Below are 105,926 nucleotides of genomic sequence, written 5' to 3'. Positions count from 1 at the left end.
AAGGCTAAAAAGTGAAGAGTGTTATATAATTAAACAAAACCACATTTCAGCACAACACATTTACACAGCCTCAAGTGAACCATGTCACTCTCCCAAATAAAATGACAGGGATCAGGAACAATAACTGTCATTAAGATGAAGACAAAATTACTTTTTCAGTTTTGGGATATTTTCAACAACCGAATACTATGAAGATACCATGATGAACAACATTGTGGTAGAGATAATTTTTGCACACTCTTTATGAATGCGTATAATCAAATTTAAAATACATTATCAAGTTAAACACAGTAGTATCAATTTTAAAAAGAGGAAAACCACGAAAACCTCCGTTCAACTTTATTGTTTTGTATTTTAAATGATATTATATGGAGCACTATACTGGATATGTGTCACAGCAGTCTTTTCTTGATCAATATAGCCTTGAATTTCAACATAAACTGATAATTTCAAAAGGAATAATGACATTGATTAACCTAAAGCTTTCTGTATGGAGCACGCATTGCATAGATTAATATCAACATTTAATAGAGGCAAGCAAGCATTTCCCAGAGGACGACTGTCCTGGGAGCTTAGGGACATTTATCGTCTCCCATATAGGCACGGATCCAGTGGAGCTCATCTCCGTCCAAAATCCATGACTTTATTAGGCTACATTGTGGACCTGCGGTCTAATGCAGCCTAATTAACTTACACACATACAGTACATCACTCACATTGCAGCGTGTCATACCTTTGAACGGAACAGTTGCGATCCGGTAAGGCAAATAGTCTCCCATCCTGTTTGGCAGCAATAAAAAAAATAAAAAATAAAATAAATACAACGTCACGCATAAAAAGGTTGAGTGGATTAAATTAATGTAAGCGCATCCCGAAAGACTGCATCCATCCTTACTAAAACTATAGCCATTGCCCCACTTTCATGCGTCTGACTACTGCAACCCTGGACCTGCAATAGTTAACATTTAAAAAAAAAAAGACATTTACAAGGTTACATGTTCATTTGCAAGTATAAAAAGCTGTGGAATAAGGAACCTGTCGCTTAACGCAAGTTTGCGCGCTACCAGCGTCAGATGCCGCTCGTGTGCAGCCACAGTCAGTGCGCTCGCCTCGCTCGCTGGGTGGAAGAGGGGGGGGGCGAGCGCCGATCTTTTCCGATTGTAGCCGAGAAACTCCGGAAGCGAGACCGGCGAAAGGTTCAGCAGGCAGCTGTGGCCGGCTGTGTTTCTCACACGAGAGAGCGAACAGAAGTTTTACCATCAGTTAATTTTGTTTCACTTGCCACTATGTCCTTTCTTTGTTATAATAAGGGATGTGGAGAGCGATTTGATCCTGAAAATAACCCGGACGGTGAGTACTACCATGATTTACTGTCGCTGGTAACACTATTACCAAGCTAGCAACTTGTAGCTGGTAGCACTGTCACCAAGCTAGCCTCTTGTAGCTAGTAACGCTGTCACCAAGGTAGCTTCTTGTAGCTAGTAACGCTGTCACCAAGGTAGCCTCTTGTAGCTGGTACTGTCACCAAGGTAGCCTCTTGTAGCTGGTACTGTCACCAAGCTAGCTTCTTGTAGCTGGTAGCACTGTCACCAAGCTAGCTTCTTGTAGCTGGTAGCACTGCCACCAAGATAGCAACTTGTAGCTGGTAGCACTGTCACCAAGCTAGCCTCTTGTAGCTAGTAACGCTGTCACCAAGGTAGCCTCTTGTAGCTGGTACTGTCACCAAGCTAGCCTCTTGTAGCCGGCAACACTGTCACCAAGCTAGCCTCTTGTAGCCGGCAACACTGTCACCAAGCTAGCCTCTTGACGTGTCTACACTACAGTCACCAGGCCCGGCGGGCACCACTGTAGCTAACCATACATTAGCGCGCTGTAGCCAATACCGTCCATGCATAAACACTACTGTTACATATTAGTTTTATTCTGGAAGCTAACGACAAATCGGTCTGCTTTGACATAATCACGGCGTTGTTGGCACGTTAAGCCCGCGATTAGCCGGTTCCAGGATATTGTTAGAATCCCCAGAGCCAATGTGCCGGTCAGGGCATAGAGCAATTTAAGATAAGTAGTTAAAAGTTAGCATCCAGTTATTGAAACGATTCGGTGATTATTTTAGCTACTCATACCGCATTTCAGTGCTAACCATGACTAGTTTAGCATGTGGGCAATGCAGGAAGAGCAACGTGCAAGTTTGTTCTAGAAACTTCTAAGACTACAAAGGTAGCTAGCCCGAGAAAGGTTAGCCTCGGGATGAGAACGATGTCTCATTGTGTATTAGCTTAGTTCATTTAATAAAGTTGTTATAGTTAAAGTCACATCGGTAAACAGATGTTATAGTGCTTTATAAGCCAACGGTTGGCGTCCAGCAAAAAACAAAACTGGAAATTAGTCGACATTATCTTTATTCTGAGTCTAAAGGTAAATCCGCACATTCTGGAATTGTACTTCTACAACTCTCCTCGTTATGTAAAAGAGTTGGGCCTTGTGCCACAGTGAGAAAATTAATATGTACTGAAAGCTTAAAGCTTTTCTTCAAAGAAACTAGAACTCCTTAAAAGTAAGTCAGAAAAGCTACAGGTTTATTTAAGTCACCTTATTACCGTTTCCTCTACAGCTTCATAACTTTCGTCGAACTTCTTGTTTTACTTTTGCAGACGTCTGTACCTATCATCCTGGAGTCCCAGTTTTCCACGATGCATTAAAGGTAAAAATGTCTGAAATGGAACTGTAGCTTGTGTCCTATTATCTGGACAGAGTTACTGTATGTGAGTTTCTCCAGGGATGGTCCTGCTGCAAGAGGAGAACTACGGACTTCTCAGACTTTCTCGACATTGCTGTGAGTGTTTGATTCTGTTTTAATCCATACTTTCAATCCTCCATGGTCGCATCTCTGTTGTCTTTTGCTTTGCACATCCACAGTGAAGGTGGCTTATCTGTATACTGGCCAGATTGGTCATTATTTGTCAGCCTAACACGGTGGCTTTCTCATCACAGGGCTGTACCAAAGGTCCCCATAACAAGGAGAAGCCCCCAGAGCCAGTGAAGCCACATGTGACAACAACAGGAGAAAAGAAGGACACGCAGGATCCAAAGTTTAACGAGTACATCATCTCTGCTCCAAAGCCTCGGGAGGCAATACAAAGACCAAGGTCGGATATTTTTTGTAGATATATTGAAATAAATATATTGTTTTATTAAATCTTAAGAGGGGCATTGTTTTTAAAGGAAACAAACATGCCAAGAAGAACCTACTTCTCTCTGTCTCTGTCACTGCCAGCTCCTCGTATTACATTCTGATTTTTACTGATAAACACACAGCATGTTTGGTGCAATATTTGGGATGTTGATCGAAAGGATGTTGCGGAGTTTTTCTCGATGCTTCGAGACTGGTTTTGTATCCAAGCCCGATCTTGGACTGATTTTGTGTGCAGTGCATTCCATATTTCAAGTGGACAACAAAGCCCATCCCAATAGTTTTCAGAAACGCCCATCGTCCACGTTTTGGCTCGCATCTTACTTCTACAGTTTTCTTTGTTGTTGTTACAGTGCTGATGAGCCGATGGTGAGATTGCAGCATAAAGTCTCCGGGTCTTTGAAACAGGCTCTTGAGAAACTTAAGCTTTCTGAAAACGCGACAGAAACGAAAGGTGAGAAAGGGACTTCATCTTCCCCCATTTTGCGCTCTTTATTCTTGACTGCTGCCGTCCATTTCATGGCGTCCTCGACATCAAGGTCACGTTGACAGTGAAAGTTAATGCCTAGCCGTTGGCAATAGGGATCTCATCTTAACGGGAAGCTGTTTTCGGTGCTCTTCAAAGAGTTGGTGTCTGTCTTTTTCTTTTCTCTTCAGAGGAGGACAGTGACGAGATCAAGATTGGAACGTCCTGTAAAAACGGAGGGTGCACTAAAGTAAGTGAATCTGTCACTGTGCGCTGAGGAAACCTGGAATAAATTGTCGTGCTGCTAAAATCTGTCTCTTTCATGCGTTTGACGCGATTTGGAAACGGATGCTGAAACTTTTTAATTTGTACTTTTGATTGAAAGTTTCCATTTCTTTTTTTGAGTTCTGTGCTAAATCTAGTCAATGGTTTTTTTTTTTTAAACACTCGAGAAACAGATATCATTAAGCCAGAACAACAGTAAATAATGATTACACAAACTGATCCTGACATACATTTGAATGCTGCAAGAGAGTTTGCCTCTGAGTGTGTGTGTGTGTGTGTGTTGGGGGGGGGTGCAGCTTACGTTCCTCCTCCGCATTTGCTCTGAGACCAATGCAAAGCAGTGATTTTTGCTCAAGTTAATTCTACCTGTCAGTAGGAAGTATATTGGGAGGAACGTTTACATTGAGTTTTCTAGAGATTTTGAGTGGGACTTTAATGACTTCCAAAATTGCACTGTAACTGCTTTGATGGAACGCCATGAGATATTCTCTCAAGGGCTATCTGCTTGTAGCTGATTAATTCGTTCAGGTCTCAGTTGCATACGAGCAGGAACGTATTTATTACGGCAGAAATGATACAGAGATTACAATATTGTAGATACAATTTGATTTATGAATTTGTTGTAGCTTCCATGAACCGTGAAATAAATTTTAAAAAAAAAGCTCTCCTACAGCGACCTAGCTGTCTTCTTTTGGAAGTACAAGTTGTGATTTATTAGGTTAAGAGAACTTTTTTTTTCCCCAAATGAGAGCTGCTTTTTTTTAACCATGTTTGTTCTCTAGAGTTTTGATGGAGCCGCCAGTGACGCAGGCGTGTGCTCATACCACTCTGGAGTTCCTATCTTCCATGAAGGGTTGGTATTATTTTAATGACATTCCATCCTTGCATGTCACTTTAAGAGAGGATATTCTCCTAGACACTGTTTGATCATTGTGCAGAGCAGCACTATTATTTCCCAATACTTCCATTAGTCTTGTTTTCTGGTCCTCACGATTGAAGAATTAAGCAGGTCTGTGTCTTCCCTGCATACCAGAATGAAATACTGGAGCTGCTGTAAAAGGAAAACCTCTGACTTTAATACTTTCCTCTCACAAGAGGGCTGCACCAAGGGAGCACATCTTTGGAGGAAAAATGATGCGGTAGGTTCGACCATTTCACATCCAGTGGCCGTTACTGTGTTCTACTGCAGATATGATGGGACTCCATCTAGTGGTGTGTGTGTGTTCCGCACCTGCAGCAGAAACAGATTTCTTCCAGAAGCGTTCCTGTACTTGATTACAGAACAACTAAACTACGCAGGATTGACTGGATGGTTTATTTAGGCTGTTTTGGGGTTGATAATGACCCAAACCCTCCATAATAGTCGTGTAGAAACACGGGGAAAGTGAGTTTTTCATAATATGGGACCTTTAAATCTCCCGACAGTGTAAGAAAGTGGTTCCGTGTCGGTTTGACTGGCACCAGACCGGAGCTCAGGTCATCATCTCTGTCTACGCCAAGAACGGCACCCCAAGTCTGAGCTACGTGGATGCAAACAGCACCGCGGTGAGGGACGCTGCTGTGTCGTCATATCTGTGAATGTCCAAGCTGCTTGGTTTTTGTTTGTTGTTCTCAACATTGTTTTGGTTTCTCTTGTCCTGCAGCTCAACATCCATATTCTATTTGATGGAGAAAAGGAATTTGATCAGAATATAAGGCTGTGGGGGGTGAGTGTATATAATATTATTTTGCTGCTTTTGCTTTATATTATTTATTTAATTGAAATGATAGCGGGCCTTTTTGCCTAAAACATTCAGTCTTTTGATAGATTTTATTCTGTTTTCTAAGAAAGCCTCTTGTAACAAGTCCCTCTTTTCTTCGCAGGTGATAGATGTCAGTAAAAGTGTGGTCAACATGATGGCTGCCAAAATCGAGATAGCCATGAAGAAATCCGAGGCGATGTCTTGGGCTCGTCTGGACCTTCCTGTCCCCGTTTCCGCTCCCAAGGATGACGAAAAGAAAGGAGAAGACGATGGCGATGGCGAAGATTAAAACAAATGACGGACTTAAATTAAAGTAGCGTACCGTGTATTCTAACTTTTTCCAAGCCACACAATCCACTCCCTGACCTTTTTTTTTAACCAGTTGTGCCGATGATGACTTTTGGCTTCATACTGATTTTGGGTCATTTTATTGATCAAAACTTGAAAGAGTAAAAATCAGTTTTTACCATTTTTCACTGAAGTACTGAACAGGAATTGGGGAACGCTGACTCTGAAGTTGTTATTTTTAATTGCACTGCAAAATGTGACCAGTGCTTAATCTAACAGCTATGAAACGTTACACATATTTTTTAACTGTTATTTCTCAATGCTGTATTTATTTCAGTGCTTGTCATAATAACGGCACAGTTTTAATTATAAATGATGAACTATATGAGAATTCAAAGTATTTTGATGAGCAGAGTATTGCATCATAAAATGTTATGCTAAACAGCATTTCTCAAGGCTTAGAATGTATGAGGTACCATCGGTCTCGTAATGAGGCTCAAATTGTTCGGGAACTAATTCATGTTACCAAGAATAAATGAGTAATGAGTTTAACCTGAGTGTGTGTGTGAGGGGGGGGGGGGTATTAATTCATTAGACTCCATTGACAAGAAAAACTGAATGGGGATGCTAACGAGTATTTGTGTATTTGAATTTTATTTTTTTTATTTTTTACATAAATGTTTCACTTCAGTTTCTCTGTATTACTCTAACTGTTGAGTGGGAAATTAGTTGGGAATGTATCGCATTCGCAGGGCCACACATCCCGCAAGTCCTCTATGAATGGACGCATGGATTCCGCCAGCCTCTGGTCTGAGAAGAAGACACAAGGTCGGTTTATTTGAGGGGATTAATAATTCATTCACATTGCTTTGGTGGAACGCCATGAGATATTCTCTCAAGGGCTATCTGCTTGTAGCTGATTAATTCGTTCAGGTCTCAGTTGCATACGAGCAGGAACGTATTTATTACGGCAGAAATGATACAGAGATTACAATATTGTAGATACAATTTGATTTATGAATTTGTTGTAGCTTCCATGAACCGTGAAATAAATTAAAAAAAAAAAAAAGCTCTCCTACAGCGACCTAGCTGTCTTCTTTTGGAAGTACAAGTTGTGATTTATTAGGTTAAGAGAACTTTTTTTTTCTCAAATGAGAGCTGCTTTGGAAGACACAAGGTCGGTTTATTTGAGGGGATTAATAATTCATTCACATTGCTTTGGTATTAAAATGCATCATCACACAACGATAGCTGTGTCTTCACATCGCTGTTTGGTAGTTGCTTTTCTCTGGGTCACTGTCCCAGATAAGCGGCTGCGTCTCTGAGAGAGTGAAGAATTTTTTCCACTTTCCCGTACGAAGCCGAGGAAACTGTCGACCTCGGCGTTTCGCGGCGAGGACAGCAGCAGCGACGGCCCCTGTGAGAATGGCCCCGGAGAGTCCTGCAAGCACCAACCAGGGCCACGCATCCCGCAAGTCCTCTATGAATGGACGCATGGATTCCGCCAGCCTCTGGTCTGAGAAGAAGACACAAGGTCGGTTTATTTGAGGGGATTAATAACAGAGGAAAAAAGACAGAAAGAGAAAGGGAACTCACTCGCATCCAGAAGATATGTATATTCATAACCAAGGTCTTTGCTGGAAATGAAGAATTCTCTGTTCCTGTGGAGGGGCAGGAAGGGCGCCATGTGATAGTCACCGTTGTGCCCTATGGGGGCATTCGACTCTGGATACTGCGATGGAGGTGGGGCATGCCTCCTGAGCCACTCCTCATAAATACTGCCAGCAAGAATGAAAATAAATACAGTAGATGTGTGATGTTGTAAAATGTGTGTGTATTTGTGTACGTCTCACCTGTCAACAAACGCATGGTGGAGAAGGAATATGGGGTCGTTTGCTGAGCCTTGCACTGAGGACATGGATCCGTTCATGAACACATGGAGAGCAGCGTGCATTCCCATGCGAGAGCTGCTTCCTAATCCCGTCTGTGGGTCGCCGAACCCTGCCGGATTAGATGCATTCAGTCAGGACTCAGGTGGCAGGAGTAGCATGCGGCAGTTTGGTCAACGTCTTTCTGACGTAAAATGAGATTTTGTCACACAAAATCAAATGTTGTGTGTGACTCATCTCCACAAAGCTCTCCTATAGCGACCTATAGCTATCTTCCTTTGGGGGTATGAGATGTGAATATGTTCAGATTTGCTGCAGCCTCAGGTACATTCCACAAGCCTGTGAAGCACCTTTGGCACTGAGTCTTGTTGGTTTCAGCCTTCTGTTAATAGAAAATAGATGTTGACCAACCTGTGAGTAAGTTTCCCTGCATGCATGCAATATAGTGCCAATTGTGCAGAATTGGTGATTTTGACACCGCAGATGAGATTAATGCACACACAGATTACAGATGAGACCTGCAACTCAGCAGACATTTAAGTGACATTGTGTTCTTCATTACCATTAGTTCTGCCAGTTAAGCTTTTACTGTGCATATTATTATTATTATTATTAGAGGTTTTTTAACCAGGAGAATAAAAACTGTGACTGAAATTTTAAGTCTTTTGCTCGAGCCTCCTGACCAAGACAGGCAGTGCCATGAATAAGAAGGGTTACAACTAACAATTTGCACTGCTTCACAAAATGTACAAGTGTTTAAAATAATATGTTATCACAATGACAGTGCACAGCATCAAGGTGGGTGCCCAGCAAGCAACTTGCCATCCAGCTCCTCTGACCTTCCAGAGTGTTCCTGAAGCTCATGTTGGCGGTGCGGTCCATGGGACCGGTGTCGTAGCTGGTCAGACCGAGAGTGAACTCCACCTCTGCTGAAGTCGGTAATCGTTCAACAACATTAGGATTGTGGTTTCCAGGGTTTCGACGCAACGGGCCTTCATCATTGGCATCACATAGCACACCTCTTTCATTGTAGTCTCCCGCACGGGAACACAGTACCTGTCGATGGAGAAGCAGAGTATGGGAGCACCTATAGCAACGAGGGGAACGGCAGACGTTTGTCCGTTTGGAAATGGCCCTGCTGTGAAATGTACGGAAATTAATTAATTGGTGCATAAATAAATTTCACCCAAGTAGGACAAAGTCACTGCAAAAAGCCTGTATCGTTCTTATGATAAAAAATATTACATTTTGTTCTGGAAAGGTGCAAATTGGTTAATACAGCATAGGAGTAAGCGTTTTAATTTTTAAATGATGTAATACCTTTAAGGAACAATACAAAACTGCATCTGACTGGGGGAAAAAACAAATGAAAGAAGGACAAAAAGAAGAAAAACTAAAATAATTAAATATTTTAAGGACAACTGTAACAACAATTCAAAACTGCCTCCTTTCTTTCTTGGAAGAATAGAAAGTAGAAATGTAAACTATTAATCTCGTGGATGTGGATTTACCTTCCAAGAAGAGAAGACAGAGCCTGGGCTGAGTAAATCAGGCTCGAGTGGGCTCCGGCCCCCCATCAGTTCATCCGTGCACACGTCGCATCCCTCGGCGTCCCTCCAGTCCCAGTACGGGATGGTGAAGCTCGCGTCCCCGGTCACCTTCCTGATTTCGTGCTCCCAGTGCAGCAGGTACACGCGGTGCCACGGCAGAAACGCGGGCGCCCAGTGCGCAAAGTCCACGGCGGTCCACACATTCCCTGGTCCTCCCAACAGCGCGTTCCGAGACGCGTAATAATGCATCCACACAAACACGTCGTAGACGGACACGTCGGAGAACATCGGCTTGGAGCCGTTCTCCATCTCCCGGTAGGTTCCGGTGGCCACCACGTAGTCTCCGCTCACGGTCTGCTTGGCCACGTTCAGGTAAGACACGAGTCTGATCCTCTCGGCCCTCGTCAGGTGAAAAACGTTCCTCCTCAGAGACTCTCTCCTCTCATTGCAGTTCACTCCGAAGTGGCCAAACGTGCAATCCGCGCAGTTGAAACCCATGAAGTCTCCGGCGCACTGGCAAGTCCGGTTGTAGAACACCAAAGGCCACTTCTCCCTGTCGTCCAGCCCGGAGAACGGGTACTGCGGCCCGTCGGGCTGCTCGGACACCTCGACGTCCCGGCAGAAGCCGCGACCCGAGCGGGCCCCGCAGGGCGAGCCGTCACCTTCCCAAATCGGGCAGCACTCTCTGGCGCGCAGGGCGTCCCGGGTGGCGCACAGCCGGGGGAACTGTTGATGGCCGGGCGTCAAACACACCATGAACATCAGTATGAGGGACCACATATCCAACAGGTGTTCAAAGCGCGACGAGGCAACCAGAGCAAACCGCGGACTGAAAAGCCATCACGATCGCAGATTCTTCAGGGGGGGTTTCTTTTCTTTTTTTTTGCTGCTGCTCCCCTTCCTCTTCGTTAATCCAGTCACATGCTGCCTAACCTCAGGGCAAGATCTACCCCATGAGTGCATGCATACAAGTGTGTATGCCTTCTAGGCACACACACACACACACACACACTCGAAAACAAAACAAAGACAGTTATCATAACTTAATGAAGTATTTCTATCATGTGGTTTGCGGTGGGTTCTTGGTGCTTTTGAAGGGGGAGAGGGGGGGGGCCTTCTTTAAGAGCTTCTTTTACAGACAGATGAGCGCAATCCAAAATAAATAATCTTAAATCTGAGTCCTCCCCTAAGGGAGGGGGGTGGAAACTATACATATATTGATATTTTGAGAGTCTCAAGACTCTCACATGCTCCTAACATTTAAAACACAACCCCTACAGTGTAGGGGATAATCCTTAGATGAGAGAGGTCAAGGTGTGGGGCCTGCACCTTGACCTCTCTCATCTAAGGATCATGGCGCAGTTTGCATGCGGTGTGTACGTGACAATAGCACAACTTTGTGACGCACGACCCAGTAATGAACAAAACGGTTAAAAAGATGAGTGAATGAATGCATTTAAAAAAAACAAAGTAACGTAGTACTGATTGTCCACCAGAGGGCGCCATGCAGTTATATCCAGCACATTTTGTCCCGTTCAGCTCCTCTGTGCTGTGCGTCCCCAGGCAGCCTCCTGACCACAGTCCGACAGGAAGATATTTACTCGTTTAGTTCCCAGTAACGAATCCCAACAGCAACATCCTCAATTAGGCATTTGGCCTGCATTGGAGCAGACTTCCCTAACCCTTGAATCTGGATGATGTGCATGTGCAATATTCCATTTAAGAGGAATCATCCCAAAGATGTCATGGTTGGGCAGTTTAAACTGGATTTGTCCCAAGAAATTATTTCCAATTAGATGTTTACTAACACATTTGTCCTTTCCAATTCCAACAGCAAACGAGAATTGAGATATGAGGAATTCTGTGAGCAGGAACAAAGCAGCATCATCATCCGGTTGTCAGCCAGTATCATGCAGACGACTACTTGTCACCGATCTTTGTCAGTTTGTTGTCTCTTACAAACTATTTCTTTTCACAGTTTTGACTACCAATTTAATCACAGACGATGCTCCGTGCCTTCGTCTGTTTTTGGAGTCGTAGGAGGTGGAGAGGGAGGGTGGAGCTTGGACTGTAGGGGCGTGTGCTTCAGTGAGTCAAACATGTTCCAGTAACGTCTTATATTATATGCTGCTATTTGCAGTTTCCTGTAGTCAGGCGCCAGACTGAGCAGGAGCAGAAACTGGCAGCACTCTTTCAATTGCCTCTCTGTGAAGGAACCGCTCTCTATAGGAATGGCATCGGCAAGACTGCTGGCAGAAAACAGGTAGGCTGACGCTTTCTGTTACTTTTGGTGAGCTGTGTGCAAAACAGTGAATGGAATCGTGTACATTTTCCGCTGCTCCGGCTGTGCTCATGGCAGTTTTACACACGGACAGCATCACTTCAGCACCATGGAGAGCAACCAAATGTTGTGTTCAGGGACAAAAGTAAAAAAAAAATCTGTTTTTCTTTTTTCATGTAGGTCGTGATTCAAATGATTTTTAGTCAAACTGAAACAGAGAAAAATCCTATTCAGATTTATTGTGTGTGTGTGTGTGTTGTATCCTTCCTAACCCTGTCCTTTAATTTATTCACGAATGTCACACTTTGCCCCGGCAGCAAAAGCTTCAAGCCACAAGTGTCACACTCACCTCAGGTCTAAGCGGAGCGTAGATGGCAGGTGGTGTGTGGATGAACGCGGCGATGGGGAACAGATGTGTGTTTTCTGTGAGGCTGTTGGCACTGAGTGTGTTACTGGGTGTCGATGTGGGCTTGCTTGGCCCGAACGATCAGTCTGGAGTGAACGCTCAGAACACCGAGAGAAGAGTATTAGCACACATCCCTGGTGACATCATCATAGGAGCTCTGTTCTCTGTTCACCACCAACCACCTGCTGACAAGGTACATGCTCCGGGTGTTGCTGTGCCCATGCTCCTGCTCTGTGCTTCTAAGTAATCAAACTGCATTGCAGGTCCACGAGCGAAAATGTGGTGCCGTGCGTGAGCAATATGGGATCCAGAGGGTAGAGGCCATGATGCACACCCTGGATCGGATCAATGCAGATCCCACCATCCTCCCCAACATCACCCTGGGCTGTGAGATCAGGTCAGGAACCAATCGCAATGCTTCTTATTTTGTTCTGTGTGTATCAATGAAATATCTAAAGGTGATTGGAGACACTGAAATATGAAATATAGGGCAGACAATCAGAGAGGAAACAGCTGATGGGGAGACAGAAGAGGCAACTCTGTACTAAAGAAGACTTGAGATGGTAGAAGTTTAAAAATTGACATTAGCTTTGGCTGAACATTTGCAGATTTCTCAGTGGTCCAGACATTGCGTTGGTGAAGTATAAAAAGGTACTTAAAAGGGATCCAATTGGCTCCTCCACATCATCATCCGAGTTCCATTTCTGCTTGCCTAAACAAGTGTGAACCTAATGTTTTCATGCCAGGGACTCGTGCTGGCATTCTGCAGTGGCACTGGAGCAGAGTATTGAGTTCATCCGAGACACGTTGGTGTCCAACGAAGAGGAGGACAGCCAGGGCAGGTGCATTGCGGAGGCAGGGAGCTTACTGATGCAGGGGAAGAAGCCGATTGTGGGATTGATCGGACCCGGATCCAGTTCTGTGGCTATCCAGGTGCAGAATCTGCTGCAGCTCTTCAACATCCCGCAGATTGCCTACTCCGCCACAAGCATGGACCTCAGTGACAAGGTAAACCACACACAAAAAAGCAATAGTGTCAATGTTTGGGGAAATTGTCAGCTTTAAACCCAACATAGCAAGAAAAAGATATTGGTCTGTGTTTGATTACCTGTCAAAAAAGGTAATTTTCATATAACATTGAAGTGATTCGGACCCTGGACATTGGTCAGTAGAATGTCCAGATCTCCTAAAAGATGAGGCTTTAACCGTGTTTGTGATGAGGAGTGTCACCAGCGGCTGAGGAAATGGCACCGTCACATAGCAATATACTACATTGACATGTAACTTCCTTCCTACAGAGTCTCTATAAATATTTCATGAGGGTGGTGCCTTCAGACATGCAACAGGCCAGAGCCATGGTGGACATTGTGAAGAGATACAGCTGGAGTTACGTGTCTGCCATACACACAGAGGGTGAGACTGTGACCCATTATATCCATGGCATGGATGTGAATCAAGGCTATGATTCTTCTTTCATTTCATTCTAAGCCACGCGCTTATTAAATACATTCCATTTATTCCTTGCTAACACTACACAGCTCTAGATGAGCGTATGCGATATGCTCTTTCTCACGCTAAAACCTCACGTCATACGTAGGCCTGATCAACAGCAAAAGCCCCGTGAGATGACACAGCATTGACATCTTTGTCCAAGCCTGTTCACCAGTTAAAAGGGACAACCAAATAAGACAAACAGTACCCCAGCCTTACACAAGCTGAGCTCACAGGATATGTCATATCTGGGCGCTGGGGGCGCAGGTGGTTGAGAGGGTCGTCCTATGAGCGAGAGGTTGGCGGTTAGATTCCCGGTTAGATTCCCGGCCTGAGGACACACTGTCGTTGTGTCCTTAGGCAAGACACTTCACCCACATTGCCCGGGCGCATGCGCACGCGGCGACCAGCAGCAGACTACAGTTGTAGAAAGTGTAACTGCTGTAAACCAAATTGCCCTCCGAGGGACAAATCAATAAAAAGTATTTAGTATTAGTATTTGGTATATCTGTGGATTGTGAGAAATATACTCCACAGCCTCAGCAATCCAACACAATTGTCACTCATTTGTCGTGGCGTGACACTCTGCAGGACATTTCCAGCTGAACATGGAAGCCTAAGTCCAGACGGACAAAATCAGACTATTATGTAATGACTCTGCACCAGTGTTAGAATTAGGTAGCGGTCTAATTTGTGTGGTGGGTTAGCTGCGCTTGGATGCTGTGTATGTGGTATTGCGTTTGCATATTAACGCCTTCTCCCATTCTTGATTTTTCCTTTCACAGGTAATTACGGTGAGAGTGGTATGGAGGCGTTTAAGGACATGGCAGCAAAGGAGGGGATCTGTGTTGCACACTCTGATAAGATCTACAGCAACGCGGGCGAACTGAATTTTGATAAGCTGCTGAAGAAGTTGCGGGCCCATCTACCCAAGGCCAGGGTGGTGGCCTGCTTCTGCGAGGGCATGACGGTCCGAGGCATTCTGATGGCCATGAGGCGACAGCGTTTGGTTGGAGAGTTTCTGCTGCTCGGGAGGCGAGTCTTGGATTTGTTGCTTGTTTTATTTGTTGCTTTGTTTTACTTTATGAGAGGATGACGTTGAAATGTTTGTGTGCTTTTACCCCAGGTTGTTAAATCTTGTCATCGTCATCATCATCATCATCATTCTTATCTTCATCAAATCCACCAACCGCAGTGTGGGCCAGGAAACTCCAGGTATTTTTAATTAAAAATAAAATAACATTTGTATTGGCAGTGACAGTCTGCCACAAAGTTTTACGAAACATTCTCATTTTTATTACTCTTCAAATTTCATACAATAATATGTATTTTGTGGCATGAACTTTGTCCGAACCCAACCTCTTGACAAAGTTCAAGGAATTCTGTTGGAAATGTTCACGAATGTTTGAAAGATAGCCACATGCAATCTTTACCAAAAACTAAAAGGTTCTGTCCTGGCCTGTGTTCCATCCTTCCTTCAGGTTTCATGAAAATCCATCCAGTAGTTTTTGTGTAATCCTGTAAATAACCCAACCAACAAATAAACAAACTAACTAAACTAAAAGGACACTGTCAAAAACATTACGTCCTCGGCAGTGGTGAAGATAATTGTAATTTGGAAACTAATAACTTGGAATATGGTGAGAGAGAAAAAGTCTGCAATTAATTAATATCCAAAACAACATGTAAAAAAAAAATATATATATATATATATATATATAATCTATAAATATGCAGAAGGTTCGACTCTCTCTAAGAATAACATGCTATATTTTAAGGTTTAGCTCTCTGGCTCATTCTCATCCCTGGCGTCCTATAAATGCCTTTCCTCATTAGGAGCTACAGTCTTTATGTAGGGTGTCGCTCAATCCTGTGATCATACATGAGCATGAACTACTTTATGTATGTGCATCTGTCTGTCCTGTCAATGCTTTTGACCTCACTTTCTTGGCGTCATCCCTATTTTTATCATTCAATTTAAGGACCTGCAAAAAAAAAAATATGTCCATGTCAGCTTAGAGGATTTATCACCAGGTTTTGTGTATGTGTGCAGCACATGCTTAGGCACCTTAACCCGCATTTTTAAAATGAATTAATGGAAAAGTTTAAATATTTTGCTGTTGTTGGAATATCTCACAAATATCAGATAGATTGTTAAATTGAGCATGCATTCATTCAAGATTAGAATAGTTTTATTTTAAAATAATATAATTCTTTAACATTCTCTGTGTATCTATCAGTTTTAGACAAGAGGTGTGGAGTGGCAGACTACCGGTACATCTCCTTGTGACCATACTGACGCATACATGCTAACAAGCTGAAGACATTTCTCCAAACATTCATTATGATAGCACCGGTAAAACAACTCAATAGACCCAGGGGATGAAGCAGAGTGAAAAGATGATGGAGTCGACACAGTCAGGGAGGAGGCGGGCCTTGAAGGGTGGCGAGTTTGGAAGGAAGGCAGCAGTGGTAACCTAGTGCTGGTGATCCAGACGCAGAAAAAGCACAAAGACAAAATAACGGGAGTAAAACTCACACACGCATGCACACACACACACTTGTGCGTCCTCAGGCTTGTAGGTGGTGAAGCAAGATGCAGCAAACTGCCCTCCTGGGTCGACGTGTGGGTTTCAGAGCTCGTTCAAGAGTGATTCAAACTATCCAGCGTTGAAGCCCTCTGTGCTTTTCATATCCATCCCTGTTTTGTTTTGTTTTTTTGGCCAGTATATGATTTCTGTGCTTGCTTCTCTAAGAATGTGTTATGAAATGATCTCCTACCTCAGCCAGAGAGCCAAGCATAAAAAAAAGAAAAGGAACAAAAAAATAACACCCACACAACTGTTGTGTAACTCCAGCTTGGTTAGCAAAGTAAAAATATATATATAGATATTCCTTGTTATTTGGTCAGTAAGAAAGAGGAGAGTGAATTTTCTGTTGTCATGGAGGAATCCATGTTAACATGCATGCATGTGTGAGGAGGTGTAATCAACATTCTGCTTGTGTTGACTGAAGACGTGTCCAGAAGCAACGATAAAGATAGATGGACCTGGAACCTTTTTGTCTTTTTGTGCGGCTTCCTTATTGAGCTTGAGCCCACGAGGATTTTGAATGTGCGCCGCAAATGTGACTCTCGATTCTGCAGTAGCATTTGTACTATTTCATAACTGACATACAAGAAGAAAGAAAGAAAGGACAAAATCTTTATGCCAGCGAGAGTCAAGTCCTCCTGACATCATCGAGCCTCGACTCCATTGGTTTATTTCCGGTTATCTTTCATATGACGATGATTTAAAGACATTTCCAGTTTGGATTTGTGAGCAAATGTTTGATTTTGATCTCCCAGTGAGTTTTCCGTGGAACATCTGAGTCATCATGATGAATAGGTTATTCTGAAGTAACTGCTGGGCAGTCATTAGGTTAATTTTGCAAGGCATCACATTCTATCTGCCTGCCTCAGTCTGTAATTTGAACATTATAATCAGCAATAACATGCTTTTAATCTTTTAAATTGTTTAAATCTTTTAAATCTTTCCTCTTGTTGTGTTAGCTTTGTTTGCTTTTCAAAGAAGACTGCCTGCCCTAAACAGACAAATCCTGCTGTCCGTTGCAAATATTGTCCCCATCCATAAGACCAAGGGGGAGAAAAGGGCTTGTCCAATATAGCAGTGTCGGGCTTGCCGCCTGTCGCTTTGGGATCAAGGGACGGTGTTCATATATAGCCATCATAAACTCTTTTCAGATGCAGCCGTCAAAGGGAAAGTTAGAGAAAATGGTAATACACTTTGCAAACAGAGGCAACAAAGCATGAAATGACAGTGACCAGAAATGTCCTGCTGTGGGGAAAGAAAGTCACATCTTCACAAATCACTAATTAACGAATTAAAACTTAAAACAAAAGATCAAGCAGAAGTTTTATTTCCTGTTTCTTTCTATGTTCCTCTCCTGTCCAGCGATGGCTGGGCTGACAGGTACGACGTGACCGACGGCTACCAGAGGGAGGCGGCCGGCGGGATCACCATAAAGCTAAAGTCGCCGTACGTGACTTGGTTTGATGATTATTACCTGAACCTGAAACCTGATGCCAACCCGAGAAATCCCTGGTTTCCCGAGTTCTGGCAGTATCGCTTCCAGTGCAGGCTCAGGGGACATCCACAGGAGAGCAGCACATACAACCGGACCTGCACCTGTTAGTACCATGCAAACACACACACACACACACACAAGCAGTGTGTAAGCAGACCTCTGGTCCCCACAGGGAGAGAGTCTTTGCGCCATCAGTATGCCCAAGACACCAAGATGGGCTTTGTCATAAACGCCATCTACTCCATGGCTTATGGCCTGCACGCCATGCAAGAAGCCCTCTGTCCAGGATATAAGGTACAACAATGAACAGTATGCCCATCTGGATGCATTCACATTGAGTCACATGGTGTCGACAGCGCCTGATTATTACTGCCAGGGTTTGTGTGAGACCATGCGGCCGATTGACGGACGCAAGCTCCTGGAATTCCTGATGAAAACCAACTTCACCGGCGTATCGGGTGAGACCATCCTCTTTGACCAGAATGGAGACTCTCCTGGCAGGTAACGGTGAAGAAAGGAAGAAATGAGAGAAATAATGTTGAAAGAAGTATTGCATAAACATGTGCGTTTGCCGTTTCCACCCCCCTCAGGTACGAAATCATGAACTTCAAGCGCATAGGTGAAGATGAGTACGCTTACATCCATGTGGGGAGTTGGGATCAGGCTGGCTTGAAGATGAACGATGAGGAAATCTGGAGTAACAAGAGTGACGTCATCCAGTCAGTCTGCTCCGAGCCCTGCCAGAAGGCGCAGATTAAAGTATGCATCAAGGATTTTCCATCGCAGACATCAACCTATGATTTAAAGTCATGGTCTACACATCATCGCCATGCTGTGATGTCAATACAGGAAGTTATCAACAGAAAAGTGAGTGTGTGTGTGTGTGTGCTTGTGTGTGTGTGTGTGTCCAGGTGATCCGTAAAGGGGAGGTTAGCTGCTGCTGGACCTGCACTCCCTGCAAAGACAATGAATTCGTGTTTGATGAATACACTTGTCGCGCTTGTGGCCTTGGCTCCTGGCCTACAGATGACCTCACTGGTAAACACAGTTTTTCTATATATTGTAACTTTACAAGTACATGATCTACAAGAAAAAGCATCCCACAATACAGCGAAATGACCTTTGTCAAAACACCGGAAATATATTATCCACGTTGGACATTGTGCAGGAAATAATTTTCAAAAGATTAAAACAACATGTCAGAGGAAACCTTGAATGTGGGTCACAAACTCATGGTGCAATTAAAACATCAAACACTCTGAATTGAGATTCATTGATTATGGCACAGAAATCAGCCCGAGTAGTACTATGCTGGAATGTAGGATTTGGCTGATCCAGATTTCTATACCTCAGTGTGTGAAATCTGTTTGTCATACAAATCGTTTATCAGTCTCTCAGAAAATCCAAATGTTGCTGTGTTTTGTTGTATCCCCTCAGGATGTGAGCCCATCCCGGTGCAGTATTTGCTGTGGGGAGATCCAGAGCCCATCGCTGCCGTGGTCTTCGCCTGCCTGGGGCTCATGGCTACGCTTTTTGTTACCTCTGTCTTTATCAAGTAATTTGAATTTACACCTTTACTAGTACTGGAACCTGATTTTGGTTGATATCACAATAACCAAAGCAATAATGGGTCTCCTTTTAGTAGGACCAAAGGTTTAATCCATCCAAACTCGTGCGATTAGTTTAATGCGATTAATGGATACATTCTTGACAGTTTGAAGGATAAACATTATCTTAAGTTGTTAGGTCAACAACAAAACAAAGCGGATATAATATGTGTTAGTTAGTTAGACACTACATATGGTTTTGTATCTCTGTAGATTTTGGGACACCCCTGTGGTCAAATCTTCCAGTCGGGAGCTCTGTTATATCATCCTGGCTGGAATATGTGTCAGCTACTTGTGCACCTTCAGCCTTATTGCCAAACCCCACATAATCCACTGCTACCTCCAGAGGCTGGGAATCGGCCTGTCTCCTGCCATGAGCTACTCGGCGCTGGTCACCAAGGTACCATCCCTCCTGATTTTACCTCCTGATAAAATGTCTTAGTAAAGTTCATTTGGTTCATTTGACTGAGCAATTTGCCCGCTACTTTATTCCAGTGAGATTTTAAGATGAAAAGAAAAACACCACAAAGATAACAGAGGTAAAAATCTTGCCGTCAGTGATTAGATGATGGCTAATTATGATGTTGAGTGTTTGTGTGTGGGCTGAGGTTAACGATCTGGAAAATAAAAGAGGATTATTGTCACGAATCTGTACAAGGAGCATTAACCACTGTCGATGTAAGTGAATCCTGTGTAACCACTTGATCTATTTTTAAACCAGACCAACCGAATAGCTCGGATCCTGGCAGGCAGCAAGAAGAAGATCTGCACTAAGAAGCCCCGCTTTATGTCCGCCTGCGCACAATTGGTCATCGCCTTCCTCCTCATACTGCTGCAGCTGGGGATTATCGTAGCCCTTCTTATTATAGAGCCACCACAGGTGTGTGAATGTGTTACAGGAAAAGGGGGATGTTCAATGACTTGCATTTCTACAGCCCTCTCTCCTTCCCTGATAGGTGATCTATGACTACCCCAGTATCCGCGAGGTGCACTTGATCTGCAATCTAACCACTCTGGGGGTGGTGGCGCCTTTGGGCTACAATGGCCTCCTCATCCTTAGCTGCACCTTTTACGCCTTCAAGGTACTTTTCTATTTTTCTTTCCTTGGACTCAGAACTCTTCAAAAAAATTATTCATGTCTTATTCTGTTCTTTCTACTTCAACATATGCATCTTTAAAAATCATCTTTCTTCCTTTCTCCTCCAGACTCGAAATGTTCCCGCTAATTTTAACGAAGCCAAGTATATTGCCTTTACCATGTACACCACCTGCATCATCTGGCTGGCCTTTGTTCCTATTTATTTTGGCTCCAACTACAAGATAATAACCATGTGCTTCAGTGTCAGCCTCAGCGCCACAGTGGCTCTCTGCTGCATGTTTGTCCCAAAAGTAAGAATTCAAAATAATGTCAGGTTTTAATCCCCATACCTTCTCCACATGTTTATGTTCATGTATTAATTTTTCCGTTCAGGTGTACATTATGCTTGCCAAACCGGAGAAAAATGTCCGGAGTGCATTCACGACATCCACGGTGGTGCGCATGCATGTCGGCGATGCCAAGAAAGCTACGAAGTCTGGCAAATCTTCTCGCAGCCTGGCTAACCTATTCCGACGACGTGGCTCTGCACGTGATAACATCAGGTATATGAGGGCAACTCAGAAGGTATTAACAATTCAAAATGTAACTGTAGCGAGAGACTTGAATATAGAGGACTTAGGTAGGGATTAAACCCAGTGAGAAGGAACTATAAGCGGGACGCTGCAGGCGGACACGGCACGGGCTAATAATAGATAATTGTTCCGCGTGGCTCATTATCAGGTACTTTGTAGCCACATATTTAACTTGTTCCTGTCTATGACACTGGGCATAGAAATGACCTTTGTAACCAGATTACCAGGCACACAGCTATCGCTCTTCCTTCTTAAAGTGTCTCTAAATCCGAGCATAGATCCACCACAACAGGCCGAATATATCTAGAAAAAGTACTCCCTGAGCAGAGAAACTGCTTCTCATTTGGGTTAACGACTCCCACCGGAGACCCACTGCCTATAAGGATTTCTCTTTCTAGGCATGATAAAAGAAAATGAAGGGAGATGTGAAATTACATAGAAGGCAAGAGAACAGGGAGTGGTAGAAGCTCTAATAAGAACAATGTGATTCAAGGCTTAAACAGGGGAGGTTCTTTTCTCTATGGTATCTAGGTATGATATTAATGTACTGTGCAGTAAATACACACATCTTAGAGCATGCAGGAATATGTATCTGCCACACGTAGTGCTTTCCAATCAATGCAAACACATTGTATGTATGTTTCATATGTTCTGAAGCTCCAATGGGAAATCGGTTGCATGGGTGAAGAATGAACACGGCTACAGGCCGAGCCTGTGGAAGCGGATGTCATTCCATGTCAAGAAGAAGGCAGCAGTGGAGGTGAACCAGACCGCCATCATCAAACCCTTTTCTAAAGAAGGAAAAACATCTGCAGACTCGAGTGTCAAAGTGATCTATGAAGAGCCCCAGGTGTGTCAGCCCTTCACCTGCTCCACCTCTGAATCACCGCTGCCCACCATCAGCCATGCAGCAAAGGCACAAGCGTTTCAGGGGCAAGAGGAAGGAGACCATGTGCAAACTTTAACCACCTACATCCCTGAGCGTGCCGCCGGGGTGAGGAGAAGAGGAGGGGACTGCAGCCAGGCTGTGGGGATTATGGATGCCGGGGACATCAGTGCCATAGGTGTGGGCGATATCGGCATAGGAATGATTGGCGGGCATCACCAGGGCGTCACCATCATGGACCAAATCAGCTGTGTGGTCAACCGCTTCACTGCCAACATCAGTGAGCTGAACACCATGATGCTGCCAGGAGTCACCGTCAGCCCCACCTCCACCTCCACCACCGCTGCAAACGCTGCCGTCTGCCCGCCTCAGAATCCCCAGTCGAGGAGCAGACAGGCCCCCTCCACAGTCACCACATACGCCGAGGTGGCAGCTGTTTCCAATTTCTGCGAAAATCGTCCCGCAGGTAAGTTTTATGAGCACCTGGCTGGGACTTGCAGCAGCAGGCGAGTGGGGGATGTGGATGAGCTGATGGCTCTGACGCCCCCCTCTTCATTCAGAGACTCATCTCTGAGCTCTGACGGCAGCTCACCCCCCTCCGTATCCCCGGTCTCCGAGACAGAATGTGAGCAAACCCTGCTGAGAAACTTCAGCCAGAGCTCCTCCTCTCTCTGAACTTCTCTTTATACACTCCCCCCCCCCCCATATTATTACTCTTTAAGGTGTATTTTCAAACTGAAAAACTCAAGGCTGACTCTCAGAGGCCTTTCTGTAAGTGGATATTCAGATTGTTTAAGCAGTTTTTGGGATCGTTTTTTATTTACATGTAAGATTGAAAGAACAACAACACATGCCTCAGCTGACTAAGTAAGAAATAACGGTGGCAAGAGAGCAAATGCTACATGAATACGGATAATCAGTGGAGCAGTGGGGATAAATATGAGGATTTTGTAGATTTTAAAAAGCACAATTCAAAAGAAATGCTTTAGAACTGCTACTGTACTTCTGGCTTGGGCCACCACAGCAAATCAATGTTCTCCACTTCACCCTGTCCTTTGCATCGCCCTCCCCAAGACCAGCCACTCTCATGTTGTCCCTCACTATACATCCATGTACTGTATCGTTGCTAACCCATAATAAATGGCTTCCACTCATTTGCGGGACAAATTTTGATAAATATTACGGTAGCGCACACTGTTTCTTAGGATTATGCCAAAAGAATAAATAAATTGTCGACCTCAAATACATTTACATAAAAAAAAGTAAAGCATTAGAATGTTAAATATAGCTGCATTTCATTTAAACTCCAGTTTAAGTCTACATAATTTATTATCATAAGCAGTTTAGTTTTTATTGCTAATCTTTACACTTTGTGTGCTCTACTGTGAATAGTAATGGATTTGTTCCTAACAAAATACCAAGATGTAATATTTTGATACCCAGAAAGATAGTGGACATCAAAATCAGAAAAGAAGAAAATAAGCAAAATAAGGTGTCTTTTTTTGTCTTGAAAACTTAAGCAAGCATTTTTAATTCTAAAGGGAAATGTGTATAACAGAATGTGTTTAAAGACTGAATGTGTATGCATAATGTAATTATGCAAAGCAGGTTTGTCGCTGATCTTTTATCATGAAAATTGTTCATGCACTGACAATGAAAGCATCATGAGAGAAGATGAGCTATGTCAGACATGATCTCACCATCATCAGGTGTCTAACCCACAAAGAGCTTACAGACTTCTACAATCATCTGAAGTGGACCAAAATGTTCTTCCATCTCAGGATGTGTCTGAACCAAACTCCTTTCTGACTCAGCACCTTCATTTTTGTTTCTACTTTGCAAGATGTCAAGATTTATTTGAACTGTGGGTTGTATTTACAATGAAATACTTTTTTTTTAATGTACCGGTAATAAATGTTAAACCAGAAGATTCATAGATGCAGTAGCAATGTAAAGGTACGGTTAGTGATACTGATTTGTTTTTAGCCTTTTAAGAGGAGAGAAACAAACTGAAACAACTTAAGGATAAGGTGTGTTTTTTATATATGTATTTAATCATATTTAATATATTGACCATTTTGATTGTCATGTTTAAATATTTATTATTTCAATAATATATATTTTCTTTTTCTGCATCTGCAATTTGACCTCTCTCAACATGCAAATAATGAATTCAGGGGCCTGCAGAAAAACACAAGAATGTGTCTGTTTTTATTGATGTGTCCTTTTTTGGATGTTTGTTTATTTGCTTTCCCACTCTTTTGGAGTATTACATCAACTACTAATTTTCAGATACATATTTCTTTTTATGCTAGTAATTCCCTGCTTCATCATAACTCACTACAGAGACTTTTGCAGGATGAGTTTGCTTTGAAGTTTTTATTTTTTTAATTCACTGTAATTGCTCCTCATTTACATTGTAGTTACAAGAATGTAACTTTATCTCAATGTTGAAATTCTGAAGAAACTTTACATAATCACACTGGTATACCAAATACAATGACTTTGCTTCAGCAACAATTTTACATGCACTGGTGAATGATCAAATGTTGTTACCTTGTCTACATTAACCCATGTGCAAATTCAATTGGTGCACAGGTATACATGTAAATGTACTGTACAGAAATAAATGTATATATTGCTCAGTTTTATTCTGTTCTAACTATAACCGTTTAAAGCCAAATTATCATAAATTTGACATTGTTTTATAAAAAAAAACCTGAATGTATTCAATCTGATACATGCATCTGCCTTTTCAATGTGAAAGATTCCAGATTTGGCAAAAACGATACAAGTTATGGCACAAATATTCAAATGTATATATATTTTTAATTTGTCACCATCCATCCATCTTCGCTGGGGGCAGCAGCCTATAAGCAGGGAAGCCCAGACTGAATCAGAGCCCATGCTGTGTGACTGTGATGCCAGTACTCTTGCTTTGCTTGGGATGGGTCAGAGCTCTGAAGGCAGTCAACACTTAACAGTCTGAATGAAATTTCTCTCACCCGTAGACCCGCAAGGCACAATAAACACGTGTTTCAAAAAAAGATGAGCAGTGCGAATATGTGTTATAAAGGTGAATATTATAAAAGTGTTCGTTTTTGCCTGATAATTTCTGACTGACTTCACTGCCAGTCTATATATGTTTATTTATTTATTTTATATTTTATATAAAGATGGTTTTGAGAAGAATTGCTTACCTGGAGGCAAAGTTGAAAAGTTGAAAGGGACAATTTATATAAATCCCCAGCATGAGTTTTTACACAAACTCGCCCTCTAACAGGAACTAAGTACTACGTACTACTACTCTAACAGGTACCACGTCTTGCGTAAACTGTGCCTAAGAACAGCCCCATAGAGCAGATCACACCTCTCCGCGGGGAGGGCGGTGCCTTAACGCAAAACGAGCAGGGGAGACACGCATTACGCGCACAAGATCATCTCAAACTGTCACTCAAAAGTTGCTGAAAGCTGCTGCGGTCCCGCAGGAAGGATAAACGAAACCACCCATCGCTCTCAAACGGCATGCAGAACCTCCGGAAGGAGCACCTGTACAAGGTGCTGGTCGTCGGGGACCTGGGGGTCGGGAAGACGTCCATCATCAGGCGCTACGTCCACCAGACGTATTCCAACAACTACAGAGCCACCATCGGAGTGGACTTTGCTCTCAAAGTGTTGAATTGGGACTCGGAGACTGTCCGGCTTCAACTGTGGGACATTGCAGGTGGGACTATAAAGAAGTCAAACTATGATCTGCGCCTTTTATATGCCGTCTAATACTGTTGCTAAAATAACTCTTTGCTAAAATTCATCAACATCATAACTTGTATGAATATATGATAGAAGCACTCACTGAAGACAAGCTGATGGTTGTGTGTGATAATGTACAGTGCGGCATAACTGTTCAATTGCGCATGAAGCGCGTAAAGATGCGCAGTCATTGCGGAGATGTGGTACCTGGTAGAAACAATGCTCTCTCTGTAACACGCATACTCAAGACGCGCGCACTGACGCACGCACGGGCTAATTGTATCTGGAAGCAGGCCGTCATTCATTCAAGGTAATGCTGCTGCATCATGTGAAATGTCCATGTGAGGGAGATAAAAAAAAAAAAAAGGCCAGTCACAGCAGAGTCATTCAGTCACCCGTGCTGACAGTCGTTAAGCGGCTAATGGGATTCATTCAGGGGAGGTTAGAAGTCACATTTGCTTTGGTCTCATCAAACAGCTTCATCCAGAAGTATTCAGCTTCATCCGTGATCGCTTTATCACGCTGCATCAGCAGTTTAAATGACAGGATGTCATTCAACGCGTATCCGTCTGTGTTCATCACAAAATGAGGAAGTTATCAATCCGTTTTTCCTGTCATATTTTCCATTTCCTCTTCCTCGTAATGCTAATAGCAGCTGGTCTGTGTCTTTCCAACAACACATGACATGAGCCATATGCTCATAACTGATAGCTCCGTTTGGTATGAAGTATTTTCATTAGTAGAACACACACAGGGTGATGACTGTTATGGCCGCTTAATTTATCACCTCAACTGTTTCCCACTTCTATTCGGTAACCTCTGAACCCAGATCATCCTGCCAAGCTTATTTCAAGCCTTACATAATTGATTGAAACAGTTTCTCAAAAATGTGAAATACCGGTACCTCCTTTTTTGGGGAGGGGGGGGGGGTCTTATGGAAACATCAGCTCCTTTGAAGACTGGTCATAACATTCTGTTTAATAAAGTTCCTACCTCCTACCTGCTGATATTGAAAACAATGCAACTAAAGTATATTGTATTTTTCATGTCTCTGCTCAAAGGATGAAAAACCTCTTAATAACATCTAAAAAAAACAAAATAAAAACTTTGAATGCTCTTGAATCAACATATATGGCAAAGTAAATTGTGTTTGTGCATGGTGTACAATCAGACAATGGCCTCATAATCAATATATTTACTGCAAAAATTGTGGCTGTATTTAAACAAACTTCAGTTTATCTGTTACATTGTCAAGCTCCAAATAATTAATGTTTCTTATATATTTTTCACAGAATCGTCGTGTGAATCTGATTATAGTCTAGGTTGGGGACTAGTTTCATTCCTGTTGCAGCTTGTGGCTCCATAATCAGCAGGAACACGCAGCCATATTGACCATCTGTTTAAGTCCATTATGACAGAGTGCAGGAATGTGCCGATTCAATGGGAATGCAGATGCTGCTCACGCCAATCTTGAGGTGGCTACTTGCATTTTGCAAATGCAGAGAGACAATGAGAATCTCTCACAAAACTGATGGCAGGGAACAACAATTCAGAGAACGAAGCCTCCTTTGTGTGTCTCTTTATCACAGGTCAGGAACGGTTTGGAAACATGACACGAGTGTACTACCGAGAAGCCGTGGGAGCCTTCATAGTGTTCGACGTGACACGGCACACGACCTTCGAGGCAGTCATCAAGTGGAAAGAGGACCTGGACGCCAAGCTAACAATGGCTGATGGCCAGAGCATCGCCACAGTGCTGCTCGCTAACAAATGCGACCAGGGCAGGGAGCTGACAAGCAATGCCATTAAAATGGACCAGTTCTGCAAGGACCACGGCTTTGTTGGGTGGCGCGAGACCTCAGCCAAGGTGGGAATGGAACACAGTGAAGTATTCCTTTGTCTGATTCATTTACGATGCCTGGAGTGAAATCTATTGCTGCTCGTCACGCCATATTTCTTGAATTGAACGGTTTTGGATAATCAACTCTAAAATAATCAATTAAATTGTAAAACAGGATATAAGGAAATCAAATTGTCGATAAAGTATGGACTGAAAAAGGAAGGCTACTTTAAAGCCTTAGCTAACAACACTTTTGTTCTCCTTTAGGACAACCTCAATATTAATGAAGCTGCAAACCTGCTGGTTAAGCACATCATGGCGACGGAGAATGACATCCTGAAAAGCGTGGTGCCAGACACCATCTCACCTCAGCTCGGCTCCAACAGGCAGACCAGCTGCTCTGGCTGCTTCAAATAGTGAGGAGGGGGGCACTGCTTGGTTTGAGCAGGATGCAAACGCAACAGGACAGACCAGGACCCAGACTGCCTGCAAGAGCCACAAGATTCGTTGTGAATGTTTTGCATGCATTCCATTTATTATGACTTTAATTTATTGATATTGTGCTTTTATCACTAATGCATTATGTTGTGTATATTGTGTATTATGTTCAGTCATTATTGTAAAAGCTTTTTCTTCCATCAAGTCATTTGAAGCTGGTTTAACCGAACTAGAAGACAACCTTTCGCTTCAACGCTAACATTAGAGCTCTAAAAGTGTATTTAACAACAATCTAGTTGTTTTCTCAACATTTTGTTTTAAGTTGTAAAAAGTTATTTTCTAATGTCCTGCTAGTACTCCAAATACAGCAATTGTCAGAATTTGATTGTGTCGTGGAAACAGAATATAATGCATATAGAACCTGATATAAAATGAGACTTATTCAAAGGAGCATTTTCTAAATGTGAGGCAGGCCAATGTTATTCGGGTTTAGGGAGCATTAGTTAAACATGTATGCAGCACATCCAGAATATCTACCGGTAATTGAGATTTGTAAGCCCCTTGTTGTGGTAGAGACAAACATCCACTTTGGAAGGGATGCATGGCCCAAAAAAGCGACTGCATTTATGGTCGGCTGGAGAAACGCTCTTACTTTTCAAAACATCAAGAGCCCCATACATTTTATGGATGGTTATCGCTTACTTCCTGCAGATCACATGTACCCCATGTCTACTTTTTTGGTTTATCCCCTCAGTACCCCCAGATGACCACAAATCCAGTGATCATTTGATTTGTGTTAACCTCATGGTTCACGCCTGTCTTAAATGAATGTCTTGCCAGGATCCATTATTTTTGCAGTTTCTGAGTAAGTTTGCGTTACAGGATTGCCACACTGCACTACAACTGCACAGAAAGTTTCACATCACAACTATGCTATTCCTATTTAAGTGAGATAAAAAAAAATGTAGAGATTATTGGAATGTACATTTTTGTGTACAATCTTCAAAAACAAAACTGTGCTGATTGTCTGGATTTAAGCTAAATTTGACATTCTTGTGAGTTCACTCTCTAAAGCTCAGCCATCTGTATCCATGGTAACTAGATGCAGTGTTTTTATAGGTATCTACTGACATCTGTGTGAAGACATTTCTTGCTGCAGCCACATCCACACAGACACAAAGCAACACGCACACACTGTCAGTAATTCATCTTACGTCCTCCCCCATTCTGCTCCATCCGCCATGGTTCTCTTCAGCTGGAGAACCATCTTAATATATCTAGATGGTGTTTTCCTAGTGCCTTTATTTTATGTGACCTCGTCTCTTCCATTGTTCCGTTATTCAAAAACGCTTTACATAACACATCATATAAACCAAGCACAGACGAGATATGTAAATATATTTTTCTACAGCTGCATGGATTTCCTATTGCATTTTTTTATTTTATTCTTGGGGTATTGAATCTCTCTCTCTCTCTCTCTCGCTCTCTCTCCATGCTCGATCATCACATATAAGATATTCAAATAATGTGACTTTAAAATTCTCTTCAGCCACATGTGGAAAAAAAAGTTCCAGCCTCGTGATCTCTGGAAGCTGATAAGAGTCTTTGTGTGTGTATGTGTGTGTGTACCCATCAGGCTCATGCTGGACTCCCAGGTTATCATTAGGAACCCACATGACTGTGTAGATTATCCTCTGCTTGAAGGATTAGATTCTGTCATCTGGTTTTGGTCAATGTTAAGACATAACTCCAAACAAACTCCATGGAATGATCCAGGTTGAGGCGTTTGCCATTTAAAATCCCTCAGTCTGCATATTAATTTATTAATAACTTATAATAAAAAGGAATCATCATTTGAATATCCACCAAAATGTCCTCTGTAGTGGACATTTTGTAGAAATCTTACAGAGAAAATTCAGACAGACACAGGACAGTTAGGAATTGAACCCCAAACCTTGGTGTCAAGGGGCAGCGCTGACCACTGTGCCATTGTGCTGCCCAAAACAAAACGTTAGCAGAGGATGGTTTCGATCCATCGACCTCTGGGTTATGGGCCCAGCACGCTTCCGCTGCGCCACTCTGCTGATTAACGCCTGAGCCCAACGTGGGGCTTGAACCCACGACCCTGAGATTAAGAGTCTCATGCTCTACCAACTGAGCTAGCCAGGCCTGGGGGACAATGCTTCCTGTAGGAACTATTGTCTGTTACTATACTTACTCTATACTCTGTTACTATACTATACTATACTGTACTATATGGATGAGGAGGAGACCCAATAAACTCAATTAAAAAGCACTCGGAGAGCAGAGCACAGACCTCGATTTATTCCTGGAATAAAGACCCAATCCTTATACAGTATTGTGTTCCCTGTGGCTTTCAGTGAGATTCATCTCATTCTAACCAACAAGTTTAAGTGAGTTAGATAAATGAATAACTCATCATCATCCTCACCCTGTTCAGCCATATGATGCCATCTATCGTCGAATTAGTAGCATGGCAGGCATTGTTTCAGCTCGCAACGTAATAAATCAACCTTTGGACGCCGATTGGACAGGAACCACCATTTTCGTTTATTAGGCCCGAGCGCCTATCTAGTTTGTTTTATTTTTATCTTATGTGTTGACATCGCCTTTATTTTTGAGTTATACAAACTGAGCATTTATGGCCTACAAAGGTCAAACACTGGCTCATAAAGTTTTAAACACAAATGTCTATACAGAATCAAAGGCACACGTGTGAACACACACACACACACACACACACACAAATGAGGCGCAGCCACCTGATACTGATGATAGCATGTGAACACCAACACATGACCTCTTCCAGGTGACCTTCTCCTCTTTAAGCCTCTTGACCTCACAACGCAGCGTTTCCACTGCCCGGCGCCACAGTCTATGGGGTCATGTTACCATCACTTAATTCTCTCCTCATGATAAGGTCATGTAAACAGTGAGAATGACCAACAACATTCATGTGATTTGCATTTGTTTTAGTTTTGTATTCGCCTGGGAGTTTACACCGTGTTTGTTCAAATAGAAGCTAATTATGAGATGAAATATCAGTCGAATTAAAATGCCCTTTAGAGAGAGAAAGAGAGGGGGGGGGGGGGGGGGGGAGATCAAGTGAAATCAAAACGTGAAAAGTAAATTAAACCAGAGATGAGTGGGAAAGGGAAGCCGTGACTAATGAGACTGGAAGATGAAAGAGGAGCGCTCTAAAGACCAGGAGTTTGGCTATTCATCACGCACACCCTGGAAGATGTTACATCTCATTAACCTTAATGATGGCTTTCATTAACACTGCATGGTGCTAACAATCATATGAAGTGGAGGCATATGAAGACAGAAAACACTTTTTACTCTTTGTTCACAGCATTCCTTTTTCTTTCACGGTGTTCAGTTCTGTTTTGCATTTTCTTTTTTTAAATACAGAAATCAATCTGAAGATTGTAAAATAAATAGATTGTTATTGTTGTTTTGTGCGCTTTACGGGCTATCATCCCATGCATTGTACACATGCTGCCACTAGAGGGCAGTAAGCACCAGTGTTTGCTGCGCATGATCATTCATCGTCCTGCATACATTGTGGGTTACTCACAATGTCCTTATAAAATCGCTGCAGTGGCCCACCTGATCTGTGAATGTCTATTTTACAATATATTTTTATGAACTCTTTGATGATCATCATGAATGAAAATTTAAATGCAAACATCACACAGGGGAAAATCATCATTAGGAATAATTGAAAGAAAGCCATTCTGCCAATATCAACTGGAAGAAAGACGACGTAAAGAACAGAATAGCTTCATAGAAAGGAATAACAAATGTGATTCATTGAAGACAGCACTTAAGAAAAATGTGTACGGTATGATTTATTGAGACAAGGCAAGGTAATACTCGAGAGCTGTGTCACTGTGGCCAGATGACCACAATGACAGGCTTAAATACGACAGCCTAACCAGAGGGTAAACACTCTTTGTAAAGCCTGTTTGTTGAGTTGTCTGCTCTGCACGGCAGACAATGTTTGCAAGAGGTATTTGCATGTGGAGGACCTGAGAGCTGTATCAAACTGTGTCTTTGAACAATAGTAGAAAAAAATACATATTTACAGTACAGGAATGAAGTGTTGTTATCCTGATACGCATAAGACAAAAATATAGACCAATTATCTGCTGGATTTACGGTTAAATATGTGATTGTCTCTAAAATAAAGTCAGAACATGAACATAATTATGCACCCAGCTGAGTTGTGCGACGGTACCTTCAGCCTATAACTAGACAACAAGCTGCAGTTACACATTTATATGTCTGGACCCATTAGGTGGTTTATGAACGGTCATGAATGGCGTGACCGACAGCTGGAAGTGATTCCTGACGTGTCCAGCATATGTCCCCGTGTCCCCTGTCTTTTGGGTGCCTCCTCACACCATCCAAACACTTACAGTATACAGTAGGTGGATTGGAAACTCTCAACGACTCGTAGGTGTGAATCTGCATGGGAATGGTTGTTTGTCTTTCTGTGTAATGGGAAGCGTTAGAAAAAGAAGTTGTGCAGGATGAAGCCTACCTGCCACACAATCTCAATTAGACTCCATACAGGCTGGAGGGATGCACCGCTGACAGCATGTATTGTCATAGTATGATGAGATTACAAATATGTCACTGCTTTACTTGGCAGCCTGTGAATGCAGGTGAACTATGAGCTTACAGGTGAGCTGGATGTGTATTAAACTAAAGCAAATGTGGACTATTTCCTGTAACTGTGTCCCTGCTGGAGATGGATGGAGCTTCCTCAGATGCTCTATGCTCATCACGTCCCAAAACACCAGCCGGGGGCGGAGCTTGGACCTGAGTTGGCAACTGGCACTGTGAAAGGAGTGCATCTATGTGAGGAAAGAAAGAGGACAGAGGGCAGTCTGGGGCGGTGTATTTGCTCAACACCTGGAGCTGCTCCGGCTGCAGGCTGGCTTCACTGCAGACCCTCTGACACAAGGCAGAGACGCTGTGACACGTCTTCACCTTCAGTTGTCCGAGCTGGTTCTTCTCCATGACCAGTTTCTTCCTCTCTGCCTTCTGCAACACACACACACAGAGACACACACACACAAACAATATACAATCTGATGAGCACGTCTGTAAACAATAAGAAACTCCAAAAAAAAAGAAGGTCTTTATTTATTTATTTTACCAGTTTATTGATTTCACACTGCAGATTATGTATGCACTCGAGTTTCCTCTTGCGGCAACGCTGGGCTGCCAGGCGGTTTTTGCTGCGTCGTCTCATGTCGTGGACAAACGCCAGCTGTTCTCGTGTAAAGACATGTTCCTTCAGCAGCTGCTGGAAGTCATTTCTGCTCAGATCCACAATCCAGTCCACAGAGAACGGCAACTGCACCTGAGAAACACAGAAACACAGGCAAGTACAGCCTGAGCGCTGCGTCTCCAAGGAAACGCTCTTCTATATATTATACATGACATCAGAAATGGCGTGGGACCACAAATCGGTTGCATTAGAGATGTTCACGACATCAAATGGTCGCTTTTCAAATGTTAAAAATACAGATTGACAACTATGACAAATCAAAATGGAGCCTGGCAAAGTGAAAGGAATGTCTAAACGCAGGCAAAGTGCAGATAGTTACGCTTTGACCATGTTGTTAATGATCGACTCTGAAATTGAGACGTTATCTTTACAAGTAGACGTGGGTTTATGTGTGGATGGCTGCCGCCGCCAATGTGTGACAGGAAATGTTCCAGATTACTTCATCGAGATTAAAATCTAGATTAAATAAAGGGCTGCTTTGCTCTTCTGAAATGGCCGTGACTTTGCAAACTTATTGTGCTGTCAGTCGGTGAGTGTGTGTGTGGCAATGATGTGTATGTTGTTTGTAGTCATTGGTTACAAAACAAGCTGAGCTGTCAATTTCTGATGAACTGGACTCTGACCTGAATAACAAGATGCACACACCCCCACCCACACACACCTGTACCTAAATCTCGTATCTAAAACAAACATGGTGCAGTAATCTACAGTTGGGCTCACTGGCGTATATTGATGTAGATTAATGCGAGCTGAATGAGTTAGAAGCCAGAGAAATGGGGGGGCAATGGAGTCGCAGCTCAGTCGCTCACCTGCTTGGCCCTCTCTCTGGCGTAGGACTCGCTGTCGCCTTCTGTTTCCGTCTCCGACTCCCCATCCTCTCCCGAGTTGAGGGACGAAACCCCCGACTGAGATGTCCCTTCACACTCAGACAGCGCTGCTCCTTGGTCCAGCTCCTGCAGAAAGCGACAGCTGGTGCTTGCGGAGCTGAAGTCGACGTGGAAGTTGAGCCACTCTAGAGGCGCGCTTCGTGCACGTGCCCTGCCTGCTCCGGAGGAGCATCCGGCATCACGGCCCCGAGACCCCAGCTGCTTGGCCTGGTGCTCAGCCACCTCCCGTTCCGCAATGTCCCTATCTCTGAAATGATTAGCTGTCCTGCGCTCTTCCTCGATGCAGCCAGTGTCTTCATCTGCCCTTTTGCACTCAGCGTCAACATGTTCTTCTGCCTTTTGATGAATGGATACTTTTACACCAGAGTCCCTTGTTGTCTTGTCCTCTGCGGTGTCCATGTCAGTGTCAAACCTCTCATGTCCCAGTGACCCAGAGATTGTGTGGCTCGCACCAAAGCTCTTCAAGGAAGACGGGTGCAACGGTAACCCCGCTGACCCTTCACGCGGTGCTGGACTTAGCTCGGAGGGGACTGCCACGCCGGTGCTTGAGAGGTTGTCTTTATCTGGGTCCATACGTCTTTCATTTTCACTCCATTTTCTTTGCATTTCAACGGTTTCGTTCTTGACCTGATGAACCTGTCCTCCACCGACGTCAGCCTCTGTCTTCTTGCCAAGTATTTCAGTTTTCCACAGGCTGTCAGGCTCACCTTTGCCCTGTTTGGGATTTGAGGTTAAATCATCAGGGAGTTCCAGCTCCGTTTCGTGTTTGATGCAGGCCCCGCCGGAGAGGGTCGAGCAGGAGAGCTCATAGTTATGTCTGATGACCGTTGTCTCTCCGACGCGTGTTTCCTTTCCACAAGCCAGCTGCCTGCGATACTTTGGACACTGGATAAAATGATCATTTGTGCCTTCGGCTACAGGTGTAGGAGAGTCTGGGCTGTTTTGACTTTCTGTTTTGCTTTTCACTGGTTTGCTACAGAGCCAAGCCACGTCTTGCTGACACGGTGAGTCAGCAACTGGCCGCGCTGCTTTCTCGTTTAGCATTGCATCGTCAGAGACGACGCCAAGCTCTTCCTTTGATAAATATCCCTTGCAATTCTTCTTACAGCATGCGCTTCTTGGAAAAGGGGCGGAGCTCTCGCTGCTGCAGAAGAATTTAGGGAGGAGGAAATCAAAGCAGGCTTCATCTAGGTCTCTGAATCCCAGAATGGAAGCTGAGTTTCGTATTTCTACTACATTGTCTTTCCCGAAAATAAGTTTGGATGTGTAAGCGAACTTCAGCAAGGGTTCGAAGCCAGCCGCTGTCACCTGTGGAAAACGAGGGGGGGGGGGGGGGGGTAAATCACCTACATGAGTATCGTCTGTGCTGCTTCGTGTGTGACATAGAAAAATCTAGCTTCTATAATTATTGCAGTTTCTCGAGATGTAAAGTGTATACTGGAAGGTCCTCTGATATAAAGAATCTTCATTCAAGTGTGCAAAAGGGCTTGTGGAAAAATACACAAACTAGTTTCTGGCTATACAAACAAGCAGGAAATGTGCTGTCCCTTCTCCTGCTGAACCAAACACATTTTTTTTTTTTTAACTTTTGCTTTCTATTTTAATATTGCTTTCTACAGCACTGCTCATCTAAATTTGACATGCATTCTAACATAACTGCAACCAGAACTTTCAGGGTTTCAATGTCACATAATAAGAGTAATACAAATGTGTTCACATCGTAAAAGAAAAAAATGGCTGGAAAGCAACGCTTGTGAGTCATTTCTCTCACTCCAAATTTCACAAAGAGCTGTTTGAGGCGTTGTGTGTGTGTGTGTGTGTGTGTGTGTGTGTGTGTGTGTGCTCGTGCGGCGCCGTGAGGCGGCATCTCACCTCCAGCGGCAGCGTGATGACGGCTCCGTGCTGCGTGATCCTGTGCGTAAAATACTCGCTGCAGGAGGAGAGCACGGCGCGGTGGGCTCTGAAGCTCTGGCCCTCCACCACCACCGTGACGTCACACAGCGCGTCCCGGCGGCGCTGCTCATCCAGGCTGCGCAGTACATGGGAGGAATGTACTGTCGACTCAAAAGTAAACAGCGAGGACCGGGGGGCAGACGTGGCCATCGGGGAATCTACACACACACACACACACACACACACACACACATGCTCTCTTACAGTCAGCCATTTCCATACCTAGCATATGTTACACTGCCAAACCCCCCCCCCACGCCTACCTTACAAAGCTTCCTTCATATATCCAGGTTTCCTCGGGTGTGATAGAAAGGCGCTGCTGCACGGTCTTCTCAGAGGAATGCCGTCCAACGGGGCCACATTTCCCAGAAAGCCTTATCGCAACTCGGCTACAAACTAAAAACTGAGCTTGACTCAGTCATATGGCCTGTGTGTGTGTGTGTGTGCACACGAGAGGGAGGGAGCGATAGTGAGTGTGTGTGTGTCGGTGTGTTGCAACAACTGTGGGTGTAACAGATCAAACGCTGACTCATGCACTCATGCCGATATAGGGTGAGCAAGCAGTTTTCCCGTCCACACAAATCCCGCCCCTTGTATCTGTCTGGAAAGCCAACAGGCCCTTTGACCAGGAAACCCCTTCATAGCCAATCACCAAATACAACTCAGAGACTAAAGAGGAAGTCTGTAACACAAGCCCAGTGTTTAATGGAATGTCGTCTGTTGTGTGTGTCTTTGTACATTCACCACAATCTCAGCTTTCTGTGTGATCCGTTTGTTCGAACAACGTTGCTGGTTCATTTCTAGATCTCTCTGTGAGGTCAAATTCAAGTCTTTCTGTTTGTGTATGAGAGAGAGAGAGAGAGGGGGAGCATGTCTTCCTGCTAGACATAAGTCAACGACTGTGAATGAATACATATAAATTAATATTAGCTCTCATACGAGTTTTCTTTTTGTCTTTTGTTTCGGTGAAGGGGCCTTCATTAGATATGAGCCAGTTATTGAACTGTATATATGATCAGATATGTGTGACGTGCGGGATAACTGCCATAGTGGCGTCAGAAAAAGAGAAAAGGGGTGATTAAATGTGTCTGTGTGGAAAACGCACACGATCAGCCATTATCAGGAACAACACAACTACCAGGAACTGATTTCAATCTGATTTCAATGCCATATGATTTGAAAGAGGAAGAGTGATGCGTGCCAGAACCCGAATGAGCCAATCTGATGTGAGTGTTTCAAAATTCCATAATGAGCTAATGAAAAAAAAAAAATCTACTTCCTGTTTCAACGTAAGAGCATTACGGTCTGGCACAACACAACGAAAGCGCTTGGAGAAATGAAACTGTGGAAGCGATGCCGCTGTTGAAATAAGGCTTGTTTTATTAAAGGACGATGAGCAACAGTTTATCTAGCTGTGCACTTCCTCATTAAACAGGTGAGTGACACACTGCATCAAAAAGAAAAGAAGAAGAAGGATCACAACGTTGTTTCACAGAAAGTATACTTATTACTAAATGGATAATCACCCTTCTTCTTTTGCTGTTCCTCACAAAGGGCTCTAACTCCCGCAACCATCCTACAAACTCATCCAATTTCCCTTTTTTTTTTCTTTTCTAATCACAACAGGGACTTCAGATGGTAAGTGCTGGGGGGGGGTGGGAAGTGGGTGGGATACTCAAAGTACTACATTTGGACCACATCATACCAACTTTGCCTCCCTCCACAGACCTCAAGTAAAAGATCTCCACAGGACCTGAGACACAGATCACAATATCCCCCCCACACTCATGGCACGTTTAATAATAGGGACCAGAATTCTGCATGATCACAAAATAAAAACCAGTGGTCTTCTGTCGTAGCTCGGTGGAATAACTATAGCAACATCCCACCGATGATGATGATGATGATGTCTGTGGCTGAAACAAAAGCCTCAGACATGAATGAACATGTAATTAGCTGATTCACTGACTGTTGCTGTCTGGAACAAGCACTAGCTGAGTCTTTGTTTCTGCTTGGCGCCGTGACCCGGCATCAGCTGGATATTTGGAGGTCTCAAGTTCTGCGGAGGTCAGAGGTCACGAGGCGTCCTGGCGCGCTCGACTGGTCAGGCAGAGGCTCTCCAGCTGCCGAGTGCGCTCATTGTAGACGGTCACCAAGGTGCGGTTCTCCTCCTCCAGACGAGCGATCTCCACCGCCACCTCCTCATCCTCCACCAACTCTTCCAGCAGCTGACGCCTAAGTGAGGTAGAGATTATATCACTGACTTCTTTACTTGTGATCAAGAACAAGTGCATAATATTATATGTGGTGACTTAATAGCTACACTTTTCAGTAAGAAGTCATCAATTTCCAGGTCCGATTTTATGTTTGACTCCAATGATATATTATTACTTGTTATTTATTTATTTATTATTGTACACAATTTGTAATCCCAAATGACAGTGAAACTCCAGGAAGGGATCAGCCTACTTAATCTGACAGACAGTGTAAGAAACAAGCCAAAGCTGAATTTACACATTTGAGATTTAGATTGATTTCTTTTGTGTTGATTTTTAGGCCCGAGCGCCTATCCTAGTTTTCTTCTTCTTCCTTTTTTTAGAATCCAGTTGAAACGCGCTTGTGAACATGCAGGCTGTTGTTTTGCATGTTTGTGTGGCAGAGAGGCTGAAAAATGTAAAGAAGTCACTACACTACAAAAGGAAACTCGTCATCATGTGTATGAACACAAATCAATACTTGCTGATACCAATAGCTAATTTTCTTCATGTTGGGAAGCAGGACTTTTACCATTGCATGTATCCTGAAAAGAATATAAAAACATTCCCCCATGGTAATATAGATATAATATATATAAAATGTATATATATAATCTATACAATCTTCTAATTGAGTTTCAGTATCAGCAATAATTGCGCCATCTTTTTATATGAAAGCTAACCCACGTTTAAAGACACATGTCTAGTTTTATTTTAATTTACTGTGTCTCTCGCTCTCTGTGTACAAACATGCCAGTGAATGTTGGCATACGTGACGGTGTGAAAACAGAGAACCAAGAGTTTCTGCCGGCCGGATTCATCATGTGCTTATCTAAAGTAAAGGCTATGCTCATCGCATCAGAGTCTGGCGGCTGCTCCCAATTTAGGACCTGCCAAATGGCGCAGGTTGTGTGTGTGTGTGTGTGTGTGTGTGTATGTGTGATGTTGGGGTAAAGTCAAGGGCCTTGAAAATCCCCGTGCTAAGTCTGCACACAGCTGCTGAGGGCACAACGGACAAAGCCTGCTGTAAATGTGTTTTACAAGTAAACGTAGTGCAGCATGTGAATTGTAGCACACAGCAGGTCTCATTCACAAGAAGTCGTTATAATATTAATTCCACCAGAGACGCAGCTTCTGTTAAATACGAGGAGAAAGCAAACCAAATAAATCCTATGTGCAGTATTTAAACTTTTAACAACTTCAGTGTTGCTTAATGTAAAAGAAGAAAAGACTCGTCTGAAATCAAACTTGCATTTCAGCAATTCAAATGTCTTCTTGAGAAAAGAGAGTTTTAACATCTGCCATCTGGTGGACGTTTGGGCCAATAAACTGCTTTGCTGTCGAGATAAAGATTAGCTTTTATTCTCATTATGTTTCACACTTTTTACACTGCAAACACACAACAAAATTACATCTGCACCCTAGTACAAGGGCCCCTTGAAACAACCACACACACATCATGCATACATGCATAGGGGCCCCAGAGCATGGGTAGAGGGCATGGGGTGAATGCGCCGCCATGATCGGCGCACCTGGAGCAATTCTAAAGATTATAAAGACACACTGACAATATCGCCCATATTTAAAAAAAAAAAAAAAGTATTTACGGGGACTCACTTGCGGTCTTCAAGAATGGCGATTTCATGTTTGACCTGGTGGAAATCTCTCGCCATCCTGCAGTGTTCCTTGTACACCTGAGCGCTCTCTCTCAGGGACACGCAAGGAGGCACCGGCTGCAAGAGGTCAAAGGAAAGTCTGTGACGCCAAAGATGCTGCCACACAGAAAGGCCTACTGGTGGGATCTGAACCCTGAGACCTTGTGCTTCTTACACTTCTATGAAATGTATTGTCTGAATCGCGATTGGAAAATAGCAATTTGAAGTTAGAATTTTTCATGGACAGAATAAGCAGAAAGGTTTCACAATCATTGAAGCCTCCATTCTCATGTGTGCCTACAGCCACTACTCGGCTCATATGATATGTGATCCCGGCACTTGTTGGAGGATTCAGCAATGACGACACTAAAGCCAGAGTGAAAGCACATAGTAAAAGTATTCATTTACAGGGTGGATAAACTGAACCCAATCTCCTACTAATGTACAGATTAAGCTCCTTCCGTTAACCATTAAGTCACCTCGAATAAATTCGGATGGTAGTTTTGATCGTGTTTCCGGTTTGCCATATGAAGAACTTTTTTTTTTTAATGAATGGTTTTCAAAATGCCTTCTCTGATGTGACCTTCAGTTGAGAGTGTGTTCCTTTGTGAGTGTTTGTAAAAGCAGATCAGAAATGACAAAATGAAAGTGTACTGTATGTGAAAGAGGAAATATATTTTTGGTGTTGCATCCATTGGTGCAAAAATACAACTGAAATATACAGTCAAAAATATCTTATTTTATAAGGTCTTGTTTAGAATCCCAAGATAGGATTCTGTATTTTTGCTGAAAATGAAAATATGTAATGTTATCTCTGTCATATTCTCTCACGCCTCTCATCTCGTGAGCTTCTGTTCCAACAATAGGAAGTTTAGGTTTATTCTAATAAGGATTAATAATGCACTGTGTACCTGTAAGCGCTGCTCAAGGTCCGGGAAAGTCTGGGAGAGGTCCTCCACATCTTTTACCTCTACTGAAACACAAGAAATTATTCATTCACAACTGTAATTGCAAAAACAGCACTGAGAAGAATATTTGTTCAATACTGAAGAAAAAACCTGAGAAAATATCAAACGTGGTACTTTTAGACAGAGCGGCCCTTTTTATTCAAAAACATGCTGAAGAGCTTCCATTAGTTCAAGCTAACTTTATTACCGTGATTATGTATTTGGAATTGACCATGTACAACAATACGACATATCGCCCCCAATTAATTTGCCCATTTACCCAAAAACACTGGAAGATGTTTTTGTTGATGCTTATTCTTACTATGAAAATGTGATAATTAACTAAAGCTCTGAGGCGAATAGAGTGGGATAAAAAAAAAAAGAAATGATTTTCCATCTGAAATACACCGATTTAATAAAAGTATCAGAAAACTGAAGAGATCTAAGAACTGAGACCAGGAAACACATGTTTTCCACCGGTGGCTTTCAGTTTTATTTCATTCCATATAATCATCAACCTGCAGAGACATCATTTAAAGCCATGAGTTGGCACAACTGCACGAAATAGCTTTGGAAGCACACAGTTCCATTCATATATATTGAACTGTCGAAGAATTCAGGAAGAATTCATGTTCGCTAAAACAACGTTAAGACGAGCAAGCAGCAATGTATCCCTCTAATGCTAGGCTGCTAGGCTAATGTCTTCCCTCTAAAAATAAATACAGTATATATTTTTTCAGAAACATTGCTTGCAGAGTCCTTGGTGCTCAAACAAAGTGACCTCCAGGCAGTTGCTCGGTGCCTTTCTCCACCTAATAGAATGGCCCCAAATGAAACACTATGAGGACATCTTATATGGCACAGCAACATAGCAACACAGTGCTAGATTTATAAATGAGCCTTGTCCTCGTAATGTACGGCAGTAATGAGCTGCCAGAGTGAATGACAGGGGAGTAATACAGAGGGACATCTATGTGAGGACAAACGCAGCAGGCAGGAAAAGCAGACAGATGTATGGATGGAGAGATAGTCAGACAAGCAGCCTGACAGACAGACAGACACAGACAGGTTGTCTTCACCAGTGTCTGCCTCACCACGTTTGTTCCCCTGGTGCTGTGGAACACATGTGGAGAATCCTGGGATGATGCAACCTTCTAAAAGCGGGGGCATTAGAGGGCCTGGCTGCAGCCATGAGGCCAATTATGATGCGGAATAGATACGCTTCTCATGTTAGGATTGAGATAATGTGGGCTATAACCATGCATGGCATGAAGTCACAAGGGGCATGTAGGATGCGGGCCTGGACAGAGCACAGGTCTCAGCGCCTCTGCTCGGGAACAGGGACGCGCTCATGATATTTTGGAGGTTATTATACAGTCAGATTGTGAACAGCTCTGCAACTACAGCTGAAATGAAAGCAAAGCCGAATGCAATGCCACTAACTAAAACTCAAAGCTTGACCAAAGCTAACTGGCGAGAGAATTAAAACCAAACAGAATCCACACAGATTAAGGACGAAGAAAATCCATGCATTTCGGTTAGAGGCTTCAACATTCAGCGACCGTCTGCCTCGAGCGATGCAAGCGTGTCATTCCTCCTCCATTCATCCGCCTTACCTCCCAAGCGAAAGACAAGGGAGATCAGAGATGGGTGGAGTAAAACTGAGAGTGTCGACTGCTTATAAATATAGGCCAGTGTTCTAAAAGCTGAACAGTGAATCAGACAGCAGGACACTGTTAGCATTAGAGCAGAAACCTGACTCTCTCATTGCATCGCTGCAGCTGCTGTCCCATTGCCCGGCCCCACTGCAGTAAAACATCCTGACAGGCAGTACTTCTAAAGTACTTCTACTAGGTAGACTTTAGGGAAAGACAGTGTTGCATGCTTTGGTTGCAAGAAATAATACTTCTCACATATTTATTTGTGCACATGCTTGTACATTCATTCTGCAACGCGCAGCAGGGCACACGCAGTTTTACTTCAACTTAACTATGCTGTGGTCCTACAGAAATAGAGGCAACACCTGTCTCAGCTGCAGGGTAGAAAAATTGAACACACTTAAAGTGATAGTGTGTGAGGTTTATGGGGTGAGGGGGGGGGGGGCTGGTCTGTTTTGGTGGGAGGAATGTTATGCATGTGTAGCAGCACATTCTGGAAATGCAGTGAGAGCAGACGCTTCATCCTGTTGAGCGATTGAGAAACTAAAGAAGTTGTTGCAATCATTTTTGAAATACTGTGAAAACAGGTGCGTGTGTGTGTGTCTCTGTGTGTGTGTGTGTGTGTGATGTGAATACACGGTTGTGTGGGTGCGAGTGTGTTTGTTTACCTGACGACTCCTCGAGGCTGAAGGCAATTCTAACTTCAGATTTATCAGGAGACACTCTTCGGGTTGAGGTGATCATTTATTCTTTCATGAGGACACAGGAGCAAAACAGAGCTGCTGGCACAATGAAAGAACCTCTCAAATGATAAGTGGCAATCAAAGAGCGAATATGTAAACTTAAATAATTACTTTTAAATCCTCGCTAAAGCTTCACAAATGTGGTGATTTCTTGACTTTCCTGATTATTTTTTTTGTCCCTATCAAGGTTTGAAATTCTCGATGATCAGATTAAACCTTTTAAAGATGCAATTCTGGGACGTTGTGAGTTCACTTTTTTCATGAACTAAATAATGACTGAATTGACTCACGTGCACAGACGTGACGTGCGTCTCGTGTCCAACCTAACAAAGCAACCTAATCCATGATCAGGGGGCTTCAATCACAGCGAACTCAGCAGGTGTCTCTCTCAGCTGGAGTGAAAACCTCCTGCCTCTTTGACACGTGATCAAACCACACCGGTTTGCGTGTTATGAGCTCACACGCGCGCGCGCGCACAGAAAGAGAGAGAGAGCGAGAGAGCCATCCGTTTCGTCATGCTTTTAGACTTGCAGCCGGATCAAATAATTAGCGAACTGACAGATGGCTCTGAGGTCTGGACTTTGCGCGCCGCCTTCCGTCAATGGCACAGGCTTTTTATATCAGGACATTTGCCCGCTTTCACCCTGGTAAACCCTCTGTCTCACACGCAACATACCCCAATGACCTTCCATACCAGTACACGAGCACGTTTTTATTATTATTATTATTTATGGTTTGAAAGGTCGAATTTGGACATTGAAGGCCAATTGGCTGACCAAAAAAAATGTCCTGTCAGAAGAAGAGTACTACCTTTTTTTTTTTGCAGCCTAACAATGCACATATTTAGGACAGATAATCCACGTTATGACGTGTGCTCGCATATTCATGCACAGGCTATCCTTCCTCCATCGATGCACTGAGAAGCTGAAAGGGGACCGTTACCTGAATCAGCACAATTCCGAGCCAGGACAATCGATTCAACGATTCTTATGCGTGCGTCCTCAATATGACCGTTGTCTTGTCCCAGTCACAGAAAAGGTCTCTTCGGGAAGAAGCTCTGCTCGTCTTTCCGCCGTTGCGCGCACCCGCCGTGCGTAATTTCAGCAGATATGGCACAGCTTTCTCCCCAGAACCGCTACCGCCTTTCCTGGTGAGCCCCCCAACTATATGATTTTTGTATTCAAAAGTGTCCCACCACATACAGTGCGTCAGCGACACTGGTCAGTCACAGGAACCCCCCGCCGCCCCGGTTTGCGCGTGGATGGGACATTATCCACAGTCTGCAGCCGTGCACGCGGCGAGGCGCAACACATCAGGACGCAGGCAGCGGAGGAATGCCGTCCACTGTCCCCCCCTGCGGCGGCCCGGGCCCAATTAAAAGTCTCAGATGGCATGACTTGAGCGCGCAAAAATCCCCATAGCTGTACAAGCGCTGCTTTGAGTGGCACGGTCACCATGCCGCCGGGATAGTCTTTGACTTGCAATAGCTGTGCAATGAGGCAGCTGCTCAGAATGAACATCTAATACTCTATTATTGCAAGACAAAGATAGAGCATCCAGAGTGCATGGCAAGCCCCTTCACCGAAGCTCTTCACTTTCATTCATTTTATGGAATACATGGATCAAAGTGTTTCAGGAAGAATACTACTACTACTACTACTACCACTGTACTTTTGTTTCAGAAAGAATACAGGGTTTTTTTAAGAATTGGGGGGGCCTTTATTTTGTGAAGGTTGGTTTGGTGTGGGATACCTGACGGGGCAGGCCGAAAGAAAATGATGAAAGAAGGGGGAACTTTATTTTAATTTAGTTTATAAATGAATTTGTTTAGTTGGGGGATTATCCCAATTATCTGCATGGGTAGAAAGATAAACACGAAAAGATGAGATGTGTAGGATTCTGCTAATGCACAGGGGTTCCCAAATTTGTTTATGCCGTGCACCCCTACAAAAGTAAGATCTGCCATTAAAGTGTTCAAGGGTATTAGCAAAATGTATAAATAAATGAATGTAAATGTTTAGCCATTAAACATTTACATGAGTTTAGTTATTATTTTTAATAAAGTGCACAAAGGTTTCGCACCCAATAAAGGTTATCTCGCACCCCCAGGGGATGTGAGCTCCCCGGTTGGGACTTACATTAGGCTACTCTGTTGCTTCAGTTTGGGAAACTAAACAAGTTATTGTCAACCTTATTTTCTGAAGAGATCTTTTTCTCACAAAGTTGGAAAAAAAAAGTTTTATTTTGGCCACAAAAAGCTGATGATCAGTTTTACATGGTGTCACACAACAGTGATTTAATCTCAGTTTAAACCCCTGGACAATTCTACCTTCCATCTGGGCTTTAATCTGGAATGTATATGCACTCATTTCAGGCCTAAACGTGATGATAATTATGCTAATATGAGTTTTTGAGCATATGTGTCAAAGAATCACACATTAGTTTTACTTCTTAGGAGGGCACTTTAGCTCAGCCAGTCTTTCAGATGAGCTCGACAGAGCGAGAGCGAGAGAGAGAGAGAGAGAGATAAATGCATCTTCAAGAGTCACTCTCCATTCTCATTTGTCTTCATTGACAGGTTGTTGACACAGACCTGCCTCATCAGCCCAGAGACCATTCATCTCGTAGTGATGGATGAGACTCTCTGTTACGTAGGAGCATTGTTTAGAATGGTCTGTTCTGCACTCATCTGTGCTGTGGGAGCCTAAAGAAGAGATCAAGCAGACTGGTCAGTTATAAAGGATCTATATGTGTTTGATTTTTATGATGCATTTGGTTTGACACAAGGATCTGCTATGTATCTTTCCCTAATTGTCTTGCTTCATCTGTGTATAGAAGAATAGATCATAATTTCTGACCTTCTTGCAAACGGCACAAACACACAGATCTTACACTCCCTTTATCCACCCCTCTCTTTTTCCAACCTCTCCAACTACATGGTTGGTGGCTGCATGTTTTAAATTCCGTGAGGCTAGTCGTATCTAGAGGTGAAACAAACAAGGGCATGAAGATGGAAGCATCATCCAACAGCAGAGCATCGAGGAAGGTCATCTTGGGTTTGTCAGAAGGAGGAGAGTCACGCTTGAAATGCATGCCAAGGGCACATTCCTAATCCGCGGCCTCATTCACGATGGATTAGATCATGATAAAAAAAATAATTATTTTGCTTAAGAATTATGGGGTGAGGAGATTAGAGTCAACCAAACACCGTTACGTTGGATCAAGCCCAATCCCAGAATTAATCTGCATAGCAAAAAGGAGGAAACTCATTACATGAAGAGATTAAGAAACGCTCGGTCATATGATCTACAGGATGCAAACAAACCACACACTGAGAGAAACGCCACAACCTCTGACTCAAGTCCTTTATTCAGTATCGATATCGATTCGCTGTTCTTCTCTCTCTGACATGCTGCATCACAGCGACGTGTGGTGAGGTTTGCGGCTGGTGAGGCGCTGACTCTCATAGCTCATACCAGCTTTCATTACACACACATACTTGACGTTCATGTTTAACCAAGCAAGAATGTTAAATTCATAGCAGCTGAGAGAGAGAGAGCCTATAGCAGCTGAGAGAGAGAGCCTATAGCAGCTGAGAGGGAGAGAGTCTATCTGCTCTGAACTCTGTTCATAATTTGCCATTGCAATGTCACAATTCATGCACATTTAATACAAATTGAAGTATATACACTGCATATACTTTAATTGTTGTTGGCCTTTATATTATACAAATACTGTATATAATACTGAAATATGCAGATTCAGATATTTTAATAACTAAACAGCAATTTTATTTTATTAAATGATTAAATAAATTTACAGATCAGACAAGTTGTACCACAAATATTTATTTTATGATTTGATTTTTTTTTTACTTCTCCTGATGTCTGTGGTCTGTCTTACATTACTGATAATGAATTGTATTAATATTAAATCCATAAAGTCCTCCAATAATAGAAGTCCCTTGTCTCCCCTTTCATCTAACTGCCGTCGGATTCTTACAGCAATTTGGTCGTCTTGACATTATCAAATTACTTTTGTGCCTTTGTATGTGATGAACAATTGCACTCTTTATGTGATTGTTTCAGATGGCAATTATTTCTAAAATGTCAGACATACTGAACTTCAATAGGCTTATAGGTGCACTGAGTGAGTACACAGCAGGTACACAGTGTACACTAGTGGGACCTTAATGGGATGACCTATAAGAAGGTAGATTAGATTAAAAGGTTTGGGGCAAGAGGTGGAGGATCCACAAAGACCAAGCGGGAACCCTCACATCTCTCTCCCTCTGTGATTAATTTATTTTCCCTTGGGGGGGGGGGGGGGGTTCAAATGACAGAAATAATCCCGAGGATATTGGAAAAGCTCCTGGTGTTTAATGAAGATATGAGGAAGTGTGGGAATTGAAAATATGACTCTCACCCCATTGTCATGCTGCAGAGATGTAACTCTGCTGAAGCTAAGGCCAAGAAAGGTGTGTTGCCTGTGTGGCTGACGGACAGCAGAGCTTCCTGCGTTAAATGTCTGAAAAGGTTCAAGTGATGGTAACATTTTTCATGTATCTCCTCTGAATGGCTTCCAAGATTAAGGATTTATGTTAATTACATGACCTTGTGTATGGATTAAAATCTGATATTACATTTGCTGGAGAAGCTGCATCCCTGTCTCTGCAGGGAAAGATTTTCCACTTGAGCATTCAAATTTGACAACAGAAAACAAAAGACTCCCAGGGGAAGAAGACAATTGCTTTTTGCTCTTGACTTCCTGAGAGTATGATGTATGATTGAAATACAAAATACAGCTTGTCATGTTGTCCTTTCCTTCTCCTTGTATAATATCCTTTCTCTGATGCATGGCCAGTCGTATTAGGATCACATTCGTGTGTCTTTGTGTGCGTATCTGTGTGAGTGTGTGGTGATGTCGGTGCTTGAAGGTATAAAACAGCAGGTGTGTTCCTGGCTTTCCTTCGGGGTTCTTATCTCTCTTCGCCGGCCAGGTTTGGCGCAGCAATCCGCTCTGAGGCTTCTTTGCTGCATTGCCAGTATATACAAAGAGAGGAGAACACACACACCGCTGCCAACCATAAAAATAATGACAGCAGAGCAGTTTGAAAAAAAAAAATCATTTTAATTTTAAAATCAGTGAAGCTGTCATACATACTGAATGGGATTATCTATGAAATGTGTCGATTCAACTACTCTGAACGCTGGACTACAACCAGGAGGGAAGCGATGGTTAGTGGGCTTTCATCAGCTGCTTTACCATTTTCCTACAAGGCCAGACTTTATAAACTACATCTTCATTATAATATCTACGGCATTATTCACACATATACAGTATACAGACACAGTATACAGAGGAGTGATGAGGAAACGGCCTCATGTGATTTGATGACCAACAAAAAAAACGAATCCAATGAGTGGAATGCAATTAATTTAGTGTCTCTGATCTCACTTCTCGCAGGTTCTTATTTTTAGATCCAAGAATCATGTGCTGGAGTCCCGCCTGGCCCCCTCCGTCTTTGCAGTGTCTTTGGGTTGACAGAAGATGCAATCTAACCTTGCTCCTCCTCTGTGGGGGCGTGACCTCCTACGGAGGCCTTTATGACACTGCAGGGATATACCCAACTCTTCCATCAAAGCGCTGAAGGGCAAACACTGGCAAAGAGAAAGCAAATTAAAAGCCTGTGTTAAGGCGTCGATCACGTTGACTGAAAGTCATGAGGAACTTTAATCACGAGAGACTGTGGGAATGTGCTCAAATAAATAAAATAGCAATGTTCAATTGCATTAAGTCACAAATTACTGGATCCTGAAGTAACTGAAAGGTGGGGTCATTTGAGTTTATGTTTGAAATTAGATCTGATTTTGCTCACCTGCAAACACCTTGCAAACAGCAGACGTTACAAACATTCATGTGTTCTATCATTTCAATAATATAGAAACCATCTCATTGTAAAATCAAGCTGCGCACACAACCGACTCATCACATTTTCATCTGGTGGTCTTTGCGCCTCCCTTTCATCCCCAAGCTTTGCCTACGGCTTCTCAAACGAACGCGGCTTCCTGCAAGGTTTCCCACGAATCAAACTCGCCATCAAACCTGCTTAAACCAGCCTAGACCTTAATGATCACCCTTGTTGCATATATATCGGTTGCATCTTCTTTGTTTTCTTCATTTTTCACCTTCCCCGAGGTGCTATTATTACATTTTGATATTGATTTATTTACTTTAAGTTCATTATTTGTGATTGAGCTTGAGCTTCATCTGCTCTCTTTTCTTTTTAAAGCTCAGTACAAATTCTTAATTAGTTACATTCAATGACAAAATCCCAGTCGATGAGAGGCGTAACAATAAATTGACCCGGTAACAAGAAGAGAAGATACCAGAATAAATTATATGATCAATGATTATTGCTACCTGATAGTCCCAGAGTACATATTTGACTTCAATCTTTGGACACAAATCATGAAGACTAAAAGCACCATACACACTATTGATCTTAGTCTTATTAAATAGCATTCATTCATTAAGTGGTTTATTTATTCATGCTGATTTCACACTTTTATTTATGATCAGTCGTTCCTCTTTGTAATTATTTCACAACATTTTAGGATGAGATTGATCTTGTAATTGGTCAATAGGATCAAAGTCTGCCTCCTTTGGAGAATACATCCATCATTTCTTGACTTGAATGTCATGCAGAGACAGAAAGTTATTTATGAAGCTACAACTTTAGTTTCAGCTGCGTCAGGGGACGCGCTAACCTGACAAGTCCTTTCATCACTGTTATCTACAGTCAGCCAACCACAACCAATCCAACAACCGCTAACGAGGAGGAAAGGAGTCACATAACATCTCTCGTCTTTTGATTTCCCAAACGGCTTCCAAAGTCTGCTTCTGAAGTACGCACAAATGAGAGGCGACATTGAAAAATATTTGGCTCTGTACTGAAACCTGCCAAGCAAGTAAGCCATGAGCAATTACTTTATACGGTTTGCCTAAAATGAAGGCAAATGTTAGATGAGTTAATGAATAAAAGGAACCACAACAGGCGTCACTTGTTTGAAGTAACTGACTTTGGAAAAACTTCCAGACCAGTATTTGTTCATCATTTCTGTCTATATTCTTCCCCAGTGATGCACTGGCTGCCAATGTCGAGTATGTGAAGCCGAAAATAAAAATATAATATAACGAAACTATGTAAATATATAAATCATATAAATAATGCACTGCAAATTAGATTTGAGAAAAACATTTTGATGGAAACAGTAGAAAAATGTCTATGGCCTACATGTGGGGCATCAAGGGCAAATGAAATGAGTGATGTGAGCACAAGGTGCAGGTATTCAGGGTAACATGGTTTTTGCTACAGGGATTGGCTGACAGAAGTGCAGGTAATGAAAGAGAAGAGCACCTGGTTACAGACCTATTGTCTAGAGAGTGTTTTGATTGTTTGTGTTGCCATGGCTACTCTGTGTCATCCCCCAGAAGCCTGCCGCTCTCCAGATCAGTAGACAAGGAGGTACCAGAAGAGGAGGTGGAGCCACGCCGCTGGAGCTGCCGGGACTGTACCCCGTAAAAGAAACAAAAGGCCTGGCGCAAGCATGCACAGAGACACAAGAACGGAAACGGAAACACAAAATAAATTAAAACATTAAAACTTCTGACATCAAAATGAATACATGTAGAAAACAAAATAGAAAACATAGGATATAAGTAACAGAAACATTGTAAAACAATCGAATCATATGGAAGACGCTGGTTTTATAACAATGCAAAAAGGGGGGGGGGGGGGGGGAGGGGAATTAAATGTGTTCAGTAAGAAGTCGAAACTGAAGAAACGTAATAAAACATGCAGTTTCAGTATCATTGTACTGTCGTGTGTGAATCCTTTCCAGTGAGTCAAATAGAGTTTTTGATTTACAGATGATTTTTTAATAAAGGAGACAGGATGACAGATTTCATTGCAAATCTAAACCTCCTCTCCTATTTTTAGCTTTTAACATTGATGGAATGACCTCCGGGTCTGCTTGTCTACGGTCACCCCTGACTGGCTGGAATAACACCTGCTAATATAAAAGGACGAAGAAGAAGAGGAAGAACAGGATTCGAGGATGATTGAACATAAAATTAATTATCTGCCTAACAGATGTAACATTTGTGAAGAGATGTTGAAGCCAGAAAGCTGAACAGACGCATTCCGGAGTTCAAGGCAGTGATGAGCGTCAGATGTGAAAAATTTCCTCAAGGCTTTCCTGATAAATCTTGTTCAGAGTAACCGGATGAAATTATGGACAAACAAATTTAGAAGTATGACGCCCAGAATTTACAGGCCTGACGAATGCTGAGTCCTCTTATTAATCGACTTTCCAGCAAATGCAAATATTATTTTGTGTGAATGAATTTCAATGAAGAAAACGACAACCCCTCTACGGTGAGAAAATATTAATGAGTAACAAACAAAGAAAAACAAAATAGGAAAAGGATTGCCTGTCAGAATAAATTGACATAAAATCCCTAAATAGTCATTATTTATTCATTTAAGTAACCGATAAATAAATCAAACCAACTACACACTTCGAAAATACTTTAACGCATAAAGATCTCATCCTTCCCTCAGAGGAAGCGGACCTAGAAGAGCATGGCTCCTTGCCCTCACTCACCTCCTCGATGTCAGCGTTCCTGCGGGCCTTGTAGATGAACTCGCCGATGGCCACAAACACCGAGAGGACCAGGCCGGCAGCCAGGACAATGAAGATGCCCCCGATGTTCTCCACACCCAGAGCGCTGGCCTCCTTATTGTCCTCCTCCGGACAGCCATTGCCTCTCCACCACTTCTCCTTCATCATGTGCAGCTTGCCTTCCTCCTGCAGCTGAAGGATGGCAATGGTCACTTTGTCGCGGTAAGGAGAACCTAGCATAGGGATGAAATTCAAGCCTTTTCTGTAAAAAACAAAATAAAATAGACAAATCTGCATGCATCTTGTGGGTGAGGCCACCATATGCATTTGATTGATTTTATTTTGCTATTTCTTTTTTTATTAATTTTAGGAATAATGTATTATTATTATCACAAGTGCCTGTTACTTTCTGAATCCCGCATGGACACTATCCTCCACACAAACTGTTCGTACTAGAACTGTATTATTTAAATGAGTTACAACCTTTCTGGGTCATCACCTTGAGCCCCCGCCAAATGACATGAACCGACCCACCTGCAGCACATGTCTAGATTCTTCTGATAGTTGACAAAGATGGACACAAAGGACAAAACGACAGCGTCCCCTGCTGCACGTATGGCCACGTCTCCTCGCTCTTACCAATAGGAGTTCCCACACCGTAGCCTTTGGAATCGATTAGACCTCCGATCTGCGTGAGGTTGCAGTTTCTCTGGCTGATGTACTCGATGCTGGTGGACTCCATCAACATGGCGTAGTCTGTGGTCAGGACTCGGGTGATGCCTTCCCTGTTGTTCTTGACCAACGCGGTGTCCTTTCTGCTGCTCATAAACACCCACATCTTCTCATAGGTGGAGATCTTTGATTTCTGCCAAAGGTGCCAAAAGGAAGTTTTATAATAATAATAATAATGCATTGGCTTTTTTAGCGCTTTTCTAGACACTGAAAGATGCTTTTACGTTCACTCCATACTTGGTGGTGGTGACGCTACTAATGTAGCCACAGCTGCCCTGGGGCAGACTGACAGGAGCAAGGCTGCCAATATGCCCCATCAGCCCTCCTGACCACCACTGATATTCACTCTACATTCAGTGTAGTGAGTGTCCTGCCCAAGAACACAACGACAGCGTGCACATGTGCAGGAGCCAGGATTGGAACCGCCAACCTCTCTATCATAGGACGACCCGCTCAACCACCTGCGTCACCGTCGTTTTAGGTGCTACTCCTCATAGGCTGTGTGTGTTTACAGCACAAATGCACATTCCTGTAGTTCAAACGGTATTGTTTGTGTGTGTGTGTGTGTGTGTGTGTGTGTGTGAGTCTCCTTGCTCTGAGAAAATGGGACAGCTGTGCTCATAATCCCCTCCAGTTGATTCAATTTGTTCGAGCCATCAGCATCGCCGGCTCCTTCCTCTCCAGGCAGCAGTAATCACTGGCTGCAATCTGGGAGGATAAAGCCTCGCATGCATCAGCCCTGCTGAGCCGGCAGGATGTAAAGAGAGGGGCTGGCCAGGCGGGGAGGAAGTGACAGTCCCACCCGAGGACATCGGAGCAGCAATACGATATGTCATCTCAAAGGTTTGACTTTTACAAAGAAGACCCAAATGGTTTTATTGTGCAACCTTTCCACTTCCCACCCTAATCATCATCTGCATCCCTTTCATTTAAGTGGGTTTTTTTAATATATTTTTTCATATGAGGTTTGGAAAATTACAGGATGATGAAGGAACAGCTGAGGGAAACTCCACGGCCCTTATGTAAGAACGCATGTCTGTGACAGACGTGACTGTTACATGAATTCATTCAGATGAACAGATAGAAAACTGTTTTCTGTTGTATTCAGGGCCGGATTTATCATCAAGTTCATTCGTTTCAAAGACATTTGAGCCATTTATGTAATAGATTTAAATACAAAGGCAAATATCAACATAATGGAATTACAGGGGTGATTAGAAAATAGAACATTTTGCATTTGAAAGCTCAGGTCGCATTTGAGATGATTAAATATAATATATGATACAGGAACACAAGATCCATGAAGAGGACTCATAGGTGTCTCTTTCATGTCACTGAGACTTATATGAGACATTTTCAAGATTTAAAATTCTGCTACTTCTCGAAATTGGAATGATCTTACAGAAGCTAAATTTCTGGAGCTAGAATCATAGCTTTCTGAGATACAACAAATCCGTTTGTCCACCACTAATTCCACAGTGTCTTGGTGAAGACCAGCAAAAACAGAAATATTATTGAAAGTGTCCAAAAACTAAATAGCTTTGTTCTAAAAAAAATTTTACCCCAATTTCATCTGGATCGGTTTCCTCAGGAATTAAAGATAGAACGAGGGAACACGAGACGACACCTAGAACGGGAGAGCCTGGAAATACTGAGGGAACAGAGGATGTTCTGGCAGAGAACTGTCCAGCGAGGCAGGAGCTGACCAGGTGAGATGTGTAACAGGTGCACCTCGTTCAGTTCAACAATGCCTCCGCAGCTGTGCAAGGCAGAAGTCAACCTGCAGCAACAGTCACCATAGCAACCCTCACAAATGGGGTTTCGTGTTAAAATGTAATGTTTTCCTGACCTCATTCTGGATCAGATCCAGAAGACATTTTTCATGATGGTTCATATCGGACCCCTTTATGACTGTAATTTTTGGTGAGTGAATTAAATGCATGTTTTACAAGATATGATTTTTCTTTTAAACCTCCATTATAAGTAAATTGCAAAATTTGGATCACGACAGTATCCGCAATCTGGATCCGATTAAATTTGGTGGAGAGATAGAAGTCCCCACCCTACATGACTGTGTCAAATTCATTAAACATCGGTCAATAATTAACAGAGATATTGAGAAACACATTTTTAATCTTCATTGACTGCAATGTTACTGAACATTTCAAAGTGATCCATAATCCAGGATCCCTTCCGGATCATCACCAAAATGTAATTGACTGTTCCTGGTAAGATTCCCAACATTTCATCAAGATCTGTCCAGACAATCTTTAGTTATCTTGCTAACAGACAGACAAACAAACCAACGCAGGCTAAAACATAACCTCCACATTCACTGCTGTGACTTTCATCTAGAGCCTACGCAATCTGCACCTTGAAGAAGGTCATGGTGGATCCATCCCTCACTGCCCCGTATTCAATCCTGGTCTGCTTTGCCAGGTCGTCTGCAGAATCGATGGGCGCATCCATTCGTTCCACTGTGAGAAAGGCAGCCAAGTTGGCCGTGTAGGAGGAGATGATGATTAAGGTGAAGAACCACCAGATACCCCCGACTATACGGGTGGACAGAGCCTTGGGCATCAGCTCCGAGCCTGGAGGCAGAATGGCAGGAGACAAACGGTTGGGGAAAGAGCTTTTAAGAACTTTTATTAATGTTCCAATCAGTGTGAAATAATAAGAAGTGCCCTTTTCATTTATACTGTCTGGATGCCCTAAACCTAAAGACTCTTCCATATTCCATCAAAGCATAGTATAAAGTACACAGCTAGAATTCAGGTTGCCTCAGCCCAGAATTCGTAAGTGTTTACTATTACTTTAAAATACTAATTCTTCTTCAGGAAGCATGCAACATGTTTCCTTAAAACATTTCTTTAACATGTTTGTTTGTTTTTTTACTTGAAGCTGACAAGTTGCCTGAGTGGCCCACTGTGTGCTTTATGAGTGAAAGGGTTGATTACTGGCTGGAACAGTTATCTGAAGCAGCAAACAAAGCCAGGAGCCACACAATGTGCCAAAAAAAAACACACACTGCAGCCTCAACTCAACCTGATCATGTGGGTTTTGTGCACAGCCCTGAAACACACAGGAATTTGTTTCTGCATAGATCGAGGCCATTCTCAAAATTCTCATTTGGTCACGTCGTTCCTATAAGAACCTTGATTTGACTGAGAGAAAAATACCTTGACGCATGAGAGCTCCGACACCAAACCAGAAGCTGTTGAGCAGAGTGAAGTTGTTCTGTATGAGAGTTGAGGATGGATTGCAAGGATGAGGGTTGTACCACTCGTATGGAGTAAACCTGCAACACAATAAAAGGAGCATTGTTTTTATTTCACCTTACATATTTATGAGCATCGTTTTTTAAGCTATCAACACCATTTTTATGTGAGCAGTTCTCTGAGCGATGGCCGTTTAACGTCTGCATGTGCAGTACCGGTACATCCAAAAGCAACCGGCACATATTCACGGCCATGAAGCCAATCCTCATACCTGGCAATCACAAAAAGCACACAGCTAACCCCCGTGCAGGCCAGCAGGACGTACATCCAGATGTCAGGAGACAGGGGATTAAGGAAGGAAAACACTCCAGGATTGGTGCCGTTGGGTTTGCGGTACAGGATGCTGATGCCGAGGGTCATAAAAGGCTTGGAGAAGTCGATGACCTTCTCTCGAACGTAGGTGATGGTCAAGGGGGCCACAGCAAGATCTGCAACCTTGACAAGACCGAAGGAAGATGCAGCAGGGTGGATTTAGTCTGTTTCTATGAGCCAACAAAGGTTGATGTGTTCATAGAAAACAAATACGCCTTGTAATTTAAGCACTTTTATATAAACCATTCTTTGTAGTATTAGTGTTATTGCCCTGCACGTGTCAATAGAAACCTGGATAATGTGTTTGACATTGACTCACATGGTCGATCAGCTCCCGGACCATCCCGTTCCACTCTCCCTTGTCATTCTGAGCGCCATACTTCCCATCAGCCACCAGTCTGACTTCATATGTGAAACCCAGGATATTGGAGAGCTCTTTCAAGAGATCCAGGCAGTAACCCTCAAAGCGATCGTTGCCAACCAGCTCTTTGTCAGACTTTTTATGCATCACGTAGGGATTTTCCTGTATGGCAAAAGAAAACCAATGCATTTCCCTCAATGGGATTTACTTTGTTGCCCTTCTATCTGCACACCATACACCCCATACGCACGCTCCTTCTCCTCCTCCTCGTCCCACCCCTGTCCTCTGGTTAACCTTCCTCCTCACCTGGATTGTGGTGACAATAAGAGTCCTGTTGGCCATAGAGTCTGTCACATTGTTATTCTTGTCTCGGTGGGACTCTGTCAGGTTCATCCCTCTGTACGAGTTCCACACAGCAATCTGGAAAGACAAAGAGAGCTTTACATTTATTGGCCATCATTTCCTGCTTTGGTCATTTGACGGCCGCTTTCGGAGACATTTCAGAAGCCAAAATTGCAGGGTATAAATATTTACTGTGGTTAAAGCATCAGATAGGGCTGCGTTTGTGTTGTCAGTGATTACAGAAATGTGTTGCTGTAAAAAGGAAAAAAGCTGATGATTAGCCTCGCTATCTTTGCCGCTGAATTTACAGGCTGTGAAATGGAATAATACACATCCAGACACATTGCAGGTTAATTATATTTTCTGATTTATTGAACAGAAAAAAAGGTGTTAATTTAAAAGACCTGACAGTCTCGGTTAATTCGGAGCTCCGGCTCCATTCATCTTTTTCCCTCAGCTCTCGTCTGGAGGTTCTGGGCAAAGACTTTAAAACTCCACTTAGCGTATTGCGACAATTGGCGGCTCCTTCATTCCCAAAGGAGCTAGCCCATATCATTCCTGTCGATAGCGAGAAATCCAAGTTTGAGTGTTTCCTTCGGAAAAATTCTAAACAAAACAGACAAACATCAACGACAATAAAAGGTTCCAGATCAGAGGATATTTCCGGTTTCATGTTCATGTGATTCAAGATTTAACTGTTTGACATACAAGACAAGAAATTATTTCTTTTTATTTTAGTCTTCTTATGGGACTAAACTATTAACCAATTAGATGAGGGTAGCTGGCGATCAAAGCCGTGAGAGGCTGTATGAAGGAGGAAGAGGAGGGCCAGACGGGGACAGAGGACAGTGCAGTCTTTTGCTCTCCTAACTGTCACAGTAACTGAGAAAGAGCCCGTATAGGACTGGGCTGTTTAATCCGGACAGTTATCGGATTAGAACAGCCGTCTGGGAGCTGGACTTTGACTCTGTCAAATCCCATCACTGATTAAGAGCAGAGCGAAGGTCGAGAGGGCTCATGAAAGTGTTGCAATGAAGTTAAGTGCATGAAACAACCGAGCATCATTGTAAATAACAAGAACACATGCAGCCATGGGGACAAGCCTCTTGCTATTTTAAAACGCCTGCTCATCCTTCACTGCATGAGATAAGAAGCGGCGATCGCATCAGTAGCTCTTTATTAAACCGGGAGCTACAGACGGTTCTTCACAATGTCCCTCTCAGACGGAGGTCTGTGCAGGATTACGTCTTGTAAAAGATAACGTGCTTTTCACTCCTCGTTATTTCTATCATATTAGGTTCAATCAGTCCAGAAAAATCTGAAAACGTTATTGCTGAAAAGACGCTCTGCGTTCCAAGTCAATGAATCGGTCTTATCTGTGGACGCTGCAGATCTGCTGTGCAGGGAATGTGGTTGGATTTAATTAATTGTATTGTGTCCTCAATCACAGAGATAAGTGGACAGAGTGAGAACAATATTTTTGGGAGTGATGGGGATATTTTGGTCTTTGCAGGTTCACGTAATCTATTTAATGGGGCTACGTGAGAGAAAACGGCTTCGGGGAAGCTTCTGAAATGTAAATGTGCTATAGAAACAGACGCTGGGAATTAAATGTTATCTACAAATCATGAAAAACATAATGCACAGTGAAACAGGGGGGGGGGGGCAGTTCATTCCCCAGAAGACTTTCACTTTGCTTTGTCCCATCATCCTCTTCAGGGAGCATTTAACACTCCAGTGGGCAAGAACTATGCAACCAGCTGATAATCCATTTTTCATGACCATAATGTCATGAAAAATGGGGGGGGGGGGGGGGTACTGAGTACTGAGTACTGAGTGGAATAAAAATCACAGAATAAATCACAGCTTCCACACCTTGTCAGCTGCCGCCTGCCTACAGACCTGTGAGTCTGACGACCGAGAGAGAACGAGAGGACGAAGTTGACATTAAGTTGAGGGTGAATGAATTCATGCCATATTCACTCTTTTGGCTTCTTAGTTTGGTTTCAAGGTGACAAGCAGAAGCACAAAGTCAAGAACATTCAGTTCCAGGTTTTGCAATATTTAAGTGTCGCAAATGAGAAGAACACGAGAGAATGAATTTTATGCTGACAAACCCATTTTAGATTTGATATCATCACATTAGGGTCAGCAGTCATTGAGCATTTGTTAAGTTTGTACCTGAACCTCCACGTCCTCTAATATCGGCATCCCTTATTAGCTGGTAATGAATACATTGATTATATGTAATGATTGTCCTTAAAAGGTTAATGCAATCCAATAGACACTATACCAAAATACTGAACTGATCATCTTTCCCTGTTGCCAACAGCTACCAGCTGTGGAAACGCCATTGGAAATGGCATTACATGAAGTGCAATAGCGAGACTCACTTCACTGTGAAATACTATGTCGACTTCATCAAAGGAATACATCTTGTGAAAGAGCAATGGCTGGGACACAGGGGAAACGGAAATGTCAAGTGTGGTGTTGCTTGAAACAAAATCGGTGAAGAGAGACAAGGCTGACAAGGCAAGGATGGAGGAGGTTTGTGGCATGTCGATTTAAAAAAAAAGAGGGAGCAGAGAGGAGGGAGTCAAGCAACACAGGCTTGGACCAAACATGGCACTGGCACAAACCTTGATCCACCTTTTTGTCAGGCGACTTCCACCCTCCACATACCCCTTTTGAAAATATGAAGAAGGAAAGATGAAGCACAGACAGCACGGAGAGAAACAATCAGTCATTGGCAACAACGTTATTGATGTTCATGACCAGAAACCAAATCATAAAGGTGGATGGATTACAGGAAGCAAATGTTTGCAGCGCCTCACTTTCTTACTCGACACAAGCACACACATAGAATTCATTAGCTGGCATGTGGAGGTGGTTTTGCTGCTCACCCTGGCGGTGCCATCCTCCTTCAGGCTGATGATGTCCAAATCAAAGTATCTCCTCAAGCCATCAGTCTTATTAAGAACAATGTGCCCAGTCAGTCCATCCCACTGTGCCTACAGGGAAGAGATGCAGAGGGGGGGTAGATTAAGTCTCAAGAGGAAGCTTCTCTTGAGTCCAGTCCCCAGGATCCAGAAGCAGCCGGAAGAAAACCTGGTGGCGGATGACGGGAAGACCTGGATCACATCAGGTGAGGACCGGGAGTGCTACGGCCTCATCTCCATATGCAACGAAAGCTCATGTTTATGATGTTAAAATGTACATTTACATGTTATTGCTTCTGATTTTCCAAGATAGATCATTTGAGTGGGTTCAAATTCTTATTATTAAGCTTAAGAAAGTAAGATGTATGAGTATTTTGTGAGTAAGGGTCAGCAGCATCATGCATATACTGTATCGTGATCTTAGATTAGCGTATTCTCTGAACACGCCCGGTTATCTGTGGACCTGTCAGATTCAGAGTAATCAAAGCATTTGATTGTGAATACTCCAGAGATGCATATACACAACAACATAGTGCGGCCTGTGTTACATCAAGCCTCATTCCAGCTGAAAAGCAAATGCTAAATTGTCTTTCTGCCAAGTATCCCCTGGGAATAAAAAGTCTTGAACTTGAACAAATAGAATTCATTAAAATGCTAATGCTCAATCACTGGAAGGCAAAACAGAAATAAAGTTGTATTATTCTGATGTAAAAACATTAAATATATATATTGTGTCAGTGTCTTTCTCATTTCTGGACCATATGAGGGGAAGAACCTAATGGCAGGAAACCCATTCTTCCTGCTCCATTTTATGAATGAAGAGACATCAGGAGAAATAACGAATGAGGATCTATGAAAACACAAAGAAGAAAGCAGTAGTGAGAAACACAACACAACAAGGTGCATTCTAACGCTCCACTCTCCTCTCAGAAGTGCTTTTCAGTGCTTTTGAGTGCCAATGCGAAATGTATTACTGGCTGCCGCAATCAAGAAAGGCTCTCGTCTTGTGACGGCGAGCTCAGGAGGGCAGAGATTTCGAGTGATGGACAGTGCAAAGAAAATAAAGAGCTGAGGAAGAGGAGGACACTGACATGCAAATGAAAGTGAGAGTGGGAGAGTGAGAGAGTGAGAGAGTGAGAGAAGATGAGCATACGAGTGGGAGGATTGTATCATAATGTTGCTTCATGGCAGCAACGGTCCTCTGCAGGATTTAAGACTTAAGAGATCAAAACATTCTGTCTGCAGGAATTCAGGTCTGACAGTTGGACAACATGCATTCGACTTATTACGCCTGGTTTTATCTTTTGTACATCTGCAACCCGAACAGGAACCACTTAGGAAACACATAGGAAGCAATTTGACATCCAGTTTTGTTGAAAATGGAAAAGTGGAACCGCTGGCGATATAATGGAAGTCCGGTTTTCCATGAGATGAGCCCTGATCCAACACTGACCTCTTTGAAAAGGTTCATGAATCGCGGTCCGAAGCGCCATGGCTTGTGGCGGTGACACTGCAGGGAGCTGACCGTCATCTGAGTGGCCCGCTGCGACGCGACGGCTACCATGAACACTGCATCGTACAGCAAGGCTGCATCAGTCTGCAGGAGGAAGACACTGGTGTTGTTGTTGTTGTCGTAAACAGCAGAATAACAGCAAGAAATGCGGCCCAGATGCGGTGCAGACATTATGATGGAGTAGAAACAACAGAGGAATCCAGTCGTAACATTTCCTCTTGGAATATGGTGCCGAAAAAGGTTTAGAAGTGAGCAGATGTTTGCAGTTATACAAAAACGCACACAATGCATACAAAATGTGCTTCATTGGCTCTCAGTAAAGCAGATGTTCAGATTATAAGTGATCCGGAATAGGACTCACAGTCATGATGCCATCCATCAAGCCGCTCTCTTGCTTGGGACCCTGCAATCTTTCCATGGCCCACTTGTCCATGGTGGCGGCCACCCACGGGTCGTCGACGTTCAGCAGTCTGAAGCCCGTCATGTTGACGCCGCTGTAGCGGTACGGCTCCAAGTCCAAGGCGAACAAATCCTGCAGCGAGGAGGAAGATCAGGAGTCTAAGCTCGCCTTCGCCTTCTCGGCTTCATGCTGCATGAACAGCAGCATTCTCATTTGATTTACGGGGGCCAGTTCAAGGTCAAGTTCAGCTTTGTTTCGCTTTGTCGGGCATCCCGTAAAACCAATCCGGCTGAACATTTTTCTCACCAAAGTCGTGAAGAAGAAATGGTAGTACTCTGTCATCATTCCCATAGAGGAAAGCTGGAAAACAAAAGGAGAATTTAAAGCAATGCCGGAATCTTTATCGTAAATATGACTTTCAGTACATCATCACCACAAAAGACATTTATTTGGCTGCATTAAGTAGTTAATAGGTTTGGTTAATTCCATGATATTTAGAAGGGACAGCATCGCCGTATAAGAGTGAAAACAAAAACTAAGGATGACTTTCAAAATAATATATCTATGTGAGCCTCTTTTCTGAGGAAAAGACAGGAGGCGGAGCTAGAAGTGGCGGAGATGAAGATGCTGAGGTTCTCCTTGGGAGTGACCAGGTTGGACAGGATTACAAATGAGACAATAAGAGGGACAGTGAAGGTTAGACCTTTTGGAGACAAGGTCAGAGAGGACAGACTTTGATGGGTTGGACATGTCCAGAGGAGAGACAGGGACTATATCGGTAGAAGGATCCTGAGGATGGAGCTGCCAGGGAACAGGGCTAGAGGTCGACCCAGGAGAAGATACATGGACGTAGTGAGGGAGGACATGAGTGTGGCTGGTGTTGGGGAGGACGATGCAAAGGACAGGGTGAAGTGGAGAACATTGATTTGCTGATTTGCTCAGGATAAGCTAAAAGTATAGTGGTAGTATATCTATGTGATGGAAAGTAATTTCTGGGCAATGATAAGAGACGTGTTATTTCAACCCGAGGAAACAAGCAAACAACTCGTAATGATCCGTTTTCCAACATAAGAGACGTGTGTGGAAAATAAAAGAGTCAAAAAATCTGCAGGGCAAACCGATGAATCGGCGCTTCTGCACACCTGCTTAAGAAGCTCTGAAGCCATACGATAGGAGCAGTCGAAGAGAATAAAAAACTCCTTGTCTTTCTTTAGCTCCTTCAGCAGCGGCCTGGCGTCTTGGTTGCCCGGGGTCAGCTGACGGATCTTGATCTTCAGGTTGAACTTCGCTGGAGCCTTGATCAACTCCTGCATCCGCATGAGACCTAAAAATGTATGGAATGTGCATTTCAAAAGTCCTTAAACAGGACACAGCACAGCTGGCATGTGTGTGTGTGTGTGTGTGTGTGTGTGTGTGTGTGTGTTTGTGTGTGTAATCTTGTCAGTTTGGTGTGTATTTTTTTCCGTGTAATATTTCTGGAAAATAAAAATCTTTCAAAATAAAGGAGATTTAAAAAATCAATAAACAATGACATTTCAGCCGCAGTTTTTCATTATATCTGGGTCAGAAGGGGACATGGGACTTATTGTGGTTTACTTTGTGGATAGAAGCCAGCATTAACCGCAGCTGTTTGACATTGAGCCAGCCCCCCCCCCCCCCCCCCATCCTGTCACAGATTGGGTTCGCTGACCAACCTTTTGGAAGTAATACTTATCGTGGCAAATGAATAAAATAAATTGTGTCCAGAAAACACTTCAAATCACTCATTGTCACAATAAAATCCAAATTAATTTATTAATAATAAAATTAAATAAACTAAACTTAAAATAACATATTGTACAAATCGTATGATAAAATGTATCCTATTCCTTTTTTGTCCCCCCATTAATTTATTTTTTTTCATTTACATTTCATATTTTTCGCATTTGGATTCTCTGAAATGCACATTTTCATTTGCATCATATATTTTCTAATAAGTCAGAGGGGCAGCAGCCCGTACCTGTGCTGTCCTCATAAACCACCGTGAGCTTCCTCCATTTGAAGAAAGTCACGACGTCCAGGATGGCCCTGGCGATGGCGGTGTACTCGGGGTACAGGTTGATGAAGAAGGTGTCTTTGTTGTCCACTGAGGGATGCTTCCACCGGGTTTGGATGTGAGGGACTTCCAGGGCGTTGCAGATGGACTGAACGGCGCTGACAGAGGAGCTGTGGGAGGGCCCGAACACGGCAACCACGCCGAGGGCCAGCTGGTCACACACTAGTGGTGAACACTTTCATATTAAAGTCTGAAGAGAAGTTACTTATATACAGTGATGGATGGAAACACATTGACATACAGTACTAGTACTTACTGTACGTACTTCTGTCTGCGGTACATATTCTTGACGCCTGTTATTTATATATGAAGAATGGAACTATAACGTTTACTTTGTTTTATTCCTGTCTCTCGATAAATCACTGATTTATTTTTTGATGATGATGATGATGATGACTACCACTAGCGTAGCTACTTTAGCTTACATAATTCCACATCAGCATAATTACAAAATTGCAAGCTCAGCTTCCCTCATTTAAATAATTATATAAATAACAACACACTTTGTTTGGAGAACGTTGAGAGGCGCTATAACCATATTCCCTTTAATCATGATGATGTCATTGATTAGCATAGCAAAATACAGAGATGTAAAAAATGCCCTAAATTACCGCCAAGTCATTTACACTGAAAAAGAAAGGAGAGCTGTACCATAATGCAAAAGAGTAGATTATGCCAATATAACGAAGTTCTAATTCTCCGTTTTTGCGTTTAGTCTTCATTTCCCACCTCTTCTCGAAGCCTCGAAGCCGTCAAACAGGTTGATCCTCTGAATGTCGTAGGTGAGAGTCACGTTGGGCATCAGCGTCTTGTTGCGGTTTATATTGTTGACAGCAAACTTGAACGACAGCTCGTCCATGCTCACTAACTCACTCTCCCCGGTCTCAAAAATACCACCTGCCCCATGGAGACAGAAGGACATGTGCAACATTATGCAGCGACAATCACAATCTGAAATTCACCACAGATGCAATGCAAATTAGGAAGAACAACCAGAATATTCTCTGTGGCATAAAACTTTTCGCTCAATATTTAATTCTTCAATTGCAAAGGTGACTGTTCTTCCCCTGGAGCCAAGGCCGCACAACACACTGCACGGAGCAGCTGTCAGGAGGCTTCGACAAAACAATGTTTTTCAGACAGACTTCTAAAATTGCCCCCAAAACGCCTCATCAACATCCTGTCATCCGGGCGTAGGAGACGTGTGATGTGGACTCAGAAGCAAGGCAAAAGGGAAGTGGCATAATTGCTCAATTGAAAAGGCAGGAAATAATATCGGTGTGAAGGGGGTTTTTTTTTGTGGAGTGTAAAAACTGGCTTTTGAAAGACGAGTCGAGTCGCATCAGTCAAGATAAAGAGGGGAAAGAAAGTAAGCACTCAGTGTTTACTCAGAATGAATCAAATTAAGGAAAGTTTTTTTTTTTTACTTCAAACGCCTTCCTCCGGCTGCTACAGCCTCAGCAGCGCTTACTTTATAAAGCCCTTTTAACTTTCCCTGGACTTCACATATAATATAGAGTGAGTCAAACCAAAGATGGTTTCTCTACCAAACCAACTGTGACTCACCAAATCCTCACCACTCCAGACCTAATGCAGTTTGTGTTGTGCAGCTGCTCTCATCAAGACACAATGATCTGTCTCCACTGAAAGCCCATAACGTCCCATAGCGTCTCATCCAGATACACAGAGGTACAACGGGGGGGCAAACAGTCAGGATGAGACAGAATAAGACCGCAGTCTTCTGATGGGACACGGGAGAGGAAGCAGACCAAGGATTGGTTGCCACCTGGTCACATAGAAATGTTTGTAAAGCAGCCAATGAGTAATAATAACCTTTACCTTTACGTACCAAGTCGCTGCATTTACCAGGTCCAGAGCTGCTGTGGGAGGACGATGCATGCAAACGGGCGTTTATGTGGTTCACGTGCAACAGATGGATGAGATTAAATGTGTTTTTCTGCTGAAGTGGGAAGAAAACTTAAGACAAAAAGATGAGGAAAGAATCTGTGACAGAGCAAAGCCGCTCGGTGTCTTCGACAACCCACCGGAGGGATGAAGACGCTCCTTAACGAATGAGCAATCGCTCACACCAACCATCTGTCACCTCACTATTTAATTGCAAATAATGACACTTTATTTTGTCTGTGAATCATAGACTGTCTCTTCTTGAACTCCTCTGTGCTATTAAAAATGCATTTCTTGAACAAAGTGTTTTGGTTCTCTTTGTTTAGGGTGGCTTGCAAATGGATAAATGCACCTCAGAGCTCTAAAAGCATTCACTTAAAAGCATAAAGTAGACTCATTTGCACCAGGAAGGCACATCCATCTGGTCCACAAGACAGCATAAACAGCACAGATAAGTGGATCGCAGGACTCTCTATAAATGCCTTTTAACAACACACAGGGGTTTGCAGATAGATACCATTTGCATAAAAGGTAAGCACACGTAAAAAAAAAAACAGAGCAGCTTTACGAGCACAATGAGGATGGTGCGTGTGCCAGAAACAGTCAATTTTAAAGTGGACCCAGAGAAAGGGGAGGATTGAGGAATTTGTTTTTGCTACATATTTATCAATTATTTGAGAATTAATAGATATTTAAATTATAATCGAAAAGTGGCACTAAGAACCTTCCTATATCTATCTATCTATCAAGCAATCAATCATCTGGTTATCAAAATAAATCATAGGCACATCAATTGATTTTGTTAACATACAACCCTTTTTTTGTCTCTGTGTCTGATCGCCTGACTCTGGGTTCTGCCACATGATGAACAATCCCAGCGTTGAGGCAGCCATATCGACAGAAGTGAGGTCAACTTTACAAAATTTACCAATTTGGCTCAGGAGAAATGCATTCCTTTTCCTAATGGCAAACTATTTGAGACAAAGGGAGGAATCAATCAAATTAAAACAGCCACATCTTCTCCTTTTCGGGGGGGTAAATGTTAACTCCAGCTACTTTATTTAACAGGCAGGCAGGTACCCCACCTGTATGCAGTGTTTCTGCACATTATATGAACCAGCACCAGCACAGTGTGTGAACAACTTCCAGCCAAAGCAGTGACCCCAATCTTCAATTTATTCAGTCAATTAGTTTCACGTAACAGTTCCACAGTGGACTGAGTCAGAACCGCCAGGGTAGATGCTTGGATAATGAACACAGACCCCTCCTGTCTAATCAGCTGGAGGTGAAGTTCTCACTCTCCTTTAACGGTGCCACTGCAGCCATGGGGGACACCAGGACGAAAGGATAATTACATCTTCCTCTCTGTCCACATCCGTCTCAGGGACGAGAATAAATGAAAATACCCAAACAGGAGTTTCTGGTATTCAATAATCAATAATCTGACAACAGAAAGCACATCGTGTCTGGCTGGAAACCCAGTTGAAACTTCAGTAAAGCTTAAAGACCTAGTAGGCGGACTGATCTTCTAACTGGTCGTCTGATATCGCTGAAAGATCACAGGATTAATTTTATTGAAAATTCTACCTTCCGTCTTGAAAGACTTTATCCCACTTTTGTAGAAAGTTAATGAATTGATAAAAGGGTTTTTATTATTATTATAATTATTGCCATCGTAATTTTAAAGTATTTTAATGGTACTTTATTTCAAATGAATTTCATATCTATGAACTTGTTTTTATTAGGGCTGCATGGCTACATTATTCTCCTACCATATGTTTTAAATGTAATTTGTCCTGAGATAAAGGCGATCTTTTCCTCTGGTCTCACAAAATCAGGCAGATAATATCTAAAGATAATAATTTAAAAAAACAGGAAATCCGGCTTTTACAAGATGCAAAAACCTAAATAAAAAATATAAATTACAAAGTCGATGAAATAGCGAATGCTGACGCTCTATTCCTGAGAGAAAATGTATCATGCATGTAACTAGTGTTTGTTCTGATTCTGTCCATCCTGTACACACGCGCGGAGACACGCACCGTGCGTAAACAGCTGTTGCGCTTACCGATTCTGAGGACTTGTGCAGAGCCCAGACAAAGCTGCGTCGTCAGGATAAGATAAATGAAATCGCTCATTCTCTTTTCGTTCTCCATCGTCCTCCAGGCGAACACGGTGATCGTGGAGAACATCCTTTACGCAAGTGCTGAAACACCTGACGGGCCGTGGCATCGCGCGTCCCAACTTTCATCCCCAATTCGAGCCTTTCCGCTCTGCATCGCTGCGTCGCACCAAATGCAAGAAACACAAACTCCTCAGCGGTCATGAAAATCCAGGCGAGCGGAGCAAAATGGCCTCAAGAAACATTTCTAAAAACAAAAACGGCCATTAAAAAACAATAAAATCCAGCCGTCCATTTCTAGGACCACTTTAATTCAGCGCGCCTCCAACGCTGCAGCGGCTGGAACGCGTCAGGGCGCACGGACCGAGCGACCGGAAATGTCTGTGACTTCCGAAAACCCCTTTCAAATTAAGAGCATTCACGTGCAGCCATTCTCTCGGTTCGCCGGATTTGGTACTGTGAACTGTACTATAATACGTTGATGGTATTACATCCGGTATTTGTTCGTTACTTTGCTACATGTCATGTGACGTTTGCGACCAATATATCAAATAATAATAATATATCATATATATAATATCAAATTGCATATAAAAATGGACATTATGAACAGTCTTAGACGACATTTGTACTTTTCTTGTCCTAATGGTGGACGTCTAATTGAAAATACATTTGTAATTTATTTTATAAAGGTGCATTTGGACTATTCTGGTTATCTCTGGGTAACTTGCTTGGATTAAGGAGCAGATGGATTAGCAGCGGTTCTCTCCATCGGTCCTGATGAGAGGAGAATAATCTTCAGGTTACGGGACGGATTGCCAGATTATCTCTCATTGCAGACAGGCAGGGTCTTTATCTGTTCGGTTCACTGGATGCCTTCCAATCACTCGTAGAGGCGTATATAGAGAGGTTTTCTGAGACATTGTAGTGATTTTGGATATTGTGTGAAATTGATTTGGATCTTGAAAACGTATTGAAAATAGTCCTAAAGACTATGGTAATAACAATCTACTCTAGTGAGGCAGTTATGACATTAAAGCTATATCTTCATAAAAGGGGAGACAATTTGGTTACTGGGATTAAAAAAAAAAAAAAAGAAATCACACTTTCAGACAAGAATAAATTTAGAAAATTTATTTTAACATACAAATGATAATACTCCACAGTTTTATGTACGAACACAGTTTTATAAAGTATAAAGGAAGGCGTCAGAGAGGGTTTCACGGAAAGACAGGAGATGGTACCTCACAGCCTGAACGTCCTCCACTGGGCATCACCACCTAGTGAGCTAAAATCTAAGGAGCCAACATCATAAAAACACAATAATAACAACCAAATAGTAGTATTTTCCTCCACTATCCTCACACTCCAGCTTGCAGACTTCCCCTCACAGTTAGGTATTTAGTGCATGTTCAACACCCATTAAAGGTGTGCATGAAGTGAGGCGAGGTGTGACGATCTCAGCGGTTGTGATAACATAGTGAAAAGCACAGCCTGGTGGATAGAGGAAGAAATGCAGAAATGATCTCAAAGGTCATGAACGTGGAGTCCGTACGCATCAGAAAGCTCCGCCCGGTGGCGGCGCCACCCGACTAGACAAAAGGTAAGAAGAGAACGCTGAAGATGCCGTCTTACTGAAACAGCGTGAGGTTACAGCACAGTCAGTAACTTGGCTCGATTCAATGCCTCCTTTCAAAAGAAAATTCAAGTCAAACAGGATAGTTGTAGGAATGGTGCTATTTATAATGTTTGGGGGGGGGGCATGAAGGGAGTGCGGGGCCTGTGGCAACCAGAGGGTCCTGGATGAAATCCAGCAATCATCAAACTAACAGTGCCATTTTATTTGAGCGACACGTAATGGCAGAGCGTTCATGTGAAGGGCTCGGGCGCCGCTTCACTCACAAGCTTGTTTCTGCTGCTGAATGGGTCGTAACACTGGGCGACTGAATGCGGTGTAAACATTAAAGATTACAGTAAAAAAAAAAAAAGGAAATCATTAAATTAAGAATACAATATGTTATCCAAACTCAAAACAAATATTTTAATAAAATAAGTTTAATGGCACTCTATTGTACGCCTGACTGTACACCGGCGTGCAGCAGATATTAAGCTTCCAACAATACAAAGCGTGATAAAGCTAGTCGGGTCTCGCCTTCCTCGCCGCAACTGTTGAGCCAAAAGCCCCTGAATAGAGTTTAAGTAGAACGCGCAGCCCTTGAGTGTTAAAATACAAAACACGGTTTAAAAAAATAGAACAGCCCACATTCCTGTGTTGAAAAATAGACATCTTTAGTCACAACGCGACAAGTGATGGCGCCGTCTCAGCACGGTGCGTGCGTGGCGCACTAGCTGCCCAATGTCTCTGGTGTCCGTGCTTCTGTGTACGGAAACACGCTTAAAAGGATGCGCACACACTTGCGTGTTCACTGTTGTGTACATGCAGTGTTGTCTTTTTTATTTTATTTTTAAACAACTCCACAGGTGAGAGGGATGTCCCAAACAGGAAGTACCGTGTATGCTTTTCTGCTCCACGTTCAAGCAACTCGCTCGGGCTTTCAGTTCTTTTGGATTGTCAGTGCAAGGCGGACGCAGGTGACGGGGGGGGGGGGGGACAGGGGACGAGGAGGGCTGTGGCGTAAGACAGGGAGGGCCGGGAGGGGTTTCAGACCTTCTCTGCTCATTTGCCCCGTAGAGTCGACATATTTAAAGCATTTTCTAACACCTTTCTTTTCTCTTCTCCTATTACTCCAATCAGAAGACATCACTGTTGCACCTGTTAGCAATGTTGTCTCGTCGCACCCAGATGACGTCATGGTCCTTGTTTGTGGCCCCCTCTGCCGCACACTGCTTCATGGGGGCAAGTTTTATACTCGGGGTCGCACAACAGGACAGAGAGACACCACAAGCGGTGAAGGAGCTCACATCGCCTTGCGTCATTCGATTGATTTCCTTCTCCTGCAACACACTCGCCACGCTCTCACTTCCAGGCGCCGTCCGTCCGTTCAGGTTGTGGCTCCTGATCTCTCCACCCTGCAGGTCGAGTCCTCCCATCTCCCTGTCCAGATCGGCCGATTTCGCCGTGGCGGCTCGGACAGACTTGCAGTACTCATCGTCATCGCTCAGAATGTCCGTCTCCTTCACCGTCCCCATGTCGACACCCTCAGCCAGGTCTTCGTAGCGTCCCAGGTCAAACTGCTCTTCCACCCAACGGTCTGTATCCAGTCCCTGAGTTTTGTGGGATTCGGGGAGCGTGTGATTGGCCGGCGGTGGGCAGGATGTGGGTTGGGAGGGATCTGAATCATGGCTGGTGTTGTTGTTTCCATGGAAAATCAAGTCGGTATCAATGGTGAAACGGTTTCTCACCAGCTTCTTGCGACTTAGCGTTCGGGTTGGCGCTGATGCTAAAGAGACAGAAAAGGCAAAGGACAATATTTCATCCCGCTTGTTCACGTTCTTTGGTTCTAACAGCATAATACGGTTCCTGTAAATTAAAAGGCCACACAGAATTTTGGCTACCTGCTCTGTTCATGGAGGCCCGTGCCCCCTTGAGGGCGCACAGACGTTTGCCCCCGAACGGGACGTACTGCCGGCTGGGCGGCAGAGACTCCGTCTTAAGAAGCTGCCGGCGCTGCTTCTCCCTGAGGATGGAGTGAACCGCCTTCAGGAGGTCCTTCTTACTGTCTGCAGAGCTACACCGTTGATAAAAACACAAGACAGGACTTTGGTCAAGTGCCTCATTTGCATTTTTATTTCTAAAATACATTTTAAAAATAATCCTACCTGCAGCAGAGCTGAAATGTTCTCTCTGGTCTTCCTTCAGATTCAGACCTTGTGTGGACAATCTCGCATAATGCCGAACCCTCGGAATCTGAGCAGGACAAGAGGAAAATGTAGTTCTGTCATTAATTATTTGTATTCCCTTTAATAACAGGCCATTATGTACACAAATAATGACATTGACCTATTAATAGGTTTCTATGGGGTTTTAATTTGATCAGAATCAGAATACTTTAATAATCAGACAATAAAATTATATTTTATTGTCTGATGTAAAGAAAGATAACAACGCTGAACGGACTGATTATATCATCAGAAATCTGAGAGGCATTCAAATGGTCTTTGCTGTGACCTGAACATAAAAATGCTGAATGGATTTATTCCTTAACAACAACAGGATTCTGGTTTTTGTGTGCAGTTCAGGCACTGCCAACTGACTATTGAAGATTATTCCCTTGTGAGGATATATTACAGTGGTTTACTCAGACTCTTGATGCAGGTCCAACACATTCTCACAGAATACTATGTAATACAGTCCTGTAAGCATTAATAATGTGCAGCACATGTAAAAGCATTCCTGGAAAATCTCCCCAAGGTGCCTCAAAGAGGATAAAAATGCAACACATATTATCAATTACTGGATAACATTCTCGTGATGTTTTTTTCTGAATTGAATTTAATAATTGGAGTCTGGTATGAATTCACCATGAGATTGATGCACTCTCGCATTCACAAAGCTGGAAACGACCCACAACAGCAGACGCTCACTATTCCGTGACACCAGGAGGAACGGTGATGCAAGACTGAAAATGACATTTGCTGCATGCTGTTGCATTTGAAGAAACCTACTTGCATGGTTGCGGACTTGCAGGGAGTCTGTTGCGATCATGTAACGGAAACGGAATGGATCTCTGTCGTCAATCACGGACGCACGGTGAGAACCACCCTGAATCAGAAAGAGAGATGGGTTCGATATTTAATACGCAGCCGCTGCTACACATAGAGGCAGCAGCAGAGAGCAGAGCAGCGCGTTGACCCGAGGCAGAAGGTAAGATAAATAAGACTTACGATTTTTCTCCGATGCTTGGAGCAGTCCTTGTAGATCAACACGACTGCTGTTTTGAACACTTTGGTGCGCACAAGAGAAATGAAAATGAAAGAGCTCATTAGAGACACTTCACTGCCCAACCGACATCTTCATTCATAATGTCACATCAGGCTTGTTTACAATACAAAAGAAAAATGAAAATGTACCAACTTTAACTAGAACTCCATGCAAAGGGGTGAAAACAAGCAAACACAACAACAAATGCTTTAGTTTAGGTACCCAAGTTCAACATTTTAATGACTCGTTTATTCTCAAGCCTGATTTAATTCAGGCAATTCCAAAAGAACCTTCACACTTATTCCTGTGAATAACTGCGTCCTGATTATGTGAAGCTATGAGAGCTGATAATTGATACAAGTAAAGTAAAAATACTCATGAGGACTGTCTGGATTCTACAATGGAATCCAAAATCAACATGAATCCTCACCAAAAGCAGCCAAATCAGGGTCCTTTCTGCTCTTGACCAGGAAGGCCGGAGGATTGATCCAGACAACGCTGCAATGCAGCAGCAGATCTCCCATCGAGAGGTCGGCCACCTGAGAGAGAGACAGGAAACAGATCAAGGTGGTGAAACACACTTTGAGGTAATCAGATATGCTAGTAGATTTACACAAAATGAACTGGGACATTATAATTTACCTCTTTTTTATCCACCGTCTGATCATTGATCAGCTGATCAAAAACACCGCCGTACTCCTCGTGGAGCTTTTGCATCTCATTGATGTGACTTGCAACTTTGTTCATGGCGTTCATTGCAACTGAAGGGGGGGTGGGGGACAAAATGAACTCTTCAAATCGCAAGACGCATAACACTGACAGCGTCATAGATCTTGTTATATTATACTATTTAGGGTTAGCTAATGCTATTCAGTAAATCAATGAGGCACGGCCTACCGTCAAGATGGTAGTGCTCCTCGCTCTCAGGGTCCGTTAGAGAGTAGAGCTCCCTGAGCAGCAGGGGGTATTTCAGGACCCTCTGAATGGGTTTGATGAGGTAAGACTCCAGAGTGGATGAATGCTGCTGTCTGGGATTTCGCTCGGCAAGGAAAGCCTTAAAATCTGGGTCGGTCTTTGCTGGAGGAGACAAAATATGTAAAAACGAAAGCCCAGACATGAGCAGCTCCATCTAAGACAAGCCACTGTGACTTTAACTACATGCTCCTTTACTGCCTCAGGCTCACAGTTACCATTATTCCACTCACGGTAGACACCATTCAAGTGTCAGAGGACAACATAGAGGCTGTGAGTGAATAAGAGCGTTTTTACCTTTGGCCAGGACCTTTGGCACCTTGGTGTGGCTCGCACAGAAGGCGCTGTAGAGCTTGAAGCGATCAGCATAATAGAGAAACGAACCACCCAAGGAGAACAGCACCTTCTGTGGAAGCAAGGAAGTATATCATAGTCTCATCATCAAAACGTACCATTTTTACCTTTTAATTTTACTCAAGGCTGAGGTACAATAAATTAGAATTCCTTATTTGAGTAGCACTAATAGCTATAAGAGTCTAATCCAAGGAAGCCAGAGCAAAAGACATCTCTGCAACAATCCTCCCTCACCTTGAATTGTTCCACCCTCTCCAGCTGGACTAGATCTGGCACCAGCCGGATTCCATCTTCCAGCGTCCGCAGAAACTCAATCTGGAACTCCACCATCTCCCCGAGGTTTCCAAATAAAATATCCAGCTACAACAAACAGAGAACATCGGTCTGACTCTGCTGCCATCCAAAGAGCACTCTCAAGGTCTGTATCATGTGCATATCTCCAACAATTCCTCCGCTTGACATTCTTGGAGTCTACAGAGTATACAGGTAGAAAGTACCTCGTCCTGCGTGAGGAAGCTCTCTGTCTGCAATGGCCTCAAATAGCACTCTATGAGGCAGCTCAGATCCTGAAAGGCACGTGAACAGGAAAGGAACGTGAATCAGCCTGTGATCAGACATCCAGAGAGCAATGAGGACAAGCATGCGTGGACACCGACTGGTGTGAAGGCTGTTAAATTTGGGATAATGGAAATCAGCTCTCGCATGTATGAACATAACCCACATGCCAAGAAAACCATAGAGGTTCTCCAAGGCTTTCACAGTGAGTGTGACACGCCCCCCCACAATGATGACAGTGCCACATGACTAAAGAATATGAAATATGAATATGAAACTCTGCATCCGTGCAAATACAGAGCTGGATAATCTGGCATTGATTCGTGCCATTGCCGTCGTCGTTATTGCAAACACAGATGTCATACTGACTTTGACGTAAGTCTTCTCCGTCTCCACCAGCTCGCTGATGACCTTGCGGAGCTTGTCTGCGTGGGAGAGCTGCCGCTGGGTGGAAGAGCCTGCTGTGGGCGGCAAAGCTGACACGGGGCTCGGGGAGAGGGATGACGAAGATGAGGAGGAGGAGGAGGAGGATGACACATGGCACTCTAGGGGTTTCATGTCATGGAGACTGTGGCGGAAAGAAGCGGCTTGCTCCGTGTTCTGCGTAGAAAGTGGCACATTTAAAAGAGAGAAGGTTGAATGAAAACACATTTGTAGGGGTCATTCGGGGTCATTTTATGTCACAAGGTTGCTATTGGTGCATTTTTTATTATATATATATATATATACATTCTCTTAAGCTGCTGGAAATGAAAAGAGAAATACTACGGAAAGTACTTCACAAAAAGAAAAATCTGATGTGAGTTCATGTAAAACAAATAAAGGATCTATACAGAACCAGATGGAATCATTCTTCCAAGACCTGCCTTAACAGCCAAATATCAAAAATACCAAGCATGAGCAGACATGCCAGGTCAAACTGGTGGGAGGCTTAGCATGTACAGACAATAGGGCTCACCCCCCCCCCCCCCCACAGCTTCCTGCCTATTCAAACTAATAACAGTCGATACGTCTTTCAAATCATCTGCTCATTCGGTGATGACGACAATAACGAATCTTTGGTTGAAAGCTTAAGTGTAAAAGCCCGGAACCCACACTAGAACGTAAACCATTAGAACCAAGAAGTTCTGTCCTCGTCAAACGTTTTAAAGCTTGATGAAACGGTGTGTGGGGACCTGAAAAATAAGAAAACTAAAAAGACAAAGTGACAGCAGCGTAAAAAAAAACTGAGAAGCTACCAACTCTGAAACACTTGAAAGTAGCTCATCGCTCAAGCCCAAGATTAACAGCAAGTTATTCAGAACTAAATTGCATCTTATTTTGGAGGGGTGTCGGAGACAATAACTCTAATAAATCTGTCGCTCTTTCTATTTTTATCATGTTTAGACACAAGAAACTGCAATAGCATCCCAACAAACTATCACAACTAGACGCTGCAGCTGATCAGGTGTGTTGCCAACATCTGGCGTCCAGCGGGAGCCAACTGAGCCTCAGCCATTGTTTACTCTGACAGGATTAATGCATCTAATGTAATTCTACAGCAGTGCTTGTCTAAGTGTGTCAACAACCCGCCTGTGTCCACTGCATCTGTGACACGCTACGCCTGCATGCATGTTTCTGCTGACTGTGCACGCAGCTGCCCGGCCGTGGACATTGGCTCGTCTTTGCCGATGTCACGGTTTGTCTCCTGCCGTGCTGCCGCATGCAGTGACAGTTGGACTCAAACCGGTTTAGCAAACGCTGCCCGGAATACGAACACGCCCGCCGTTTGACAAGAAAGCCGGTCTTCCTCCCATCACTTGTGAGAAACAAGGGCAAAATAACATCCTGTGAGGTTGAAATCATTTACATTCATCCTCAGCAGAGGCTGCGTCGTCCAAAATATTAGAACTGAATATGCGGTTAATGTTCAAATAATTATTCTGTTGCTCGTGAGCAGGAAAATTATAAATTAAATCATGCTGGCATGGGTCTTGTTATTTGTAAGTGAGCTGTCACCCGCGATAGACAGGCAATCTAGTGACAGAGACGGATGGCAGCAGGAATCGGAGCGATGGATGGGAAATGTTTTACCTCTAAGAATCGAGAAGAGACAGAAAGCGTGACTGGTGGCAACGCTCCGATCTCCGTCTCAAGTATGAGATGAAACCAAAAACGTTTCCTTTTTCCATTTAGAGGAATCAATTCCAGATTATCAAAATGACGTAAACATCGTGTGTCATTAAAACAAATCTTGCATTCATTGTTAAAATGGGAGAGCTCTAGAATTGAGAGCTCTAAGCTTACAAGCTGGCACAATCACATAAAAGCCGGCCTCTGCAGGATTACTTCTACAATACAAAACAATCAGCATCTGAAACACGTCGTGGGTGGATCCGCTCAAGCGTCCGGAGGTCTGCCTCCTCCTAAAGGCCGACATGCTGGCAAGGCCCAATGAGTTCGATGAGGTTCTCCAGCTTCCCTGTCCTGCTTCAGGCAGTGTTCCTGCCACCTCATACCACTCAGATTAGAAAGATTGGTTTCCAGTTTGCTCTAGAAAGTGCGAGTGGAAGAGTATAATCTGAACACGTCAAACCTGTCAGGATTTCTGCTCGCTGCCCAGCAGTGTCGTTTCACTGACCCAAAACAAACAGCGACGCTCTCACGCTATCTTAATCCTATCTGCATGCTCACCATCATCCCCCCCGTCTCCGCTCTCTGTCCGGCTCTGCACTTGTTGCCCAAATTACCTCTGTCCAGGTGTTGAGGTGCAGCAGCAGCATTGAACGCAACGTTAAACAGCAAGATCAAACATCACATCCTCATGAGAGCTAGAAAGGGGAGGAGCGAACCAGAAATGAGAAAGCAGTGGGTGGAGAAAGCCTCTCGCTCTCTCTCTCTCTCTCTACTACACAACAACAACAGCCTTGATCAAAAGCATAATTGCATTCATGTCTCAACAAGAGTGAAAGGGAGGAGCAAAATGTGACAAAAGTTTTACGTCAACAAACGCGGAGATCAGTTTGATCCAACAAAAACCTGCGCAGGAAAGCAACAAACACAAAAACACACAAATGACTGGCACATGAAAAAAATCTAAAGTACATTCTACATTCCACACGCCCACTTTGTCCAGCCATCGGTAAAGCCTGAGCTTCACTTTCCGGTCAGCCGCACTTTAAATTCCTTCACGATGTGAAAGATGGTGGAACATGGAGCATAGCCTTAACTCTGACCGACCTGCGGACTGCAGAGAGAACGGAGACTGTCGCAGCTGTTGGGAATGAAGGGCGGATCTGATTGGTTTGTGTGAAATGAGAAAATTGGCTGATTAGACATCATTTCCAAGCATCCATGATAAAAAAAAATAAAAAAAACCCCAATGCTGCTGATATTTCAAAAATGATGGTTTGGTTTTGATGATTAACATCAGACCTGACTAAACAACCTCTTTCCTACATCCCGAGTCAGCAAATGAGCAAGCACATTTATACGCCCACACACACACTGACCTACACGTAGCACTTTAACCTCAATCCTGACTAAGACAGCAGTTTAGAACTGAAGATGGAATACTCCTTTCTCCTGCTGCGCCAGTACATTCCATAAAGCAGAGGTGTCTCTTGACCTTTCAGTAAAGCTACTAAACAGCAGAGCCTCCCTTCAGTGCGGCGGCGGGAGTGTCGAGGCAAGCAGCAACACGCGCTCACAGCCTTCATTAACCATTTACAATGAGAGTCTGGAGAGCTCGATTGGAGAAAGGGAACGAGTCTCAGTTCGGCTTCACGTCAAATGAGGGCATAAAATCCGAAACCACAAACCCTTACGGGGGGGATGAAGGGACGGAATCTATGGCAAGCACACAAAGAGAGAGATCATTTAATCTGAAGTGTAAAGGCAATGATGTTTTGATAAGTCAGGATGTTTTAAAGAGCAACATTTATGTAAAGGAAATAATGTTTTTGAAGAGCTTGTGGACTTTATTTGCACATATTGCAACACAGAAAACGCAAAAGGCTGAAATATCCCAAGCCATACCGAGTGTAAGCGTTTAAATTAGAGCCACGTCTGCTCTTTGTTGCGTGTTCACTGCTGTGGTTTTATGAACTAGTGCAGTGCTCCCTCCAGTGGAAGACCGAAAGGACAGCAACAGCAGGGACAAAGCCGGAATGCCTGGCTGGAAAGGACTGGGAAGGGAAGGGATATTTTTGATTGATGGAAAATGCCCCACACTTGGAAAAATGGAAAATACATTTTCCGTTTTTAAAAGCCCCGAAGCCAAAACTAAAACAGATTTGTCAATTATAACCAGCCCATTGGAGAGGCTGACTACACCTTAGGGAACGCTGGCAATCACTGTCATCGCTATCGCCACTGTAATCACAAGCATTTGCAGTTTCATTCCCAGGACAGTTTATCATATTGAGGCGGTGTCTCTATGCTTTGTCTAAAATAATGAACCTTTAGTTTCCTCCGGCTAGTCAGAGTGCTCATTTATCTCCACTAAATGATGTGGAAAAACGGTGGAGAATAAAGTAATTAGAATGTGGAGATAATTAAAAATGTCCCATTTGGGCTCCTTTTTCCTCAGGTTTGCCTCCATGTGGCTGCAGGCACTGAGTGAAATGAGGTAAAAACACGATCTTCATCTCTTTTTCTCTCAAGGATCACAGTTGTAGAGACAAAACTGTGATCGATAACATGCATAAAGAAATGGGCAGGCCATATTTGTAAGGAAATTTTGCGGTTTGGGGACGTTCCAAGGATTCAGTGGTGAGTCTGGATGGTCTTTGCTCACAGAGGAAGCATCCAAGTGCTTCGGTGGGGGGGGGGGAGGTGAGGGCTCCCAGCTGCTTGAGAGAAGCATTATGTTGTTTATGGAAATGAACATCAGGCGGTTGATGAGGAGGAGGGGGGGGGGGGGGGGTAAAGAAGGACAAGAAGTCAGGAATGTGGAAGGACGGGAGAAAGATACTGTAATAAAACCAAAGCAGCATGGAGAGCAGATGATGAGATGGGAGGGGGGGGGGGCATGATCACAAAATATGTGACAATAGATCATTTTGCACAGCGAAAGGGCAGACAGGGAAATTAGGAAATTAGGCGGCACGCGTTGGACTGGAGGAGACGATGTGATGAGAAATGAAATGATAGATGATGATCCTTGATCCAAACGCTAAAGCTTTGTGAATAGTGACGCTCCGATCAGCCCTGTGCTGCTTTGTTTTTCCTTCTTTCATTGTTTCTGATGTGGAACATCATCTGATAAAACGTGGCACATTGGACACACAAGCAGGTTTACATGCCAGCCTCAAGCACCGGTTGATTTATAAAGCACTTTATAAACCGTCCTTTTTAGTTGATGGATGCTACACAATATTCTTTATTCATTCTCAGAGTTGAATGGTTTTAATTCAATTTCAGGAACAGGTGCGTAATTTGATTTTAAGGAAGCTCCAATTAATTTCCTTTTGTGACAGCGTTACATAAAAACATTAGAGCATCGCAATGATTAAACCACAAAAGGCACTATAAAGATGCTGCATTTTGTGTTTTCCACTGTTTTTATTGTAAGAATAAATTTGAATGTAATTCCTCTTTGCATAAAAGAGCGTGTTTTAAATGCTAGTTAACCCATTCTTCAGGTTTGACACGTTAGCGGTCGCTGAATAATTTCCCTACCTCGAGGACAAGCAGTGAGATTTACTCATCCATATCTCCCCACCCTGGTTGCCCCATCTCTCTCATCTTCTTGTACTTCTCTTCCAACTAGTACTGGCACATTGGAGCCACGGATCCACTGCTGTCCGACAGAGTCTCGACCAGCGCTGGCTCTGACCTCACCCATTAACTCTCCCTCCAGACTGAAGCTCACTGACACATATCTAAGGGAGAACACAGCACAGTCTCCTCATCTTTCATTTGTATCTGGGCCAATCGACAAAGATGGTACAGAAAGAAAAAGTGTTTCCTGTGACTGGTTATCACACACTGCCGTAGTAATGGAAGTGACAAGCTTATCCAAGGGAGACCGGCTGGCACAAGGCGCCTCCCGGCAATCACCGCGCCGACCCTGATCAGACCAGACATATTATTAATTAGAAAGTGATGCCGTCCACTAGCTCTTTCCACTCACCTATCTGTCTCCATCTCTGTGCCTCCAGAGCACCAGCACTTCTGTTTATGCGCCGTGATCGGCAGTTTCACACAAAAGGTACCGAACGCACAGCAGAATACGGTCGACGCCAGTCAGCGCTGTGTGTAAACTAAAACAAACTCACAGATCAGGGATCAGAAACGGCCAAAAGGAGAAACCAACGAGAATGACAGACGCAACACAATTCAGCCTTTCCGTTTCCATTTGTATTGAAACTGATTCGCAAACTCCAAAACCAAATCTGTTGGTCTTTTTTGCAATAGTGCAAAATCCCCATGATGCATCTGTGTGTGGTGGCATGCATGTCAAAGGTTTTGCAGGTTATAGCCTACCTTCTGTCCAGCATCCATGCAGGATTTGTCGCCCTGTTGAATCTTCACCTGCGGTCCTTCCTCCAAACTCTCATTCTGGATATTTACTGTCGCCTCATCCAGGATGTCCTCTATAGAGACAGAGACAAAGTATAACAGGTGGCACACGTACATGACACAGTCATGATCTCATGATGATCTCCCGCCTGTCAGTGGGTGGGATGCATTTGGAGACAAGAGAAGAGTTTGTCCTCAAGGATGATTTATTGGGAGCAGGAAAAATGGGCAAATGTAAGGTTCTTATTAACGTTGATGGACATATCACACTTTTATTTTGAAAATATAACTGAGCACTGAGCATCTCTATTCCCTTGAGGATTGCTACCTGCACCTCCCACCATGATTAAATTAATCAGCATCCTCCTTGCATTTTGCTCCGACTTACTTCCTCATAGGCCTCGGTGTTTCTTGTTATGACATGACTGTCTCGTCAAATTGCTTATTATTCCTGTAGATCTCTTGTGTATACCCATCTCATCTTAAGCATGGCATCATTGAGAACCTCCATCTGGCTGCTGAAGTGTTTTTAATTCCCCCTCTGACCCTCTACATATGACATATCCCACACAACGACAGCTCGACACCGTCAAAGGATTCATATGAATATTCATTCTGCTCTGCGTCCCTGTACAAACAAAGCCAGCTTGTCAGAATGTGCACTGCAAGCCCCAATTTATAAGGAATACAAATGGCGCCCTTGCACAGATAAAAGGAGCAGGTCAGAGGAAAGCCAGCGGCTGCCTGCAGTGTGGTTAGCAGACAGCATCCACGCATAATTAGCAGGTCCTCTATTCCCCCTCTGCTTAAAGGGATCACCATCTGCATTTTACCTGTTTTTTTGCCACACAATATTAGTGCTTTAAAGCATGATAGTACAACACAAGAAACGTAAAGAGGACCATAAAAAGACTGTACTACTGTATAGCCCATTATATTAAAAGGTTCTGTAATAATTTATCAAAGATCCTGAGAATTATCTTTATAACAATTCTATTTCAGCACAAATTTAATTTGACTGAATTTATTAAATAACATCATTAATTATTTTTTTTAAGGAAAAAAAAAGTTCGTTATATTTATTGTCTACAGGTTTCCAAACATTAGTAAAAAAAAAAATGAAAAAATAGGAAGAATTTATTTTGTAATATTTTGTTTTCTGTTTTGTTTGGTTTATCTGTATATTGATGGCAAAAACGCAAAAGCTCCTATCTGCAAAATAATCCAGAAAAAGTAGTGCAAAACTACTAGTAGGGGAGGTCTTTCATTTGAGCCTCTTTTTTCTTTCTGTCATTGTTATGTATTTCATGTGTATACAGTACAACTAACTAACTAGATAAATAAATAAATAAGCAAGCAAGCTTCACCTTGGCTCTGGGAGAAGATGTCTTTGTTCAGGTCCTGCTCCCAGTCAGAGCGTCGGGGTGGAACCGAGCAGAGCGCCTGAGAGTCCAGCTCTGGCAAGGTACTGATGCTCAAGGTCATCACTTGGTTTTCAAGCGCGGCCCTCAGGTCATCCAATCGGAGGACAGATGCAGATTTACCATTGAGCAACAGAATCTCATCCCCTGCTTTCAGACCTGGTGGAAAATCAAAACGGTGGAATCCAGTTTTAGAAACAGCATGAAATGAAATGCAGAGAGGGCTTTGAAAGCAACACATGGGGAGTGACAACAAAGCGCCCTCCTGGACAGCAGTCTTCCCCGTGTCCTCAAATGAAAGAGTTCTAATGTGAACAAACAACTTACACTAACAGAATTGACCTGCTCCGCTTGCCGGTTAATCAGATATGAGACTCTCATGTGTTCCTGTAGATTAAGGCTGCATTCTTCTCCGCGTGTTTGTTTGAGGTGATTATTGATGAGACTGGGTGTGTTTAAGAAGGACGGCTTAACCCCCGTCTCTTCCCGTCCTGTCACTCCGCATAGAGTTTGGAGAGCAGCCAACCACACACTTCGCAGAAACAACGTCGGCTTGCCTTTGAGGCTTAGTTTCTCTCCAGTCCCCTCCCCTTAAACACCTGTGCCCACTCTGCTAATTGCAAATTAGCACTCAATCAGCTGATCAATTAGCATAAATCCTCGCCCAATAAAGGCTGGTTGTGGCAGCTGTTTGGGAGCGCTGACAGCAGTGGCATCTGCCTGCAGTGATAGCTAAGCCAAAGGCTTTTAGCGCGTGTGCTTCCTTTCCTCCGATCTCAGGCCCATTTACGTTGTCTACTGTAGTAGAAACATTTAACACAGTGCGGTGTGGCCTTCGTAACACTCCACGCACACACGTGCACAAGTACACGTTTATATTTTTAGACACACATTTTGCCCAGAGTTCTGACCTACTTGTCCGGGATGTGTAATGTCAGATGCAGCAAAGTCGTTATTGGGCAGAGAGAGACAGCCCCTCCAGCCGTATACTGTATGAGTGGGTGTCTTTGTGTGTATGCGTTGTGGCGGGGGGGCTTTGAGGCTCTTTTCCTGTGCTGGCCTGGGTTCTGCATTTGCAATGTAGAAACAGAAGCACAATTTCTTTCACTCCCCATTCATTCTCCTCACTCTTGGTGCAGCACACGCATGCATGCTCACTCATGTGGACCCGACCACATCGAGCCAGACGCATTTAAATCTACGAATCAGCAAAATGTCGTGTAATATTCCAAATTGCTTCGACTGGATGCCACAAGGCTTCCTATCTCATACAGGGGTGGAGCATTGGTGGAGCTGTGTCCTCTGGCTGCCGACAGCCTGCTAAGCTAACGTCTTTCAGATTACTAATGCCCCTAGAGGACACAATCTCATGCTTGAGTAACCTTGCTCTGACCCTGGGGCACAATAGTGAGGCTTGTTATTTTCTATACATTATTCTGGTATCAACAGAGCGTTCATGTGTTTCTCAAACCCATGATGAATCTCCGGGTCTGCTCAGATCGGAGCCCATGAATGGATTTTCTCTCCACCTGGCTTTGTCAAACTCTCGTAAGATGCAGACAAAGGAATGTCGTTTTTCTCAGTTGCTCTTCAGGAGAAAAGGAACGCAAAGTCATAGGAATCCTTTCATTTCTGTTTTAATGGCTTATTTTGGCACAGGATCCGCTTGTCAGAACAAAAGTCATTATCTGACTGATAGATGTAGTGCATAGAATTTTTGTATTCAGTTTTAGAGTCTAATTTTTAAACCTTTTTCTATTTAACTTTTGCGTCATATCATGCTGAGATAATGATTTTTCATTCCTCGTTTTCCCTCCAGCATTTTGTCTGGATTTTTTCATTATTAATCACCGAACCCTCTACCTCTATGTGGTCTGACTGGATCCTGCACTTGAACTGAACTGTGATGCAATCAGCAGAGGGTGTGGCGATGGAATAGCACTGATGTTGTTTAGTAACTCTTAATAATTCCTGACGGTTTCCAAAACGCAGGTTTTGGAAACATTCCATTACAGTAAGTGCTAAAGTATTGATTGGAGCGGTAAGAGTTCAACGACACCTCAAGGAAGAATCGTGTTCCGGCTTGGTTTTGCTAACCAAACCAAAGATTTGCATGCAGTTTGTTTCCTCTCCTGCATCTGATTATCTTGTTGGTTATTTCTTTACAATAAAACGTTCACCTTTAGCTGACGCCAGTCCCTCTGCTTTCACTTCAGTAACGTGGAGCTGCTGTGTCCCGTCATCGAGAACCACGACGGAAAAACCTGCACACGGACATTTCAGGCATTTATATATTGTGTATTTTTTTTTAATAGTTCAGTCAGGATAAACCAAAGCTATCCAGTTTTAAAAAAAGGGACATGTTCATACACAAACATACCATATCCAATGGTGCTGGACTCGACTTTGTTAAACTGAATCACCTTGGTTGCTTTAGGGCAAATCTCAATCTCTTTGTAGAGCTGCAAACAAAAGATAATTTCACGGTAAAGATGGCAGTGTTGTTGGGGATGGAGAATCTCAAGGTCATGTTAAGAGCACTCCTAATGCAACATGTATAGACTGATGTATTATTCAGGCACCCTGGAAGAGCGATCGCATTTGAGCGTCGAGTCTTGAGAAATGAGGTGTGTGTAGCAAAGGGTTAGCAAAGCATCGATAAAGCTGTGTGTATCAAGCAACGGAGAGTGTGCAGTGTGCGCGCTGTGGAGAAATAATAGTGTGATATCATAGAACGAAAGAGGGTGGAGCGAGTCTCTGATCAAAGCTGGGGGATAAAAGAGCTCTTATGGTGACTTTGCTTTGAGACAGGGTTCAGTGGCTTGTCTGCAAAGCCCCGTCACAAAGACAATTCCTTCTGCGCTTTACAGCTGCTGAATAATGAAGAGCGGAGGCCTTTTTCCATGAGGGGGGGGGGGGGGGGGGGGTGTTTAAGTGAATATAAAAGGTGCACAAACATGGAGAGACAAAAGCGTGCTGCTCATTGTGCACGCAATACCAAGAATAATGGTTTGCATTATTTATAACATATGTGATGGAGCTTCCTGGGAATATTTTTTTGTACACGTCCGACATAATCAACAACAACTCATCAGTCAAGAACAAACTCACATTCAGATCTACCCGAAATAAAGCAAAACAAATTATTCATTCAGACAAAGTGCTAACACAAACACATCAAGACATTCCTTCCAAACTCAATGCTAAAATCTCCCATACAGTCAAATACCGGTAACTCGCTAGCTTTTATTACTTGAGATGAAATATCATTTCCAGTATTTCCTCACCAGATCAGAGACGTCTTCTTCAAGTCTTGGCACGTAAAAGAGCATTTTGCCATCAATCCACAACTTCAAACGCAGGTAGTGGCCGGAGGGATCTATTTTATGGGTCTGAAGACAAAAGGGGATTAAGAAAATGGACAATCTTTCATTCTTTGTTACAAAATGAAATACATAGATGTCACTTTGTGTTTTATTCTCCCTGTACCTGTAATTAGAAGCCTGTGTGGCCCTGCAGGCACGTAACACCAAATTTAAGGGATGATATTTTAAACTCATTTATCAAACACCACAATCATCATCATTACCACACTTTACCACTTATGAAACTCGCTAAAAAAAGTGTCCTATCATACACACACATAACATCCATGGGATCTGAATCATTCAGAATTTAGATATTTATTGACTTCCAGAGGACATCCTCTGATAATCTGCATCAGATTATTGTTTTCCTGCTGCAGTGAATTGAATTTTAGACAAATTGTGCCCAAGGACACAAATACCGCCTGCCACTGCTGGAAAAACCCAGTTTGCTGTTCAGGACAGACCATAACATTCACACCCTTTTAGGGCTCCGAAAAAGTGTGTGTGACATTCAATTTAATTTTGTACGACAGTTTTTGAGAAGCTGCGGACAATCCATATCCCATTACTGCACTGGATATATGGGGTGTACGGACTGATGGAGGCGTGGACAGAGGTAATAAGAAAGACCAGCATTTAAACTCCCTTCAGCAGAATGTGTTCCATTTTGTGAGACTACTTTCTCAGGATTGCATATGTTTTACATAACCTGTTAAAATGATTTATTAGCTTCCTGACCAGCTGGCTGATTGGCATCTCTCCTGCAGGATCGTTTCCGCAGCTATTAGTGTTGCCTCACCTTGCAAATGGCACCCAGGACTTCCAGTGCCGTCTCTCCGGGCTGTACGATGGCCAAGACGGGCTGATTGTTTGGCAGACAAACCCAGGATGGAGTCAGGTAATCAGGAACCCAAATGTCGCTGTCCACATTTTGCTGAGGAAGACATTTAACTGAACCTTCCATTTCCTTCTGAAAACACACACACACAAAGAATGACCACATTCGAATATCAACCGTTAAAAACGTCATGCAGTAATCTTCATAAATCTTCACTATTTCCCTTCTTGTTTGCAGAAGAACACCGACTTGCTGAGAACGAGATCTGCAGGAGATCTGATTACAAAATCAAATTCATTTGTATTATGGGGGCCTCTTGATGCATCTTTCTCCCTGCCTGGTATGTGCTGTACGTCATATTTGCATCTCCATAGGTGTCCAAAGCGTATTCCGTGACCTTTGAACCAGTCTGACCCCGGGACTCCGCTCAGATTCCTGCTCACCTCTTCTGTTCAGCCTCCTGCTGTCTGTCAGTGACACCTTATCTAATCCCTTCAGGTAACAGCATCCACAAACTCATTTATTCTGTCAATGCACTCTCACCTCCTGCTTCCCCACCCCCACTAACCATTGCACCATTGCTTCGCCTTCTGTTGCCCGTTCTTCTTCTATCTGAATATCACTCCTCCCCATGTTTCTTTCATGCCATACAATCTGCTGACTTCTAACAGTCAAGACTCGTGTGTGTGTTTGTGTGTGTGTAGGTGTGTGTGTGTGTGTGTTTGTTACGGTAAAAAGGGACAGAAAGGGAGACAGAAGGAGCAAACTACATACAAAAGGACATCATGTATGCACAAACAACAACACAAATGTTCACCAACATGGGGTCACAAAACAAACACACACACGCACGCACGCACACACACGTTTACACAGCTTCTCAGACAGAACAGACTCAGGGTCCATAACAAGTACCTCCCCCTAACTCCCTGCGCTCCCCATTCCTTCTCGACACCATCTGGCTCCCCAACTGGCCCATCTAGGATGCTGCTGCTGGGGCATGGGGGGTGGGGGGGGGGGGGTGTTGGACAGCATGCTAAACTCTCGACATTCCCGTTCCCTGCCATCAACGTGATTCCCCAAACAGAGAATTGAGAGCATCAGATGTGAATGTTTGGAATGAGTCTTGCTGGCATCCCTCGCTCTATGTTGCAACAAACTGAGGAATGTACTTTCTCATGCATTTCTTGACTCATCCTGTATTTGGTCAGCTGATGCTGGGCATAGGTGGACGTGCTGCTACTGGGGGGCCCCCGGTCTTACTGGGTAAGTGCTGCTGAGTTTTCCTCTATCTGAGGTGTAAATCTGTTGTTCCTATCTATCGCCTTACCAGGTCATGGGTCATGCTGGAGCCTATCCCAGCAGTCAACAGGCGAGAGGCGGGATGCGCCCTGGACAAGCATGGAGGTGGCAAGGTTGTCATCGCACAACCCATGATAGGTGATTGGATATTGTCCTTCCAGTTCTTATAAATCCATCATATATATGTTAGAACTTGCCAATGGAATCTTACAGTGGTGGGAATTGGAAATCTGTCTTTGTTTCTGATGGCAGGATTCATTATTTCATTATCTGTAAACTGTGGGCAGTGCGACACATTTTGAGAGCACAGATGGTGAGAAATCGGAGAGTCCCTATGTAGCCAACGTCTGAATAATTTGTTGAAACATCAGAAAGCTAAGGATCTCAACATAACAGATCGACTCCTCCCAGTGGGATGAGACAGAAATAGCTCCCCAATCGATAGCCACTGATAATGATAGAGTTGGAATTTGCCTGGAGCTAATGAAAACAAGGCAGGGGGAACCTGTAAACACTGATCTGACAACAGTGTTTGAAATGCTCAAAAGGCAGAAAATAAGAATAATGGTGTTACAGTGAGGCAGGATAAGTTGTAAATAAACCAAACTATCGTTATCATAAAAGTCCTGAAGGATGGGATTTGGGGTCCTTCAAGTTTTATTGTCAAATGTCTTCATTTTTTTCTCGTCTCTTTTCTTGGAGCGAAGCGGATGTCTGAAAACCAAAGCAGGAGCTTGAACATGACCTTAAAGAGAAATGCTTGATGATGAAGAAGTAAGAAAATGTGGAGAACTTGGTGACATGGCTGGACTCTGTATAACGGAGGATCCAACTAATGACTTAAGAACAAAGCTTCTTCAGACCCAATCATTATTTTAATGTCGGGTTCCGGTTCTTTCACGCACGCCAAATTAAGAAAAGGAGGAAGTAATTGATATTTAGCCTCAGGAATATAATTACTGCATTCTGTGTCTGCTATGGACTCTGTCATCTTTATTTGAACAGTCATCTTTGTTTGGACACAGAACAGTTAGGAACCACAACGGAAGTCAAAACATAACTATGCCTTACCTCTAATTTTTTAGCAGCAAGCAATTGTGAGTTTTATTTAATCCTCCGCCAAACATCTCATTCCCTTCCTAATTGGATTTACACCATCCACATGGGGATCTGGATCATCACCGAAAGGTTCTAAATTGTTCTTGGTATCTTTTCTTTATACACCAACCATGAAACGTAAAAGTGAATCCGAGTTTTAACTGATTTTTGAATCCATAAATGGCGTTTCAATGTTAAAATGTAATATTTTTTCCTGATCTCATTCTGGATCAGATCCAGAAAACATTTTTCATGATAGTGAATATCGGACCCCTTTATGACTGTGATTTTGCATTCAATTCACTCACCAAATATATTTTACAAGATATTATTTTAAAAAGCCTCCATTATAGGTAAATGAGATTTTTTGGGGGATCCAGACGGGTATCCGGATTGCTCTCAAAATTTAATGGGATCTAAATTAGACCAAGACCCATCTCCACATACCGGTATATTTTTTTCCCATCAAGATCCATCTAGCAGCTAACAGACATACGCCGTCATAAACATAATAGATAGATAATAACACGCCACGCAGGACACAACTCTATAACAGTCGTGCTTTTGTCTGAGCTCTTACAGATTTCTCGCTGGCGGAGTCTTCAGTCATACGTTCCAGTGGCTTCCTCACCGGCTCCATCCTGTCAACAAACACCTGCACAGAACAATGCATTACAACCCCATTGAATTAAAGGACTTACTGACTTTTATTTGTAACTTGATTTGTCAGCATGCTAACCTGGCTGATTGAAGGGTGTCCCGTAGTCTTCCTCTTTGAGGTGGTATCCAGGCCCCAGAGGGAGGAGAAGCGGCTGCGGCGCTTGCTGAGGGTTCGAGGCATTGCCTGGTTCCGCTTCCTCATGCTGTTTTCTGTGCGGGCTGAAACCTGTGACAGAGAACAGGAGCCCAGCTGGAAGGGGATCTGAAGCTTTGATTGGTGATAATGTGGCTGGAAAATCAATAACTAATAGTTTTTGTTGTTGTTTTTAAAACAAGAGACAGAGCCGTTGGAAGATCATCAACTGATGACACTAGTGGTTCTTAGATATACTAATCAATTATTTATACACAAACAGACATGTGAACACACATTTTCAGATGCATGGCATAAACCAATGACACACAGTGAAAGTTTTCAACCTCCCATATCCTCCAGTGACCTACAACACGCTCAAAAAGGAACCACGCTTGTCGTTTCTGGGTTAAATCAGTTGAAACTACTGGGCTATGAGCAGCTCTCACTCTCTGTATGCTGCATGGATATGTGCTCTGATGCATGTGCCTGTGATGCACACACACTGTGGTGAACACTGCAGTTGAGTGTGTGTGTGTGGGGGGGGTATCAGAGTACTCACCAGTCACAGCTCATGAGGTTCACGCACCCCAAGCATAATAGGTCAAACTGTCTTCAAGGCTCTTCTTACATGAGCAAGATATTGTTTAACATCCTTTTCTGATATAAATTAACCTTATATAACCTTAACTTTACGATAGCATCGACTGACATGCTGAGTTTCTTGTGTAAAAGTATCTTAAATATATTATTTACGGTTGGAAAATGCAACAGTTTTAGTAGGATTTGAGCCCTCAATGCACACTTTGCAAAATAAAGACAGAACGGCAGTAAGAAGGGAAATGAGGCAGATAAAGAGGAAGATCGGCTGAGGAAGATAGTGAAGGTATCACAGAGTGAAACAAAGGAGGAGAGGGTGTGCGTAGTAAAGGGAGGGAGGGGAGGGATATCAGAGCAGAGAATGTTAAGCCTATTTGTGGGAAAGCGCCTCAGGGATGGAAGCTTACCAACAGAGTTTGTATCGATTCACTTTCCACAAAAAACACCAACTCTGTGTGTGTGTGTGTATGTGTGTGTGTGGGTGTGTAGGTGTGTGTGTGTGTGTGTGTGTGTGTGTGTGTGTGTGTGCGTGCATGCTGCGTGCTCTGCTTTTTGGGGTTGATGGATGATCTTTATAGATACGGCTGCACTATACACCACCACATATACTGTACCTCATTTACTCTATGGTGGCCATTCATTCATTCATTCATTCTGCACAGCTACATGCTACATGCTAAAGCTATCAACAAGCAGTGCAGATATGACAAAAGGACAACTAGTTGCTGTCAACAGACGGCCCTGGCCAATTCTGGGTCTGCAGCACTTGGTCTGAGGCATTTGGAATCAATTCACTGAACTATGCCCGGGTCGATTAGGTGGTGCCAAGAGAGGGGGGGGGGGGGTATTTGGTCAAGTACATTCTGAACGGCCAGTGCAAATTTCTATAGATAAATAGACTAAATGAATAAAAGCTGAATAGTTTGTGTGCAAAGCTAATTAGGGGAGTTTGTTATCTAGCCTTCACTTTGTTTTCTCCCATCGGTAAGTTGTGTTTTTCGCCTCAGGTTACATTCAAAGGTATTTGTTTGTGCATTTGCGTTGCAAAACAGAACTCCTTGCTATTAGTAGGAGCACAGCATGTGATAAGACACTGAGTTCAAGAACTGAGACGTGCTGAGGTGTCAGTAATTAGGAGCCTACTGCCAACTAAAACACGTAGAGACATGAGATTTGAATAAAGTGGTGAACAAGCCCAGCAAATTATGGAGTCAGTTAAGGAACGAGTAGCTGGTTCTGAACACGTGTGCGTGATTCCGGGTGGGTTCATCGTGGATTCGTGGGTTCTTTAATCATACCAGTGCATGGAAGGAAGACACAGAGAAGATGCCTAATCGTCCCATGGTCAGTTTGGTCGGCCGAGATGCGAAGCCCAGCAGTCGTTTGGGATTGGGAGGTTCGCTGCCCTGCAGGCTGGCCAGGTAGCACCGACAGCGAAACAGATCGATGTGGAACCTCTCCAGGTTCTGCTCCCACAGGGAAATCTGACAGAGAGGCAGATGAGACACGTTTGTGATTATACAAGATCAGAGAATGGAGGTTTTCCAGCTTTCCATTGAAGAAACAGAGCAATATGAAATGTGTCTAAAACACCATTCAGTGTTGGTCGTTTATTTAGGCATTTCAGGAGGAGTGAGATAGGAGTCGGTGTGCGGAATCCCCTGTCGACAGAGATTACTCATCAACACAGCCCCCACCAGTGGACGACCTGCTGTGTTATGTGCAACGTATCACAGGGTGGGCCGTGGGAGGTGGAACATGGGATGCACACAATCTAGACTTCATTTGCACTGGTTTCATCGTTAATTCTAAGCCTTTCCATTTCTGTCAACTCATTTAGTAGATTATTCTGCCTTCAGATACGGATCTTCATAGACATTCGATAATAAATGAATCAAATACTCAAGCAAATACTTTTTCATTCCTTTGACCCCCCCCCCTTTGATCCATTAATGAGACTAATCGCCTTCTGTGGCTGTTTTATGCGATGCTTTTCATTTATTGACTGTCAACCACGCACACGTACAAAGAAGCATGTTCACACAAGTGGGCGCGCGCTAACTCGCAATGTTTACATGCAATGCTGCCTCAGCATTCAGAAAGCAGCTATGGCAATAAAGCTATGCGTTATCTGTGAAAACAAATGAGTTGGAAGGTGAGGACAGCTTCTAAATCCGAGCCGTGACTCAGTTCAAAACGTCTAACAAATACGCACGGATTAGCAGGAGACTTCCGGGCTCTGTGCTGTGATGCCAATGTTTTCTCCTTTCTGCTGCATTTAAACCAGTTGGATTATTTGAAAATATTTGTGGTAACATTTAGTCCTTGAGGAATTTTTGTCTGGATGATATCATGTAGTAAAGATGATTTAATGCAATGGATTTTGTGTGAGACTGTCAGTCCAAAGATTTCCCTCTGTAAAGGCCTTTCAGTGTTTTCAGTTCAACACACAGGATCATAAAAGCCCAGTTCATATTGTCACCCCCCCCCCCCCCCCTGGACATAGAGACTACTTCCTGTGTATTTACAGTATGTCTTTACCTGCTCCAGTATGGTCTTCCTCTTCTTTGGATCAGTGATGGTGGACAGCTGCATGTCTCCCATCTTCTTCATCTTCTCATCCATGTCGATCTTCTGCTCCAGCTTGCGGATCTCTGCTCGCAGCAGCCGCACGGTGTCCTCGCTGTGGTGCTGCCGAGCCAGCGCCGCAGCACACGCCGAGTGGATCGCCGTGATCCAGTTCTCCAGTTCGGTTTGGCCTGACGTCTGGAAAAAGTTTTAAAAATGGAAAAGACATTTGTGAATTCTGTGAAAGGCAATTCAAAAAAATTAAGGGATCGACAGCACAAAGAATTGAAATACGAGTCCCATTATGAGAGGATGGCAGCTATAATCTCATCATCTAATTACTCTTCCCATTCTTTGACTTAATGTCACAATGAAAAGCGCCCATGAATATTAATAGACACATTTTAATATTACACAATGCTCGCCTGAGGCGGATCACTGTCAAGTGTGGCAGTCTGGCCTTTAAACATGTCAGACATAAAGCAAACACGTGGACAGCAGACCGGCTTATCGCCAACACACGGCTAAATGTCATGGACTGGTGTGCAACCCACATGCACGTTCAAATCGTCCGGGGAAATTTTAAACTATGTTTGAATTCCAGTCATCTCAAAAATAACCAAATGATGACTGCTTTCCAAAATACATTGTAATGGCCCCGTGCGTTGCTCACCTGGAAGAGGAACGCGTCTCCCACAGAGTTGCTGAGGCAGAAGACAAAGTCTTTCTTAGGGTGTTCGGGGACGGCCTGAACGATGCTGTTCTCCACCCACAGCGCGTGTTTAGGAACGCTGGTGTGATCGATGCCGGAGCGGCCGTCCGACTCGTACAGGAAAAGAGTGCAGCCTTGAAGAACACAGAAAAATATATATATATTGATTTGTTATTGTTGTTGTTGTTGTTTGTCAGTGTTTGAACCAATTACCTTAACAAGGCTTTTACCACAACACTGCACTGATACACGAATCTAAAGTGTACTTTAGTTGTCCAATGTCAAGAGTCAAATCGCTATGGAATATGCTGAACACCTTTCAGAGAGACCCAGTAGTGTTTCCACTTGCGCTTGGTCGCGGGCTCCACCTTCTTGCTTTTCTTATGGACCAAGAAGTTCTTCACAGCCAGAGCCCCTGCTTTCCTGACAGTTCCTTGTGCGCAGCCAATCAGAGAGTCCGACGGATACGCAGAACTGAGTGTGCCGCTGCTCTGCTCGTCGCTTGCGGCGGATCCAGCCTCCTCTGCGCAGTCCCGACCTTGATGCGCCTGACGAGAGAGAGAAACGGGGGGGAACAAATGAGCATCAGCAGCCGGGTCAGATCGTTTTTAAAGAAAGGATGGACGAAGCAACGAACCCAGGCTTGATTGTCCAACTCCTTTCGGAAATTCTCATACACGCCTCCCCTGCTTCCCTCCCCTCCTCCTGCGCTGCTGCTCCCGCTGTCGCTGCCGTTGAAGAGGCTGCTCTCAGCGGCCGAGTAGACTGAAAAAGAGGCCGACATGGCCTTAGAGCGCCGTGACGCCAAGTCTCCGTCTCCATCCATCTCTGTGGTGACCCCATCGATGCCGCTGTCACCATACTCACTTCCCTCGCCCAAAATGGCAGAGATGTCCTGTCAGCAAAAAGGGGTTTACGCATGGATCTTTAATGTACACAGATTATTTCTTTTTTTTGGGGGGGGGGGGGATAGCCAAAATATACACAAACTTAAACCGATACCAATTTTATAAAAACACATGGCTGACAATCTAACTGTATTACCCGGAATCCCCTAAAATAGTTTAGGGCAATTATTGTTTCCATGGGGCCACATGAGAAACAAATAAATGCATTGATATATTCACAAAATGGAGTCTCACCTGTGTCGTTTGTGCACGCCGGCCTTGGAAAGCTGGACACGGTGCAGCTGGGATGCCAAGTCTTTCCAAACCCTCAGACAGGCAGTGGGATCGTCTGCAGGGGAGCGTGAACGCTCCGTAGCCGCCTCCATCCTCCTCGGTTGGAGACACCATCCCCTCCTCCTCCTCCTCCTCCTCCTCCCCTCCTCCATCTCGTCTGCGCTCTGCCTCTCTCCGGTTCTTGGAGTGGCGGCTCCTCTGGGCCCTGAGGCCGGGACTCTGCGGGCTGCACAGATGGTCCAGAGACGAAGCCCTTTCGCTGGAGCCTGGACCACACACACACACACAGGTGGGTCAGTGCACAGCAGTGTGTTAACGGCTGCATGTTCAAGGTGAGGCGCGTCGTAATTACTGTCAGGAGTACTTTTATGCTTTAGATGTGAAAACTATTGCCCAAGTGTGACTGTGTCCTTCATGAAAATAAACGTTTATGTGCTGGAACTAGCCCATCCATTGTCATCAGTGAACCATCCACCCAGGGGGGGGGGTGCTGAGACCTTCAGCTGGTTCAATTACTGGCTGCCTCCTGCTGTAGCACGGCTAAAGCTAACAAGCCTGTGGACAGTTCACCTTCAATCAGTGGAGTTTCTCTAATCCATTTTCAAGATGACTGGTTTTCCAAAGCCTTTTAATAAAGCTCAGCCTTGAAAATGGGAGTTTGTTCTCAATTCTAGCAAGGCCAGAATATCCAGGACATCGCTGAACATGAGGGAATCACAGTCATCTTTAAAGGCCGTCCACAGTGAATGTGGCGCCCGAAAGAAAACTCTAATCAGTAAAACTTCAAGACAAGTCGACACCTACTGCAGAAGTTGGGAATGCATTCTCTAGGTTGAAAATAAAAGAAGACGAGACACCATTGTTCACCTGATTTTCCTCTGGATCGTGCAAACTGCTTCTCCTCCTCTTCCTCGCCTCCATTTATCATCTCCTCAGTGCTGGTCAGATGCTCCTGGCTCAGGTCAGACAGAGAGAACTCCAAGCTGTCTTCTCTCCACATGTCTGCTGACTTGGATCGCTTCTTTTTAAAACTCCCTCCCTCCCGCGTTCCCTCGCTCATTCGCTGGAGATAGCGTTCATCATCAGCTTCGCCCGCTCTCTCACCCGCAGAGTCCTCTCCTCCAGACTGGCCGATCGTCTTGGCCTCTGAGGTTTCAGGAGTTGGTGCAGCAGAGGGGTCATCATTGTTTTGATAGGGCTCTTGCCTCATTGTCATGGCGACATGCTGCATCCAGTGGGGGTTGATTCTGAACTCTTCCAACGCGTCTGTTGCACTGAAAGGCTCCAGGCTGTTCTCTGACAGGGACAGTGGGATACTGGGCGTGCTGGACGAGCGGTTCGAGGCCTCAGAGTTTCTGCGTTCTTGTTTCACTGAAGAGCAGTACCGGGGATGGCGGGGGATGCCTGGATGTTTACTGGAGAGACGGAGCGACCGGGACGTGTGCTTACGGGAGACGTGCCCCGTCGTATCTCCATACAAACTCCTGTCCCCATTTTGGCTCTCCACATTTCCCATGATTCAACTCTAGATTAAGGGGAAAAAAGGTGGTGTGAAACATTCACCCAAAAATGTTTCCCATCTGCATTTAATTTTGGTTTTGCAAATTCTTCTAAATTTACAATGAACTAAACAAGAATTCGATCTGTATTTACATACATTACATTCGAGCACCACATGCTTGATCAGATCCTTTGCCTTTCATCAGATACTTACTATGATATAAATGAAGTTAATTTTATATATATATAAGAAAAAAAAGAAAAGAAACGTTTATGGTGAGGGGAGGTCAAACTAAGACTACAGTGGCAGCATCACCAAGTCCCTTCACTCCGAGTACCGCTGGTGGGAATTCCTGTATATTTGTTCATTCACTAAACACCACACATTATAATATCATACTGCAGACACATGGGTGCTTCACACAGCCTTCATCTGGGCTCCATAGAAAATCTAAATCTCACCCAGTTTTTTTGCAGCTGCAAAAAGAGACCTGAATGCTGAACCGAGTGTGTAATACTTTTAAAAGTACAAGAAACTATTTCAGTGTACGTCTTGCAGATTCTGCACATTGCACTTTTAATGCCATGCATTGAGGCTATTAACTGGTTGACGCTCAGTTCCTGCTGCAACACCCTCTCACAGTGGTGTTAGACCCTTATCTGTATGAGCAGAACCGTTCCGATGATCCATTTTCCCCCACCGACTGGTAGGAACTGACTACATGATTCTAAAAGTCTAATTAGTTCTGGGGGATTTTTTTGCGGTTACCTGTGATTAAGCAGTCACATTACCAGATTCCTCCACATCAGTGCAGCGTCATCTTCAGTCAGCCGCATTATGCTCCACACGGCCTCAAAACGGAGGCGTCAGCTTGCCCTGAGAGGAACAAGAAAAGAGAGAAGTGTTCCGGTGGAGCGCTTGCAACTTCAAAGTATCCCAACGTGTCACACTCCCACAGAGGAGGACGGGGAGAAGGTGAGAATGGGGAAACTAGAGGATCTGCTGTGTATATATTTGACAGATGAATTAGAAAGGAAAGCTGTGAAGCACACTGGAGAGGGAGTGAGTAAAGGAGAGGGTGTTCAGTAAGCCTGCAGTCGAGGTAATGCAGTGAAGCATTAATAAATAAACAGGAAACATATATTAAATGTGCAAATATACAAACTCACAGATCGTCAGAAACAAATGCACAGGTGTGCTCTCAGCCAGGGAGGAGGGGCATCACAAAACTGTGCGGTTTCTTTGAACTGCACCCTGAAACTCCCCGCCAAACCAAGACCATGCAGGCATGTGCAGGCATGTGCATTTTGGGAAAACACCCCTTGTTTCCCCACAGACAAAGAGATTCACAGGAGTGCATTCACATAAAGGCACTTCGTAGCATGGCAGAAGATGAAAGCAGCTTTGGAGTGTGATTTCCTGCTTAAGACTCAATTAAATAATCCATGCAACGCCACATAATATGACCTAATGCCAGCCCCTGGGCTGCTTAGAGCAGACCATGATTTCCATAATGTGCTATGTATAGCATGAAGTACTAGTGCAAGCATGCTTGTCTGTGTGTTTTGCGCATTCCTATTTAGTTTAACTGGATAATTATTCAACTTTGCGCAAAGATTAAACCAGATGATAATCCCACTCGGTTGGTCGAATAAAAGATGCAAATATTACTGTGTGATTTTGCTTTGAGATCCACAAACCTCTAAAAAGGAGCTGTCCTTTTCTGTCAGGTAAAAAAAATAAAAAATGCAGCACATATTACAGAAGAAGCACATTCCAGTCACAGCAGGGTCTATTTGTCACTCCTGTTATTTATTGCTGCTGATTTTAGGATTGATTATAATAAGACAATGATGTCAATTTGCTAATTCCATGGGGCAGTCAGGAAAAGGGTCAACCTTACTAAAACCTTACTAAAAGATAAGATCAAGAAAGATGGAAGTAGAAGGACAAGCACAGTGAATGTCATTGCCAAGCACATGGATGCTATCAAAGGTCAACGCTGATATTCCACTGCTCCAGCTTCTGTGTTCATTTAGCCACTGAAGGTTTTATTTTTTTCCCCCCGATGGTGGGAAGCAAGTCACACAAGCTGAACTTGACCTGGGAGACTCCTCTACTGCCTCTCGCTCCACCCTCACACGTCTCCCCCGTCCCAGCAATAACACACACCATCAGAAATCAAAGGTGTGATCCAATGTCTGATTTATATGTCAATAGTAGATCCACGGTGAGTGAAGGGTACGGAATATAACCCATTACATTTCAGTGGGTATGTGTTGCTATGGCATTCGGCTCGTCTGTCTGTCTGAGGCCTGTGAAATGGACGGCGGCTAAACAAACAAAACAATCCTGTCTGACACAACACAAGGGACGCCAAACGGTTGCCTCTCCTCCGGCAGTGCTCGCTCTAAAATGGTCTGTCTCTTCGTTTTCTCCTTTCCTCGTGCCCTGCAGCAAAGCAAGGTGGGGGGGGGGGGGGGGGGGGGTCTTCACTAAATCCACGGAGTACTAGAGGTGAGGTGAGGCTGGAGGAAAAGCACATTCACGGGGAGATTTGTGCTTACACCGACGGCGAGGGAGAAAAATCTGTTTATGGAAAGAAGCTATGAATAGAAAACTGGTATGTAAAAGTGAAAATAAAACAGTGAGGGGAACGACGAGAGGAGAAAGGGAGACAGAGAGACGTTTCGGGGTCCCGTTGTTGCCGAGCTTTAAGTGGATAAGTAGACATGTGCTCTGGCTGGCTCTCTTCAGGCTTAATGGAGGGAGCCGAGACAAAAGGGGAAACATAATTATTCGCTCTCTTTCTCTCAGTCTCGCTTTCATTCTCGCAGCATATTAACACAGTGAGGGAGTGCGTTAAAACAATGCAGCAGCCAAAGCAGCGTTATGAATGCAGACTTGCCCACTCACAAACACACATGTCACAGAGACAGAGAGGGAGAGAGAGAGAGAGAGAGAGTAATGCTGAGAAAATGCTGATAATGCATATTATCTAAAAAAAAACAATTCTGAAGAAACCCCTCTCAAAGTCTGTTTGATTGATTTTACACGGCGTTTGATTTTTTAATTATTGAATTCAGCACAAATGAAACTTTGAATAGGAAACAGGTTTCCCCAACTCGTACATACGTTCTTGCTCGCGTGCAGCAATCTTTTCATCACTGCATCTGTCCCATGACTCCACCCAACATGACACACAGCTCAACTCTCCGGATTCAACTGCCGCGTGACGTAGATGTGTGTGCTGCTGTTCAGCTCCGTGCTGTAAAGCAAACACACGCAAATCAAGTCTCCTTGTTCACAGTCTAGACTCTAGAAAGTGTGCGAGACTGGATCCTGGATAAATCTGTGTTCCCAATCCACAGCCAAAGTAAACCCTTCTGCAGGCTGAGGAAGGCTCGACATGTCTGATCGCTCTGACCTTTCCTTCAACCACGACCTTTACCACCTCAAATCAGATGACGTGGCCGTTGGTCTCACCCTTCCCTTCCGGCTGTTTCCCGCACCTTTCACATTCCAGAGCTAAATGGGTACCAAAGCCCCATTCCTCAGGGCGGGTGATGAAATCACTAAACTGTCTGTGGGGGGTAAACAAATGACATTTTGGGTGGGGCTAACTTCTTTAAAAGCAAATTAGAACAGACTAGCACGGGAATCGGGGAGGTTTTATCATCGTGCCTCCATTCTCTCTGATTTCGCACACACGCCTGCACATTTGTACAGAAATACCTGCGAACGTGAACGTGCACTCGGGTTTCGAGTTGGCAAACCTGCCTTGAAAATAACAAACACGCTGGAAATAACAAGTGAGGAGGAGTATGGCAGCTTGATGGTCTAAATAAATAGACCTTAGTCATCTGCGTATGGACACCTAGCAGTGTTCACATTTGAGGAGGAACCGTATCTCTCCCAAGTGATGATAACAATTAGCTTTGCTCTGAAAACATTGTCTTGCTCAGTGACGGATGTTCGCTCCGCTGCACTCCTTCAGGCCCGCTGAGAGAAAACTGTCTGGAACATCACCGGCAGAAGAGAGAGATTAACGTCTTATTCATCCTTTCAGGATCTGACAAGACACGCGCCGCCGACCCCCCCCCCCCCAGCTTAAACACACACATAATTCTCTCCTTTAGTGTACTTTGATTTTGAGACTACAGAGGAGGACAGAAAAACGTCAGAACAGCATGGAGTGAGAGGAAGTTTGATAATCGGGATTCATTTACCATGATGCCTTGCTTTTATGTCACAATGTAACAGATGTGGAGAAAAAAAGAGCCTGTGTCATTATATCAAACTTAAAATGACTGCTAATTTCCTTTAGAAAGCATTACGAACTTTTATCCTTCAAGAAGATGAACGAATGAATGAACGAATGAATGAATGACAAGATAAACAGGTGCAACCTGTCATCTGCATCAGATTTTGGGTCAGCGTTGGTGTGGCATCTGAGGATTAATGAAAACGATGTAAGAGCAGTGAAATTTAGTGTCAACCAATTCACTCCACTTTACTCCTCAAGTGTCACTAACTTCATTAACTGCCCCCCCCCATTTCTCAAGGAGCTTACACAGTACACTCCTACATGCTGCAGTCAGGGATTACCATAATTTAAAGAAAATCCTTCACGCGCAAGTCCTCCATTGAGTGAGAGACCCAAGAGAAGCCACTGAGTGTGTGTCGCTTCACACGCTGCGTTGTGTAGCCGCTGCTGCCGCTCAGCACACACACTTCTCTGAGTCCCTGTAATCATTCAATGACAGGGGAAACCTGCCCTCAATGATCTCAGAAGAGGCTGGCTATATTTTACGTGAGGTTTTCAGGCAAAATCGGAGCGCTGTCATCTCCGATTTCTGCGATCCAATTCAATCCATCTTTGATTTCTATTGTAAGTTACTAGCCCAAATGTTTATTACGCATCCTTACAATGTGGCTGTCTGTGTTGCAAATGACTAATTATCATTTCCTTTTTTCTTACACGCTAATAAATGCTGCCGACTTTTCATCCTACTTGTGATTCCTCATCAAGCACTGCTCGCTCATTCTTCCTGATAAAGAAAACAGTGATTGCATAGATAATCATGACCCAGTCATTCAAACCAATCAGATGAATATTCATTTGATGATTTGCTGCTCCAAAAGTTGGAACGCTGCTAAAGAAATATTTGATTATCCAGGAGGAGCGGGACGGGATGCTGACGCTGCACCTGGTTTAGACACAAGTATAGAAAGCCTGTGAAGCCGGGCCTATGGATCATAGAAACAGAAACCTGGAAAAGAACGAGTGCTATGTCTTGGCCTATGGTCACTGTGCAGCCACGGACATATCAATATCAAAAGAAGCTCAAGCATTGAAGTGTAAGTTTTTAAATCTGAGTCCACCATTTTTTGGTTTTGGTTTTGTCCTGTCCATGGCAATACATTCTTAATATACAAGCAACAGATTACAAACCAGGGCAATAAAACAAAAATCACAGATAATCTAATTAATTTAAAACGTATTTGACTCTATTGAGCTGTCTGTGTATTTTAGAGTCTGCTTCGTTTACATTTGCAATCCCATTTGCAGCCAGAATCGTTTGTTCTTTTACTTTTTAAATTGCTGGATTATTTTTTGAATTGCACTTTATCTGTTGTTCTAATCTGTGTTTGTCCTGCCTAATGTTATACAATTGCTTCATCTTCTTTGCAACTTTTTTTGTGTGTGTGGGGGGGGGGGGGGTGAATTGAGGTATTAAGTGTTTTTTGCTCTTCCAGATTAATAATTTAATTGTTACTCATTCGTTCCCCATGTTTAAACAATTTAAAGATCTTTGTACAAAGGTCTCAAACACACCGATCCCTACAGACAGAGAATGACTGGGAGGTAATATCTGCACCTCCCATTCTGCTCTGTGGAGAACAAAATAGCAGGGTGGAAGGGTGGAATAAGGAAGAAAGAGAAACAGAGAGCGGATAAGGGCCAACTATAGACTGATTGAGGTGGAAGCCTGAGACAGGGGGATGGGATAAGCAGGGAAGTTGGTTGTGAAAAAATATAATGGTGTTGAAAGGGGCTGTTAGAGCAGTGGGGGGGTGGAGTGTTGGGCCACAGGTAAATGACTGATGAGTGGTGAGGTGGAAGGAGACATGAGAGATAAAGGGGGTGCAGTGGTGCCGATGGGTCCTCAGGGGCTGACGGAGACAGATGTTTTGTCAGGTCAAAGCAGGGCGGATGTGGACAGGACTGATTTGTTGTCGGTAACTGTATCACGTCACTGACGAGGCTTCGGTCGTGTTGGAGGGTAGGTGTCATCAGGTGGCTTGGAAGGAGGAGGGGTTTGGGTCATAAAACTAAATACAGCATAAAAGCATTAAAACAAATACTGATTTCAAAAACAACTATTGTGATTAATATGATATGTTTGTAGAGGATCAACTGTTTGTGTGCGTATAAGGTAATCGTTTTCATCGGGCGGTTGGGGGGTGGGGGGGGGGCAGCAGGAAGGTTTAAACGGAAGTCATCGGAGTACATCCCTGCACCTGAGTCAACAGCACGGCCCACAAACAAAAAAAGCCCTCTTGAAGAAGACAATGTGCCTCAGTGAAGGAAGAGGGGAATGTGACGGACGAACAGCAGATCAGCGTCCTGCTCGTCCCAACACAGGTCAAGGAGCGGCAGGTAAGGTGGGAAACCCCCAAGCCAACGCCAAACAGGTGATGCTTCTTTTTCTTTGGCTCCCTAAGAGGGGAGGGATTGTAACTTTTGCATCATACATTTATTTTTTATCTGTAAAGATTGTAAAATGGTGTCATCATTAAACCCTCTATGCAGCTAAATAACACTGATCCAATTACAGGCCCTTTCAACCAATTGTAAAAATGTCTTCATAACTGAGGCAAAGAGTTCAACAGCTTATCAGTATGATGGCATCAGACCGGGTTGGATCTAGGTCAATAGGTCCATTCCCCGCTAGTTCAGCTCTGATGCGGACTCGTGCTGGGGGTAATTATTTGAGCTCTGAGCGGCCGCAGTGAATAGAGCCTCTGCCCTCAGTGCATTAGTGACCTGCAAAAGCTCCACATGAGTCACTGACATCTGAGTGGAGGCCTGAGGGGAGAGGACAAAGGCAACCTGACCGCATATATGAGACCCGCCATTGACATGTCTGCAAGCTAATGCACCAAAGGACTACAGCAAAAAACTAATAAAACCTTATAAAGCAATAACCACAGGGCTGTTATCCACAAAGAATCGCAATCCAAAGAGTCAAATATCCATACAGCTCAGCAGACACATTCATATGTCATGAATATGTACACGTTCATGTACATATTTTCACATGCACATATTTACTAATGTGAATAAAGGCATTTTAGACTGCCTTGCAGGATCCCAGTGCATCACGTCCAGGTCAGAGGAGAGGAGAGGAGAGGAGAGGAGAGGAGGTTAAGATTTTGAGACAGAGATTGAAGGAGGGCCGAATCTCCCAGCACAAACAAAGCATGAATATAATCTTTGAATAAATTGCTCTCCCCCAGTAGGTATCCGAAAGTCTGATTACATTGAAGTCCTTTACAAAATGTGATCCGGAAAATAAATGTCACTCAAATTCAGTTTCAGTTTCTGTGTTGGCGGCCTGCATAGTTAGCATAGCTTCCGTAGTTTCTGCCTCGCAGGTTTGATCGCTCTCGGGAGTGTGGCATTGTTTTGTCCTGAATGATGGCAGATAAACACGGTGCCAACCAGCAATACCAATGACTGATCAGGATTGGCTACACGATGTACAGATCAGGGAGTGTGTCATTGTTGGTGTGTTGTTTCAGTTTCCCTGGCCTGCCCGCAACCTCCTCAGTTAACCCGTGCAGCGCCAAAGGCCTGCAGCACCTCCTCATAGTCTGAGTGGAAATTAAATAATGCTTGTATTGTTTTCAACGGACAGCAAATATATATTATATTTTTGCCAAATTGCTTTAAAATATCAGAATCAAACACTACAATATATTATTTCGTAGACGAATGACTGCAGATTGCTAAGCCAGCGGCAGTGATAAGAATATATGATCGAGTCATTCATAACCAGTTATCCGTTCTTAATACAGAATGGCGGGTGTTTAAAAATAAAAAAAACAATTCTGAGAACAGAAGCATGTGGCCTTCATTGACCTGCTTTTCAAGGAACCAGAATGGCTGGAACTGGAGTCGTTAAAATCTGATCCAATTCGACAGTAATTCCTCTTTAAAATCGAATATGCTCTGTCTTATATGGCACTGTTGTTTGCTTCTCTTTTTCTGATTTGAGGGCAAGCTACAAAAACATGAAGACTGATCAGCGCTCATGAGCAGACGTGATGGGAATAATTTGTTTTCACACCGTCAGCGGTGGGAGGGATGACGGTGCAAGAGACAGAGAGAGACCAAAAAAAAAAAGAAAGAATGGGGAGGCAGGAAGGAAGGAAGGATGGAAGGAACTCCCAGGTCATCAACTGAAAAAAGACATCGAGACCCCTGAACAAATTAGAATCATCCCCCGCCGGTGCTCCGGTTCCCTTTGTTGCTTTCCCATCATGGGTTGATGTTGAGGCGCAAATGTTCTCCACATGATAACGCACACCTTCCCACAGCTATTAACGGCTGTCGTCCTGCTCAACCGGACCAGTGGCTTTCCCAACAGACACACATGAGCGGAGACGTCAGCGTGACACACAATCAACCGCTCTGCTCTTGCACAATTTCTCATATTTTCTAAAGCTCACAAAGACCAGGGAACAACCGCACGCACAAACAAGTGGTTCCAACCTGACTTCATAAAATGACTTAAGTCACCACAACAGGGAACCCAAAGAGACACAGTCAGCCACAAACATTTAAACTGCTTGATTGCCTGTGCGCACCGGGGGGGCTGCATAAGCCCTCTATTTGCCCGTATCTAAACCCCGTCTTCCAGCTGCCGCTTCAACACGAGAGGAGAGCAAAGAGGCTAGCATCCCCTTTTATCCTTGTCAAGCTGCGTCTTATTTTGCGCGCAGTATCTGTAATCATAAAGAGGAAGCCTTCAGTCAGAGGCGCGAGATGTGAATCAAACTTGAACTTCCTGTCGTTTAAGGATGATGACGGTGAAGCATGAAGTGCTTTATGGGCCTTGCATGTGATGATCAGAAGATAACTATGTCTTAAATATTTGCATGAGGCTGCAGAATACCTGTTTGATAGGTGAGGTGGCTGCTTACAGCACTGAGGTAGCGGTTAGGATCCCAGGTAGGAGTTAGTGTTTGTCTTTTAGGGGCAGCTGGATGTCTGTGAAAGCATTATATT

General features: G+C 43.6%; 8 protein-coding genes and 1 non-coding gene across 9 annotated transcripts; 3 read left to right on the top strand and 6 right to left on the bottom strand.

The window, feature by feature from the left end:
* The first annotated feature begins 1,197 nt into the window (after window positions 1-1,197).
* On the top strand, window positions 1,198-6,550 carry chordc1b (cysteine and histidine-rich domain (CHORD) containing 1b). The gene is made up of 11 exons (XM_068744562.1): window positions 1,198-1,350; window positions 2,655-2,704; window positions 2,780-2,836; window positions 2,995-3,149; window positions 3,547-3,647; window positions 3,851-3,909; window positions 4,727-4,797; window positions 4,978-5,083; window positions 5,370-5,489; window positions 5,588-5,650; window positions 5,808-6,550. The coding sequence occupies exons 1-11, from the start codon at window positions 1,287-1,289 to the stop codon at window positions 5,973-5,975; spliced, it is 1,014 nt and encodes a 337-aa protein (XP_068600663.1). The 5' UTR covers window positions 1,198-1,286; the 3' UTR covers window positions 5,976-6,550.
* Window positions 6,551-7,136: 586 nt separating this feature from the next.
* On the bottom strand, window positions 7,137-10,193 carry LOC137900468 (tyrosinase-like). The gene is made up of 5 exons (XM_068744560.1): window positions 9,375-10,193; window positions 8,703-8,919; window positions 7,828-7,975; window positions 7,571-7,752; window positions 7,137-7,490 (listed from the first exon to the last, which is right to left on the bottom strand). Exons 1-5 carry the CDS (start codon window positions 10,191-10,193, stop codon window positions 7,234-7,236), a joined length of 1,623 nt encoding a protein of 540 aa, XP_068600661.1. The 3' UTR covers window positions 7,137-7,233.
* A 1,902-nt stretch (window positions 10,194-12,095) lies between these two features.
* grm5a (glutamate receptor, metabotropic 5a) lies at window positions 12,096-22,516 on the top strand. Its single transcript, XM_068744301.1, has 17 exons — window positions 12,096-12,293; window positions 12,364-12,497; window positions 12,847-13,108; window positions 13,399-13,513; window positions 14,377-14,626; window positions 17,545-17,780; window positions 17,850-17,971; window positions 18,054-18,178; window positions 18,268-18,436; window positions 18,589-18,715; window positions 19,115-19,232; window positions 19,498-19,684; window positions 20,006-20,164; window positions 20,241-20,366; window positions 20,491-20,673; window positions 20,756-20,925; window positions 21,613-22,516. Exons 1-17 carry the CDS (start codon window positions 12,096-12,098, stop codon window positions 22,514-22,516), a joined length of 3,585 nt encoding a protein of 1,194 aa, XP_068600402.1.
* Window positions 22,517-25,366: 2,850 nt separating this feature from the next.
* On the top strand, window positions 25,367-27,958 carry rab38b (RAB38b, member of RAS oncogene family). Its single transcript, XM_068744563.1, has 3 exons — window positions 25,367-25,565; window positions 27,181-27,458; window positions 27,699-27,958. Exons 1-3 carry the CDS (start codon window positions 25,367-25,369, stop codon window positions 27,846-27,848), a joined length of 627 nt encoding a protein of 208 aa, XP_068600664.1. The 3' UTR covers window positions 27,849-27,958.
* A 2,007-nt stretch (window positions 27,959-29,965) lies between these two features.
* trnak-cuu (transfer RNA lysine (anticodon CUU)) lies at window positions 29,966-30,038 on the bottom strand. Its single transcript has one exon. It is a non-coding gene; the product is annotated as a tRNA-Lys (tRNA).
* Window positions 30,039-31,736: 1,698 nt separating this feature from the next.
* bach1b (BTB and CNC homology 1, basic leucine zipper transcription factor 1 b) lies at window positions 31,737-36,412 on the bottom strand. Its single transcript, XM_068744559.1, has 5 exons — window positions 36,299-36,412; window positions 35,955-36,193; window positions 34,005-35,390; window positions 33,061-33,267; window positions 31,737-32,945 (listed from the first exon to the last, which is right to left on the bottom strand). Exons 2-5 carry the CDS (start codon window positions 36,183-36,185, stop codon window positions 32,604-32,606), a joined length of 2,166 nt encoding a protein of 721 aa, XP_068600660.1. The 5' UTR covers window positions 36,186-36,193; window positions 36,299-36,412; the 3' UTR covers window positions 31,737-32,603.
* Window positions 36,413-37,399: 987 nt separating this feature from the next.
* On the bottom strand, window positions 37,400-43,660 carry map3k7cl (map3k7 C-terminal like). Its single transcript, XM_068744565.1, has 5 exons — window positions 43,584-43,660; window positions 43,219-43,329; window positions 40,857-40,918; window positions 39,908-40,023; window positions 37,400-38,270 (listed from the first exon to the last, which is right to left on the bottom strand). The coding sequence occupies exons 2-5, from the start codon at window positions 43,292-43,294 to the stop codon at window positions 38,111-38,113; spliced, it is 414 nt and encodes a 137-aa protein (XP_068600666.1). The 5' UTR covers window positions 43,295-43,329; window positions 43,584-43,660; the 3' UTR covers window positions 37,400-38,110.
* Window positions 43,661-48,782: 5,122 nt separating this feature from the next.
* On the bottom strand, window positions 48,783-68,049 carry LOC137900466 (glutamate receptor ionotropic, kainate 1-like). Its single transcript, XM_068744558.1, has 17 exons — window positions 67,926-68,049; window positions 64,682-64,849; window positions 63,857-64,114; window positions 63,000-63,181; window positions 62,164-62,217; window positions 61,819-61,989; window positions 61,398-61,541; window positions 59,909-60,016; window positions 59,645-59,689; window positions 56,970-57,083; window positions 56,622-56,825; window positions 56,202-56,425; window positions 55,892-56,010; window positions 55,086-55,303; window positions 52,620-52,845; window positions 51,963-52,213; window positions 48,783-48,953 (listed from the first exon to the last, which is right to left on the bottom strand). Exons 1-17 carry the CDS (start codon window positions 68,047-68,049, stop codon window positions 48,783-48,785), a joined length of 2,781 nt encoding a protein of 926 aa, XP_068600659.1.
* A 1,055-nt stretch (window positions 68,050-69,104) lies between these two features.
* Window positions 69,105-96,643, bottom strand: tiam1a (TIAM Rac1 associated GEF 1a). Its single transcript, XM_068744556.1, has 27 exons — window positions 95,995-96,643; window positions 95,089-95,393; window positions 94,584-94,841; window positions 94,263-94,494; window positions 93,908-94,080; window positions 93,208-93,432; window positions 91,965-92,150; window positions 90,013-90,159; window positions 89,854-89,928; window positions 86,835-87,005; window positions 85,955-86,059; window positions 85,048-85,129; window positions 84,848-84,931; window positions 82,614-82,826; window positions 81,211-81,320; window positions 75,112-75,342; window positions 74,685-74,753; window positions 74,422-74,547; window positions 74,131-74,239; window positions 73,759-73,938; window positions 73,504-73,622; window positions 73,292-73,400; window positions 72,825-72,883; window positions 72,606-72,702; window positions 71,760-71,847; window positions 71,496-71,668; window positions 69,105-71,380 (listed from the first exon to the last, which is right to left on the bottom strand). The coding sequence occupies exons 1-27, from the start codon at window positions 96,641-96,643 to the stop codon at window positions 70,731-70,733; spliced, it is 5,025 nt and encodes a 1,674-aa protein (XP_068600657.1). The 3' UTR covers window positions 69,105-70,730.
* Between the last annotated feature and the right edge of the window lie 9,283 nt (window positions 96,644-105,926).

Source organism: Brachionichthys hirsutus, chromosome 10 (assembly GCF_040956055.1).
Source record: "Brachionichthys hirsutus isolate HB-005 chromosome 10, CSIRO-AGI_Bhir_v1, whole genome shotgun sequence".
Lineage (NCBI taxonomy): Eukaryota > Metazoa > Chordata > Actinopteri > Lophiiformes > Brachionichthyidae > Brachionichthys > Brachionichthys hirsutus.
The sequence above is the reverse complement of the archived record's forward strand: the minus strand, read 5'-3'. Positions and strand labels throughout refer to the sequence as shown.

Excerpts from the sequence above, each read along its gene's own strand:
- LOC137900466 (XM_068744558.1), bottom strand. The coding sequence starts at position 68,049 with ATGTTCTCCACGATCACCGTGTTCGCCTGGAGGACGATGGAGAACGAA. Across the intron at positions 63,182-63,856 it reads GGTTTATGAGGACAGCACAG|GTCTCATGCGGATGCAGGAG; the intron begins GTACGGGCTGCT and ends ATACATTTTTAG. Across the intron at positions 60,017-61,397 it reads TCATGAACCTTTTCAAAGAG|GCACAGTGGGATGGACTGAC; the intron begins GTCAGTGTTGGA and ends TCTTCCCTGTAG.
- grm5a (XM_068744301.1), top strand. The coding sequence starts at position 12,096 with ATGGGGAACAGATGTGTGTTTTCTGTGAGGCTGTTGGCACTGAGTGTG. Across the intron at positions 12,294-12,363 it reads ACCAACCACCTGCTGACAAG|GTCCACGAGCGAAAATGTGG; the intron begins GTACATGCTCCG and ends ACTGCATTGCAG. Across the intron at positions 17,972-18,053 it reads CCCTCTGTCCAGGATATAAG|GGTTTGTGTGAGACCATGCG; the intron begins GTACAACAATGA and ends TATTACTGCCAG.
- rab38b (XM_068744563.1), top strand. The coding sequence starts at position 25,367 with ATGCAGAACCTCCGGAAGGAGCACCTGTACAAGGTGCTGGTCGTCGGG. Across the intron at positions 25,566-27,180 it reads TCAACTGTGGGACATTGCAG|GTCAGGAACGGTTTGGAAAC; the intron begins GTGGGACTATAA and ends TCTTTATCACAG. Across the intron at positions 27,459-27,698 it reads GGCGCGAGACCTCAGCCAAG|GACAACCTCAATATTAATGA; the intron begins GTGGGAATGGAA and ends GTTCTCCTTTAG.
- bach1b (XM_068744559.1), bottom strand. The coding sequence starts at position 36,185 with ATGGCCACGTCTGCCCCCCGGTCCTCGCTGTTTACTTTTGAGTCGACA. Across the intron at positions 33,268-34,004 it reads CCAGAGAGAGGGCCAAGCAG|GTGCAGTTGCCGTTCTCTGT; the intron begins GTGAGCGACTGA and ends TGTGTTTCTCAG. Across the intron at positions 32,946-33,060 it reads AGTGTGAAATCAATAAACTG|AAGGCAGAGAGGAAGAAACT; the intron begins GTAAAATAAATA and ends TGTGTGTTGCAG.
- LOC137900468 (XM_068744560.1), bottom strand. The coding sequence starts at position 10,193 with ATGTGGTCCCTCATACTGATGTTCATGGTGTGTTTGACGCCCGGCCAT. Across the intron at positions 7,976-8,702 it reads CTTCAGGAACACTCTGGAAG|GGTTCGGCGACCCACAGACG; the intron begins GTCAGAGGAGCT and ends CTAATCCGGCAG. Across the intron at positions 7,491-7,570 it reads TACATATCTTCTGGATGCGA|ACCAGAGGCTGGCGGAATCC; the intron begins GTGAGTTCCCTT and ends TCTTCTTCTCAG.
- tiam1a (XM_068744556.1), bottom strand. The coding sequence starts at position 96,643 with ATGGGAAATGTGGAGAGCCAAAATGGGGACAGGAGTTTGTATGGAGAT. Across the intron at positions 74,240-74,421 it reads AGAGGGTGGAACAATTCAAG|AAGGTGCTGTTCTCCTTGGG; the intron begins GTGAGGGAGGAT and ends TTGCTTCCACAG. Across the intron at positions 73,401-73,503 it reads AGACGGTGGATAAAAAAGAG|GTGGCCGACCTCTCGATGGG; the intron begins GTAAATTATAAT and ends TCTCTCTCTCAG.
- chordc1b (XM_068744562.1), top strand. The coding sequence starts at position 1,287 with ATGTCCTTTCTTTGTTATAATAAGGGATGTGGAGAGCGATTTGATCCT. Across the intron at positions 3,648-3,850 it reads AAACGCGACAGAAACGAAAG|AGGAGGACAGTGACGAGATC; the intron begins GTGAGAAAGGGA and ends TTTTCTCTTCAG. Across the intron at positions 5,490-5,587 it reads TGGATGCAAACAGCACCGCG|CTCAACATCCATATTCTATT; the intron begins GTGAGGGACGCT and ends CTTGTCCTGCAG.
- map3k7cl (XM_068744565.1), bottom strand. The coding sequence starts at position 43,294 with ATGATCACCTCAACCCGAAGAGTGTCTCCTGATAAATCTGAAGTTAGA. Across the intron at positions 40,919-43,218 it reads CAGCCTCGAGGAGTCGTCAG|TAGAGGTAAAAGATGTGGAG; the intron begins GTAAACAAACAC and ends CTTGTGTTTCAG. Across the intron at positions 38,271-39,907 it reads GCCATTCTTGAAGACCGCAA|GCGTCAGCTGCTGGAAGAGT; the intron begins GTGAGTCCCCGT and ends TACCTCACTTAG.